The 143,534-nt window shown below is 45.8% G+C and overlaps 5 protein-coding genes and 1 long non-coding RNA gene across 15 annotated transcripts in view; 4 read left to right on the top strand and 2 right to left on the bottom strand.

Moving 5' to 3' along the window:
• LOC144057939 (V-type proton ATPase subunit C 1-B-like) overlaps positions 1 to 4,583 on the top strand; it is a 9,067-nt gene extending 4,484 nt beyond the window's left edge. The window contains exons 8-12 of the mRNA XM_077575971.1: positions 323 to 415; positions 508 to 595; positions 1,620 to 1,717; positions 1,799 to 1,928; positions 4,494 to 4,583. Coding sequence (XP_077432097.1) covers positions 323 to 415; positions 508 to 595; positions 1,620 to 1,717; positions 1,799 to 1,928; positions 4,494 to 4,583 — 499 coding nt within the window. The remainder of the gene's footprint in view (positions 1 to 322; positions 416 to 507; positions 596 to 1,619; positions 1,718 to 1,798; positions 1,929 to 4,493) is intronic.
• A 2,375-nt stretch (positions 4,584 to 6,958) lies between these two features.
• kcnf1b (potassium voltage-gated channel, subfamily F, member 1b) lies at positions 6,959 to 9,425 on the top strand. Its single transcript, XM_077575960.1, has one exon. It carries the CDS (start codon positions 7,070 to 7,072, stop codon positions 8,399 to 8,401), a length of 1,332 nt encoding a protein of 443 aa, XP_077432086.1. The 5' UTR covers positions 6,959 to 7,069; the 3' UTR covers positions 8,402 to 9,425.
• A 27,695-nt stretch (positions 9,426 to 37,120) lies between these two features.
• Positions 37,121 to 106,150, top strand: LOC144061167 (uncharacterized). Of its 6 annotated transcripts, XR_013296135.1 has the most exons (7): positions 37,121 to 37,410; positions 38,763 to 38,928; positions 40,333 to 40,396; positions 103,777 to 103,868; positions 104,023 to 104,133; positions 105,253 to 105,450; positions 105,530 to 106,150. It is a non-coding gene; the product is annotated as an uncharacterized LOC144061167 (long non-coding RNA). The 6 variants fall into 6 exon arrangements; XR_013296117.1 differs by having other exon boundaries at positions 104,023 to 105,450; XR_013296150.1 differs by lacking the exons at positions 40,333 to 40,396; positions 103,777 to 103,868.
• LOC144061067 (uncharacterized) lies at positions 106,144 to 111,507 on the bottom strand. Of its 2 annotated transcripts, XM_077581258.1 has the most exons (7): positions 111,176 to 111,507; positions 110,697 to 110,739; positions 108,919 to 109,208; positions 108,642 to 108,667; positions 108,460 to 108,548; positions 107,338 to 107,452; positions 106,144 to 106,947 (listed from the first exon to the last, which is right to left on the bottom strand). In XM_077581258.1, the coding sequence occupies exons 3-7, from the start codon at positions 109,158 to 109,160 to the stop codon at positions 106,730 to 106,732; spliced, it is 690 nt and encodes a 229-aa protein (XP_077437384.1). In that variant the 5' UTR covers positions 109,161 to 109,208; positions 110,697 to 110,739; positions 111,176 to 111,507; the 3' UTR covers positions 106,144 to 106,729. The 2 variants fall into 2 exon arrangements, with proteins under 2 accessions (XP_077437384.1, XP_077437298.1); XM_077581172.1 differs by having other exon boundaries at positions 108,460 to 108,667; positions 108,919 to 109,103.
• Positions 111,508 to 111,896: 389 nt separating this feature from the next.
• mocs1 (molybdenum cofactor synthesis 1) lies at positions 111,897 to 127,405 on the top strand. 3 transcript variants are annotated; one of them, XM_077580676.1, is made up of 11 exons: positions 111,897 to 112,190; positions 113,379 to 113,487; positions 117,805 to 117,972; positions 120,191 to 120,355; positions 120,820 to 120,881; positions 121,760 to 121,871; positions 123,364 to 123,476; positions 123,665 to 123,775; positions 123,851 to 123,971; positions 124,048 to 124,095; positions 125,702 to 127,405. In XM_077580676.1, exons 1-11 carry the CDS (start codon positions 111,990 to 111,992, stop codon positions 126,634 to 126,636), a joined length of 2,145 nt encoding a protein of 714 aa, XP_077436802.1. In that variant the 5' UTR covers positions 111,897 to 111,989; the 3' UTR covers positions 126,637 to 127,405. The 3 variants fall into 3 exon arrangements, with proteins under 3 accessions (XP_077436802.1, XP_077436969.1, XP_077436890.1); XM_077580843.1 differs by having other exon boundaries at positions 124,048 to 124,113; positions 125,702 to 125,845; XM_077580764.1 differs by lacking the exon at positions 124,048 to 124,095.
• Positions 127,406 to 128,467: 1,062 nt separating this feature from the next.
• On the bottom strand, positions 128,468 to 136,465 carry fosl2 (FOS like 2, AP-1 transcription factor subunit). Of its 2 annotated transcripts, XM_077581047.1 has the most exons (5): positions 136,135 to 136,465; positions 135,715 to 135,834; positions 134,282 to 134,536; positions 132,792 to 132,899; positions 128,468 to 130,818 (listed from the first exon to the last, which is right to left on the bottom strand). In XM_077581047.1, the coding sequence occupies exons 3-5, from the start codon at positions 134,519 to 134,521 to the stop codon at positions 130,264 to 130,266; spliced, it is 903 nt and encodes a 300-aa protein (XP_077437173.1). In that variant the 5' UTR covers positions 134,522 to 134,536; positions 135,715 to 135,834; positions 136,135 to 136,465; the 3' UTR covers positions 128,468 to 130,263. The 2 variants fall into 2 exon arrangements, with proteins under 2 accessions (XP_077437173.1, XP_077437091.1); XM_077580965.1 differs by having other exon boundaries at positions 135,715 to 136,463.
• Positions 136,466 to 143,534: the final 7,069 nt, after the last annotated feature.

Raw genomic sequence — 143,534 nt, 5'->3', positions numbered from 1 at the left:
TTGAAATAAATTGATATAAAAGTAGTCCTGGGTTCTAAATCTTGGCTTGGGCTATATTTGCATGTTCTCGCCCTGGTTTTCTAGTATACCGACGTTCTTCCATATTCCAAAGGGTTGCATAGGAGGTCAATTATAGACTCAAAATTGCACATAGTATGTGCCATGCAATTGATTAATGATCAGCGCTATAGTGTGGCTCTCTTCGTTTGCAGATAAAATAGAAAATAAAATAGAATGTAAATGCACCGAAAACACTCAACATTTTTAAATGAATTACACTCTAAAATGAAAACTTTCCATATTTTTTGTGCTTCTCCATCAGGAAACTGTATGAGGATGGCGAAGGAGGCATTTTTTCCGTCACACTTTTCAAAAGAGATGTGTATGAATTCAAAGCCAAAGTTCAGGAAAGCAAGTAAGCAGGATAGATTCCTGGAAAATGCAGTGGTAGAATCAAATTGTGTTATCTGTGTTGTTTACCATAGTGTAGTCTACAACCTATGTTAGGTTCACTGTGCGTGAGTACTGCTTTGACCTGGAAGAGAAGCAGCAACGAGAGTGGAAGGAGCTCAGCATTCACAGGAAAGAACAGTATGTGAGTGGAACGCTACTCACAAGCACAAAATAAGAACACAATAAGATACAGTATGTTCCTCGTTCAGAATTGACCAAATACTGTAGCTCCTTTGGTATCATAGCTTTTCAATAAACTAGACCAGGTTTCCTCACTCCTGATTCTTGAAAACCTGAGTCCTGCAGGTTTTAACAACACGATTCTAAAGATCAGGATCATTATCAGGCTTCTGCAAAGCTTGCTCATTATATGAATCAGCTGTGTCGGAGGACGGAAACATCTCAACCCTACAGGACTCTGGCTCTTGAGGACCAAGAGTGAGGAAGCCTGTACTTGACTGACTCATGTACAGTATCACATTAAAGCCCTTAATGATTGCTTTCCAAATATGAAAAGTGGTGGACATAACACCAGTACAGTGCTTGGGTCAAAGTACAGATCCTCACAGTCAAATATTACTTAGATACAAGTCAAAGTCAAATTATCACTTGAGTAAAAAAAAAAACTTGCATATTGAAAGTAGTTTTCATTGCAACGTGTATACTGAAATAGTACATTCATAGAATCTGACAATGTAATTAACAAGCATTGAGTAAAAACTAAAATGAGTAATATTTTCACTCAAATGTACCTCAGCCATATGGCTTAGTCAAATAATTAAAATATTAAACTGTACAGTATACATTCCTTGACATTTCATGTTAAGTTCTTGTACTATAGTTGATATGGAAATTTCCACATAGTAAACAGATCTACAAAGTAAAACAATTTATTTTTTAACCTTTTCTTAGGTGGCGGGCGCAGGTGGTCTCACTATTCTGCTGTCTGGCCCCTCTCTAGCACGATTTCTCGTACGGGGGGTGGGGGTATCCCTGGGATGTGGGGGTCGACTGTGTTCATGCCCACAATGGTGGCCGCTAATTTAGTTTAATTTTAGTAAATCAAGTCTATACCCGCTATCCGGTCACCTTATTAGTGATGTTTGTTTAGATATGTTTTTTTCCCGTTTCAAAATGTATTGATGGTGTGCACTTTTCCTTTTTAGGGCATGTTTGTTCATTGGCTGAAAGTGAATTGTAGCCAAGTGTTTAAGGCCTGGATTCACCTGAAAGCAGTGAGTGTGTTTGTGGAATCAGTACTCCGGTGAGTCATTCATTCACAGATGTCAGGCTACGATTCATTTGTTGTTTGAGTGAGTGCTACCTTGATGATGTTCGCCTCCAGGTATGGCTTACCTGTGAACTATCAGGCCCTTCTGCTTCAGTCAGACAGGAAGTGTTCGGCGAAACTGAGACAAGAACTTGCCTCATTGTTCATGCATCTGGACCCAACTGCCACTGTCAGCGAGACAGACGTAAGACACAGAAATAAGCGCAGCTGTCTTTTAACACGTTTTGGTTGTTTCATAGCGGCAGGCTGGCAAGGCGGCAGTGGGATTCATTTTCAGTCTTGGAGTTTCAGGGCTCGGACCAGCTCCCTTCACAACGTTCACCTCTCACATTTTTTGTAAATATTTTATTATACAGTATAAGATATTACATAGTAAACTAGGTAGTGTACAGCTTGCATAAAATTGTGTCAATACACATACAGCCGGAGGACACGCTTTCCCTCCCTGGTGTGTTGCGAATCCTCAGTGTTACAAGGTCTCAGGTGTGAATGGGCAGGTAAGTTACATTTGGTGTTATCGATCTCACACGTCATACTGTTCACTGGACGTTCAAGGTGCCTCATGGAAAATAACTCTTTGTGGAGCTGGGAAAAAAGTTGTACCATTTAAATATAAGCTAGGCTACAAGAAGGATGCCAAAACAGACTGAAAAAAAGGGTTTTAAGGACTGACCCTTGAGGGACCCCACATCCCATGACCATTCGTTCAGATTCAAAATTTCCAATCATCACAAAAAATCTCCTTACTTCCAAGTAGGACCTACACTATTTTAGGGCTGTGCCGTTTAATCCTTCTCAAGTTTCCAGCTTGTTTAACAGGACATTATGATCAACGGTGTTCAATGCTGGACTGAGATTCAATAAGACGAGCACGGCACCTTCCCTGTGTCATTGTTCAATCTTATATCATTTAGTACTTTACTCAGAGCTGTATCTGTACTGTGGAATTTTCATGTCAGTTGCTTTGTATTTCGTTTGGAGTTTTGTTTTTTTAAATTAAATTTAAAAAGTAATGCATTTCTTACTGAGCATTGCATTTTGGCTGAGTTAAATGAAAAAGTATGTGCTGACCCATTGGAGCCAAAAGTCACGCATGCAAAATTGTCGTCTAGGAGCAACGTCATCAGAAAGTGCTTTTCTATTGGCTGCCGCTATATGACGTCATTTCTGTGTGACACACTTTTAAACGTCCTTATTCTAGTTAATATTGAAATAAATATACTTACAATCACATTTAAAATTAACCCCAAAGTCTCATGTATTAAATTACTAAAGACTAAAACGAACGGCATTTTCGCTATAGAGTGAGTTATCGTTCATTTTTTAAATGTAAATTGTACTTTCAGTTATTTTTCATTTTATAAACAGCATTTTCGTATTTTTATTTATTTCGTTAACGAAAATGTTTTTTTTTAAATTTTATTTGTTATTTCGTTAGTTTCGTTAACTAAAATAACCTTGACTGTGACAAGGAGGTAAACCTGACTAAAATTGATCAAAGAGTCTATTTGCGTTGAAAAAAATGCTGAATTGATTAAAAACTAGAGCTGTCAAACAATTAAATGTTTTAACCAGATTAATCACATTTTAGAATTTTGATTAATCACGATTAATCACTTAATTAAAAAGGCTTTTTTTATCAACATTTTTTGCCCGCCAAATTTAAAGAGCACCTGTTATGTGTTAACTCTTTCGACATTTAATATGAGGACGTCTTCAACATTTTTTGATCCACTACATACGCTCATCCTTGTCTTTTTCTAATCATTTAATTACTTGCATAATTTAAAATGGGAAAAAATGACCCCAATATTTTGACATGAACAAGTATTCTGAATGTCATACGCAAACATTTATTAAATGCTTTACTTTAATGCATAATGTAGTTTAAGTTTATTGCTCAAACACAACCTGTGCTACCTTTAACGTAGCCATCCGCTGTCAAGCTAAAGGATCATCTGTGGCCAACATTAATAGTGTGATTAATCTGTATTAATACATGATTAATGCAATAATTTTTTGTGATCAATTAATTAATTGACGCTTTAACTTTGACAGCCCTATTAAAAACCACTTTCTTGACAATTTTGGCTAAGGAGGTTTGAGATGGTTCAATAATTTGCTAAGAAGGAAGCATCCAACGCTCTCTTTTTTAGAAGTGGCTTGACAGCAGCTACTTTCAGGGGTTTTGGAAACTCACCTGACTGAAGTATGCAGTTAGTTATCTGATAAAACTCAACTCTCATTTCAACATATTCAAAGGGAGTTATGGGGCCAAATGGAGATTCAGTATCTGGTTCAAGGACACTTCAACATGGACGCAAGAGCTCAGCTTCAGTCAGAGTAATTGGAGCAGGACATTATTTGAGTAAATATTGAACTGAAGGTAACACTGCAAATGAAGAGAGATGTTTAAAAAACATATATAAATAAATACTGCATTTTAGCCAATGTTTTTCCAGTGAAATGTGTGCCCAATCATTTTCATTTTGTGTGGGGAAAGCATCATCATTCATTTTCTGTGCAACCTTGTTTTGGTAACATCTATCTCGTGAAAATTCAACCACGCTTTGCAAGGTCACAATAGGAAAAAGCGTGGGTGACTAAACAGGTCAAGATAACCACAACAATGCTTGCTATAAAAAAGATCTTTATTTGAAAGTATGGAGAAGATTGTAAAACGTTTCAGTAGCACTATTTTTTTGTACGATAGCTAATATACTGTATGACACTGCTGTGTTTCTGTCAGGTGACCTGTGACATTCCAGGACTCTGCCAGCAGGATTACTTCTCCTACATCTGCTTTCATGTTAACATCAACATGCAAGACTTCAGCTAGCACTCCATGATGAGAGGATCCAAACAGAAAATTTGTCAAGTCCAGCCAGGTTCCATACCATTAAATTAAAAGGGAAGCCAACCTTAAACATTTCTTGTTATATGTGAATTCACTAGTCTAAACATGACATTCGGATTAATATTACATTTGTAGAATATGAGTTATGAAACAAAATCCAGCCGTTTTATCCATATCAGGGGGCGGCCATTTTGCCACTTGCTGTCGACTGAAGATGACATCACAGTAGCTCAGGGCTCAGGCAACAGCCAATCACAGCCCACCTGTTTTGTGAAGCTGATCGCTGATCGTTGATTGTTACCTGAGACCTGAGCAACATTGATGTCATTTTAACTTGACATGAAGTGGCAAAATGGCCGTCTGCTGATATTGATAAAAACTGCTGGATTTTGCTCCTTAACTCATATTCCACTAACGCAATATTCAAGCAGAATACTGTATTTTGACTAGTGGGGCTGCATAGAACATTTTAGTGTCTTTTTTTGGGGGGGGGGGGGGGGGGCTTCAGCCTTTTAGTACATTCATACATTCGGCACTGATAAAAACAGCAACTATGATCCACGTGACTGTTTTGCTTGCCAATTTAGTTGCATTTCTCATTGGGGAGAAGCATGGTAAAGAGTAGAAAACACATGCTTTATTGTTACTTCTTATGTAAAGATTTTGGTTTTTGCACAGTATGGTCCCGTGATACTGTATGTTTACGAGTCAAAAATAGGGTAATAAAATAACGTTTTTTGTCACATACCAGTCACACTTTAGTGTGAATGTTCTTACTTTAAAATCTATTTCCTGATATGGAAGAATTTTTTTGAATTCTAAGATATCAAATAAGATGTTTGTTCTGGTCATAGGTCAAACTGGTACTGACTGTACACAGTTTTTTTTATTTTTTTTTTTTGGGGGGGGGTAAAATACATGGACAGCCTAAAAGTAATATTTTGTTGATACTAAGCAATATTTCCACACCCTTCCTCGCAAAAGTGTTCTCCTGTCCACAGTCCTTTCCACTGCAGATTTATAATTGGATTTTTTATGTCTGGCTGAGACATTCTAAAATGTTTTTATTATTATTTGGATGTATGCTTGGGGTCATTGTCCTGCTCAAAGGGGGAAAGGGTTCTTCAGCTACAAGGTTTTAGTACAAAATTGATTAAAATTTACAATTCCCTGCATTTTGACTAAAACTCATTAGAATATTTTTGTCAAGTTTATTTGAATAACACTCATTCACTAAATAATTTCAAAGGGCTTCACAAGCCCACATTTTTGTTGTTTTTTAACTGCTGCCAGAACTGTTTTCTATAAAGCAAATAGTTCATGACATGGTGTCCAAACTATGGCCGGGGGAACATTTGTGGCCCGCCATACACTTTTAAGTTATTTAACTAAAAATGACAACTGCTATTAATGAATTTGTTGTCTATACTGTACGCTACTGTAGATATTTATATATACATGTAGAAAACAACTTCTCTCTCTCTCTCTCTCTATAGAGAGAGAGAGAGAGAAGCAAAAATGTTTTCCTCCACTTTCTAGTCTGTGTCAAGGTCCAAACTGTAAAAACTTCTCATGGATGATTCACAAGTAACTGCTTTAAAAATGGTCATCTTCTGACAGATTGCTGCTGTGGTTTTGTTGTGAATGTAGAGATGGAATTCAGCTGCTGTGTTCAGTGCAGGGGCTGATATTTTCTGATGGGTTACTCGACCATCCCAAAATCTTGTTTAAAAAACAAACAAAAAACAGTTTGCCTTATTGAAAGATGTTCAGGTAGCAGTTTTAAAAAAAAAACATGGTGATATATGAATAATACGCAATTACTTGATTGACTGGTTGATTTTGGTGTGCTTGATACAGTACGTTAAAAAATATAGAATTGCTTTGATTTTTTTTTTCATTTTGACCCTCAGATTAAAAAGTTTGGACACCCTTGGTTTAGGATTTTACAAGACTTTGGGCTGGTTGGCAGTTCATTTGCATAAAGGCTCTATACAAAAACTAATTTATTAGGAGCAGATGTCATTTTTTTGTGTATGCTGCAGATTGCTTAAAAATGGATGGCGGGCCATAGTATGGACATCTTCACTTTCAATCAATCAATTCAGTCAAACATTCTCTCTGTCTGTCTGTCTGTCTGTCTGTCTTTCTCTCTCTCTCTCTGTCTCTCTCGCTCTCTCTGTCTGTCTCTCTTTCTCTCTCTGTCTCTCTCTGTCTCTCTCTGTCTCTCTCTGTCTGTCTCTCTCTCTCTCTCTCTCTCTCTCTCTCTCTCTGTGCGCGTGCTTAGAGGAAGTGATTAGAAAACAGACACACTCACACAAGCTTTGCCATTCAGCTTGTCAGGTTTAAGAGGAAAAACATGTTGCGCATTGAAATCATGCGCATCCACTCTACTTAGTGCGCATCACTTTGTACGCCTACCTTTACGCGATTCTGCATTTTGTTTGTTCAAACAAAAACAATTAAACATGTGGACGATTCCGAAGCCAAGATACAGACCCAATTGTGACGGTGAGCCTGAGATCACCGTGAACATCGGCGGGGTCCGAGCAGTGCTTTTTGGGGATGTTTTGAATCGTTACCCGGAGAGCCGACTTGCCGAATTGGTGAACTGCTCCTCGGTGCAGAATGATGAACTTATTTCGTCTCTGTGTGACGACTTTGACCCTGGCCGCAAGGAGTTTTATTTTGACCGAGATCCAGATGCTTTCAAGTGCATCATCGATGTTTATTACTTCGACGAAATCCACATTAAACCCGGCATTTGCCCCATTTGTTTCATCAAGGAGATGGAATTCTGGAAAATAGACCAAAGCTCTTTGGATGAGTGCTGCAAAAGTTATTTGAGCGAGAAGGAGGGGGAGCTGAGAGAGATAGCGAGCAAAGTGAAGATCATTTTGGAGGACATGGAGGTGGACCAGTGTGCCACGGGCACCCAGAGGTGCCAGAGGTTCTTGTGGAGGCTCATGGAGAAACCTGGTTCCTCCTTCCCTGCGCGCGTCGTCGCCATCGCTTCCTTCCTCTCCGTCCTAGTCTCAGCTGTGGTCATGTGCGTGGGAACCATCCCCGAATTGCAGGTAACAGACGCCGAGGGGGAGCTCGTGGAGCACCCGACTTTGGAGGCTATTGAGACGGCGTGCATGTTGTGGTTCACCGCGGAGTACCTGCTGCGCCTCGCCTCCTCGCCCAACAAGTTACACTTTGCGCTCTCCTTCATGAACATCGTGGACTTCATGGCTATTATGCCTTTCTACGTGGTCCTCAGTCTAACCTACCTTGGCACCTCCATGATGGAACTTGGCAACGTGCAGCAGGCGGTGCAGGCGCTTCGCATTATGCGCATCGCGCGCGTTTTTAAGTTGGCGCGCCACTCGTCGGGGCTGCAGACTCTCACGTACGCGCTCAAGAGGAGCCTCAAAGAGCTGGGCCTGCTGCTCATGTACATGGGCGTGGGTATTTTCGTGTTCTCCGCTCTGGGATACACCATGGAGCAGAGCCACCCCGAGACCCTGTTCAGGAGCATCCCACAATCCTTCTGGTGGGCCATCATCACCATGACAACGGTGGGATACGGAGACATCTACCCCAAAACCACTCTTGGCAAGTGCAACGCGGCCGTGAGCTTCCTGTGCGGGGTCATAGCCATCGCCTTACCCATACACCCCATTATTAATAACTTTGTGGTGTTCTACAACAAGCAGCAAGTGTTGGAGACTGCAGCTAAGCATGAAGTGGAGCTGATGGAGCTGAAGTCTGGTGGGGATGCACGCAGAAAAAACAGCGACAAAGATGACACTTAATGATGATCGTTAAAAACATTTCCATATACGTGTAAAAATTAACATCATTCAAATGTGAAAGCTAGGGTGCGGCCTGCCGAACATTTTTTAACAGCTTATATAGGCTAGGCTTATAGCCTACTACTATAAAATAGTTTTAGCCTGCATTGTGTTACCGGATTTGGTGACAAGGAAGGAAAAGAGAAGTTTGTTTCATCGCTTACTTTATTATATTTGCAATAAAATATGAACAAAATGTGTTTTCATAAAACCCAGTTCAGTTTTGCGTCACTTTCTGCTCCATGTCAAGGTCACCTTAGTATAAATTGCTCTTGTTTTGGTTCAGAATGCTGCTGTTCAGTGCAGGGGCACATCTATTCTAGTGGGGGGCAGGGCCGGGCCACCCCATCATCCTAAAAAATTCTTGACTGTTTTTGTTTTATCACCCAGCCGTTAAAAAAACAAAGTTAAAAAAAAAAGTAAAATGGGTCAAAATCAAATATATGGTTCTATAAACACACGCACATTAGGGCTGGACAACATATCAATAATGGCACATGCAATATGCGTATTGCAACGATTGCTAATTAAATTGAAAACATTTATGTAAAAAAATACACAATATTACATTGAACCTGCATATTTTGCCGTGTGAATATATGTAGGCCTATTTATTTAATTAGGTAATAAAAGTGTAATTTTTCAGGTATATATTAGATATTGCAACAATATCGATATCGCAATATTCAACACACGCACACACACATCCATATATAATCATTATAATGTTTTGTCAAAAATCTACTATTGGTCAGTACACACGTTTGGGTGTTATTTAAATTTTATTTATTTATTTATTTATTTTTACACATTCTTAACAAAATTAAAGTGTTGAAAATGCATTGCTCCCTTTGGTAATTCAATATTAATGGTTGAACAAACGTGATGTTTTTTAGGTCTCCTGAAAAGTAATGATTTTGCAGGTACAAGGCCACATAGGTCCACTTTATAAAACAGCAATAGATAATGATTTTTCTGTATGCATTGCAGCCCTAAGCTTGGACATGCCTGTGCCAAAGGTTGGACCAATCTGGCTATAAAACACTTATAATATATAATATATACTAATACAGTCCTTCCCAAACAGTTAGGTGGAGCCCCCTGGGGGGGCGGTGGCGCGATGCTGTTGTTGCAAATCATTATAGTGTAACAATACATCAACTACCGTTGGTGGCAGTAGTGCTCTCATTTATTTATTTATTAAATGTCATGCAAATTGATGCACTGACTTAGTTGTAATATAAAGTTATTCTTTGTTGTAAGTAGATCTGTATTCCTTTGTTCTTTTCTTTAATAAATTAATTAATTAATTAAAAGGATACAATGTTTTATATATACACATCCATGCAGTACCATAAAATGTGTCAATAAAAAATCAATTGTCTTTTGACATGACATTGAATCCGTGAAGAAAAAAAATATTTTGAAGATATTTAAAAAAAAATCAGCTAACATTACTCTAGCAAAATTGAGACTGAAAAAAAAGTTAGGCTACGGTAAACTAACAATGAATCTAGAGTGTAGGCTATGTTGTGGCTGCTTAAAGAAAGTTCTGCTCTGTATTTGTTAACCAGGCAGTCAAACGTGTCCCCAAAATCACAAATCTATTGTAAGGCCAGTAGCGCAATTTTAGCACAAATACTGTAATATTATTTTAAGGAGACAATTTTCAAAGTGCACATTTCGATTAATGAGGAGTCAGTAAGCTGACCCTCCTCACCTGCGTGTTGATATGATTTGAAGTCCATGTATACAGTATGTGTGTGCCTTGCGTGTTGCACGTTATGAGGCAACGTTCTGGGTGAAAGCGCCGTCCCCAGCGGGAATTCTATACACCCACACACACTCTTACCACATCACCCTTCATTCCCCCCTGCCGCTCATTTCTTCATTCGGCATCTTTGGTGACGATCTTGACTTGCTGAAGTGGCACTGATATGTAAATCTCACGTTTTAAGAGTGAATGTTGATGAATGACTCGACGTGTGTAGCTTTGACATGTGACATGATGAGGTGTTTAAGCCCAATAAAGGTTTGCTTATTCACACTCAAGTATGACCCACTGGTGTGAGGATGATTGACTTGGACCAAATATAGCGCTTCATATGCTATGCATCACTGACCATTACAGATGAGTCACTCCTTAACTGGGAGACACAGACACACATAGGTTGGACAGGAACTGTGCATATGCTTATGTGCGAATATATGAATTTTATTAGGGTACTTTTTTTTTGTACGCATTCGGAAGATCAATTGCAACCTGTAAACAAACATGTCAAAGCCCTTTGTCAATATGGGGCTTCACTAGAGAGGTTTGCTGCTTCGCAGGAGAGATCTCCCACGATCCTCACAATCTCCGGGTGTGAGAGTATGCAAGTGTGTGTGGGTGGGGGTCTGGGTTGAAAGGTAATTACTAGTTCCCACTGGTGTTGATGAAACTTTGTGTGGTCTTAGGTCACCATCAAATAGTTTGATCACTTTTTGCGTACACTTTAACACGAAATTGCAGAAAAACTCTTTTTTTTTTGTTTAGTTAGTGTCATGATTTGGGTCAGCTGGTGGGCTCCGCCCACCATACACACCTGCTGCCCATCATGCAATCAGACCTCAATAAAGGCCTGATGGACACAGCAAGGAGTGTCGGGTGATTACCCCGAGACGCCGCTCTCTTGACCCGACTGTACTCGTCTTACAAGTTTTCTCCTGCTGCCCATGACTTACTTTTTTGCCGCCACTGTGCGTGATTTTGAGTTTGTTTGCTATCCGCCTGTGCGCGTGAGTTTGTGTTTGTTTTCGTCCGCCTGTGTGCATGATTTTGAGTTTGTTTGCTATCCGCCTGTGTGCGTGAGTTTGTGTTTATTTTTGTCCGCCTGTGTGCGTGATTTTGTGTTTGCGTTTATCGCCACATTAAATCAAAGTTATCTGCATCCCTGCCGTGGCTCGCCTTCCTCACTGCATCTGGGTCCGCCCTTCTCAAGCCGTGACAGAATCACCCGACCAACTATGGACCCCGCAGATCCCAGCAGCCCGCGCCAGGTCCTGGCCAGCCATGGACACTTTCTCGACCGGCACGAGCAATACTTCCAGGATCTAAAGGAGGTGATGTCGGCACTAACTGCACAGATTGGATCGCTCACCTTAAAGATGGAGCGGAGACCGGAATCCACGGCCGCGGAAGACTCACGACCTGCCAGAGCGTCTCCTGTTTTCCCCACTTCCCGATCAGCAGGCAATCTTGTCTTCCGGGAACCCAATATTCCGCATCCCCCCCGCTACGCTGGCGAGATTGGTGGGTGTGACCAGTTCCTTCATCAGTGTAGCCTGGTCCTCGACCAACAGCCGTACACCTTCCCGGACGCCGGCTCCAGAGTTGCTTTTATTATGAGCTTGCTTTCCGGCCAGGCAGCATTATGGGCGATGGCGGCCAGCAAAACCAACCCGGAGCTCCGAGCCTCAGTTCCTGCCTTCCTGACTGAATTCCGTAAGGTCTTCGACCACCCAGTAAGAGGGAAAGAAGCAGGCAGCCGCTTACTGGACCTCCAGCAAGCCGGCTCCTCCGTGGCGGAATTCTCCATCTCTTTCCGGGTTTTGGCCGCCGAGAGTGGTTACTGCGACGCGGCGCTGTGCGGAATTTTCCGGCAGGGACTAAACCCGCGGATTAAGGATGAGCTGGCGGCACGGGACGAGACGTCCACGCTGGAGGAGCTCATCGGCTTGGCCATCCGGTTGGATAACCGGTTGCGGGAGCGACGGCGGGAACGGGAGGAGGAGGAGCGACGACCGGAGGCAGCGGAGACGTCTGCTCAGCCGGTGTCGGCCACGTCCGCGGGGCGCTTCGTCGACGCCCCGCCTCCCAACGCTTCATGGCGATGCGCGCCTGCCAGAGATGGCGCGGAGCCTTTGCAGCTGGGAGGAGAGCAGCTCTCGGCAACGGAGCACACGGACCGGTGGAGACACCTAGCGGCCAAGTGTGGGAGGCGGCCTGAGAGACACAGGCACGTCGCACCTGTTCCAGCCCCAACCATCCCATTCCAACGTAACCCAAGGAGACTACTAGTCTCAGGAGAGATGACATGGGGGGGGGTAAACGCTAGGATGACGGCTCTGGTGGATTCAGGGTCGGATGAATGCATTATTGACCCGAGGATGGTGGACATCCTGAAATGCCCGGTGGTTGAACTCAAGAGAGCCAAGGAGATGCGCGACCTCGACGGGCGCACCCTGGGTGTGATTTCACACCGAACGGAGAGCCTACAGATGCGTCTATTGGGGAACCACGTGGAAACAGTTCAGTTCCTCATTATGCCGTCCCGGTCGGCCCCAGTGGTCCTGGGCCTGACTTGGCTGGCCAGGCATAACCCGGACATTAACTGGGGCATTCCCAGGGTGGAGAGATGGAGTGTTTTCTGTCACTCGCATTGCCTGCAGTCAGCAGTGGATGATCACCGTGGCCCTGCCAAAGCCACGTTAGAGGAGATTAACCTGGATAAGGTACCGGCAGAATACCACGACTTGCAGGAGGTGTTTAGCAAGGACCGGGCCATGTCTCTCCCTCCACATCGACCTTACGACTGCGCAATAGAACTGGTTCCTGGGGCACCGCTGCCTGGTACACGCCTATATCAGATCGCCAAGCCGGAACGTCAAGCCCTCACGGAGTACCTCACCACGTCCCTGGCGGCCGGACTGATTCGGCCTTCCAAGTCACCGCTAGGGGCGGGGTTCTTCTTCGTGGAAAAGAAAGACAAGACCCTACGCCCGTGCATCGATTTCCGTGGTCTGAACGACATAACTATCAAAAACAAATATCCGTTGCCGCTAATGGACTCAGCGTTTGCTCCCTTACATTCAGCCACGGTATTCACCAAACTGGACCTTCGCAGTGCCTACCATCTAGTGAGGATAAGGGAGGGCGATGAGTGGAAGACAGCATTTAAAACACCTATTGGGCATTTTGAGTACTTGGTGATGCCGTTTGGCCTCTCAAACGCTCCCGCCGTGTTCCAGGGATTCATTAATGACGTCCTGCGCGACATGCTCAATCATTTTTGTTTTGTTTACCTGGACGACATTTTGATTTTTTCAAGAAATCAAACCGAACATCGACAACATGTTCGGCTGGTCCTGGAACGACTGCTGGAAAACCGGCTGTATGTAAAAGCCGAAAAATGTGAGTTTCACGCCAGTTCAGTCCAATTCCTCGGCTACATTGTGGAGAAGGGTCGATTGAGAGCCGACCCAGCGAAGATCCAGGCCGTGGTCGAGTGGCCCACTCCCACATCCAGGAAACACCTACAGAGGTTCCTTGGATTCGCAAACTTCTACCGTCGATTCATTCGCAACTACAGCTTAAAAGCGGAACCACTAACAAGACTGACATCCACCAAAATTCCGTTTGTTTGGACCCAACAGGCAGAGGCCGCATTCGTCAATTTAAAAGTATTATTTTCGCGTTCCCCGGTGTTGACACACCCCGATGAGACTCTTCCCTTTATCGTCGAGGTCGACGCTTCAGAGACAGGAGTGGGGGCAGTGTTATCCCAACGGTCACCGGAGGACCAGAGGCTACACCCATGCGCCTTCTTCTCGCGCCGGCTCAACCAGGCTGAGCGCAACTACGACGTGGGCAACCGGGCGCTGCTGGCCGTTATCCTTGCGTTGCAGGAGTGGCGGCACTGGCTGGAGGGCGCGGCGGAACCTTTCCAGATCTTTTCTGACCACAAAAACTTGGCGTACCTCCGGTCCGCCCGAAGGCTGAATCCCCGCCAGGCACGCTGGGCCCTGTTCCTAACCAGATTTAATTACACCATCACCTACCGACCAGGAGCCCGGAACACCAAGCCGGACGCCTTGTCCAGAATACACAGTCCAGCCGCCGAGGGGTCTCCACCCGAAACCATTGTCCCGGAGGACAGAGTATTGGGAGCCCTCCGGTGGGAAGTGGAGCGGAAGGTGGCGGATGCAGCGGACGACACGCGGTCGCGTGCCCTGAAGACAAGTTGTTCGTGCCCACACACCTTCGGCAGGAAGTGCTGCAGTGGGGGCATGCGTCGAAGGTAGCATGTCACCCTGGGGTGGGTCGCACGCTGTCCTTGGTAGCACAGAGATTTTGGTGGCCTGGGCTGCGCAAGGACGTCCAGGACTATGTCACGTCCTGCACGGTGTGTGCCCGTAATAAGTCCTCCCGCCTGAAGCCATCTGGCCAGCTCCGACCCCTGCCCATTCCCCACCGTCCCTGGTCGCATGTGGCCCTGGATTTCATTACTGGATTACCTACTTCCAACGGGCGGTCGGTAATCCTGACGGTGGTGGACCGGTTTTCAAAGATGGCCCACTTTATCGCCCTGCCCAAATTGCCCACCTCGCTACAAACGGCGGATATCCTGATAAAAGACGTTTTCAGGATCCACGGGATTCCAGTGGACCTCGTCTCCGACAGGGGGCCCCAGTTCGTGTCCCGGGTTTGGAAGGCCTTTTGCAAGTCCTTGGGGGCTACGGCTAGCCTGTCGTCGGGCTACCACCCCCAATCCAATGGGCAGACGGAGCGTGCCAACCAGGATTTGGAGGCAGCGCTTCGATGTGTGTGCCATCAGCACCCTTCCTCGTGGGCGTCCCACCTCCCTTGGGTCGAATACGCCCACAACACTCTCGAGTGCTCGGCCACAGGCCTGTCCCCGTTCAACGCGGCCTGTGGCTATCAACCCCCCTTGTTTCCTTCCCAGGAGGGCGGTGTTGCCATTCCCTCAGTCCAGACCCACCTCCGCCGGGCTCGCAGGGTTTGGCAAGACACTAGGAAGGCCCTGTGCAGCACCTCGGACCGCAACAAGCAGCTCGCGGACAGGCACCGGGTTCCGGCACCGCTCTACCGACCGGGTCAGAAGGTGTGGCTCTCAACTAGGGACCTACAGTTGGCGGGGAGTTCAAGGAAGCTGGGGCCGCGGTTCATCGGCCCGTTTGAGGTCAACGCTATGGTCAACCCGGTAGCGGTCCGGCTCAACCTGCCCCCTACTCTCAAGGTACACCCAGTGTTCCACACGTCCCTGCTTAAGCCTGTCTCTGCCAGCCCCTTGTGCCCGCCGACCGCGCCCCCGCCGCCTCCCCGGGTCGTGGGGGGGCAGCCGGTGTACACAGTAAGGGACATTCTGGACTCTCGAAAGCGGGGCAGAGGGTTTCAGTATCTGGTCGATTGGGAGGGGTACGGACCCGAGGACCGCCAGTGGGTTCCCCGCTCCTGGATATTGGACCAGTCCCTCGTTCGGGATTTCCATTTAGCACACCCATCGGCGCCGGGTGGTCCGCCTAGGGGCGTCGTTAAGGGGGGGGTACTGTCATGATTTGGGTCAGCTGGTGGGCTCCGCCCACCATACACACCTGCTGCCCATCATGCAATCAGACCTCAATAAAGGCCTGATGGACACAGCAAGGAGTGTCGGGTGATTACCCCGAGACGCCGCTCTCTTGACCCGACTGTACTCGTCTTACAAGTTTTCTCCTGCTGCCCATGACTTACTTTTTTGCCGCCACTGTGCGTGATTTTGAGTTTGTTTGCTATCCGCCTGTGCGCGTGAGTTTGTGTTTGTTTTCGTCCGCCTGTGTGCGTGATTTTGAGTTTGTTTGCTATCCGCCTGTGTGCGTGAGTTTGTGTTTATTTTTGTCCGCCTGTGTGCGTGATTTTGTGTTTGCGTTTATCGCCACATTAAATCAAAGTTATCTGCATCCCTGCCGTGGCTCGCCTTCCTCACTGCATCTGGGTCCGCCCTTCTCAAGCCGTGACAGTTAGAACTCTCTCTTTTTTCTCTCCATTTGAACATGTACACAGTCGAAACACTTTGACATTCAATTTAAGAAATATAAAAGTGAAAAGTATTGTTTGTATACAGTAGTACCTCGGCATTTGAACACAATTCGTTCCTGTGACGTGTTCAAAGTCCGAATTGTTCAACCGCCGAAACATTTTTTCCCATAGGAAATAATGTAAATGCAATTAATCTGTTCCCAAGCTCCGAAAACAGAAAATTTCTATTTTAATTTCTATTTATGTAAAAAATTATAATAATAATACAAGTACACCCTGTACAGTATTTAAACAATAAAAAAAATACCTTACCTTTTTTACCTCAGTGGATGATAAATGCTATGTTAATGAATGTATGCTTTAGTTCAGTGCTGAGTTAGTGTATTTTACATTGGGCATATTGTTAGACTACCAAAGAGTCCTTGTGCGCCGTTTAGCATCAGGCACATTGTTGAACAGCAAAGGGGGGTCCTTGTGCCAGTATTTACGGAAGTAGTTACAAAGGCGAGATAATACAGTATTTCCAACCCAGTCACTTGGTTATTATAGCATCATCCCAACAGTAGTTAATTTAACCCAGCAGGTTGGGTCGGTCAAGTTAACTAATAGCTGAGTTATTTTTTTTACTAAAATATCTCAGATTTACTACAATTCTGGGTTTTTGTTCCGTAATCTATCCAAAAGTTCATTTAACGAATATGCAAAATTGATTCAAATATAGTATAGTACAATCTGTAAGAATATTAATTGCATCAGATTAGGGTGACCAAACGCCCTCTTTTGCCCAGATATGTCCACTTTTATCCATCCTGTCCGGTGTTTTTGTCAGAAAGACTGGGAGGAACAAAAGTTTTGTTCCGTTTTGTTTGTTTAATTTGATAGAGTTTACATAGAGGCAGCTATACAGGTATGCTGATTTAAAAATAAAAATAAATCATGAAAATGTTCGGTTTTTATTGTTTTCCGCGGGCCCAATTAGCATGTGTTGAATTTGACGCTTTGCATGACAAATGGGAGGCCGAATGCATGGTGTTGTTACTGCAATTGGTAGATCACGAACTGCTCCCAAGTCAATTGGGGTGAGGGGTGTTACGGGGGAAAAGGCAGGTTTTGTGTCTGTGTGTGTGCGTGTGTTTTATTCTTTTAATTCTTTTTTTTTTTTTCAAGGAAAAAGTAGTTTAGTTTTTTATGTTGTAAAAACTCACTCCCTCAGCGTTCAAACAAGGTGCTGAGTTGTGTCGAATTTTAGCTCACTAGTAGCGATCTGCGCTCCAAAACCGGAGACTAGTCATGGCACAGGTTCAATCTCCATGCACCCCATAAAAAATGGTTGGACTTAGACCATACACCATTATTTATTAATTTGTCAAGTAAGATTTAAAATAGTTAATTTTCTTTTTCTTTTTTTTTCCTACCCATACCTAAGATGCGTACGTTAAAATAGTTCAAATGTATGGCATATTCAAGTAAACTGAGTATCATTTATGTAAATATCTCAAGGCCACGCCAAATGTCCTTTGTTTTTGGAAATCAAATGTGGTCACCCTACATTAGATAACCACTATATTCAACTACAAACCTATAACAAAATATACCTTTATGCTATATTTGGTCACTCAAAGCATTGTGCAATAAACAACACTAAAATCTTAAATCAAAATTTAGTATTAGTAAAATTTGCCTAGAAATGTCCTTAAATTGTTTAATTAACTCATTCACTGCCATAGACGTCAAAAATTCATTTAAACTATTTCTATTAATTAAAAAAAAAATCCACTTTTGCTAATAAGAGTATGAAAACCTAGGAAAAAAATATTGTAATTTTAGAACAGATATAAAATTTGCGATTAATCGTTAGTTAACTAGTAAAGTCATGTGATAATTACAATTTTAAAAATGTAATCGCCTGATGGGCCTAATTTAAAAAAATAAATAATAATAATCGTAATTAATCGCATGATAATTTTATATCTGTTATAAATGTACAATCAAAAAATTCTAGGTTTTCAAAAAAAATTAAATGAAATGAAAAAATGTTAAACTAATAGAAATAGTTCACATGAATTTTTGACGTCTATAGTCATCAATGGCAGTGAATGAGTTAAGTAGCTAACTAATTAGCTGGTAAACTAACAAACCAAACCAGCTGGCAAGCTGATGAGCTCAAAACAAACATTTTGCACAGGCAGAGTGAACAAGTTTCATTATTTAACTCGGTAAATGGCCAAGAAAAGACAGAAATGCTGTATCAGTGTGTGTTTCGATGATAACGGCTAAATGGGGAGCTACGACGTTTGTCAAACTTACCAACGAGCCTTGGCAATGTAATAGTACTTCAAGAGGTAGCAATTTAACAAAACACATACAATACAAAATATGTGTGCACAAAAACATTCATTTACCTTGCCAAGAGGGTTCTCCAACTTCTCCCAATGGTAACTTGTGCCTCGCTCACACGTAAATATTTTGTCCAGAGTCTGATAATGACTTTCAAATGGATGTTATGTCACAGTTTGTTTGAATACTTTCTGTCAAGGACACATAAGACTTGAGGGATATGTTTTAATTATTGCCGCACCATGCCTTGCGGTTTAATTGGCTCCACGTTAGGAACCAAGGGTCATTTTTGATACCATAGATGGCAGCAATCAATTGCTCTCTTCCTTCCATTACAAGATATTGACACACACTAATGAGGAGTCGAATGAGAAATTGACAAGGAACATGAGAGGCAAGTAATGGAGCAGAGGACAAATGTCATTTTGACTGTTAAGTCATGTGTAGAATTGAAAACATAATTATTTGTACAAATTACATGCATGTAACTAGCTGAATGCGTGTTCTCAAAGCTATTTTGAAAATAAGGTACCTTGTATAACACATTTCCATGCAAATCTGTTCTTCTAGTGTTGATTCTCTGATGAATGCAAGGTGGTTGTTGAATCCCGGATGTCAGACCTTCTCACGGCATGTGAATGTGCAACATGTCTGACATCACACTTGCTATTCATCACTAATACTATTCAAATTAAAAATCCAAAATAAAGCAATGCTAGAATGTGGTGAAAACCGTCTGCAAACGGAGAATGCAACCAGCAAACTATTGGTCACAAAATGCCCGAGAACATTTTATCAACATATCTGCATTTTCACTTTTATCATATTCTTTCAAAAGAGCTCCACTGATATCCCTCAGCAGCAGTGGTCCCCAGTTGTCATGGCACCAGTCTTAAATAACAGTCTTGCTCTCTCATTATTCTGTCTCAACCAAACATCGCTTTTAAAATGGACTCCCACAATGAATGCACTCTGACTTTCTATTTGATAAAATTGACAGAGGGAACAAAATGTGTTTCTTTTAATATGATGCACATTTCAAGAGTGAGTCATTGCAGATATTTAGAGGTGATGTTGAAGTTGACCTGGCAATGGGAAACACGCCTACCTGGAGTCTCAAATTGACGTTTCTTTTTTGTGGATAACACGAGCCTAACTGGGGTACACATTGAATTGATTAGTCGTACAGCACATATAAATACACAGTGATTTACACTTACATTCACACCTATGGACAATTTATGGTCATTTTCTTTGGAATGCGGTTAAAAACTGGAGTACCCAGAGAAGACCCACACAAGAATGGCATGCTCCAATGGAAATGATCCCTTATTAAAACAGTAGAAGTGATAACTTCACATCTTGATTATTTTGGTGTAGCTTGCAGTGGTGTAGAACTGCGTTGCCTCATACTGAGCAGTGTTGAACTACATTTTAATGTAATATTCTGTTGCAATGAGTTCTACACAACCAGAAACTACATAAAACATGGAGTATTTTGTCATTACACTAATGTTTTGATACTAGTATCTCAATAAAATTAAGTTGGCACTTAAAAAATGTAAATTATGTACTATACCAATTATGATGACTTGGAAAAAAATCTGACTCTGCACTAGATTCGAGCTAGCATTGGCTAAGGCATTGACTGTATGTTTCCGGAGTTTTGCTGACATTGCAACCTTATATTGTTAATTTTATCAGCCATTTTTAAATTTAGTCTCAGTTTTAGTCCAGTTTCAATCGCATTTGTTTGTTCTTTATCATAATTAACCTCCCCCTGTTTTTATTTAGTCACTGTTTAGTCAACTATAAATCGAGCATTTTAATCCAAGAAATTTTACCCTTTTACATATTTTTTTTGCCAACAGATAATATTAAACATTTCCATCTAATCTAAAACTACTTCTCGTAAAAAAAAAAGAATTCTCATCTTTTTGATAAAAAACAACTTCACACAATTACAGTATATCAACAAGTGGCAATGACTCCATGCTGCAAGCTACTAGGTTGGCCAGGATTAGCTCTTCCAGGCAAGGCAAAGCATGGCGAGTAATGCTTTACCGGTACTTTTTTTTTAACAGCTTTCACCGTGAATCCACCTCCTGTCTGTCCTATGTGTTTGTGCACGTTGCCCTCGCTAGCTGCAGATTTCAAAGGGGATGTATTAGCAGATTAGCAGAGATGTGATTTTACAAAATCTTAATTTTTGTCTCGTCTTTATTAGTCAATGAAAATGCATATTGATTTAGTTGCAGTTATTGTTTATTAATCAGGGTTTTAGTCTAGTCTAGTCTATTTTTTGTCCAGTGAAAAATGTGTGTTATATTTTTATTTAGTTTTGGTTGACGAAATTAACACTACGATCTGACTAACAACAAACAATGCAAAAATTGGTAATGATGACAAATGTAAAAATACAACAAAAGCTGAGGGTTTTTAGGCTGCCTGAAAACATAGAACATGAATGTGTAGTACAGTATACAGTATATAAATTTATAGTGACAACTTCATCTGTCGCCAATGCTTCCCACCACTGTGTGGTGTATGCAGATGTCCCTTTAGAGTAGTGGCTTGTGGGTGTATGTTTAATTAATCACAGCGTATGAATATAGTACGATGGCTAAAACACTTCTTCCATTTTACCTTCACAACTTGCAAATAAATGTTGGGGTTTTAAAGCGAGTGAAGCAGACGGACTGCTGCTAAGTAGACTCAAGAGTCCCTCTTTTTGTAAACAGGTGCCCGTATGCTCAGCATAAAAATGGGCGGTTCTTCATTTTCATGTCAGGGCAAGTTTAGTTTAGTTTGTGAATTTGGTAGACTGTGCTACGCCTCACTGGGCGTTACGAGCTGCCGTTTCCCTGGCACATCTGGAAATTTGGTGGCCAAAACTAGATTAGACTCGCTAAAACCAGGTCTAACTTGTGGCCCATCCGCATGGGGGGGTCTCGCCAGTTTACCTGTAACAACCCACCTTGCACACACCAATATCCTTCATGGATCGGAGCGAGTCAATTTCTGCTTCTGCCATGTCAAGCACTGTGTGTGCTTTGATCCGGCCTGATTTCAATGGGAATGAGGGAGCCACTTTGATTGGCGGGAAGTCAGCTGTGTTCCATCCCACAACGGCGCAACATCCCCTTTTCTATCTGTGCTAGTCAAGCAAAATACCAAAAGAAAGGGGGGGAAAGGGCAAAAACAGGGTCCAAGAGATTCAAGCAATTTTAATTTATTTTTTAATCTTTCAGTCCACGTGTGTTATTTTGTTTCATTTGTTTTTAATTCATTGATTGGCTGTGCCCTTCTCATGACCACATTTCTGTAAGTGTGATGAAAACAGCCTCAGTGGTGTCAAACTTGATTTAACTGTTTGGGTAAAAAAGACACTCAAGTTTGAATGTATTTCTCAAGTGGAGCAGATGTAAATGCTACAGCAAGAGTGTGAGACATTTCACTTGTCTTACATCAAGTTTGAAAACAGCAAGTGTAATTATTGATCTGATGAAAAGATTTGTAAAAGCAGCAGGAAGGTGACATTTCACAATCACAATCTTTTCAGTGTACTGGTGTGATTCCAAGCGAGCACTCTAAGTGATTGCATTGTATTGCCTTCAAGCCCCCCCAATTCATTCACAGCTGCTCATTCACGCTGGTTCTCCAGTTCTCCAACTGGAGGTTTTTCACGTTTCACTTATTTTAGTTTTGCAAAGCAAAACTGATCAATACTGCATGATCTTTCTGCAAAGGCCGCAGCTGGCTGGAGGTCTATATCTTTTGATGCCTTGTATCAATATGTCGCGATCTGAAGAACCTGTTTTATGGCAGGCTTTGTGAAGGTGAAATGCCATCCGTCCATCCATTATCACCACTTACCCTATACAGGGCCGCAGGTGAACAAAAGCCCTTGCAAGGAGACTATGGGTGAGCGGTGCAATTCAGAAAGTATCGCTATATAAAAAGTGAGTGCCCTCTCAGCTATGACTAATACATCAATTTAACTTTTTTTTTTTTAAATTACTTGCAGAGGTTTGTTCATAGTTGAAGAGGTCTGTGCTGCCCTCCTAAAGACAGTAATGAAGACAGTTTTTAGGAAGAGCGTTGAGGACATGGGGGGGAAAGTCAATCACATGGTTGAGAGGGCTTCATTTTCTCGACCTTTTTTTTTCGTCTTTAAAATGTCACCAACTGCGGTGCCGCTTTGAGCGAAATCTTTCCTTGAGAGCAGGAGGGGACAATTTTAATCCAGGGGATATGTTTGGCCACGTGTTCATGGCTGCGTGCTGCATATCCAACGCTTTGAGCACTTTGGGTGAAATGAACTGGGCAGGAAGCTTTTTCATACTTATTTTTCTACACTACAGAAAAAAAACAACACAAATGGGAGTGTAATTTTCAATCATTGTAATCAATCCATTCTATTTGTCATAACTGGTTTAAAACCAGTGATTATTTACTTGGGTTTGGTAAGTTAGTTTCAGGGGTTTGGCGGAGGTCAAGACACACATCCAACTCAAATGATTCGTGATGATACTCTCCCGCTTGGCCATTATTGGCTGTAGGTGATCCTGCTACATTGCTTGTTTTGCAGGGAATTTGGTAAATCGTGTGATTTATTCATTTTTGTAATCCCTTCATACTTGAACCAAAAAAAGATAGCTGCAAGGAGAGGTGTAATACACTCTCAAAACAGTTGGGTCAAAAATAATCCAACTATGGGTAAAAAATGGACCAATCCCCTACTCGGGTTAATTTGACCCAACTTTGAGTCAAGAAATGGGTCTTTTAGTGTAAAACAACTCATAAATATTGGTCAGATCCTTTACTTGGGTTAAAAAATGGGGTCATTTTTTATAAAAAACAAAAACAAAACTGAAAATTGGGTCAAATTGAGCCATAAAGAGTATCGGTCCATTTTTTATTTATTTTTATCCATATTTGGGTTACTTTTGACCCAACTGTTTTTAGAGTGTACAAGAACACAACACTTTCTGAATCCAAGGTGAAGAGAAACAGATTGAATGAAAAGGTTATGCTCCTTGTTGATTTTGTTCACCATTAAACCCTATACAATGTTTCTTGATTGAATAAATAAATCACTTTTTATTTTTCAATAAAAAAGGGTTTGTTGAATGCACATAGGAAACTGGTGGGGTTCGGTACCTCCAACGAGGTCAAGAATCACTGGTTTAGACCCTAAAACCTAGAATTACACACTACAGCTACAATGTCAGATCTTCCCACCTCATCAGGAGGCTTTTGTTTGTATTCTATGACATGTACAGTAATGTACATATACTTTGATGCACTCATATGATGCCACAAAATTGACATACTGTCGCTTAAGAAGAACCCAATGATGGAACACAAGCCTATAGGTGTTAGTCTCCATTTTGTCGGAGGAGGAAAATTCTTTTAGTCAAGCCTTTAACAAATTTTGTTTTGAGACACAACACTGGTCAGTTTTGGGTCAGCAAGAATAAAATGTATGTGCCTAGACAAAACAAAACAGTGCTCTGATTAATAATGTGTTTGTGGAATAAGACTAAAATTAAAAGAAGGCCATATTGGGCAAAATCATCTTCGGCTGCAGACCTGCTTTGAGGGGTGGTTTTGACTCATGAAAATGAGTCACATCTCACCCCATCACTTTTGAGCCCCTATACTGTCATTGAACTCAAATAAAAAAATATGAAGTAAAAGCCAAGGAAGCACACAAGGAAGCATCAATTTTATTTGGTCTCCTTGAATCAGTACTTTGTCACCAAGCTGTTGAATTACACAAATAATCTAAATACAATCAAGTATGTATTTCTTGTCAGAAGTTTAGATTGTTAAAAACACAGTACAGCTCTGCTTACCATATAAATTATCCTAATTGTGATGTCACATTGTGAATCTGTGGCTTCTGAATAGCTTGGTAGCATTTTTGGAACAAGGTAGTTATAACAAAAGATTTACAGTACAGTACTTGGTTGTTGTAAATTCACTTTTAATTGGGTGGGCAGTCACTCAATTTGCAGACCAGACTTCAAAAAGCCAATTTTCCACAGTATGCATCCTTTACTGTAAGTCTGTTTTGTTTTTTTTCCCCGGTAAAAGTGTTTGTCAACTTGTGACATTGTGGAAAACCACTTTAGGAACTGACGACTGTACTCTAAACTTCATGACAAGGTCATACCAAAGTTAAACGCATTGAAGCATTCTAATGAGCCTCGTCTGCATTAAACCCTGGTGGGAAAATGCGCAAAAGCTAAATGAAAAGCTGAAATAGCTTACAAATATTTCCATAACTGCATTCTCAGCATGTCTTTGAATTCTAATTAGCCATGGCTTAGAACTTAACTATGAAGGGCAAATGGTCAAAGGCTGGCGTTCACGCTGGCTGAAAGGGGATCCTTAGAATTTATTTCTATATAGAGTTTTCTGTTTGTATTCATGATTTATTCATAAGAATGTGCAACAAAAACGTTTCCTGAAAACTCTGCTGCCATGCAATGAAGTTCAGCTGAAAGGCACTGTGGAGTTTAGCACCCAAAGAGAGTTCAGCTATGAATCAAAAAGATAAACTTGAATTATTCATTTGCTGACTACCTTTTCATTAATCTCGGAGAACTAAAAAGTGCTTCAGCTCTGCAGAAGTTAATAATAGCACCTTTAAAGGAGGCAGACCGTAACTGAGGGGACAAGCTGCCAAAGGTCAGCATATAAATTAATGGGTACGCCCTCAGCTATTGTGGGTTACAAACAAATCTGTGGAAACCTGAGTGTCTCAAGGCCAGCCATTCATCAGATGGAACAGTCATGGCGGGAGATTTCTTAAAATAAGTCAAATCCATTCTCAAGTCTAATCAATTCATGTTTTTTTAATTACACCGGTTCTTAATTTGACTGTATAATGAAAAATGGAGTGTGATTAAATTATGCAGAAGAACCACAAGGACATTTACATAGAATAGTGAAAATTCGCTTATAATTGATGCCCAGTGAAATAAATTAAGATTTTTGTTTTATTTATTTTGTAAACTCTCAAACTTCTTCTTCTTCAAAAAAAAATATTGATAAATCGCTACTATACATTTCCACAAATGTTTTTTTCAAATATGTCTTTGTTCATCTATTAGGCAGACTGAACAATTAAATGCTCTTCTATTAAATGACAGAAGGTGCAAAAAAAAAAAAACTGTCTCCACCTGTTTGTTGCCTTCTGGCGTAAATACCAGCTCACTACTATCTTCAATTCCACAGGCCCAGATTTCTCATGGTGCAAGTCAATTTGTCAGAAAATTGAGGTTGTCATTATTTCAGTATTTTATTGCTGCATGTATGCAGTGAGATTTTTCTTCATGTAAAAGGTTTCGAAACATTGTTTTAGAATGTTGCAAAAATCAAATTAGGGATAAGCAAGCTTGGGGATTAACGGAATACATGTACCGCCGTTACGTTATTCAGATTGCAAAAACATTTTAACTGTATTCCATTACAGTTACAGGAAAAAACATGTAATGGAGGAAATGACGACCGGTATTCACTGGAACTTATTTAGAGTGAAAGTTTGAGCGGCATGCTATGCGCTGTAGCTTCTTGCTAGCTAGCCCGCTAGCCTACAACCATAATGTGACTTACACCTTCCAAACAAATCTTCCCCCCACCAATTCCCTATTTATACATCATACACAACATATAGACGGCTAAAATTGAGACAAACTTGGGATGGCTATCTATCTATCTATCTATCTATCTATCTATCTATCTATCTATCTACAAGTGAGGAAAATAAGTATTTCACCCCCTGGTGATTTTGTGAGTTTGACCCTTTACAAAGAAAGGAACGGTCTATAATTTTCATGGTAGGTTCATCTTAACAGTGAGAGACAGAATATTAAAAAAAATCCCAGGAAATCACATTATATTAATTTTAAACATTTATTTGTCTTTTATTGAGGAAAATAAGTATTTCACCCCCTAGCAAAACATGACTCAGTACTTGGTGGAGAAACCCTTGTTGGCAAGCACAGCGGTCAGACGTTTCTTGTAGTTGGTCACCAAGTTTGCGCAGATCCCAGGAGGGATTGTGGCCCACTCCTCTTTGCAGATCCTCTCCAAATCCTGAAGATTTCGAGGCTGTTGCTTGGCAACTCGAAGCTTCGCTCCCTCCACAAGTTCTCTATAGGATTAAGGTCTGGAGACTGACTAGGCCACTCCATAACCTTAATGTGCTTCTTCTTGAGCCACTCCTTTGTTGCCTTTGCTGTATGTTTTGGGTCATTGTCATGCTGAAACACCCATCCACGACCCATTTTCAATATCCTGGCTGAGGGAAGGAGGTTCTCACCCAAGATTTCCCGGTACATGGCCCCATTCATCCTCCCCTCGATCCGGTGAAGTCGTCCTGTACCCTTAGCAGAGAAACAGCCCCAAAACATAATGTTTCCACCACCATGCTTGACGGTGGGGATGGTGTTCTTGGGGTCAAAGTCAGCTTTTTTTGCCCTCCAAACACGGCGAGTCGAGTTGATGCCAAAGAGCTCGATTTTAGTCTCATCTGACCACAGCACTTTCTCCCAAGCCTCCTCTGAATCATCCAGGTGCTCATTGGCAAACTTCAGACGGGCCTGTACATGTGCCTTCTTGAGCAGGGGGACCTTGCGGGCACTACAGGATTTCAATCCATTACGGCGTAGTGTGTTACTAATGGTCATCTTGGTGACTGTGGTCCCAGCTGCCTTGATATCATCAACAAGCTCCTGCCGTGTAGTTCTGGGTTGTTTCCTCACCTTTCTCATGATCCGGTTCACTCCACGAGGTGAGATCTTGCGTGGAGCACCAGACCGAGGGAGATTGATGGTCAATTGGTGTGTCTTCCATTTTCTAACTATCGCACCAACAGTTGACTCCTTTTCACCCAGCTGCTTGCTAATGGTCTTGTAGCCCATTCCAGCCTTGTGCAGGTCTACAATCTTGTCCCTGACGTCCTTAGACAGCTCTTTGGTCTTGCCCATTGTGGAGAGGTTGGAATCTGATGCATTGATTGATTCTGTGAACAGGTGTGTTTTTATACAGGTAACGGGAACTTAATTAGGAATACCAATTAAGTAAGAGGACTAATGTGTGTGCCTCCTGGTCACATGACCGGTCTGTGGGAGCCAGAATTCTTGCTGGTTGGTAGGGGGTGAAATACTTATTTTCCTCAATAAAAGACAAATAAATGTTTAAAATTAATATAATGTGATTTCCTGGGATTTTTTTTTAATATTCTGTCTCTCACTGTTAAGATGAACCTACCATGAAAATTATAGACCGTTCCTTTCTTTGTAAAGGGTCAAACTCACAAAATCACCAGGGGGTGAAATACTTATTTTCCTCACTCTATCTATCTATCTATCTATCTATCTATCTATCTATCTATCTATCTATCTATCTATCTATCTATCTATCTATCTATCTATCTATCTATCTATCTATCTATTATCTAACTGTGAGGTGTGGTTGCTTTCAGTGACAGTTCGAAAACAGCATATGGCATTCAATCAATCAATCAATCAAAAAGCCTATATTCTTTTTAATTATTGGTATTTGTCGGCTGCCCGGGTCCCTATCACCCACAAATAGCAGGGGCACATTGTATAGAATATGTATTGTGGTGATATTTATTTTTATTTTGTCTTCATGAGCATACTCAATATTGGAGTAATCCAAAAGTAATTCTGTTGCATTACTTTAATATTATGGTACTTGGGATTACGTTACTAACTACATTTTTTAGCTGGTAACTTGTAACTGTAATGGATTACATTTTAAAAGTAACCCTCCCAACCCTGTGGATAAGAATAGTACATTTCAAAACATAAAACACTCCTATTCTTCGCCATCTTCCTTTCTCACTTTCAGTAAGAAGATTCCCATGAAGCAAATAACTTACAATTTGCTCTATGAAGGATGAATACCGTATATTTTTCATGTAACGTAAAATAGTCCATTCTATTGCATAAAATGACGTTGGTGGTCATCTGGCAGTCGACCCCACCGACTCAAGCCTAGAAGCATCTCTCCTGTCAATACAAGCTGAGGAAACCATGCGTCCTATACCGCCCACACAATTTTACACAGGGGCCTCTGAGAGCATCCGTAGCAGCTGCATCACCACCTGGATGGGAAACATGCACCGCGCCAGATCGCAACACCCTGCAGCAGTTCACATTGATGGCTGTACACACCACCAAAGATACAAGTTCACCAAAATGCTTCATAAATTCATGGCTGCTCAACCACTAAAAATTCAGTAAGACTCCATCTGGATCAGTAAAAATGAGAACAAGCACTTTCCCTCACTATCAGGCTCTTCAACCGGATGATTCCATACACACTCACACACAGTATATGCACACACTTCTTGTGTGACAGTGTGCATTGAGGGAGAAGTGAAAGCTACTGTTTCTATACATCAAGCGAGTGTTGTTTCGACAGTATGTATCGAGGGAACCATGTAATATGGAGTGAGATGTTTACTTATTTAGAGTTCTCTGCTTAGTTCTCGCTTCATCCTTGACCCCCACCCCCCTATATTGTAACTTATTAACTCATTCACTGCCATTGTCGGCTATAGACGTCAAAAATTCATTTCAACTATTTCTATTAGTTTAAAATTTTCCCCCCACTTTTGTTAACAAGATTATTAAAACCTAGATTTTTTTAATTGTACTTTAAGAACAGATGTAAAATGTGTGATTAATCGTGAGTTAACTAGTGAAGTCATGCAATTAATTAAAATAAAAAAATTTAATCGCCCGACGCCCCTAATTTTTAATAATCTTTTCTTTTTTTTCTAATTGCATCAGGTGATTAACCTTTTTAATTGTAATTGTGACTTTAATAGTTCTAGGTTTTCATACTCTTGTTAACAAAAGTGGAAAAAATGTTCAACTAATAGAAATGGTTAAAATGAATTTCTGACGTCTATAGCCGTCAACAGCAGTGAATGAGTTAACTACTATGCACCATTTCATCTGACTACTATAGAATATATTATGTTTTCATCACGTGTACTTGAATGTTTATGAATCATATAGTCCCGCTCTAGAAAGCTAAAAACTACTGTAGAAAAGCTTCTAGCCCATTCTCCTCCTCTGCCTTGGAAACGTGATTTTCAGGCCAATTCAATCAATGTGCATTTGCAACACTGCATCGTTAAGACAATACCACAGAGACCTTTGTCATCGTTTGATGTTCAAAGTTATTGATGTTGCTGTCCTCCCAAACATCTTTTTGTTCTAGTTTTTTTCCTTCTGAGCTGCCCCCAGTGGCTGACACACACAGTGGTGGAAAATTGATTACAGCTTGAGGATTAAATTGAAGATAGGCACGACATTTGGTCCACATGTCCTTGAGCTAATGCATGATATCAACGCAGAGAAATAGTGCTTGATGTCAAAGAACCCCAGCTCTGGACAATAGAGATTACACTGTACGGGTTTTTGCCTGCTGGGTTATAAAAAGCAAAGATAATCCTCTCAGCAGTCTGGAAGATATTAGTCCTTTAGAAAGAATGTAAAGGTCACATTCACAGCAGATGAAGCTGCATTGACTTGAAATTTCCGTTTTCTATAGCGCTTGTCCTCATTAGGGTCACAGCCGCCTACCAAATAGCACATATAGACAATCAATCAATCACAAATGTTACATTTTTATTGCCGTAAGAAGGTTGGTTGATCTTTTCTCTGTGTATATGAGGTTAACTGAAGACTCTAAATTGGTTGTTAATGGCTTTGTGCCTTGTAATTGGCAGATGATCAACCCAGGTTGTGCACGAGTGTGCAGTCTGGATCAGCTTTTTAACTTTGCATACACATAGCAATTTGAAATGAGATCATATTTAAGATAAAGTCCATCCATCCATTTTCTATCATTTATCTGGGGTCCGGTCGCATTTGTTCCATTTGCAAGATGTTTGGAAATGGTTGTATTTTGCTGTAATGAATCCTCAATATTCAAATTCTCATACTGAAAAATTCCAATCATTCATTTTCTAAACCATTTATCTTTCCCAGGTTTGGGACTTTACTAGATAGCAATATAAATCAACTATGTGTCACGGCTTGTGAATGGAGGACCCAGATGCAGGGAGGTAGGAGAGCCACGGCAAGGATGCGGATAACGTAGTTTTAATTTACTAACAAAAGCAAACACAAAATCACGCTCACAGGCAGACAAAAGCAAACACAAAATCACGCTCACAGGCGGACAACAAACAAAACCAAAATCACGCTCGATGGCGGCAAAAAGGCAAGTCATGAGAAGCAGGAGAAAATTCTTGTGGGAGCGAAACCAGTCGGGACAGGAGAGTAGCGTCTCGAGGTAATCACCCGACACTCCTTGCTGTGTCCGTCAGGCTTTTATCCTGGCCTGATGGAATGATGGGCAGCAGGTGTGTATGGTGGGCTCCGCCCACCAGCTGTTTCCCCAGTGCCTGCAAGGGAACAGCTGACCCAAATCATGACACTATGTAATTTAATTATGTGATTTGTATGAGCTGGAGCATATCCCAGCTAATTTTTGGTAAAAGGCAGACTACACAAAGTTGTTTCATGCCAACTCACCCAGTGGGTTTAATCAAGACGATTTTGATTTGAATGAAACTTGACGTACTTGTTGATAGTGATGGCACCGCACTATATCTAAAATTTTAGGTCAAAGGGAGTGGAGTGGTATGGGAGCTATGACCTTGAATATTTTGGCAAAAAAGGGCGTGGCCGCCTTTCTTTGAACCCTTATATCTACTGGGTCAATCTTCACAAAACAGATATTGCTGGAAAGGGAATTCAACACTTATTCAAAATCTGTAATTGTTTAGATTGAAGATTGGTGCACATTTTAGTAACTTGATCTTTTGACCTAAATCATGTAAAAGTTTCAGAGATGTAATTTTTTATTGTTTAGCAATAATGAGTCAAAGTATCCATACGGCGTGCCATAGCTCCCAAACCGCTGCTCTGATTGACCTCAAATTTGAGATTTTGTGTTGTGCCATTACTATAAACAAGTACACCAAGTTTCATTGAAATCAAAATCTCCTTAGATAAACCCACTGGGTGATTTGGCGTGGAACCACCCTAGAGAAATGTCTATTGATTTAAACCAATGTTGAAGTCTAAATTGTGTTAAATGAATGTTACTATTAGTTGCGGCTTGCACATTTAAACTTCCCATGCTAGTGTGGCATTAATTCTGTGTGTCCACACATCAAATCTGCCTGTCAAGTGAAGAGGAGGAAGATACCCAATTTCTTCCACCGTGCATACAAAAACTGCAGAGGCTCTGTGCAACCCAAATGGCATAACAAATGCTGATGACTAATGGCAAAATAGCCTCACAGACATGCACCACCTGTTTACCAGGAGAGGCTCACTGATGCCAGCACCACAGTGATTTTTAGCTGGCATCTGGCTCCTCAGTGAAAATCAAGCAAATCTGCAAAGGGTGAAGGAGGGAATCTTTAAAATTTGTCCATAGTGGTGCAAAATTATTACACATTTTTATGTTCAAGATTATTATTTTTTATTTACGTTTGTCAAATGTTAGGTGTAATTAGCCTCTTGGATGGATGGATGGACAACCCAACACTTTGTAAGGCGACTACAAAAAATATATATATACCTTACATTTTAAAAAAGTATATATATATATATATATATATATATATATATATATATATATATATATACAGCCCGATCAGGGACCTCAAAGCCCAACCCCACGCCCCAAGTCAATGAGTACTTCTGAGTGGGAATGTAATTGGTAGGTAATATAATATGATAGGTAATATGAAATAATATAGGAAAATGGGTCTATTTTCTTCATGTAACAATCTAAAAAATATTGTAATTATGAATAATCCCTTCAACAATTGAAGTTTAATGTAATCAAGATTGTGATACCAGCGTGACACCGGTGAGGTGGTGATTAATATACTTTTGTAAGCTGTCATTGTTAGAAATGGTGCTGCGATTATTTTCGGTTTTAAAAATATACCCTCCACGAATTACAAATGCAGTGAGTAGAACCTGCATCATCATCTGTCGCATTGTTTTCCACATTCATGTGAGGTGAAAACAAAAATATCGTGGAAGCCATGGGAGCCAGAATCTATCCATTGGATTGGTTCAGGCATATTCAACTCCTGTCTAAGGTGGAAGCACATACAGTGCCATAAGCAGTATGAGCTGTTGCATTGTTTTTCACATCCCTGCCATTTGCTGTAACAAAAAAGAAACCACACACATGCATATAAACAAGGTAAATTGGTGTGAGACTTTAGTGAACTAAAAATGAGTCAGCTTGTTTCACACGATTTACAAATGGCTCCGATTTTCTGCTCGGCTGTCCAGCTGAAGTGTTCAGTGAAGCTGGAGGCATTTTCGGTACTAAATTGAGAGCGGAGCGGTGAGAAGTAATTCAGATTTTTTTTTTTTTTTGCCATCATTGATATAAAGAGCTTTTGTGAAAGTTCAGCCGTGTGCGGAAAAAGTCCAATCAATTATTATGTAGCCTGCTGATGGTTATATTCAATACCTTAACCACCACATAAGAACAGACCAGTTAAATGAATGTTCTGATAATGTTAAAACAATTACAATTTTGCTCAGAAAGTAAATCAAAGTTTGATCAGTAGTCATTTCACTTTTTGGAGAAAAAGAAATGGGGCCAGAGCACCTGGAGAGAATCAATGTCAACACTGGGAGAACATGCAAACGCCATACAGGAAGGCCGGAGACAAGATTTGTACCCTGAACCCATTGATTGAGAGACATGGCTAATTATATATATGATATAATTAGATATGTGACTTTGGTACTGTATTTGAGCAGTGTGGATTCTATGCCGGCTTCTTTCATGTGGTAATAAAAAACAGTGACTAAACAATATTTCCACACTAGAGTAATGCCGAAATGAAAGTAGTGGGTGGGGGATCTGCTGCATGGCAATGCCCAGCAGCAGTGCCCTTTTGTTTTCACCCCTTCTGAATGTGCACCCATCTATCTCACAGCATCTGAGTAAGAGAACCAGAATTCATTTGAATGTTTCAGGCACATCAGCCTCTTCAATTCTCATTTAAGGTAGAAACACACGCACATATTAACCCAACGTCAAAGTTCATGGTTTGCATTTTGTAGAAGATTCCGTATTCCTGAGAATAGAAAGAACTGCATTTTTCCTCACCTGAAATAGGGTTATTGATAAGAATACAATGTCATCAAGACGATTGTGTCTCATTGTGCTTATAACAGTTCTCATAATCAACAGCTATGGGACCTATCACATTCGCTGAACAAAAATCCTGATGATCACATTGTTGAGAAAGAAAGAAAGAAAGAAAGAAAGAAAGAAATAAAGAAAGAAAGAAAGAAAGAAAGAAAGAAAGAAAGAAAGAAAGAAAGAAAGAAAGAAAGAAAGAAAGAAAGAAAGAAAGAAAGAAAGAAAGACAAAAAGAAGGAAAGAAAGAAAGAAGCGCTGCCAATTCACTCCTGAACTAATGCTCTTTTCACGCACTGATGATTTTGTCAAATGTACACTAAATGGACACTTTGCTGAGTCTGACAAACTGTTTGACAATCTGATGAGCTTCAATTACAACGGAACAGTGGATATTTTGCAAGTGTATCACCTCTTGACATGATTTCTGTAAATGCTGAAAACAAATGATCTACTGTCATCTAGTGGACACAAGCATAAACGTCCATCTTTTTTGAACACCCTCCCTTGGTTTGTGAGTGTACGGGTTCAGACCAACTCCTTAAAACATAAAATCATCCAGTTCTGTAACGCATTATCCTCATCTGGGTTATTATAAGTGTGCTGGAGCATATTCCCTGGCTGACTTTGGGCAAGTACACTCTGGACTAGTCGCCATCTAATCACAGGGCACAAATGTCTTCCCCATTATGTGTTTAAAATGATTCTGAGGCCCTCTGAGTCTGACCAAGCATATTTACTATTTCTTATTGAAACCACTCTGGTCACAAAGATTCTTGCCTAGATGTCATCCATATAGGTCTATAAATAAGACCCATATGAACCCATTTGTTTCATGTCCTTCGAGAAAACAGTAGACCCAGATGGCCGAGAGGTTGTCCACAAGTCAGCTTTGGCGTCACCCACAGTTAAAAGAGGCTAAAGGTACATTGTCAAATAAGTACTGTAGGCCTACATATTTTTTTAGACACTACACATATAAATAGATTAGTAGTGGTTAATTAAAGTTCTGTTTGTTGCAGTTCATCTCAAAGTCTGTCGATTAAGGGGGGGGAGAAGAAAAAGTATGTTTAAAAAAAACGGTAATTTTGCGGCAACTGGGGCGCCAAGAAAAAAAATACAGTGAAATAACAGAAAACTACTTCTCATAAAAATAGATTCCCCCCATAATTAAAGTTTGTAGTAGTAGTAGTTTTATTTATTTATTTATTTTCCGGTTGTTTTTAATGTTTAATCAGAAAATTCTATTAGTTGTTTTCAATGACATGATCATTTGTTTAATGTAATAGAACAGTATATGACACAAAAATAATAATGCACCATCTTTCAAAACATGTTAAACAACTGGCAAAAAAAACAACTGATATTGGGTTTAAAATAGCAACAATTTACTGTTATGAAAATTCCTTACGATGCCCTCAAAACGCTTTACATTTTGACTACTCATTTACCTTCTGACACAGCATCAGGAGCAAATGGGAGTTCAGTATCTTGCTTAAAGGATACTTTGACATGGTCACAAAGGCCAGGGATAGAAACCACAACCTCCATCTATTTTCTTAACCACTTTTCCTCACAAGGATCGCGGGGGGCGCTGGAGCCTATCCCAGCTGGCTTCGGGCAATAGGCGGGGTACACCCTGAACTGGTTGCCAGCCAATCGCAGGGAACACAGAGATGAACAACCATACTCACAATCACACCTATGGACAATTTGGAGCGTTCAATTAACCTGCCATGCATGTCTTTGGAATGTGGGAGGAAACCCACGCAAGCACGGGGAGAACATGCAAACTCCACCCAGGAAGGCCGAAGCCTGGACTCAATCTCAGGTCCTCTGCACTGGAAGGCGGATGTGCTAACCAGTCATCCACCGTGCCGCCAGAAACCACAACCTAAAAAAAAAAAAAGAAAAAAAAGAAAAAAGAAACCACAACCTCAGGGATACTAGACGACCACAGCCATGCCGCTGCTGTTTCAGAGTGATTTTAGATTACATGAAATGTATACTTAGTTGGTAGTGCTCATGCCCCATAAGCAGAGGCAGCATCCCTATAAGTTCAAGTCCAATTCTTTGCTTTGCATATTATTCACACTGTCAAACTTTCCCTTTTCCCTGTATCTCATTAGATGTCCTTTCAAAATAAATGTCAATTAATGCTACCATCTAGGAAATTACAATAATTGTAGTTTTATTATAAAAACACTTGTCAATTAAATAATGTATGCATGAATAAAATTATTGAAACTTGAATTTTGGTCAGTTTTCTTTTTTCAGTAATATCAGTTTACATTGAATACAATAAAGCTGAAAAATATTATTTTTAAATATTATTTTACTATTAATTACAATGAAGTCTATTAAATAAAAGTATGCCTAACTTTAAGGTTATTAATTTCAGTAAAGGTGAACATTTTAGGCCATCAATTACATTAAAATGTAGAATAAAAGCTAATGAGTTCCACTATAAACATTTAAAAAATGTTAATGCATATCTTTAAAAACAACAGGCAGATTTGCACGAGCCTCCTAACAATAGAATGACAATGCTTAAAATTACTTGTTTGGATTTTTATTAACTTTCATAGAATATATAAAACAAAAGAGAAGAATAAAAGCTAATCATTTCCACTAAAATAATATTTATAAAAAAACTTTATGCATAACTTTAGAAATAATAACAGGCAGGCAATGAGAACTATGGCTATAATGACTTGTTTAGATTTGTATTGACTCATATCAGATAAAAGAAAACTGCTTTGCTCATTTAATGCCTTTGATTTCTTCTTTTTTTCTGGCCTTATGTTATGCCTTCGATTTCTCATTAAACGGAATTTAGAATGCTCATAAATCAAGGTTTGAACAGTTTAGGTATGTGAGTGATATTTCCTTACATCGGGTCGGGACTCGAACCTATTTCTGGCAAAGATGCGATTCCTCTCGCGAGACACGCAATGGTTCGGCGTTTCCACTATCCGCAGCTGGGCCCGGGAAAAGCCACGAGGCCTGCATTGAAGACAAATGACGGTACCACTGCCACCCAGAGCCCAGCTCGCTGTCTAGCTGTAAACTCGTACGCGTTTAACCCTTAAGATTGTTTAAAAATACCTTAAGTACAAATCATACGTAACACAGTATTCTGAAATGTAATTTTATTATTATATATTTTTTTCTCCATCACGACTTCCAGCCAATCCTGCTGCGTGACGTCTTCGGTACAGTTGTGCAGGCCGGGGAGCCGAAGGACCAGACCAGTGTTTTTCCATGACGTCACTCACTAGGCCGTCACACGCCAGCATCCCGAGTCTAGCTAGTACCCAGACCAGTATTTTTCCATGATGTCAATCACAACGACGTCACACACCAGTTTCCCGCGCATGACGCTTTATAATCCGGAAGTGAGCATTTGTTCGGTTTGACACTTGACAGTAAGGACACGTACCGAGGGGGATGCCGGCGAAATGTTTGTTGGACACGAGCGTTATTGCGGAAACGGTGGTTTGGGTGCGGATCTGCACCCAATAACCGCGGAAAAAAATGCGGAGAAACGGAATGGACGACGGAAAACAGCACATTTGGAAACCAGGTCGGTAGTATTTGTGTGTGTAAGTGTGTGGGCGGGTTTAGGTTGGCTGTGTCCAAATTCACAAGGCTCGGTCCGCGAAGGCCGAGTTTGTCGACCGTTGAGTACATCCCGGCGCGACTCGACTACACTCACGGAATTTATATATAAATGGCTTGTCAATGAGCCATTACCACTCCGTCTGTAGATCTGGTACCCTTACCGGTATTTACTCCATTAAGTCAACGTGTTACCGACAAGCAGCATTGACAGTCCATTCATATGTAAATCCGTGTCTTGTCGAGTATCGCCGGGGATTACGTCATACGGTCGACAAATTTGGCCTTCGGGGGACTCAACCATGAGAATTTGGACACAGAGAAAGTCCTTCGGCTGTGTTGTAGCGGGGTTGTTAGTCTTTGCAAATAATTATGGTAGATGGTCCAATGAAACAGATACCTTGACGCTTGTTTCGGAGTTTGTATCATTCTGCAAGTATCACGTAACCGATGACGTTCGAAGTTTCACACGTCTCAGTCTCATTTGTTTGACAGTTTGTTTTGGCGCGAAGTGCTAACTACCAAACTATTGAATAGTCTGTGCGTGTGTTAGTAATGGTGACCAGTATAAAAGTGGCGTTTGGGACCGTTTGAGATTGTGGGAAGAGGCTAGAAAATACGTCGACTTCCATCTATCCCCCCAATTTCCAATAATAATAATGATGATAATATATATTTTTTACATGCTTTTCAGTATTCATTAAATACATTTTAAAAACAGTTTATGATTGTAAATACTGTCATTTTGTCTGTTTTTTAAAGTATTTTTTTCTGCTGCTACCTGCTGTCCTTTTAGATCGATTATAGGCTGCCTTTTTATTTAGTACGCCCTACCGTCGACCTGTCTAGCTGGGCTAGCAGGGTTGTGAAGGGTAGGCTAACTTATTTTCGTATTTTTTGTTATTGTTTTTGTATTGTTATTCTCAGGTCACTTCCCTTTATAATACTGATGCCCGATTGGCCACAGTGCATGCGCATAGGGCTTTGCTGTTTGCAGCGTTGGGTGCCATATCCATATACCTCGAGGATCGCAATTGGTGAACCCTGCTTTAATATTAACAATTTTTAACTGCACAATCATTGCACCTTCAAGTAATCCACCCATTAGCTGTACACGTTTGGACTAAAAGTCTTGGCCTGCATGAAAGTGTTCAGGTTTCTCTTTGAACCAGACTGGTTCAAGCTTGAGTTCGACAATACGATACAATGCAAGTTAGACCCTTTTCCTAATATTTTATGTTACAATAATATAATTTATCTTGATTATTTTGGCTACAATGGTGACGTGTTTTCTAATTATACAGCCTCTATTTTCAGGAAAACATTTGGCGCCATTGGCAAGCACGATGATACTGCTGGAGACGGATGTCACTCTGTTCTGTAACAAATAAAGACAAGAGTGGAGTATCAAAATAGGACGACTACGCTTGCTTAACACCACAGAGAAGGAAGATGGATGGGTATGCGGCAATAACATATACAGGTAAAACCATCAATTTTGACCAATAGCCCGGCTGAAACGAGATAAAACATACTTTTTTCTTGCCTACTTTATTGACATTTGGCATTGACACTTTTCACATCAAACATGTGGTGTCAATTAGGGTTGAGCGATTATGGAAAATAATGTAATTGCGATTTTTCTTTCCACAAAATTTTCCGATTGCTATTTACTATGCGATTAAAAAAAAAAAAATTAGGTCCTGTTCTATTTTTCAACATACACAAATAAATCCATGTTATAAACATAAATCAACCAATGAGAAGCTTTAGAACTTTTATCTATAAACTTTTATCATAGAAGTGCAATTATTTTTAAGGTTCTGTACTTTCAAAAAGTCACAAAATTAATTAACACAAAATATGTGTACACTATATTCTCATTCAAATTTGAAAATAAAAAACTCTTTTGAATACCAATGAAAATATTAAATTAACTCAGTAATAGCAATTCATGAGCAAAATAAGTATAGCACTCTTAGCCACAAAAGTTGTTCTGTATAATTGTGAGTACCTCACAGTTTTTTTACTAGGAAAACCAGCATGTCAACTTATGCTGTTTTTAAAGATGAGCGCAAGTAACTTCAAGGTAATAATTTTTGCAATAAACACATTTTCAACCTCTGTCCCTCACACCCGGTTTATCTCTATCCCTTTCCCCCCTCCCTCCCGCTCACGCTGTCTCTCTCTCGCTCTCCCGCACACACGCATTGACCCTCTGCTCACACACACAGAAGTTGAAACACTGGTCGCTGGCGTTTTAGCCATAATGCAGCTGTCATTCAGTGCTGTGTGGTGTGGGTTTTTTTAAGCGCTGAAAAAGGTTCGTATTGTCCCCTCTTGAGGTAGCAACGAGAGGGAGGCAGATTCTGCACGATGCTTTACATTGCGTAGCGTCATTTTTATAGCCAAAATGCATCCACACAATTGCCTTGCTGGTACTAAACTTTCTGTTGCATCCGCCATTATAGCGTCGTGTTGAAGTCGCCTCTACACTTCCCTCCATCCTGGACAGTAGCACTCGGCCTCGCTCGGCCCCACCACTTTCCTCCCTACCCCGCGGCTCCTACCCCTCCCCTACTGAAATGACTCCAGCTAAGACGCACGCATGTTTTCAAACCGCAGTCAAATCGCAAATGCAATTAATCGTTCAGCCCTTGTGTCAATAGCGTAGTAGACACAGGTGTAATTAAATGTGATTATGGCCCTGGTCCATTTTTGTTTTAGCTGAGCCAGGGTGTGGATATTGTGCATAGTGGCACTCTGGCATGGCTGTGACAGTGTGAGACACTCAATAAAGTGTGACCTTAATTCATTTGGTAAAATACACCTGTGTGTACCCCACTATGACAATGCAACATGAATGCTGTGTAATGTGTCTATTTAGTTACAGAACCCTGAATGAAACTGCTGACCCTTCAGTCATGAGACAACCTACTCCAAATTCTGAGGTATAAATTCCCCTATAGAATTGATACCCTGTGATGCCATCCACTGTGTGTGTGAGGTGGGGCTCAGCAGATTTGCCAGAGGGGGAGACAGAGACAAAGTTGGAGGATATAAACTCAGGCATGCAATCTACTGTCGGGACGTGAAAAGTCTCCCCGCTCATGGAAAATGCATGGACACAGAGGCGTCTCTGTGGGCTGGGAGATTTGGGGCAATAACTAACCCATTATGAATGGGATGGGATGGCAGAAGGCTGGAAAATGTTTCAAAAGATGGCGAACTATGCCCGAGCAGGGCGAACCCAGAGGAAACTCTGGTGGAGGCCCGCAGTGGTCCTGTCGTTGTACCACTGGTAACGAGCTTGACCGGCCAACGTGATGCCCACAGGGTGTGTGTCTGATAAACCTCTCCCTGAAAAAGAGATCTGTTGCGTGGCGGTACAGGTGTTCGATGAAGGTGTCAGAAAGTGCACGGACAAAGAGGCGTCTCTGTGGGCTGAGTGAACTGGGGCAGTAACAAACCCATTACGAATGGGATGGTTTGGCAGACGGCCGGAAAATGTTGCGCGGGCGTGGAGCGGGACGTTAAAAGTCTCCCCTGCCCTTGGAAAATGCATGGACACAGAGGCGTCTCTGTGGGCTGGGAGATTTGGGGCAATAACTAACCCATTATGAATGGGATGGGATGGCAGAAGGCCGGAAAATGTTGCAAAAGATGGTGAACTATGCCCGAGCAGGGCGAACCCAGAGAAAACTCTGGTGGAGGCCCGCAGCGGTCCTGTCGTTGTACCACTGGTAACGAGCTTGACCGGCCAACGTGATGCCCACAGGGTGTGTGTCTGATAAACCTCTCCTTGAAAAAGAGATCTGTTGCGTGGCGGTACAGGTGTCCGATGAAGGTGTCAGAAAGTGCACGGACACAGAGGCGTCTCTGTGGGCTGAGTGAACTGGGGCAGTAACAAACCCATTACAAATGGGATGGTTTGGCAGACGGCCGGAAAATGTTGCGCCATCGTGGAGCGGGACGTTAAAAGTCTCCCCGCCCATGGAAAATGCATGGACACAGAGGCGTCTCTGTGGGCTGGGAGATTTGGGGCAATAACTAAGCCATTATGAATGGGATGGGATGGCAGAAGGCCGGAAAATGTTGCCAAAAGATGGTGAACTATGTCCGAGCAGGGCGAACCCAGAGGAAACTCTGGTGGAGGCCCGCAGCGGTCCTGTCGTGATACCGCTGGTAACGAGCTTGATCGGCCAACGTGATGCCCACAGGGTGTGTGTGTAATAAACCTCTCCCTGAAAAAGAGATCTGTTGCGTGGCGGTACAGGTGTCCGATGAAGGTGTCAGAAAGTGCACAGACACAAAGGCGCCTCTGTGGGCTGAGTGAACTGGGGCAGTAACAAACCCATTACGAATGGGATGGTTTGGCAGACGGCCGGAAAATGTTGCGCCGGCGTGGAGCGGGACGTTAAAAGTCTCCCCTGCCCATGGAAAATGCATGGACACAGAGGCGTCTCTGTGGGCTGGGAGATTTGGGGCAATAACTAACCCATTATGAATGGGATGGGATGGCAGAAGGCCGGAAAATGTTGCAAAAGATGGTGAACTATGCCCGAGCAGGGCGAACCCAAAGGAAACTCTGGTGGAGGCCCGCAGCGGTCGTGTCGTTGTACCGCTGGTAACGAGCTTGACCGGCCAACGTGATGCCCACAGGGTCTGTGTCTGATAAACCTCTCCTTGAAAAAGAGATCTGTTGCGTGGCGGTACAGGTGTCCGATGAAGGTGTCAGAAAGTGCACGGACACAGAGGCGTCTCTGTGGGCTGAGTGAACTGGGGCAGTAACAAACCCATTACAAATGGGATGGTTTGGCAGACGGCCGGAAAATGTTGCGCCATCGTGGAGCGGGACGTTAAAAGTCTCCCCTGCCCATGGAAAATGCATGGACACAGAGGCGTCTCTGTGGGCTGGGAGATTTGGGGCAATAACTAAGCCATTATGAATGGGATGGGATGGCAGAAGGCCGGAAAATGTTGCAAAAGATGGTGAACTATGCCCGAGCAGGGCGAACCCAGAGGAAACTCTGGTGGAGGCCCGCAGCGGTCCTGTCGTTGTATCGCTGGTAACGAGCTTGATCGGCCAACGTGATGCCCACAGGGTGTGTGTCTGATAAACCTCTCCTTGAAAAAGAGATCTGTTGCGTGGCGATGAAGGTGTCAGAAAGTGCACGGACACAGAGGCGTCTCTGTGGGTTGACTGAACTGGGGCAGTAACAAACCCATTACGAATGGGATGGTTTGGCAGACGGCCGGAAAATGTTGCGCCGGCGTGGTGCGGGACGTTAAGTCTCCCCTGCCCATGGAAAATGCATGGACACAGAGGCGTCTCTGTGGGCTGGGAGATTTGGGGCAATAACTAACCCATTATGAATGGGATGGGATGGCAGAAGGCCGGAAAATGTTGCAAAAGATGGTGAACTATAACCGAGCAGGGCGAACCCAGAGGAAACTCTGGTGGAGGCCCGCAGCGGTCCTGTCGTTGTACCGCTGGTAACGAGCTTGACCGGCCAACGTGATGCCCACAGGGTGTGTGTCTAATAAACTTTTTCCTGAAAAAGAGATCTGTTGCGTGGCGGTACAGGTGTCCGATGAAGGTGTCAGCAAGTGCACGGACACAGAGAAGTCTCTTTGGGCTGAGTGAGCTGGGGCAGTAACAAACCCATTACGAATGGGATGGTTTGGCAGACGGCCGGAAAATGTTGCGCCGGCGTGGAGCGGGACGTTAAAAGTCTACCTGCCCATGGAAAATGCATGGACACAGAGGCGTCTCATTGGGCTGAGAGATTTGGGGCAATAACTAACCCATTATGAATGGGATGTAATGGCAGAAGGCCGGAAAATGTTGCCAAAAGATGGTGAACTATGCCCGAGCAGGGCGAACCCAGAGGAAACTCTGGTGGAGGCCCGCAGCGGTCCTGTTTTTGTACCGCTGGTAACGAGCTTGACCGGCCAACGTGATGCCCACAGGGTGTGTGTCTAATAAACCTCTCCCTGAAAAAGAGATCTGTTGCGTGGCAGTACAGGTGTCCGATGAAGGTGTCAGAAAGTGCACGGACACAGAGGCGTCTCTGTGGGTTGAGTGAACTGGGGCAGTAACAAACCCATTACGAATGGGATGGTTTGGCAGACAGCCGGAAAATGTTGCGCCGGCGTGGAGCGGTACGTTAAAAGTCTCCCTTGCCCATGGAAAATGCATGGACTCAGAGGCCTCTCTGTGGGCTGGGAGATTTGGGGCAATAACTAACCCATTATGAATGGGATGGGATGGCAGAAGACCGGAAAATGTTGCAAAAGATGGTGAACTATGCCCGAGCAGGGCGAACCCAGTAAGAACTCTGGTGGAGGCCCGCAGCGGTCCTGTCGTAGTACCGCTGGTAACGATCTTGATCGGCCAACGTGATATCCACAGGGTGTGTGTCTAATAAACTTCTCCCTGAAAAAGAGATCTGTTGCGTGGCGGTACAGGTGTCCGATGAAGGTGTCAGAAAGTGCACGGACACAGAGGCGTCTCTGTGGGCTGAGTGAACTGGGGGAGTAACAAACCATATACGAATGGGATGGTTTGGCAGACGGCTGGAAAATGTTGCGCCGGCGTCGAGCGGGACGTTAAGTCTCCCCGCTAATGCAAAATACATGGACACAGAGGCGTCTCTGTGGGCTGGGAGATTTGGGGCAATAACTAACCCATTATGAATGGGATGGGATGGCAGAAGGCCGGAAAATGTTGCCAAAAGATGGTGAACTATGCCCGAGCAGGGCGAACCCAGAGGAAACTCTGGTGGAGGCCCGCAGCGGTCCTGTTGTTATTCCGCTGGTAACGAGCTTGATTGGCCAACGTGATGCCCACAGGGTGTGTGTCTAATAAACCTCTCCCTGAAAAAGAGATCTGTTGCGTGGTGGTACAGGTGTCCGATGAAGATGTCAGAAAGTTCACGGACAAAGAGGCGTCTCTGTGAGCTGAGTGAACTGGGGCAGTAACAAACCCATTACGAATGGGATGGTTTGGCAGACGGCCGAAAAATGTTGCGCCGGCGTTGAGCGGGATGTTAAAAGTCTCCCCTGCCCATGGAAAATGCATAGACACAGAGGCGTCTCTGTGGGCTGGGAGATTTGGGGCAATAACTAACCAATTTTGAATGGAATGGGATGGCAAAAGGCCGAAAAATGTTGCAAAAGATGGTAAATTATGCCCGAGCAGGGCGAACCCAGAGGAAACTCTGGTGGAGGCCCGCAGCGGTCCTGTCGTTGTACCGCTGGTAACGAGCTTGATCGGCCAACAAGGTGCCAACAGGGTGTGTGTCTAATAAACTTTTCCCTGAAAAAGAGATCTGTTGCGTGGCGGTACAGGTGTCCGATGAAGGTGTCAGCAAGTGCACGGACACAGAGAAGTCTCTTTGGGCTGAGTGAGCTGGGGCAGTAACAAACCCATTACGAATGGGATGGTTTGGCAGACGGCCGGAAAATGTTGCACCGGCGTGGAGCGGGATGTTAAAAGTCTTCCCGCCCATGGAAATTGCATGGACACAGAGGCGTCTCTGTGGGCTGGGAGATTTGGGGCAATAACTAACCCATTATGAATATATTGGGATGGCAGAAGGCCTGAAAATGTTGCAAAAGATGGTGAACTATCCCCGAGCAGGGCGAACCCAGAGGAAACTCTGGAGGAGGCCCGCTGCGGTCCTGTCGTAGTACCGCTGGTAACGAGCTTGATCGGCCAACGTGATATCCACAGGGTGTTTGTCAAATAAACCTCTCCCTGAAAAAGAGATCTGTTGCGTGGCGGTACAGGTGTCCGATGAAGGTGTCAGAAAGTGCACGGACACAGAGGCGTCTCTGTGGGCTGGGAGATTTGAGGCAATAACTAACCCATTATGAATGGGATGGGATGGCAGAAGGCCGGAAAATGTTGCCAAAAGATGGTGAACTATGCCCGAGCAGGGCGAACCCAGAGGAAACTCTGGTGGTGGCCCGCAGCGGTCCTGTCGTTGTACCGCTGGTAACGAGCTTGATCGGCCAACAAGATGCCCACAGGGTGTGTGCCTAATAAACTTCTCCCTGAAAAAGAGATCTTTTGCGTGGCGGTACAGGATTCTGATGGTGTCAGAAAGTGCACGGACACAGAGGCGTCTCTGTGGGCTGAGTGAACTGGGGCAGTAACAAACCTAATACGAATGGGATGGTTTGGCAGACGGCCGGAAAATGTTGCGCCGGTGTGGAGCGGGACGTTAAATGTCTCCCCGCCCATGGAAAAACCATGGACATAGAGGCGTCTCTGTGAGCTGGAAGATTTGGGCTAATAACTAACCCATTATGAATGGGATTGGACGGCAGAAGGCCGGAAAATGTTGCAAAAGATGGTGAACTTATGCCCGAGCAGGGCGAACCCAGATGAAACAAAGGTGAAGGCCCGCAGCGGTCCTGTCGTTATACCGCTCGTAACGAGCTTGACCTACCAACGTGATGCCCACAGGGTGTGGGTCTGATAAACCTCTCCCTGAAAAAGAGATCTGTTGCGTGGCGGTACAGGTGTCTGATGAAGGTGTCAGAATGTGCACCGACACAGAGAAGTCTCTGTGGGCTGAGTGAGCTGGGGCAGTAACAAACCCATTACGAATGGGATGGTTTGGCAGATGGCCGGAAAATGTTGCGCCGGCGCGGAGCGGGACGTTTAGTCTCCCTGCCCATGGAAAATGCATGGACACAGAGGCGTCTCTGTGGGCTGGGAGATTTGGGGCAATAACTAACCCATTATGAATGGGATGGGATGGCAGAAGGCCGGAAAATGTTGCCAAAAGATGGTGAACTATGCCCGAGCTGGGCGAAACCAGAGGAAACTCTAGTGGAGGCCCGCAGCGGTCCTGTCGTTGTACAGCTGGTAACGAGCTTGACCGGCCAACGTGATGCCCACAGGGTGTGTGTCTGATAAACCTCTCCCTGAAAAAGAGATCTGTTGCGTGGCGGTACAGGTGTCCGATGAAGGTTTCAGAAAGTGCACGGACACAGAGGCGTCTCTCTGGGCTGAGTGAACTGGGGCAGTAACAATCCCATTACGAATGGGATGGTTTGCCAGACGGCCGGAAAATGTTGCGCCGGCGTGGAGCGGGACGTTAAAAGTCTACCCGCCCATGGAAAATGCATGGACACAGAGGCGTCTCTGTGGGCTGAGTGAACTGGGGCAGTATCAAACCCAATACGAATGGGATGGTTTGGCAGACGGCCGGAAAATGTTGCGCCGGCGTGGAGCGGGACGTTAAAAGTCTCTCCGCCCATGGAAAATGCATGGACACAGAGGCGTCTCTGTTGGCTGGGAGATTTGAGGCAATAACTAACCCATTATGAATGGGATGGGATGGCAGAAGGCCGGAAAATGTTGCAAAAGATTGTGAACTTATGCCCGAGCAGGGCGAACCCAGAGGAAACTCTGGTGGAGGCCCGCAGCGGTAGTGTCGTTGTACTGCTGGTACCGAGCTTGACCAGCCAACGTGATGCCCACAGGGTGTGTGTCTGATAAACCTCTCCCTGAAAAAGAGATCTGTTGCGTGGCGGTACAGGTGTCCGATGAAGGTGTCAGAAAGCGCACGGACACAAAGGCGCCTCTGTGGGGTGAGTGAACTGGGGCAGTAACAAACGCATTACGAATGGGATGGTTTGGCAGACCGCCGGAAAATGTTGCGCCGGCGTGGAGCGGGACGTTAAAAGTCTCCCCTGCCCATGGAATATGCATGGACACAGAGGCGTCTCTGTGAGCTTGGAGATTTGGGGCAATAAGTAACCCATTATGAATGGGATGGGATGGCAGAAGGCCGGAAAATGTTTCAAAAGATTGTGAACTTATGCCCGAGCAGGGCGAACCCAGAGGAAACTCTGGGGGAGGCCCGCAGCGGTAGTGTTGTTGTACCGCTGGTACCGAGCTTGACCAGCCAACGTGATGCCCACAGGGTGTGTGTCTGATAAACCTCTCCCTGAAATAGAGATCTGTTGCGTGGCGGTACAGGTGTCCGATGAAGGTTTCAGAAAGTGCACGGACACAGAGGCGTCTCTGTGGGCTGAGTGAACTGGGGCAGTAACAAACCCATTACGAATGGGATGGTTTGGCAGACGGCCGGAAAATGTTGCGCCATCGTGGAGCGGGACGTTAAAAGTCTCCCCGCCCATGGAAAATGCATGGACACAGAGGCGTCTCTGTGGGCTGAGTGAACTGGGGCAGTAACAAACCTAATACGAATGGGATGGTTTGGCAGACGGCCGGAAAATGTTGCGCCGGCGTGGAGCGGGACGTTAAAAGTCTCCCCGCCCATGGAAAATGCATGGACACAGAGGCGTCTCTGTGGGCTGGGAGATTTGAGGCAATATCTAACCCATTATGAACGGGATGGGATGGCAGAAAGACGGAAAATGTTGCCAAAATATGGTGAACTATGCCCGAGCAGGGCGAACCCAGAGGAAACTCTGGTGGAGGCCCGCAGCGGTCCTGTCGTTGTACCGCTGGTAACGAGCTTGATCGGCCAACAAGATGCCCACAGGGTGTGTGTCTAATAAACTTCTCCCTGAAAAAAAGATCTTTTGCGTGGCGGTACAGGTGTCCGATGAAGGTGTCAGAAAGTTCACGGACACAGAGGCGTCTCTGTGGGCTGAGTGAACTGGGGCAGTAACAAACCAAATACGAATGGGATGGTTTGGCAGATGGCCGGAAAATGTTGCGCCGGCGCGGAGCGGGACGTTTAGTCTCCCTGCCCATGGAAAATGCATGGACACAGAGGCGTCTCTGTGGGCTGGGAGATTTGGGGCAATAACTAACCCATTATGAATGGGATGGGATGGCAGAAGGCCGGAAAATGTTGCCAAAAGATGGTGAACTATGCCCGGACAGGGTGAACCCAGAGGAAACTCTGGTGGAGGCCCGCAGCGGTCCTGTCGTTGTACCGCTGGTAACGAGCTTGATCGTTCAACGTGATGCCTACAGGGTGTGTGTCTAGTAAACATCTCCCTGAAAAAGAGATCTGTTGCGTGGCGGTACAGGTGTCCGATGAAGGTGTCAGAAAGTGCACGGACACAAAGGCGCCTCTGTGGGGTGAGTGAACTGGGTCAGTAACAAACGCATTACGAATGGGATGGTTTGGCAGACGGCCGGAAAATGTTGCGCCGGCGTGGAGCGGGACGTTTAAAGTCTCCCCTGCCCATGGAAAATGCATGGACACAGAGGCGTCTCTGTGAGCTGGGAGATTTGGGGCAGTAAGTAACCCATTATGAATGGGATGGGATGGCAGAAGGCCGGAAAATGTTGCAAAAGATTGTGAACTTATGCCCGAGCAGGGCGAACCCAGAGGAAACTCTGGTGGAGGCTCGCAGCGGTCTTGTCGTTGTACCGCTGGTAACGAGCTTGATCGGCCAACAAGATGCCCACAGGGTGTGTGTCTAATAAACTTCTCCCTGAAAAAGAGATCTGTTGCATGGCGGTACAGGTGTCCGATGAAGGCGTCAGAATGTGCACGGACACAGAGAAGTCTCTGTGGGCTGAGTGAGCTGGGGCAGTACCAAACCCATTACGAATGGGATGGTTTGGCAGACGGCCGGAAAATGTTGCGCCGGCGTGAAGCGGGACGTTAAAAGTCTCCCTGCCCATGGAAAATGCATGGACACAGAGGCGTCTCTGTGGGCTGGGAGATTTGGGGCAATAACTAACCCATTATGAATGGGATGGGATGGCAGAAGGCCGGAAAATGTTGCAAAAGATGGTGAACTATGCCCGAGCAGGGCGAACCCAGAGGAAACTCTGGTGGAGGCCCGCAGCGGTCCTGTCGTTGTACCACTGGTAACGAGCTTGACCGGCCAACTTGATGCCCACAGGGTGTGTGTCTGATAAACCTCTCCTTGAAAAAGAGATCTGTTGCGTGGCGGTACAGGTGTCCGATGAAGGTGTCAGAAAGTGCACGGACACAGAGGCGTCTCTGTGGGCTGAGTTAACTGGGGCAGTAACAAACCCATTACAAATGGGATGGTTTGGCAGACGGCTGGAAAATGTTGCGCCATCGTGGAGCGGGACGTTAAAAGTCTCCCCGCCCATGGAAAATGCATGGACACAGAGGCGTCTCTGTGGGCTGGGAGATTTGGGGCAATAACTAACCCATTATGAATGGGATGGGATGGCAGAAGGCCAGAAAATGTTGCAAAAGATGGTGAACTTATGCCCGAGCAGGGCGAACCCAGAGGAAACTCTGGTGGAGGCCCGCAGCGGTCCTGTCATTGTACCGCTGGTAACGAGCTTGATCGGCCAATGTGATGCCCACAGGGGTGTGTGTCTAATAAACCTCTTGCTGAAAAAGAGATCTGTTGCGTGGCGGTACAGGTGTCCGATGAAGGTGTCAGAAAGTGCACGGACACAGAGGCGTCTCTGTGGGCTGAGTGAACTGGGGCAGTAACAAACCCAATACGAATGGGATGGTTTGGCAGACGGCCGGAAAATGTTGCGCCGGCGTGGAGCGGGACGTTAAAAGTCTCTCCGCCCATGGAAAATGCATGGACACAGAGGCGTCTCTGTTGGCTGGGAGATTTGAGGCAATAACTAACCCATTATGAATGGGATGGGATGGCAGAAGGCCGGAAAATGTTGCCAAAAGATGGTGAACTATGCCCGAGCAGGTGGAACCCAGAGGAAACTCTGGGGGAGGCCCGCAGCGGTCCTGTCGTTGTACCGCTGGTAACGAGCTTGATCGTTCAACGTGATGCCTACAGGGTGTGTGTCTAGTAAACATCTCCCTGAAAAAGAGATCTGTTGCGTGGCGGTACAGGTGTCCGATGAAGGTGTCAGAAAGTGCACGGACACAAAGGCGCCTCTGTGGGCTGAGTGAACTGGGGCAGTAACAAACCTAATACGAATGGGATGGTTTGGCAGACGGCCGGAAAATGTTGCGCCGGCGTGGAGCAGGACGTTAAAAGTCTCCCCGCCCATGGAAAATGCATGGACACAGAGGCGTCTCTGTGGGCTGGGAGATTTGAGGCAATAACTAACCCATTATGAATGGGATTGGATGGCAGAAGGCCGGAAAATGTTGCCAAAAGATGGTGAACTATGCCCCGAGCAGGGCGAACTCAGAGGAAACTCTGGTGGGGGCCCGCAGCGGTCCTGTCGTTGTACCGCTGGTAACGAGCTTGATCGGACAACAAGATGCCCACAGGGTGTGTGTCTAATAAACTTCTCCCTGAAAAAGAGATCTTTTGCGTGGCGGTACAGGTGTCCGATGAAGGTGTCAGAAAGTTCACGGACACAGAGGCGTCTCTGTGGGCTGAGTGAACTGGGGCAGTAACAAACCAAATACGAATGGGATGGTTTGGCAGATGGCCGGAAAATGTTGCGCCGGCGCGGAGCGGGATGTTTAGTCTCCCTGCCCATGGAAAATGCATGGACACAGAGGCGTCTCTGTGGGCTGGGAGATTTGGGGCAATAACTAACCCATTATGAATGGGATGGGATGGCAGAAGGCCGGAAAATGTTGCCAAAAGATGGTGAACTATGTCCGAGCTGGGCGAAACCAGAGGAAACTCTAGTGGAGGCCCGCAGCGGTCCTGTCGTTGTACAGCTGGTAACGAGCTTGACCGGCCAACGTGATGCCCACAGGGTGTGTGTCTGATAAACCTCTCCCTGAAAAAGAGATCTGTTGCGTGGCGGTACAGGTGTCCGATGAAGGTTTCAGAAAGTGCACGGACACAGAGGCGTCTCTCTGGGCTGAGTAAACTGGGGCAGTAACAATCCCATTACGAATGGGATGGTTTGCCAGACGGCCGGAAAATGTTGCGCCGGCGTGGAGCGGGACGTTAAAAGTCTACCCGCCCATGGAAAATGCATGGACACAGAGGCGTCTCTGTTGGCTGGGAGATTTGAGGCAATAACTAACCCATTATGAATGGGATGGGATGGCAGAAGGCCGGAAAATGTTGCAAAAGATTGTGAACTTATGCCCGAGCAGGGCGAACCCAGAGGAAACTCTGGTGGAGGCCCGCAGCGGTAGTGTCGTTGTACTGCTGGTACCGAGCTTGACCAGCCAACGTGATGCCCACAGGGTGTGTGTCTGATAAACCTCTCCCTGAAAAAGAGATCTGTTGCGTGGCGGTACAGGTGTCCGATGAAGGTGTCAGAAAGCGCACGGACACAAAGGCGCCTCTGTGGGGTGAGTGAACTGGGGCAGTAACAAACGCATTACGAATGGGATGGTTTGGCAGACGGCCGGAAAATGTTGCGCCGGCGTGGAGCGGGACGTTAAAAGTCTCCCCTGCCCATGGAATATGCATGGACACAGAGGCGTCTCTGTGAGCTTGGAGATTTGGGGCAATAAGTAACCCATTATGAATGGGATGGGATGGCAGAAGGCCGGAAAATGTTGCAAAAGATTGTGAACTTATGCCCGAGCAGGGCGAACCCAGAGGAAACTCTGGTGGAGGCCCGCAGCGGTAGTGTTGTTGTACCGCTGGTACCGAGCTTGACCAGCCAACGTGATGCCCACAGGGTGTGTGTCTGATAAACCTCTCCCTGAAATAGAGATCTGTTGCGTGGCGGTACAGGTGTCCGATGAAGGTTTCAGAAAGTGCACAGACACAGAGGCGTCTCTGTGGGCTGAGTGAACTGGGGCAGTAACAAACCCATTACGAATGGGATGGTTTGGCAGACGGCCGGAAAATGTTGCGCCATCGTGGAGCGGGACGTTAAAAGTCTCCCCGCCCATGGAAAATGCATGGACACAGAGGCGTCTCTGTGGGCTGAGTGAACTGGGGCAGTAACAAACCTAATACGAATGGGATGGTTTGGCAGACGGCCGGAAAATGTTGCGCCGGCGTGGAGCGGGACGTTAAAAGTCTCCCCGCCCATGGAAAATGCATGGACACAGAGGCGTCTCTGTGGGCTGGGAGATTTGAGGCAATATCTAACCCATTATGAATGGGATGGGATGCCAGAAAGACGGAAAATGTTGCCAAAATATGGTGAACTATGCCCGAGCAGGGCGAACCCAGAGGAAACTCTGGTGGAGGCCCGCAGCGGTCCTGTCGTTGTACCGCTGGTAACGACCTTGATCGGCCAACAAGATGCCCACAGGGTGTGTGTCTAATAAACTTCTCCCTGAAAAAAAGATCTTTTGCGTGGCGGTACAGGTGTCCGATGAAGGTGTCAGAAAGTTCACGGACACAGAGGCGTCTCTGTGGGCTGAGTGAACTGGGGCAGTAACAAACCTAATACGAATGGGATGGTTTGGCAGACGGCCGGAAAATGTTGCGCCATCGTGGAGCGGGACGTTAAAAGTCTCCCCGCCCATGGAAAATGCATGGACACAGAGGCGTCTCTGTGGGCTGGGAGATTTGAGGCAATAACTAACCCATTATGAATGGGATTGGATGGCAGAAGGCCGGAAAATGTTGCCAAAAGATGGTGAACTATGCCCGGACAGAGTGAACCCAGAGGAAACTCTGGTGGAGGCCCGCAGCGGTCCTGTCGTTGTACCGCTGGTAACGAGCTTGATCGTTCAACGTGATGCCTACAGGGTGTGTGTCTAGTAAACATCTCCCTGAAAAAGAGATCTGTTGCGTGGCGGTACAGGTGTCCGATGAAGGTGTCAGAAAGTGCACGGACACAAAGGCGCCTCTGTGGGGTGAGTGAACTGGGTCAGTAACAAACGCATTACGAATGGGATGGTTTGGCAGACGGCCGGAAAATGTTGCGCCGGCGTGGAGCGGGACGTTTAAAGTCTCCCCTGCCCATGGAAAATGCATGGACACAGAGGCGTCTCTGTGAGCTGGGAGATTTGGGGCAGTAAGTAACCCATTATGAATGGGATGGGATGGCAGAAGGCCGGAAAATGTTGCAAAAGATTGTGAACTTATGCCCGAGCAGGGCGAACCCAGAGGAAACTCTGGTGGAGGCCCGCAGCGGTCTTGTCGTTGTACCGCTGGTAACGAGCTTGATCGGCCAACAAGATGCCCACAGGGTGTGTGTCTAATAAACTTCTCCCTGAAAAAGAGATCTGTTGCATGGCGGTACAGGTGTCCGATGAAGGTGTCAGAAAGTGCACGGACACAGAGGCGTCTCTGTGGGCTGAGTTAACTGGGGCAGTAACAAACCCATTACAAATGGGATGGTTTGGCAGACGGCTGGAAAATGTTGCGCCATCGTGGAGCGGGACGTTAAAAGTCTCCCCGCCCATGGAAAATGCATGGACACAGAGGCGTCTCTGTGGGCTGGGAGATTTGGGGCAATAACTAACCCATTATGAATGGGATGGGATGGCAGAAGGCCAGAAAATGTTGCAAAAGATGGTGAACTTATGCCCGAGCAGGGCGAACCCAGAGGAAACTCTGGTGGAGGCCCGCAGCGGTCCTGTCATTGTACCGCTGGTAACGAGCTTGATCGGCCAATGTGATGCCCACAGGGGTGTGTGTCTAATAAACCTCTTGCTGAAAAAGAGATCTGTTGCGTGGCGGTACAGGTGTCCGATGAAGGTGTCAGAAAGTGCACGGACACAGAGGCGTCTCTGTGGGCTGAGTGAACTGGGGCAGTAACAAACCCAATACGAATGGGATGGTTTGGCAGACGGCCGGAAAATGTTGCGCCGGCGTGGAGCGGGACGTTAAAAGTCTCTCCGCCCATGGAAAATGCATGGACACAGAGGCGTCTCTGTTGGCTGGGAGATTTGAGGCAATAACTAACCCATTATGAATGGGATGGGATGGCAGAAGGCCGGAAAATGTTGCCAAAAGATGGTGAACTATGCCCGAGCAGGTGGAACCCAGAGGAAACTCTGGGGGAGGCCCGCAGCGGTCCTGTCGTTGTACCGCTGGTAACGAGCTTGATCGTTCAACGTGATGCCTACAGGGTGTGTGTCTAGTAAACATCTCCCTGAAAAAGAGATCTGTTGCGTGGCGGTACAGGTGTCCGATGAAGGTGTCAGAAAGTCTACGGACACAAAGGCGCCTCTGTGGGCTGAGTGAACTGGGGCAGTAACAAACCTAATACGAATGGGATGGTTTGGCAGACGGCCGGAAAATGTTGCGCCGGCGTGGAGCAGGACGTTAAAAGTCTCCCCGCCCATGGAAAATGCATGGACACAGAGGCGTCTCTGTGGGCTGGGAGATTTGAGGCAATAACTAACCCATTATGAATGGGATTGGATGGCAGAAGGCCGGAAAATGTTGCCAAAAGATGGTGAACTATGCCCCGACTAGGGCGAACCCAGAGGAAACTCTGGTGGGGGCCCGCAGCGGTCCTGTCGTTGTACCGCTGGTAACGAGCTTGATCGGACAACAAGATGCCCACAGGGTGTGTGTCTAATAAACTTCTCCCTGAAAAAGAGATCTTTTGCGTGGCGGTACAGGTGTCCGATGAAGGTGTCAGAAAGTTCACGGACACAGAGGCGTCTCTGTGGGCTGAGTGAACTGGGGCAGTATCAAACCCAATACGAATGGGATGGTTTGGCAGACGGCCGGAAAATGTTGCGCCGGCGTGGAGCGGGACGTTAAAAGTCTCTCCGCCCATGGAAAATGCATGGACACAGAGGCGTCTCTGTTGGCTGGGAGATTTGAGGCAATAACTAACCCATTATGAATTGGATGGGATGGCAGATGGCCGGAAAATGTTTCCAAAAGATGGTGAACTATGCCCGAGCAGGTCGAACCCATAGGAAACTCTGGGGGAGGCCCGCAGCGGTCCTGTCGTTTTACCGCTGGTAACGAGCTTGATCGGCCAACGTGATGCCCACAGGGTGTGTGCCTAATAAATCTCTCCCTGAAAAAGAGATCTGTTGCGTGGCGGTACAGGTGTCCGATGAAGGTGTCAGAAAGTTTACGGACACAAAGGCGCCTCTGTGGGGTCAGTGAACTGGGGCAGTAACAAACGCATTACGAATGGGATGGTTTGGCAGACGGCCGGAAAATGTTGCGCCGGCGTGGAGCGGGACGTTAAAAGTCTTCCCGCCCATGGAAATTGCATGGACACAGAGGCGTCTCTGTGGGCTGGGAGATTTGAGGCAATAACTAACCCATTATGAATGGGATTGGATGGCAGAAGGCCGGAAAATGTTGCCAAAAGATGGTGAACTATGCCCGAGCAGGGCGAACCCAGTGGAAACTCTGGTGGAGGCCCGCGGCGGTCCTGTCGTAGTACCGCTGGTAACGAGCTTGATCGGCCAACGTGATATCCACAGGGTGTTTGTCAAATAAACCTCTCCCTGAAAAAGAGATCTGTTGCGTGGCGGTACAGGTGTCCGATGAAGGTGTCAGAAAGTGCACGGACACAGAGGCGTCTCTGTGGGCTGAGTGAACTGGGGCAGTAACAAACCCAATACGAATGGGATGGTTTGGCAGACGGCCGGAAAATGTTGCGCCGGTGTGGAGCGGGACGTTAAATGTCTCCCCGCCCATGGAAAATGCATGGACATAGAGGCGTCTCTGTGAGCTGGAAGATTTGGGCTAATAACTAACCCATTATGAATGGGATTGGACGGCAGAAGGCCGGAAAATGTTGCAAAAGATGGTGAACTTATGCCCGAGCAGGGCGAACCCAGATGAAACTCTGGTGAAGGCCCGCAGCGGTCCTGTCGTTATACCGCTCGTAACGAGCTTGACCTACCAACGTGATGCCCACAGGGTGTGTGTCTGATAAACCTCTCCCTGAAAAAGAGATCTGTTGCGTGGCAGTACAGGTGTCCGATGAAGGTGCCAGAAAGTGCACGGACACAGAGGAGTCTCTGTGGGCTGAGTGAACTGGGGCAGTAACAAACCCAATACGAATGGGTTGGTTTGGCAGACGGCCCGAAAATGTTGCGCCATCGTGGAGCGGGACGTTAAAAGTCTCCCCGCCCATGGAAAATGCATGGACACAGAGGCGTCACTGTGGGCTGAGTGAACTGGGGCAGTAACAAACCTAATACGAATGGGATGGTTTGGCAGACGGCCGGAAAATGTTGCGCCGGCGTGGAGCGGTACGTTAAAAGTCTCCCCGCCCATGGAAAATGCATGGACACAGAGGCATGTCTGTGGGCTGGGAGATTTGAGGCAATAACTAACCCATTATGAATGGGATGGGATGGCAGAAGGCCGGAAAATGTTGCCAAAAGATGGTGAACTATGCCCGAGCAGGGCGAACCCAGAGGAAACTCTGGTGGAGGCCCGCAGCGGTCCTGTCGTTGTACCGCTGGTAACGAGCTTGATCGACCAACAAGATGCCCACAGGGTATGTGTCTAATAAACTTCTCCCTGAAAAAGAGATCTTTTGCGTGGCGGTACAGGTGTCTGATGAAGGTGTCAGAATGTGCACCGACACAGAGAAGTCTCTGTGGGCTGAGTGAGCTGGGGCAGTAACAAACCCATTACGAATGGGATGGTTTGGCAGATGGCCGGAAAATGTTGCGCCGGCGCGGAGCGGGACGTTTAGTCTCCCTTCCCATGGAAAATGCATGGACACAGAGGCGTCTCTGTGGGCTGGGAGATTTGGGGCAATAACTAACCCATTATGAATGGGATGGGATGGCAGAAGGCCGGAAAATGTTGCCAAAAGATGGTGAACTATGCCCGAGCTGGGCGAAACCAGAGGAAACTCTAGTGGAGGCCCGCAGCGGTCCTGTCGTTGTACAGCTGGTAACGAGCTTGACCGGCCAACGTGATGCCCACAGGGTGTGTGTCTGATAAACCTCTCCCTGAAAAAGAGATCTGTTGCGTGGCGGTACAGGTGTCCGATGAAGGTTTCAGAAAGTGCACGGACACAGAGGCGTCTCTCTGGGCTGAGTGAACTGGGGCAGTAACAATCCCATTACGAATGGGATGGTTTGCCAGACGGCCGGAAAATGTTGCGCCGGCGTGGAGCGGGACGTTAAAAGTCTACCCGCCCATGGAAAATGCATGGACACAGAGGCGTCTCTGTGGGCTGAGTGAACTGGGGCAGTATCAAACCCAATACGAATGGGATGGTTTGGCAGACGGCCGGAAAATGTTGCGCCGGCGTGGAGCGGGACGTTAAAAGTCTCTCCGCCCATGGAAAATGCATGGACACAGAGGCGTCTCTGTTGGCTGGGAGATTTGAGGCAATAACTAACCCATTATGAATGGGATGGGATGGCAGAAGGCCGGAAAATGTTGCAAAAGATTGTGAACTTATGCCCGAGCAGGGCGAACCCAGAGGAAACTCTGGTGGAGGCCCGCAGCGGTAGTGTCGTTGTACTGCTGGTACCGAGCTTGACCAGCCAACGTGATGCCCACAGGGTGTGTGTCTGATAAACCTCTCCCTGAAAAAGAGATCTGTTGCGTGGCGGTACAGGTGTCCGATGAAGGTGTCAGAAAGCGCACGGACACAAAGGCGCCTCTGTGGGGTGAGTGAACTGGGGCAGTAACAAACGCATTACGAATGGGATGGTTTGGCAGACGGCCGGAAAATGTTGCGCCGGCGTGGAGCGGGATGTTAAAAGTCTCCCCTGCCCATGGAATATGCATGGACACAGAGGCGTCTCTGTGAGCTTGGAGATTTGGGGCAATAAGTAACCCATTATGAATGGGATGGGATGGCAGAAGGCCGGAAAATGTTGCAAAAGATTGTGAACTTATGCCCGAGCAGGGCGAACCCAGAGGAAACTCTGGTGGAGGCCCGCAGCGGTAGTGTTGTTGTACCGCTGGTACCGAGCTTGACCAGCCAACGTGATGCCCACAGGGTGTGTGTCTGATAAACCTCTCCCTGAAATAGAGATCTGTTGCGTGGCGGTACAGGTGTCCGATGAAGGTTTCAGAAAGTGCACGGACACAGAGGCGTCTCTGTGGGCTGAGTGAACTGGGGCAGTAACAAACCCATTACGAATGGGATGGTTTGGCAGACGGCCGGAAAATGTTGCGCCATCGTGGAGCGGGACGTTAAAAGTCTCCCCGCCCATGGAAAATGCATGGACACAGAGGCGTCTCTGTGGGCTGAGTGAACTGGGGCAGTAACAAACCTAATACGAATGGGATGGTTTGGCAGACGGCCGGAAAATGTTGTGCCGGCGTGGAGCGGGACGTTAAAAGTCTACCCGCCCATGGAAAATGCATGGACACAGAGGCGTCTCTGTGAGCTGGGAGATTTGGGGCAATAAGTAACCCATTATGAATGGGATGGGATGGCAGAAGGCCGGAAAATGTTGCAAAAGATGGTAAATTATGCCCGAGCAGGGCGAACCCAGAGGAAACTCTGGTGGAGGCCCGCAGCGGTCCTGTCGTTGTACCGCTGGTAACGAGCTTGATCGGCCAACAAGGTGCCAACAGGGTGTGTGTCTAATAAACTTTTCCCTGAAAAAGAGATCTGTTGCGTGGCGGTACAGGTGTCCGATGAAGGTGTCAGCAAGTGCACGGACACAGAGAAGTCTCTTTGGGCTGAGTGAGCTGGGGCAGTAACAAACCCATTACGAATGGGATGGTTTGGCAGACGGCCAGAAAATGTTGCGCCGGCGTGGAGCGGGATGTTAAAAGTCTTCCCGCCCATGGAAATTGCATGGACACAGAGGCGTCTCTGTGGGCTGGGAGATTTGGGGCAATAACTAACCCATTATGAATATATTGGGATGGCAGAAGGCCTGAAAATGTTGCAAAAGATGGTGAACTATCCCCGAGCAGGGCGAACCCAGAGGAAACTCTGGAGGAGGCCCGCTGCGGTCCTGTCGTAGTACCGCTGGTAACGAGCTTGATCGGCCAACGTGATATCCACAGGGTGTTTGTCAAATAAACCTCTCCCTGAAAAAGAGATCTGTTGCGTGGCGGTACAGGTGTCCGATGAAGGTGTCAGAAAGTGCACGGACACAGAGGCGTCTCTGTGGGCTGAGTGAACTGGGGCAGTAACAAACCCAATACGAATGGGATGGTTTGGCAGACGGCCGGAAAATGTTGCGCCGGCGTGGAGCGGGACGTTAAAAGTCTCCCCGCCCATGGAAAATGCATGGACACAGAGGCGTCTCTGTGGGCTGGGAGATTTGAGGCAATAACTAACCCATTATGAATGGGATGGGATGGCAGAAGGCCGGAAAATGTTGCCAAAAGATGGTGAACTATGCCCGAGCAGGGCGAACCCAGAGGAAACTCTGGTGGTGGCCCGCAGCGGTCCTGTCGTTGTACCGCTGGTAACGAGCTTGATCGGCCAACAAGATGCCCACAGGGTGTGTGCCTAATAAACTTCTCCCTGAAAAAGAGATCTTTTGCGTGGCGGTACAGGATTCTGATGGTGTCAGAAAGTGCACGGACACAGAGGCGTCTCTGTGGGCTGAGTGAACTGGGGCAGTAACAAACCTAATACGAATGGGATGGTTTGGCAGACGGCCGGAAAATGTTGCGCCGGTGTGGAGCGGGACGTTAAATGTCTCCCCGCCCATGGAAAATGCATGGACATAGAGGCGTCTCTGTGAGCTGGAAGATTTGGGCTAATAACTAACCCATTATGAATGGGATTGGACGGCAGAAGGCCGGAAAATGTTGCAAAAGATGGTGAACTTATGCCCGAGCAGGGCGAACCCAGATGAAACAAAGGTGAAGGCCCGCAGCGGTCCTGTCGTTATACCGCTCGTAACGAGCTTGACCTACCAACGTGATGCCCACAGGGTGTGTGTCTAATAAACTTTTCCCTGAAAAAGAGATCTGTTGCGTGGCGGTACAGGTGTCCGATGAAGGTGTCAGCAAGTGCACGGACACAGAGAAGTCTCTTTGGGCTGAGTGAGCTGGGGCAGTAACAAACCCATTACGAATGGGATGGTTTGGCAGACGGCCGGAAAATGTTGCGCCGGCGTGGAGCGGGATGTTAAAAGTCTTCCCGCCCATGGAAATTGCATGGACACAGAGGCGTCTCTGTGGGCTGGGAGATTTGGGGCAATAACTAACCCATTACGAATATATTGGGATGGCAGAAGGCCTGAAAATGTTGCAAAAGATGGTGAACTATCCCCGAGCAGGGCGAACCCAGAGGAAACTCTGGAGGAGGCCCGCTGCGGTCCTGTCGTAGTACCGCTGGTAACGAGCTTGATCGGCCAACGTGATATCCACAGGGTGTTTGTCAAATAAACCTCTCCCTGAAAAAGAGATCTGTTGCGTGGCGGTACAGGTGTCCGATGAAGGTGTCAGAAAGTGCACGGACACAGAGGCGTCTCTGTGGGCTGAGTGAACTGGGGCAGTAACAAACCCAATACGAATGGGTTGGTTTGGCAGACGGCCGGAAAATGTTGCGCCATCGTGGAGCGGGACGTTAAAAGTCTCCCCGCCCATGGAAAATGCATGGACACAGAGGCGTCACTGTGGGCTGAGTGAACTGGGGCAGTAACAAACCTAATACGAATGGGATGGTTTGGCAGACGGCCAGAAAATGTTGCGCCGGCGTGGAGCGGTACGTTAAGTCTCCCCGCCCATGGAAAATGCATGGACACAGAGGCGTGTCTGTGGGCTGGGAGATTTGAGGCAATAACTAACCCATTATGAATGGGATGGGATGGCAGAAGGCCGGAAAATGTTGCCAAAAGATGGTGAACTATGCCCGAGCAGGGCGAACCCAGAGAAAACTCTGGTGGAGGCCCGCAGCGGTCCTGTCGTTGTACCGCTGGTAACGAGCTTGATCGGCCAACAAGATGCCCACAGGGTGTGTGTCTAATAAACTTCTCACTGAAAAAGAGATGTTTTGCGTGGCGGTACAGGTGTCTGATGAAGGTGTCAGAATGTGCACCGACACAGAGAAGTCTCTGTGGGCTGAGTGAGCTGGGGCAGTAACAAACCCATTACGAATGGGATGGTTTGGCAGATGGCCGGAAAATGTTGCGCCGGCGCCGAGCGGGACGTTTAGTCTCCCTGCCCATGGAAAATGCATGGACACAGAGGCGTCTCTGTGGGCTGGGAAATTTTGGGGCAATAACTAACCCATTATGAATGGGATGGGATGGCAGAAGGCCGGAAAATGTTGCCAAAAGATGGTGAACTATGCCCGAGCTGGGCGAAACCAGAGGAAACTCTAGTGGAGGCCCGCAGCGGTCCTGTCGTTGTACAGCTGGTAACGAGCTTGACCGGCCAACGTGATGCCCACAGGGTGTGTGTCTGATAAACCTCTCCCTGAAAAAGAGATCTGTTGCGTGGCGGTACAGGTGTCCGATGAAGGTTTCAGAAAGTGCACGGACACAGAGGCGTCTCTCTGGGCTGAGTGAACTGGGGCAGTAACAATCCCATTACGAATGGGATGGTTTGCCAGACGGCCGGAAAATGTTGCGCCGGCGTGGAGCGGGACGTTAAAAGTCTACCCGCCCATGGAAAATGCATGGACACAGAGGCGTCTCTGTGGGCTGAGTGAACTGGGGCAGTATCAAACCCAATACGAATGGGATGGTTTGGCAGACGGCCGGAAAATGTTGCGCCGGCGTGGAGCGGGACGTTAAAAGTCTCTCCGCCCATGGAAAATGCATGGACACAGAGGCGTCTCTGTTGGCTGGGAGATTTGAGGCAATAACTAACCCATTATGAATGGGATGAGATGGCAGAAGGCCGGAAAATGTTGCAAAAGATTGTGAACTTATGCCCGAGCAGGGCGAACCCAGAGGAAACTCTGGTGGAGGCCCGCAGCGGTAGTGTCGTTGTACTGCTGGTACCGAGCTTGACCAGCCAACGTGATGCCCACAGGGTGTGTGTCTGATAAACCTCTCCCTGAAAAAGAGATCTGTTGCGTGGCGGTACAGGTGTCCGATGAAGGTGTCAGAAAGCGCACGGACACAAAGGCGCCTCTGTGGGGTGAGTGAACTGGGGCAGTAACAAACGCATTACGAATGGGATGGTTTGGCAGACGGCCGGAAAATGTTGCGCCGGCGTGGAGCGGGACGTTAAAAGTCTCCCCTGCCCATGGAATATGCATGGACACAGAGGCGTCTCTGTGAGCTTGGAGATTTGGGGCAATAAGTAACCCATTATGAATGGGATGGGATGGCAGAAGGCCGGAAAATGTTGCAAAAGATTGTGAACTTATGCCCGAGCAGGGCGAACCCAGAGGAAACTCTGGTGGAGGCCCGCAGCGGTAGTGTTGTTGTACCGCTGGTACCGAGCTTGACCAGCCAACGTGATGCCCACAGGGTGTGTGTCTGATAAACCTCTCCCTGAAATAGAGATCTGTTGCGTGGCGGTACAGGTGTCCGATGAAGGTTTCAGAAAGTGCACGGACACAGAGGCGTCTCTGTGGGCTGAGTGAACTGGGGCAGTAACAAACCCATTACGAATGGGATGGTTTGGCAGACGGCCGGAAAATGTTGCGCCATCGTGGAGCGGGACGTTAAAAGTCTCCCCGCCCATGGAAAATGCATGGACACAGAGGCGTCTCTGTGGGCTGAGTGAACTGGGGCAGTAACAAACCTAATACGAATGGGATGGTTTGGCAGACGGCCGGAAAATGTTGCGCCGGCGTGGAGCGGGACGTTAAAAGTCTCCCCGCCCATGGAAAATGCATGGACACAGAGGCGTCTCTGTGGGCTGGGAGATTTGAGGCAATATCTAACCCATTATGAATGGGATGGGATGGCAGAAAGACGGAAAATGTTGCCAAAATATGGTGAACTATGCCCGAGCAGGGCGAACCCAGAGGAAACTCTGGTGGAGGCCCGCAGCGGTCCTGTCGTTGTACCGCTGGTAACGAGCTTGATCGGCCAACAAGATGCCCACAGGGTGTGTGTCTAATAAACTTCTCCCTGAAAAAAAGATCTTTTGCGTGGCGGTACAGGTGTCCGATGAAGGTGTCAGAAAGTTCACGGACACAGAGGCGTCTCTGTGGGCTGAGTGAACTGGGGCAGTAACAAACCAAATACGAATGGGATGGTTTGGCAGATGGCCGGAAAATGTTGCGCCGGCGCGGAGCGGGACGTTTAGTCTCCCTGCCCATGGAAAATGCATGGACACAGAGGCGTCTCTGTGGGCTGGGAGATTTGGGGCAATAACTAACCCATTATGAATGGGATGGGATGGCAGAAGGCCGGAAAATGTTGCCAAAAGATGGTGAACTATGCCCGAGCTGGGCGAAACCAGAGGAAACTCTAGTGGAGGCCCGCAGCGGTCCTGTCGTTGTACAGCTGGTAACGAGCTTGACCGGCCAACGTGATGCCCACAGGGTGTGTGTCTGATAAACCTCTCCCTGAAAAAGAGATCTGTTGCGTGGCGGTACAGGTGTCCGATGAAGGTTTCAGAAAGTGCACGGACACAGAGGCGTCTCTCTGGGCTGAGTGAACTGGGGCAGTAACAATCCCATTACGAATGGGATGGTTTGCCAGACGGCCGGAAAATGTTGCGCCGGCGTGGAGCGGGACGTTAAAAGTCTACCCGCCCATGGAAAATGCATGGACACAGAGGCGTCTCTGTTGGCTGGGAGATTTGAGGCAATAACTAACCCATTATGAATGGGATGGGATGGCAGAAGGCCGGAAAATGTTGCAAAAGATTGTGAACTTATGCCCGAGCAGGGCGAACCCAGAGGAAACTCTGGTGGAGGCCCGCAGCGGTAGTGTCGTTGTACCGCTGGTACCGAGCTTGACCAGCCAACGTGATGCCCACAGGGTGTGTGTCTGATAAACCTCTCCCTGAAATAGAGATCTGTTGCGTGGCGGTACAGGTGTCCGATGAAGGTTTCAGAAAGTGCACGGACACAGAGGCGTCTCTGTGGGCTGAGTGAACTGGGGCAGTAACAAACCCATTACGAATGGGATGGTTTGGCAGACGGCCGGAAAATGTTGCGCCATCGTGGAGCGGGACGTTAAAAGTCTCCCCGCCCATGGAAAATGCATGGACACAGAGGCGTCTCTGTGGGCTGAGTGAACTGGGGCAGTAACAAACCTAATACGAATGGGATGGTTTGGCAGACGGCCGGAAAATGTTGCGCCGGCGTGGAGCGGGACGTTAAAAGTCTCCCCGCCCATGGAAAATGCATGGACACAGAGGCGTCTCTGTGGGCTGGGAGATTTGAGGCAATATCTAACCCATTATGAATGGGATGGGATGGCAGAAAGACGGAAAATGTTGCCAAAATATGGTGAACTATGCCCGAGCAGGGCGAACCCAGAGGAAACTCTGGTGGAGGCCCGCAGCGGTCCTGTCGTTGTACCGCTGGTAACGAGCTTGATCGGCCAACAAGATGCCCACAGGGTGTGTGTCTAATAAACTTCTCCCTGAAAAAAAGATCTTTTGCGTGGCGGTACAGGTGTCCGATGAAGGTGTCAGAAATTTCACGGACACAGAGGCGTCTCTGTGGGCTGAGTGAACTGGGGCAGTAACAAACCTAATACGAATGGGATGGTTTGGCAGACGGCCGGAAAATGTTGCGCCATCGTGGAGCGGGACGTTAAAAGTCTCCCCGCCCATGGAAAATGCATGGACACAGAGGCGTCTCTGTGGGCTGGGAGATTTGAGGCAATAACTAACCCATTATGAATGGGATTGGATGGCAGAAGGCCGGAAAATGTTGCCAAAAGATGGTGAACTATGCCCGAGCAGGGTGAACCCAGAGGAAACTCTGGTGGAGGCCCGCAGTGGTCCTGTCGTTGTACCGCTGGTAACGAGCTTGATTGTTCAACGTGATGCCTACAGGGTGTGTGTCTAGTAAACATCTCCCTGAAAAAGAGATCTGTTGCGTGGCGGTACAGGTGTCCGATGAAGGTGTCAGAAAGTGCACAGACACAAAGGTCCCTCTGTGGGGTGAGTGAACTGGGGCAGTAACAAACGCATTACGAATGGGATGGTTTGGCAGACGGCCGGAAAATGATGCGCCGGCGTGGAGCGGGACGTTTAAAGTCTCCCCTGCCCATGGAAAATGCATGGACACAGAGGCGTCTCTGTGAGCTGGGAGATTTGGGGCAGTAAGTAACCCATTATGAATGGGATGGGATGGCAGAAGGCCGGAAAATGTTGCAAAAGATTGTGAACTTATGCCCGAGCAGGGCGAACCCAGAGGAAACTCTGGTGGAGGCCCGCAGCGGTCTTGTCGTTGTACCGCTGGTAACGAGCTTGATCAGCCAACAAGATGCCCACAGGGTGTGTGTCTAATAAACTTCTCCCTGAAAAAGAGATCTGTTGCATGGCGGTACAGGTGTCCGATGAAGGCGTCAGAATGTGCACGGACACAGAGAAGTCTCTGTGGGCTGAGTTAACTGGGGCAGTAACAAACCCATTACAAATGGGATGGTTTGGCAGACGGCTGGAAAATGTTGCGCCATCGTGGAGCGGAACGTTAAAAGTCTCCCCGCCCATGGAAAATGCATGGACACAGAGGCGTCTCTGTGGGCTGGGAGATTTGGGGCAATAACTAACCCATTATGAATGGGATGGGATGGCAGAAGGCCAGAAAATGTTGCAAAAGATGGTGAACTTATGCCCGAGCAGGGCGAACCCAGAGGAAACTCTGGTGGAGGCCCGCAGCGGTCCTGTCATTGTACCGCTGGTAACGAGCTTGATCGGCCAATGTGATGCCCACAGGGGTGTGTGTCTAATAAACCTCTTGCTGAAAAAGAGATCTGTTGCGTGGCGGTACAGGTGTCCGATGAAGGTGTCAGAAAGTGCACGGACACAGAGGCGTCTCTGTGGGCTGAGTGAACTGGGGCAGTAACAAACCCAATACGAATGGGATGGTTTGGCAGACGGCCGGAAAATGTTGCGCCGGCGTGGAGCGGGACGTTAAAAGTCTCTCCGCCCATGGAAAATGCATGGACACAGAGGCGTCTCTGTTGGCTGGGAGATTTGAGGCAATAACTAACCCATTATGAATGGGATGGGATGGCAGAAGGCCGGAAAATGTTGCCAAAAGATGGTGAACTATGCCCGAGCAGGTGGAACCCATAGGAAACTCTGGTGGAGGCCCGCAGCGGAGCGGTCCTGTCGTTTTACCGCTGGTAACGAGCTTGATCGTTCAACGTGATGCCTACAGTGTGTGTCTAGTAAACCTCTCCCTGAAAAAGAGATCTGTTACGTGGCGGTACAGGTGTCCGATGGTGTCAGAAAGTGCACGGACACAAAGGCGCCTCTGTGGGCTGAGTGAACTGGGGCAGTAACAAACCCAATACGAATGGGATGGTTTGGCAGACGGCCGGAAAATGTTGCGCCGGCGTGGAGCAGGACGTTAAAAGTCTCCCCGCCCATGGAAAATGCATGGACACAGAGGCGTCTCTGTGGGCTGGGAGATTTGAGGCAATAACTAACCCATTATGAATGGGATTGGATGGCAGAAGGCCGGAAAATGTTGCCAAAAGATGGTGAACTATGCCCGAGCAGGGCGAACCCAGAGGAAACTCTGGTGGGGGCCCGCAGCGGTCCTGTCGTTGTACCGCTGGTAACGAGCTTGATTGGACAACAAGATGCCCACAGGGTGTGTGTCTAATAAACTTCTCCCTGAAAAAGAGATCTTTTGCGTGGCGGTACAGGTGTCCGATGAAGGTGTCAGAAAGTTCACGGACACAGAGGCGTCTCTGTGGGCTGAGTGAACTGGGGCAGTATCAAACCCAATACGAATGGGATGGTTTGGCAGACGGCCGGAAAATGTTGCGCCGGCGTGGAGCGGGACGTTAAAAGTCTCTCCGCCCATGGAAAATGCATGGACACAGAGGCGTCTCTGTTGACTGGGAGATTTGAGGCAATAACTAACCCATTATGAATGGGATGGGATGGCAGATGGCCGGAAAATGTTTCCAAAAGATGGTGAACTATGCCCGAGCAGGTCGAACCCATAGGAAACTCTGGGGGAGGCCCGCAGCGGTCCTGTCGTTGTACCGCTGGTAACGAGCTTGATCGTTCAACGTGATGCCTACAGGGTGTGTGTCTAGTAAACATCTCCCTGAAAAAGAGATCTGTTGCGTGGCGGTACAGGTGTCCGATGAAGGTGTCAGAAAGTGCACGGACATAAAGGCGCCTCTGTGGGCTGAGTGAACTGGGGCAGTAACAAACCTAATACGAATGGGATGGTTTGGCAGACGGCCGGAAAATGTTGCGCCGGCGTGGAGCAGGACGTTAAAAGTCTCCCCGCCCATGGAAAATGCATGGACACAGAGGCGTCTCTGTGGGCTGGGAGATTTGAGGCAATAACTAACCCATTATGAATGGGATTGGATGGCAGAAGGCCGGAAAATGTTGCCAAAAGATGGTGAAATATGCCCCGAGCAGGGCGAACGCAGAGGAAACTCTGGTGGGGGCCCGCAGCGGTCCTGTCGTTGTACCGCTGGTAACGAGCTTGATCGGACAACAAGATGCCCACAGGGTGTGTGTCTAATAAACTTCTCCCTGAAAAAGAGATCTTTTGCGTGGCGGTACAGGTGTCCGATGAAGGTGTCAGAAAGTTCACGGACACAGAGGCGTCTCTGTGGGCTGAGTGAACTGGGGCAGTATCAAACCCAATACGAATGGGATGGTTTGGCAGACGACCGGAAAATGTTGCGCCGGCGTGGAGCGGGACGTTAAAAGTCTCTCCGCCCATGGAAAATGCATGGACACAGAGGCGTCTCTGTTGGCTGGGAGATTTGAGGCAATAACTAACCCATTATGAATTGGATGGGATGGCAGATGGCCGGAAAATGTTTCCAAAAGATGGTGAACTATGCCCGAGCAGGTCGAACCCATAGGAAACTCTGGGGGAGGCCCGCAGCGGTCCTGTCGTTTTACCGCTGGTAACGAGCTTGATCGGCCAACGTGATGCCCACAGGGTGTGTGCCTAATAAATCTCTCCCTGAAAAAGAGATCTGTTGCGTGGCGGTACAGGTGTCCGATGAAGGTGTCAGAAAGTGCACGGACACAGAGGCGTCTCTCTGGGCTGAGTGAACTGGGGCATTAACAATCCCATTACGAATGGGATGGTTTGCCAGACGGCCGGAAAATGTTGCGCCGGCGTGGAGCGGGACGTTAAAAGTCTACCCGCCCATGGAAAATGCATGGACACAGAGGCGTCTCTGTGGGCTGAGTGAACTGGGGCAGTATCAAACCCAATACGAATGGGATGGTTTGGCAGACGGCCGGAAAATGTTGCGCCGGCGTGGAGCGGGACGTTAAAAGTCTCTCCGCCCATGGAAAATGCATGGACACAGAGGCGTCTCTGTTGGCTGGGAGATTTGAGGCAATAACTAACCCATTATGAATGGGATGAGATGGCAGAAGGCCGGAAAATGTTGCAAAAGATTGTGAACTTATGCCCGAGCAGGGCGAACCCAGAGGAAACTCTGGTGGAGGCCCGCAGCGGTAGTGTCGTTGTACTGCTGGTACCGAGCTTGACCAGCCAACGTGATGCCCACAGGGTGTGTGTCTGATAAACCTCTCCCTGAAAAAGAGATCTGTTGCGTGGCGGTACAGGTGTCCGATGAAGGTGTCAGAAAGCGCACGGACACAAAGGCGCCTCTGTGGGGTGAGTGAACTGGGGCAGTAACAAACGCATTACGAATGGGATGGTTTGGCAGACGGCCGGAAAATGTTGCGCCGGCGTGGAGCGGGACGTTAAAAGTCTCCCCTGCCCATGGAATATGCATGGACACAGAGGCGTCTCTGTGAGCTTGGAGATTTGGGGCAATAAGTAACCCATTATGAATGGGATGGGATGGCAGAAGGCCGGAAAATGTTGCAAAAGATTGTGAACTTATGCCCGAGCAGGGCGAACCCAGAGGAAACTCTGGTGGAGGCCCGCAGCGGTAGTGTTGTTGTACCGCTGGTACCGAGCTTGACCAGCCAACGTGATGCCCACAGGGTGTGTGTCTGATAAACCTCTCCCTGAAATAGAGATCTGTTGCGTGGCGGTACAGGTGTCCGATGAAGGTTTCAGAAAGTGCACGGACACAGAGGCGTCTCTGTGGGCTGAGTGAACTGGGGCAGTAACAAACCCATTACGAATGGGATGGTTTGGCAGACGGCCGGAAAATGTTGCGCCATCGTGGAGCGGGACGTTAAAAGTCTCCCCGCCCATGGAAAATGCATGGACACAGAGGCGTCTCTGTGGGCTGAGTGAACTGGGGCAGTAACAAACCTAATACGAATGGGATGGTTTGGCAGACGGCCGGAAAATGTTGCGCCGGCGTGGAGCGGGACGTTAAAAGTCTCCCCGCCCATGGAAAATGCATGGACACAGAGGCGTCTCTGTGGGCTGGGAGATTTGAGGCAATATCTAACCCATTATGAATGGGATGGGATGGCAGAAAGACGGAAAATGTTGCCAAAATATGGTGAACTATGCCCGAGCAGGGCGAACCCAGAGGAAACTCTGGTGGAGGCCCGCAGCGGTCCTGTCGTTGTACCGCTGGTAACGAGCTTGATCGGCCAACAAGATGCCCACAGGGTGTGTGTCTAATAAACTTCTCCCTGAAAAAAAGATCTTTTGCGTGGCGGTACAGGTGTCCGATGAAGGTGTCAGAAAGTTCACGGACACAGAGGCGTCTCTGTGGGCTGAGTGAACTGGGGCAGTAACAAACCAAATACGAATGGGATGGTTTGGCAGATGGCCGGTAAATGTTGCGCCGGCGCGGAGCGGGACGTTTAGTCTCCCTGCCCATGGAAAATGCATGGACACAGAGGCGTCTCTGTGGGCTGGGAGATTTGGGGCAATAACTAACCCATTATGAATGGGATGGGATGGCAGAAGGCCGGAAAATGTTGCCAAAAGATGGTGAACTATGCCCGAGCTGGGCGAAACCAGAGGAAACTCTAGTGGAGGCCCGCAGCGGTCCTGTCGTTGTACAGCTGGTAACGAGCTTGACCGGCCAACGTGATGCCCACAGGGTGTGTGTCTGATAAACCTCTCCCTGAAAAAGAGATCTGTTGCGTGGCGGTACAGGTGTCCGATGAAGGTTTCAGAAAGTGCACGGACACAGAGGCGTCTCTCTGGGCTGAGTGAACTGGGGCAGTAACAATCCCATTACGAATGGGATGGTTTGCCAGACGGCCGGAAAATGTTGCGCCGGCGTGGAGCGGGACGTTAAAAGTCTACCCGCCCATGGAAAATGCATGGACACAGAGGCGTCTCTGTTGGCTGGGAGATTTGAGGCAATAACTAACCCATTATGAATGGGATGGGATGGCAGAAGGCCGGAAAATGTTGCAAAAGATTGTGAACTTATGCCCGAGCAGGGCGAACCCAGAGGAAACTCTGGTGGAGGCCCGCAGCGGTAGTGTCGTTGTACCGCTGGTACCGAGCTTGACCAGCCAACGTGATGCCCACAGGGTGTGTGTCTGATAAACCTCTCCCTGAAATAGAGATCTGTTGCGTGGCGGTACAGGTGTCCGATGAAGGTTTCAGAAAGTGCACGGACACAGAGGCGTCTCTGTGGGCTGAGTGAACTGGGGCAGTAACAAACCCATTACGAATGGGATGGTTTGGCAGACGGCCGGAAAATGTTGCGCCATCGTGGAGCGGGACGTTAAAAGTCTCCCCGCCCATGGAAAATGCATGGACACAGAGGCGTCTCTGTGGGCTGAGTGAACTGGGGCAGTAACAAACGCATTACGAATGGGATGGTTTGGCAGACGGCCGGAAAATGATGCGCCGGCGTGGAGCGGGACGTTTAAAGTCTCCCCTGCCCATGGAAAATGCATGGACACAGAGGCGTCTCTGTGAGCTGGGAGATTTGGGGCAGTAAGTAACCCATTATGAATGGGATGGGATGGCAGAAGGCCGGAAAATGTTGCAAAAGATTGTGAACTTATGCCCGAGCAGGGCGAACCCAGAGGAAACTCTGGTGGAGGCCCGCAGCGGTCTTGTCGTTGTACCGCTGGTAACGAGCTTGATCGGCCAACAAGATGCCCACAGGGTGTGTGTCTAATAAACTTCTCCCTGAAAAAGAGATCTGTTGCATGGCGGTACAGGTGTCCGATGAAGGCGTCAGAATGTGCACGGACACAGAGAAGTCTCTGTGGGCTGAGTGAGCTGGGGCAGTACCAAACCCATTACGAATGGGATGGTTTGGCAGACGGCCGGAAAATGTTGCGCCGGCGTGAAGCGGGACGTTAAAAGTCTCCCTGCCCATGGAAAATGCATGGACACAGAGGCGTCTCTGTGGGCTGGGAGATTTGGGGCAATAACTAACCCATTATGAATGGGATGGGATGGCAGAAGGCCGGAAAATGTTGCAAAAGATGGTGAACTATGCCCGAGCAGGGCGAACCCAGAGGAAACTCTGGTGGAGGCCCGCAGCGGTCCTGTCATTGTACCGCTGGTAACGAGCTTGATCGGCCAATGTGATGCCCACAGGGGTGTGTGTCTAATAAACCTCTTGCTGAAAAAGAGATCTGTTGCGTGGCGGTACAGGTGTCCGATGAAGGTGTCAGAAAGTGCACGGACACAGAGGCGTCTCTGTGGGCTGAGTGAACTGGGGCAGTAACAAACCCAATACGAATGGGATGGTTTGGCAGACGGCCGGAAAATGTTGCGCCGGCGTGGAGCGGGACGTTAAAAGTCTCTCCGCCCATGGAAAATGCATGGACACAGAGGCGTCTCTGTTGGCTGGGAGATTTGAGGCAATAACTAACCCATTATGAATGGGATGGGATGGCAGAAGGCCGGAAAATGTTGCCAAAAGATGGTGAACTATGCCCGAGCAGGTGGAACCCATAGGAAACTCTGGTGGAGGCCCGCAGCGGAGCGGTCCTGTCGTTTTACCGCTGGTAACGAGCTTGATCGTTCAACGTGATGCCTACAGTGTGTGTCTAGTAAACCTCTCCCTGAAAAAGAGATCTGTTACGTGGCGGTACAGGTGTCCGATGGTGTCAGAAAGTGCACGGACACAAAGGCGCCTCTGTGGGCTGAGTGAACTGGGGCAGTAACAAACCCAATACGAATGGGATGGTTTGGCAGACGGCCGGAAAATGTTGCGCCGGCGTGGAGCAGGACGTTAAAAGTCTCCCCGCCCATGGAAAATGCATGGACACAGAGGCGTCTCTGTGGGCTGGGAGATTTGAGGCAATAACTAACCCATTATGAATGGGATTGGATGGCAGAAGGCCGGAAAATGTTGCCAAAAGATGGTGAACTATGCCCGAGCAGGGCGAACCCAGAGGAAACTCTGGTGGGGGCCCGCAGCGGTCCTGTCGTTGTACCGCTGGTAACGAGCTTGATTGGACAACAAGATGCCCACAGGGTGTGTGTCTAATAAACTTCTCCCTGAAAAAGAGATCTTTTGCGTGGCGGTACAGGTGTCCGATGAAGGTGTCAGAAAGTTCACGGACACAGAGGCGTCTCTGTGGGCTGAGTGAACTGGGGCAGTATCAAACCCAATACGAATGGGATGGTTTGGCAGACGGCCGGAAAATGTTGCGCCGGCGTGGAGCGGGACGTTAAAAGTCTCTCCGCCCATGGAAAATGCATGGACACAGAGGCGTCTCTGTTGACTGGGAGATTTGAGGCAATAACTAACCCATTATGAATGGGATGGGATGGCAGATGGCCGGAAAATGTTTCCAAAAGATGGTGAACTATGCCCGAGCAGGTCGAACCCATAGGAAACTCTGGGGGAGGCCCGCAGCGGTCCTGTCGTTGTACCGCTGGTAACGAGCTTGATCGTTCAACGTGATGCCTACAGGGTGTGTGTCTAGTAAACATCTCCCTGAAAAAGAGATCTGTTGCGTGGCGGTACAGGTGTCCGATGAAGGTGTCAGAAAGTGCACGGACATAAAGGCGCCTCTGTGGGCTGAGTGAACTGGGGCAGTAACAAACCTAATACGAATGGGATGGTTTGGCAGACGGCCGGAAAATGTTGCGCCGGCGTGGAGCAGGACGTTAAAAGTCTCCCCGCCCATGGAAAATGCATGGACACAGAGGCGTCTCTGTGGGCTGGGAGATTTGAGGCAATAACTAACCCATTATGAATGGGATTGGATGGCAGAAGGCCGGAAAATGTTGCCAAAAGATGGTGAAATATGCCCCGAGCAGGGCGAACGCAGAGGAAACTCTGGTGGGGGCCCGCAGCGGTCCTGTCGTTGTACCGCTGGTAACGAGCTTGATCGGACAACAAGATGCCCACAGGGTGTGTGTCTAATAAACTTCTCCCTGAAAAAGAGATCTTTTGCGTGGCGGTACAGGTGTCCGATGAAGGTGTCAGAAAGTTCACGGACACAGAGGCGTCTCTGTGGGCTGAGTGAACTGGGGCAGTATCAAACCCAATACGAATGGGATGGTTTGGCAGACGGCCGGAAAATGTTGCGCCGGCGTGGAGCGGGACGTTAAAAGTCTCTCCGCCCATGGAAAATGCATGGACACAGAGGCGTCTCTGTTGGCTGGGAGATTTGAGGCAATAACTAACCCATTATGAATTGGATGGGATGGCAGATGGCCGGAAAATGTTTCCAAAAGATGGTGAACTATGCCCGAGCAGGTCGAACCCATAGGAAACTCTGGGGGAGGCCCGCAGCGGTCCTGTCGTTTTACCGCTGGTAACGAGCTTGATCGGCCAACGTGATGCCCACAGGGTGTGTGCCTAATAAATCTCTCCCTGAAAAAGAGATCTGTTGCGTGGCGGTACAGGTGTCCGATGAAGGTGTCAGAAAGTTTACGGACACAAAGGCGCTTCTGTGGGGTCAGTGAACTGGGGCAGTAACAAACGCATTACGAATGGGATGGTTTGGCAGACGGCCGGAAAATGTTGTGCCGGCGTGGAGCGGGACGTTAAAAGTCTTCCCGCCCATGGAAATTGCATGGACACAGAGGCGTCTCTGTGGGCTGGGAGATTTGAGGCAATAACTAACCCATTATGAATGGGATTGGATGGCAGAAGGCCGGAAAATGTTGCCAAAAGATGGTGAACTATGCCCGAGCAGGGCGAACCCAGTGGAAACTCTGGTGGAGGCCCGCGGCGGTCCTGTCGTAGTACCGCTGGTAACGAGCTTGATCGGCCAACGTGATATCCACAGGGTGTTTGTCAAATAAACCTCTCCCTGAAAAAGAGATCTGTTGCGTGGCGGTACAGGTGTCCGATGAAGGTGTCAGAAAGTGCACGGACACAGAGGCGTCTCTGTGGGCTGAGTGAACTGGGGCAGTAACAAACCCAATACGAATGGGATGGTTTGGCAGACGGCCGGAAAATGTTGCGCCGGTGTGGAGCGGGACGTTAAATGTCTCCCCGCCCATGGAAAATGCATGGACATAGAGGCGTCTCTGTGAGCTGGAAGATTTGGGCTAATAACTAACCCATTATGAATGGGATTGGACGGCAGAAGGCCGGAAAATGTTGCAAAAGATGGTGAACTTATGCCCGAGCAGGGCGAACCCAGATGAAACTCTGGTGAAGGCCCGCAGCGGTCCTGTTGTTATACCGCTCGTAACGAGCTTGACCTACCAACGTGATGCCCACAGGGTGTGTGTCTGATAAACCTCTCCCTGAAAAAGAGATCTGTTGCGTGGCGGTACAGGTGTCCGATGAAGGTGCCAGAAAGTGCACGGACACAGAGGAGTCTCTGTGGGCTGAGTGAACTGGGGCAGTAACAAACCCAATACGAATGGGTTGGTTTGGCAGACGGCCGGAAAATGTTGCGCCATCGTGGAGCGGGACGTTAAAAGTCTCCCCGCCCATGGAAAATGCATGGACACGGAGGCGTTACTGTGGGCTGAGTGAACTGGGGCAGTAACAAACCTAATACGAATGGGATGGTTTGGCAGACGGCCGGAAAATGTTGCGCCGGCGTGGAGCGGTACGTTAAAAGTCTCCCCGCCCATGGAAAATGCATGGACACAGAGGCATGTCTGTGGGCTGGGAGATTTGAGGCAATAACTAACCCATTATGAATGGGATGGGATGGCAGAAGGCCGGAAAATGTTGCCAAAAGATGGTGAACTATGCCCGAGCAGGGCGAACCCAGCTGAAACTCTGGTGGAGGCCCGCAGCGGTCCTGTCGTTGTACCGCTGGTAACGAGCTTGATCGGCCAACAAGATGCCCACAGGGTATGTGTCTAATAAACTTCTCCCTGAAAAAGAGATCTTTTGCGTGGCGGTACAGGTGTCTGATGAAGGTGTCAGAATGTGCACCGACACAGAGAAGTCTCTGTGGGCTGAGTGAGCTGGGGCAGTAACAAACCCATTACGAATGGGATGGTTTGGCAGATGGCCGGAAAATGTTGCGCCGGCGCGGAGCGGGACGTTTAGTCTCCCTTCCCATGGAAAATGCATGGACACAGAGGCGTCTCTGTGGGCTGGGAGATTTGGGGCAATAACTAACCCATTATGAATGGGATGGGATGGCAGAAGGCCGGAAAATGTTGCAAAAGATTGTGAACTTATGCCCGAGCAGGGCGAACCCAGAGGAAACTCTGGTGGAGGCCCGCAGCGGTAGTGTCGTTGTACTGCTGGTACCGAGCTTGACCAGCCAACGTGATGCCCACAGGGTGTGTGTCTGATAAACCTCTCCCTGAAAAAGAGATCTGTTGCGTGGCGGTACAGGTGTCCGATGAAGGTGTCAGAAAGCGCACGGACACAAAGGCGCCTCTGTGGGGTGAGTGAACTGGGGCAGTAACAAACGCATTACGAATGGGATGGTTTGGCAGACGGCCGGAAAATGTTGCGCCGGCGTGGAGCGGGACGTTAAAAGTCTCCCCTGCCCATGGATTATGCATGGACACAGAGGCGTCTCTGTGAGCTTGGAGATTTGGGGCAATAAGTAACCCATTATGAATGGGATGGGATGGCAGAAGGCCGGAAAATGTTGCAAAAGATTGTGAACTTATGCCCGAGCAGGGCGAACCCAGAGGAAACTCTGGTGGAGGCCCGCAGCGGTAGTGTTGTTGTACCGCTGGTACCGAGCTTGACCAGCCAACGTGATGCCCACAGGGTGTGTGTCTGATAAACCTCTCCCTGAAATAGAGATCTGTTGCGTGGCGGTACAGGTGTCCGATGAAGGTTTCAGTAAGTGCACGGACACAGAGGCGTCTCTGTGGGCTGAGTGAACTGGGGCAGTAACAAACCCATTACGAATGGGATGGTTTGGCAGACGGCCGGAAAATGTTGCGCCATCGTGGAGCGGGACGTTAAAAGTCTCCCCGCCCATGGAAAATGCATGGACACAGAGGCGTCTCTGTGGGCTGAGTGAACTGGGGCAGTAACAAACCTAATACGAATGGGATGGTTTGGCAGACGGCCGGAAAATGTTGTGCCGGCGTGGAGCGGGACGTTAAAAGTCTACCCGCCCATGGAAAATGCATGGACACAGAGGTGTCTCTGTGAGCTGGGAGATTTGGGGCAATAAGTAACCCATTATGAATGGGATGGGATGGCAGAAGGCCGGAAAATGTTGCAAAAGATTGTGAACTTATGCCCGAGCAGGGCGAACCCAGAGGAAACTCTGGTGGAGGCCCGCAGCGGTCGTGTCGTTGTACCGCTGGTACCGAGCTTGACCAGCCAACGTGATGCCCGCAGGGTGTGTGTCTGATAAACCTCTCCCTGAAAAAGAGATCTGTTGCATGGCGGTACAGGTGTCTGATGAAGGTTTCAGAAAGTATACGGACACAGAGGCGTCTCTGTGGGCTGAGTGAACTGGGGCAGTAACAAACCCATTACGAATGGGATGGTTTGGCAGACGGCCGGAAATTTTGCGCCATCGTGGAGCGGGACGTTAAGTCTCCCCGCCCATGGAAAATGCATGGACACAGAGGCGTCTCTGTGGGCTGAGTGAACTGGGGCAGTAACAAACCTAATACGAATGGGATGGTTTGGCAGACGGCCGGAAAATGTTGCGCCGGCGTGGAGCAGGACGTTAAAAGTCTCCCCGCCCATGGAAAATGCATGGACACAGAGGCGTCTCTGTTGGCTGGGAGATTTGAGGCTACAACTAACCCATTATGAATTGGATTGGATGGCAGAAGGCCGGAAAATGTTGCCAAAAGATGGTGAACTATGCCCGAGCAGGGCGAACCCAGAGGAAACTCTGGTGGGGGCCCGCAGCGGTCCTGTCGTTGTACCGCTGGTAACGAGCTTGATCGGACAACAAGATGCCCACAGGGTGTGTGTCTAATAAACTTCTCCCTGAAAAAGAGATCTTTTGCGTGGCGGTACAGGTGTCCGATGAAGGTGTCAGAAAGTTCACGGACACAGAGGCGTCTCTGTGGGCTGAGTGAACTGGGGCAGTAACAAACCAAATATGAATGGGATGGTTTGCCAGACGGCCGGAAAATGTTGCGCCGGCGTGGAGCGGGACGTTAAAAGTCTACCCGCCCATGGAAAATGCATGGACACAGAGGCGTCTCTGTGGTTTGGGAGATTTGGGGCAATAACTAACCCATTATGAATGGGATGGGATGGCAGAAGGCCAGAAAATGTTGCAAAAGATGGTGAACTTATGCCCGTGCAGGGCGAACCCAGAGGAAACTCTGGTGGAGGCCCGCAGCGGTCCTGTCATTGTACCGCTGGTAACGAGCTTGATCGGCCAATGTGATGCCCACAGGGGTGTGTGTCTCATAAACCTCTTGCTGAAAAAGAGATCTGTTGCGTGGCGGTACAGGTGTCAGATGAAGGTGTCAGAAAGTGCACGGACACAGATGCGTCTCTGTGGGCTGAGTGAACTGGGGCAGTAACAAACCCAATACGAATGGGATGGTTTGGCAGACGGCCGGAAAATGTTGCGCCGGCGTGGAGCGGGACGTTAAAAGTCTCCCCTGCCCATGGAATATGCATGGACACAGAGGCGTCTCTGTGAGCTTGGAGATTTGGGGCAATAAGTAACCCATTATGAATGGGATGGGATGGCAGAAGGCCGGAAAATGTTGCAAAAGATTGTGAACTTATGCCCGAGCAGGGCGAACCCAGAGGAAACTCTGGTGGAGGCCCGCAGCGGTCCTGTCGTGGTACCGCTGGTAACGAGCTTGATCGGCCAACAAGATGCCCACAGGGTGTGTGTCTAATAAACTTCTCCCTTAAAAAGAGATCTGTTGCGTGGCGGTACAGGTGTCAGAAAGTGCACGGACACAGAGGTGTCTCTCTGGGCTGAGTGAACTGGGCAGTAACAAACCCATTACGAATGGGATGGTTTGGCAGACGGCCGGAAAATGTTGCGCCGGCGTGGAGCGGGACGTTAAAAGTCTCCTCGCCCATGGAAAATGCATGGACACAGAGGCGTCTCTGTGGGCTTGGAGATTTGAGGCAATAACTAACCCATTATGAATGGGATTGGATGGCAGAAGGCCGGAAAATGTTGCCAAAAGATGGTGAACTATTCCCGAGCAGGGTGAACCCAGAGGAAACTCTGGTGGAGGCCCGCAGCGATCCTGTCGTTGTACCGCTGGTAACGAGCTTGATCGTTCAACGTGATGCCTACAGGGTGTGTGTCTAGTAAACATCTCCCTGAAAAAGAGATCTGTTGCGTGGCGGTACAGGTGTCCGATGAAGGTGTCAGAAAGTGCACGGACACAAAGGCGCCTCTGTGGGGTGAGTGAACTGGGGCAGTAACAAACGCATTACGAATGGGATGGTTTGGCAGACGGCCGGAAAATGTTGCGCCGGCGTGGAGCGGGACCTTAAAAGTCTCTCTGCCCATGGAAAATGCATGGACACAGAGGCGTCTCTGTGGGCTGGGAGATTTGGGGCAATAACTAACCCATTATGAATGGGATGGGATGGCAGAAGGCCGGAAAATGTTGCAAAAGATGGTGAACTATGCCCGATTAGGGCGAACCCAGAGGAAACTCTGGGGGAGGCCCGCAGCGGTCCTGTCGTTTTACCGCTGGTAACGAGCTTGATCGGCCAACAAGATGCCCACAGGGTGTGTGTCTAATAAACTTCTCCCTTAAAAAGAGATCTGTTGCGTGGCGGTACAGGTGTCCGATGGTGTCAGAAAGTGCACGGACACAGAGGTGTCTCTCTGGGCTGAGTGAACTGGGCAGTAACAAACCCATTACGAATGGGATGGTTTGGCAGACGGCCGGAAAATGTTGCGCCGGCGTGGAGCGGGACGTTAAAAGTCTCCCCGCCCATGGAAAATGCATGGACACAGAGGCGTCTCTGTGGGCTTGGAGATTTGAGGCAATAACTAACCCATTATGAATGGGATTGAATGGCAGAAGGCCGGAAAATGTTGCCAAAAGATGGTGAACTATGCCCGAGCAGGGTGAACCCAGAGGAAACTCTGGTGGAGGCCCGCAGCGGTCCTGTCGTTGTACCGCTGGTAACGAGCTTGATCGTTCAACGTGATGCCTACAGGGTGTGTGTCTAGTAAACATCTCCCTGAAAAAGAGATCTGTTGCGTGGCGGTACAGGTGTCCGATGAAGGTGTCAGAAAGTGCACGGACACAGAGGTGTCTCTCTGGGCTGAGTGAACTGGGCAGTAACAAACCCATTACGAATGGGATGGTTTGGCAGACGGCCGGAAAATGTTGCGCCGGCGTGGAGCGGGACGTTAAAAGTCTCCCCGCCCATGGAAAATGCATGGACACAGAGGCGTCTCTGTGGGCTTGGAGATTTGGGGCAATAAGTAACCCATTATGAATGGGATGGGATGGCAGAAGGCCGGAAAATGTTGCAAAAGATTGTGAACTTATGCCCAAGCAGGGCGAACCCAGAGGAAACTCTGGTGGAGGCCCGCAGCGGTCTTGTCGTTGTACCGCTGGTAACGAGCTTGATCGGCCAACAAGATGCCCACAGGGTGTGTGTCTGATAAACCTCTCCTTGAAAAAGAGATCTGTTGCGTGGCGGTACAGGTGTCTGATGAAGGTTTCAGAAAGTGCACGGACACAGAGGCGTCTCTGTGGGCTGAGTGAACTGGGGCAGTACCAAACCCATTACGAATGGGATGGTTTGGCAGACGGCCGAAAAATGTTGCGCCGGCGTGAAGCGGGACGTTAAAAGTCTCCCTGCCCATAGAAAATGCATGGACACAGAGGCGTCTCTGTGGGCTGAGTGAACTGGGGCAGTAACAAACCTAATACGAATGGGATGGTTTGCCAGACGGCCGGAAAATGTTGCGCCGGCGTGGAGCAGGACGTTAAGTCTCCCCGCCCATGGAAAATGCATGGACACAGAGGCGTCTCTGTGGGCTGGGAGATTTGAGGCAATAACTAACCCATTATGAATGGGATGGGATGGCAGAAGGCCGGAAAATGTTGCCAAAAGATGGTGAACTATGCCCGAGCAGGGCGAACCCAGAGGAAACTCTGGTGGAGGCCCGCAGCGGTCCTGTCGTTGTACCGCTGGTAACGAGCTTGATCGGCCAACAAGATGCCCACAGTGTGTGTGTCTAATAAACTTCTCCCTGAAAAAAAGATATTTTGCGTGGCGGTACAGGTGTCCGATGAAGGTGTCAGAAAGTTCACGGACACAGAGGCGTCTCTGTGGGCTGAGTGAACTGGGGCAGTATCAAACCCAATACGAATGGGATGGTTTGGCAGACGGCCGGAAAATGTTGCGCCGGCGTGGAGCGGGACGTTAAAAGTCTACCCGCCCATGGAAAATGCATGGACACAGAGGCGTCTCTGTGGGCTGAGTGAACTGGGGCAGTAACAAACCTAATACGAATGGGATGGTTTGGCAGACGGCCGGAAAATGTTGCGCCGGCGTGGAGCGGGACGTTAAAAGTCTCCCCGCCCATGGAAAATGCATGGACACAGAGGCGTTTCTGTGGGCTGGGAGATTTGGGGCAATAATTAACCCATTATGAATGGGATGGGATGGCAGAAGGCCGGAAAATGTTGCAAAAGAAGGTGAATTATGCCCGAGCAGGGCGAACCCAGAGGAAATTCTGGTGGAGGCCCGCAGCGGTCCTGTCGTTGTACCGCTGGTAACGAGCGTGATCGGCCAACGTGATGCCCACAGGGGTGTGTGTCTAATAAACCTCTTCCTGAAAAAGAGATCTGTTGCGTGGCGGTACAGGTGTCCGATGAAGGTGTCAGAAAGTGCACGGAAACAAAGGCGTCTCTGTGGGCTGAGTGAACTGGGGCAGTAACAAACCCATTACGAATGGGATGGTTTGGCAGACGGACGGAAAATGTTGCGCCGGTGTGGAGCGGGACATTAAAAGTCTCCCCTGCCCATGGAAAATTCATGGACACAGAGGCGTCTCTGTTGGCTGGGAGATTTGGGGCAATAACTAACCCATTATGAATGGGATGGGATGGCAGAAGGCCGGAAAATGTTGCAAAAGATGGTGAACTATGCCCGAGCAGGTCGAACCCAGAGGAAACTCTGGTGGGGGCCCGCAGCGTTCCTGTCGTTGTACCGCTGGTAACGAGCTTGATCGGACAACAAGATGCCCACAGGGTGTGTGTCTAATAAACTTCTCCCTGAAAAAGAGATCTTTTGCGTGGCGGTACAGGTGTCCGATGAAGGTGTCAGAAAGTTCACGGACACAGAGGCGTCTCTGTGGGCTGAGTGAACTGGGGCAGTATCAAACCCAATACGAATGGGATGGTTTGGCAGACGGCCGGAAAATGTTGCGCCGGCGTGGAGCGGGACGTTAAAAGTCTCTCCGCCCATGGAAAATGCATGGACACAGAGGCGTCTCTGTTGGCTGGGAGATTTGAGGCAATAACTAACCCATTATGAATGGGATGGGATGGCAGATGGCCGGAAAATGTTTCCAAAAGATGGTGAACTATGCCCGAGCAGGTCGAACCCATAGGAAACAATGGGGGAGGCCCGCAGCGGTCCTGTCGTTTTACCGCTGGTAACGAGCTTGATCGGCCAACGTGATGCCCACAGGGTGTGTGCCTAATAAATCTCTCCCTGAAAAAGAGATCTGTTGCGTGGCGGTACAGGTGTCCGATGAAGGTGTCAGAAAGTGCACGGACACAAAGGCGCCTCTGTGGGGTCAGTGAACTGGGGCAGTAACAAACGCATTACGAATGGGATGGTTTGGCAGACGGCCGGAAAATGTTGCGCCGGCGTGAAGCGGGACGTTAAAAGTCTCCCTGCCCATGGAAAATGCATGGACACAGAGGCGTCTCTGTGGGCTGGGAGATTTGGGGCAATAACTAACCCATTATGAATGGGATGGGATGGCAGAAGGCCGGAAAATGTTGCAAAAGATGGTGAACTATGCCCGAGCAGGGCGAACCCAGAGGAAACTCTGGTGGAGGCCCGCAGCGGTCCTGTCGTTGTACCACTGGTAACGAGCTTGACCGGCCAACTTGATGCCCACAGGGTGTGTGTCTGATAAACCTCTCCTTGAAAAAGTGATCTGTTGCGTGGTGGTACAGGTGTCTGATGAAGGTTTCAGAAAGTGCACGGACACAGAGGCGTCTCTGTGGGCTGAGTGAACTGGGGCAGTAACAAACCTAATACGAATGGGATGGTTTGGCAGACGGCCGGAAAATGTTGCGCCGGCGTGGAGCGGGACGTTAAAAGTCTACCCGCCCATGGAAAATGCATGGACACAGAGGCGTCTCTGTGAGCTGGGAGATTTGGGGCAATAAGTAACCCATTATGAATGGGATGGGATTGCAGAAGGCCGGAAAATGTTGCAAAAGATTGTGACCTTATGCCCGAGCAGGGCGAACCCAGAGGAAACTCTGGTGGAGGCCCGCAGCGGTCGTGTCGTCGTACCGCTGGTACCGAGCTTGATCGGCCAACGTGATGCCCACAGGGTGTGTGTCTGATAAACCTCTCCCTGAAAAAGAGATCTGTTGCATGGCGGTACAGGTGTCTGATGAAGGTTTCAGAAAGTGCACGGACACAGAGGCGTCTCTGTGGGCTGAGTGAACTGGGGCAGTAACAAACCCATTACGAATGGGATGGTTTGGCAGACGGCCGGAAATTTTGCGCCATCGTGGAGCAGGACGTTAAGTCTCCCCGCCCATGGAAAATGCATGGACACAGAGGCGTCTCTGTGGGCTGAGTGAACTGGGGCAGTAACAAACCTAATACGAATGGGATGGTTTGGCAGACGGACGGAAAATGTTGCTCCGGCGTGGAGCAGGACGTTAAGTCTCCCCGCCCATGGAAAATGCATGGACACAGAGGCGTCTCTGTGGGCTGGGAGATTTGAGGCAATAACTAACCCATTATGAATGGGATGGGATGGCAGAAGGCCGGAAAATGTTGCCAAAAGATGGTGAACTATGTCCGAGCAGGGCGAACCCAGAGGAAACTCTGGTGGAGGCCCGCAGCGGTCCTGTCGTTGTACCGCTGGTAACGAGCTTGATCGGCCAACAAGATGCCCACAGTGTGTGTGTCTAATAAACTTCTCCCTGAAAAAAAGATATTTTGCGTGGCGGTACAGGTGTCCGATGAAGGTGTCAGAAAGTTCACGGACACAGAGGCGTCTCTGTGTGCTGAGTGAACTGGGGCAGTATCAAACCCAATACGAATGGTATGGTTTGGCAGACGGCCGGAAAATGTTGCGCCGGCGTGGAGCGGGACGTTAAAAGTCTACCCGCCCATGGAAAATGCATGGACACAGAGGCGTCTCTGTGGGCTGAGTGAACTGGGGCAGTAACAAACCTAATACGAATGGGATGGTTTGGCAGACGGCCGGAAAATGTTGCGCCGGCGTGGAGCGGGACGTTAAAAGTCTCCCCGCCCATGGAAAATGCATGGACACAGAGGCGTCTCTGTGGGCTGGGAGATTTGGGGCAATAATTAACCCATTATGAATGGGATGGGATGGCAGAAGGCCGGAAAATGTTGCAAAAGAAGGTGAATTATGCCCGAGCAGGGCGAACCCAGAGGAAATTCTGGTGGAGGCCCGCAGCGGTCCTGTCGTTGTACCGCTGGTAACGAGCGTGATCGGCCAACGTGATGCCCACAGGGGTGTGTGTCTAATAAACTTCTCCCTGAAAAAGAGATCTTTTGCGTGGCGGTACAGGTGTCCGATGAAGGTGTCAGAAAGTTCACGGACACAGAGGCGTCTCTGTGGGCTGAGTGAACTGGGGCAGTAACAAACCCATTACGAATGGGATGGTTTGGCAGACGGACGGAAAATGTTGCGCCGGTGTGGAGCGGGACATTAAAAGTCTCCCCTGCCCATGGAAAATTCATGGACACAGAGGCGTCTCTGTTGGCTGGGAGATTTGGGGCAATAACTAACCCATTATGAATGGGATGGGATGGCAGAAGGCCGGAAAATGTTGCAAAAGATGGTGAACTATGCCCGAGCAGGTCGAACCCAGAGGAAACTCTGGTGGGGGCCCGCAGCGTTCCTGTCGTTGTACCGCTGGTAACGAGCTTGATCGGACAACAAGATGCCCACAGGGTGTGTGTCTAATAAACTTCTCCCTGAAAAAGAGATCTTTTGCGTGGCGGTACAGGTGTCCGATGAAGGTGTCAGAAAGTTCACGGACACAGAGGCGTCTCTGTGGGCTGAGTGAACTGGGGCAGTATCAAACCCAATACGAATGGGATGGTTTGGCAGACGGCCGGAAAATGTTGCGCCGGCGTGGAGTGGGACGTTAAAAGTCTCTCCGCCCATGGAAAATGCATGGACACAGAGGCGTCTCTGTTGGCTGGGAGATTTGAGGCAATAACTAACCCATTATGAATGGGATGGGATGGCAGATGGCCGGAAAATGTTTCCAAAAGATGGTGAACTATGCCCGAGCAGGTCGAACCCATAGGAAACTCTGGGGGAGGCCCGCAGCGGTCCTGTCGTTTTACCGCTGGTAACGAGCTTGATCGGCCAACGTGATGCCCACAGGGTGTGTGCCTAATAAATCTCTCCCTGAAAAAGAGATCTGTTGCGTGGCGGTACAGGTGTCCAATGAAGGTGTCAGAAAGTGCACGGACACAAAGGCGCCTCTGTGGGGTCAGTGAACTGGGGCAGTAACAAACGCATTACGAATGGGATGGTTTGGCAGACGGCCGGAAAATGTTGCGCCGGCGTGGAGCGGGACGTTAAAAGTCTCCCCTGCCCATGGAATATGCATGGATACAGAGGCGTCTCTGTGAGCTTGGAGATTTGGGGCAATAAGTAACCCATTATGAATGGGATGGGATGGCAGAAGGCCGGAAAATGTTGCAATAGATTGTGAACTTATGCCCGAGCAGGGCGAACCCAGAGGAAACTCTGGTGGAGGCCCGCAGCGGTCCTGTCGTGGTACCGCTGTTAACGAGCTTGATCGGCCAACAAGATGCCCACAGGGTGTGTGTCTAATAAACTTCTCCCTTAAAAAGAGATCTGTTGCGTGGCGTTACAGGTGTCCGATGGTGTCAGAAAGTGCACGGACACAGAAGTGTCTCTCTGGGCTGAGTGAACTGGGGCAGTAACAAACCTAATACGAATGGGATGGTTTGGCAGACGGCCGGAAAATGTTGCGCCGGCGTGGAGCGGGACGTTAAAAGTCTACCCGCCCATGGAAAATGCATGGACACAGAGGCGTCTCTGTGAGCTGGGAGATTTGGGGCAATAAGTAACCCATTATGAATGGGATGGGATGGCAGAAGGCCGGAAAATGTTGCAAAAGATTGTGAACTTTTGCCCGAGCAGGGCGAACCCAGAGGAAACTCTGGTGGAGGCCCGCAGCGGTCGTGTTGTTGTACCGCTGGTACCGAGCTTGACCGGCCAACGTGATGCCCACAGGGTGTGTGTCTGATAAACCTCTCCCTGAAAAAGAGATCTGTTGCATGGCGGTACAGGTGTCTGATGAAGGTTTCAGAAAGTGCACGGACACAGAGGCGTCTCTGTGGGCTGAGTGAACTGGGGCAGTAACAAACCCATTACGAATGGGATGGTTTGGCAGACGGCCGGAAATTTTGCGCCATCGTGGAGCGGGACGTTAAGTCTCCCCGCCCATGGAAAATGCATGGACACAGAGGCGTCTCTGTGGGCTGAGTGAACTGGGGCAGTAACAAACCTAATACGAATGGGATGGTTTGGCAGACGGCCGGAAAATGTTGCGCCGGCGTGGAGCAGGACGTTAAAAGTCTCCCCGCCCATGGAAAATGCATGGACACAGAGGCGTCTCTGTGGGCTGGGAGATTTGAGGCAATAACTAACCCATTATGAATGGGATGGGATGGCAGAAGGCCGGAAAATGTTGCCAAAAGATGGTGAACTATGCCCGAGCAGGGCGAACCCAGAGGAAACTCTGGTGGAGGCCCGCAGCGGTCCTGTCGTTGTACCGCTGGTAACGAGCTTGATCGGCCAACAAGATGCCCACAGTGTGTGTGTCTAATAAACTTCTCCCTGAAAAAAAGATATTTTGCGTGGCGGTACAGGTGTCCGATGAAGGTGTCAGAAAGTTCACGGACACAGAGGCGTCTCTGTGGGCTGAGTGAACTGGGGCAGTAACAAACCCATTATGAATGGGATGGTTTGGCAGACGGCCGGAAAATGTTGCGCCGGCGTGGAGCGGGACGTTAAAAGTCTACCCGCCCATGGAAAATGCATGGACACAGAGGCGTCTCTGTGGGCTGAGTGAACTGGGGCAGTAACAAACCTAATACGAATGGGATGGTTTGGCAGACGGCCGGAAAATGTTGCGCCGGCGTGGAGCGGGACGTTAAAAGTCTCCCCGCCCATGGAAAATGCATGGACACAGAGGCGTCTCTGTGGGCTGGGAGATTTGGGGCAATAATTAACCCATTATGAATGGGATGGGATGGCAGAAGGCCGGAAAATGTTGCAAAAGAAGGTGAATTATGCCCGAGCAGGGCGAACCCAGAGGAAATTCTGGTGGAGGCCCGCAGCGGTCCTGTCGTTGTACCGCTGGTAACGAGCGTGATCGGCCAACGTGATGCCCACAGGGGTGTGTGTCTAATAAACCTCTTCCTGAAAAAGAGATCTGTTGCGTGGCGGTACAGGTGTCCGATGAAGGTGTCAGAAAGTGCACGGAAACAAAGGCGTCTCTGTGGGCTGAGTGAACTGGGGCAGTAACAAACCCATTACGAATGGGATGGTTTGCCAGACGGCCGGAAAATGTTGCGCCGGCGTGGAGCGGGACGTTAAAAGTCTACCCGCCCATGGAAAATGCATGGACACAGAGGCGTCTCTTTGGTCTGAGTGAACTGGGGCAGTATCAAACCCAATACGAATGGGATGGTTTGGCAGACGGCCGGAAAATGTTGCCAAAAGATGAACTATGCCCGAACAGGGCGAACCCAGAGGAAACTCTAGTGGAGGCCCGCAGCGGTCGTGTCGTTGTACCGCTGGTAACGAGCTTGACCGGCCAACGTGATGCCCACAGGGTGTGTGTCTTATAACATAATCCCTGAAAAAGAGATCTGTTGCGTGGCGGTACAGGTGTCCGATGGTGTCAGTAACAAACCTAATACGAATGGGATGGTTTGGCAGACGGCCGGAAAATGTTGCGCCGGCGTGGAGCGGGACGTTAAATGTCTACCCGCCCATGGAAAATGCCTGGACACAGAGGCGTCTCTGTGGGCTTGGAGATTTGGGGCAATAACTAACCCATTATGAATGGGATGGGATGGCAGAAGGCCAGAAAATGTTGCAAAAGATGGTGAACTTATGCCCGAGCAGGGCGAACCCAGAGGAAACTCTGGTGGAGGCCCGCAGCGGTCCTGTCATTGTACCGCTGGTAACGAGCTTGATCGGCCAATGTGATGCCCACAGGGGTGTGTGTCTAATAAACCTCTTGCTGAAAAAGAGATCTGTTGCGTGGCGGTACTGGTGTCCGATGAAGGTGTCAGAAAGTGCACGGACACAGAGGCGTCTCTGTGGGCTGAGTGAACTGGGGCAATAACAAACCCAATACGAATGGGATTGTTTGGCAGACGGCCGGAAAATGTTGCGCCGGCGTGGAGCGGGACGTTAAAAGTCTCTCCGCCCATGGAAAATGCATGGACACAGAGGCGTCTCTGTTGGCTGGGAGATTTGAGGCAATATCTAACCCATTATGAATGGGATGGGATGGCAGAAGGCCGGAAAATGTTGCCAAAAGATTGTGAACTATGCCCGATTAGGTCAAACCCATAGGAAACTCTGGTGGAGGCCCGCAGCGGTCCTGTCGTTTTACCGCTGGTAACGAGCTTGATGGGTCAACGTGATGCCCACAGGGTGTGTGCCTAATAAACCTCTCCCTGAAAAAGAGATCTGTTGCGTGGCGATACAGGTGTCCGATGAAGGTGTCAGAAATTGCACGGACACAAAGGCGCCTCTGTGGGGTGAGTGAACTGGGGCAGTAACAAACCCATTACGAATGGGATGGTTTGGCAGACAGCCGGAAAATGTTGCGCCATCGTTGAGCGAGACGTTAAAAGTCTCCCTGCCCATGGAAAATGCATGGACACAGAGGCGTCGCTGTGGGCTGAGTGAACTGGGGCAGTAACAAACCTAATACGAATGGGATGGTTTGGCAGACGGCCGGAAAATGTTGCGCCGGCGTGGAGCAGGACGTTAAAAGTCTCCCCGCCCATGGAAAATGCATGGACACAGAGGCGTCTCTGTGGGCTGGGAGATTTGAGGCAATAACTAACCCATTATGAATGGGATTGGATGGCAGAAGGCCGGAAAATGTTGCCAAAAGATGGTGAACTATGCCCGAGCAGGGCGAACCCAGAGGAAACTCTGGTGGAGGCCCGCAGCGGTCCTGTCGTTGTACCGCTGGTAACGAGCTTGACCGGCCAACGTGATGCCCACAGGGTGTGTGTCTTATGAACTTCTCCCTGAAAAAGAGATCTGTTGCGTGGCGGTACAGGTGTCCGATGGTGTCAGAAAGTGCACGGACACAGAGGCGTCTCTCTGGGCTGAGTGAACTGGGGCAGTAACAAACCCATTACGAAAGGGATGGTTTGGCAGACGGACGGAAAATGTTGCGCCGGCGTGGAGCGGGACGTTAAAAGTCTCCCCTGCCCATGGAAAATGCATGGACACAGAGGCGTCTCTGTGGGCTGGGAGATTTGGGGCAATAACTTAACCCATTATGAATGGGATGGGATGGCAGAAGGCCGGAAAATGTTGCAAAAGATGGTGAACTATGCCCGAGCAGGTCGAACCCATAGGAAACTCTGGTGGAGGCCCGCAGCGGTCCTGTCGTTTTACCGCTGGTAACGAGCTTGATCGGCCAACGTGATGCCCACAGGGTGTGTGCCTAATAAACCTCTCCCTGAAAAAGAGATCTGTTGCGTGGCGGTACAGGTGTCCGATGAAGGTGCCAGAAAGTGCTCGGACACAGAGGCGTCTTTGTGGGCTGAGTGAACTGGGGCAGTAACAAACCATTACGAATGGGATGGTTTGGCAGACGGCCGGAAAATGTTGCGCCGGCGTGGAGCGGGACGTTAAAAGTCTCCCCGCCCATGGAAAATGCATGGACACAGAGGCGTCTCTGTGGGCTGGGAGATTTGGGTCAATAATTAACCCATTATGAATGGGATGGGATGGCAGAAGACCGGAAAATGTTGCAAAAGATGGTGAACTATGCCCGAGCAGGTCGAACCCAGAGTAAACTCTGGAGGAGGCCCGCTGCAGTCCTGTCGTTGTACCGCTGGTAACAAGCTTGATTGGCCAACGTGATGCCCACAGGGTGTGTGTCTAATAAACCTCTCCCTGAAAAAGAGATCTTTTGCGTGGCGGTACAGGTGTCCGATGAAGGTGCCAGAAAGTGCACGGACACAGAGCCGTCTCTGTGGGCTGAGTAAACTGGGGCAGTAACAAACTTATTACGAATGGGATGGTTTGGTAGACGGCTGGAAAATGTTGCGCCAGCGTGGAGCGGGACGTTAAAAGTCTTCCCGCCCATGGAAAATGCATGGACATAGAGGCGTCTCTGTGGGCTGAGAGATTTTGGGCAATAACTAACCCATTATGAATGGGATGGGATGGCAGAAGGCCGGAAAATGTTGCAAAAGATGGTGAACTATGCCCAAGCAGGGCGAACCCAGAGGAAACTCTGGTGGAGGCCCGCAGCGGTCCTGTCGTTGTACCACTGGTAACGAGCTTGACCAGCCAACTTGATGCCCACAGGGTGTGTGTCTTATGAACTTCTCCCTGAAAAAGAGATCTGTTGCGTGGCGGTACAGGTGTCCGATGGTGTCAGAAATTGGACGGACACAAAGGCCCCTCTGTGGGGTGAGTGAACTGGGGCAGTAACAAACCCATTACGAATGGGATGGTTTGGCATACGGCCGGAAAATGTTGCGCCATCGTTGAGCGGGACGTTAAAAGTCTCCCTACCCATGGAAAATGCATGGACACAGAGGCGTCGCTGTGGGCTGAGTGAACTGGGGCAGTAACAAACCTAATACGAATGGGATGGTTTGGCAGACGGCCGGAAAATGTTGCGCCGGCGTGGAGCAGGACGTTAAAAGTCTCCCCGGCCATGGAAAATGCATGGACACAGAGGCATCTCTGTGGGCTGGGAGATTTGAGGCAATAACTAACCCATTATGAATGGGATTGGATGGCAGAAGGCCGGAAAATGTTGCCAAAAGATGGTGAACTATGCCCGAGCAGGGCGAACCCAGAGGAAACTCTGGTGGGGGCCCGCAGCGGTCCTGTCGTTGTACCGCTGGTAACGAGCTTGATCGGACAACAAGATGCCCACAGGGTGTGTGTCTAATAAACTTCTCCCTGAAAAAGAGATCTTTTGCGTGGCGGTACAGGTGTCCGATGAAGGTGTCAGAAAGTTCACGGACACAGAGGCGTCTCTGTGGGCTGAGTGAACTGGGGCAGTAACAAACCTAATACGAATGGGATGGTTTGCCAGACGGCCGGAAAATGTTGCGCCGGCGTGGAGCGGGACGTTAAAAGTCTACCCGCCCATGGAAAATGCATGGACACAGAGGCGTCTCTTTGGTCTGAGTGAACTGGGGCAGTATAAAACCCAATACGAATGGGATGGTTTGGCAGACGGCCGGAAAATGTTGCCAAAAGATGAACTATGCCCGAGCAGGGCGAACCCAGAGGAAACTCTAGTGGAGGCCCGCAGCGGTCGTGTCGTTGTACCGCTGGTAACGAGCTTGACCGGCCAACGTGATGCCCACAGGGTGTGTGTCTTATAACATAATCCCTGAAAAAGAGATCTGTTGCGTGGCGGTACAGGTGTCCGATGGTGTCAGTAACAAACCTAATACGAATGGGATGGTTTGGCAGACGGCCGGAAAATGTTGCGCCGGCGTGGAGCGGGACGTTAAATGTCTACCCGCCCATGGAAAATGCATGGACACAGAGGCGTCTCTGTGGGCTGGGAGATTTGGGGCAATAACTAACCCATTATGAATGGGATGGGATGGCAGAAGGCCAGAAAATGTTGCAAAATATGGTGAACTTATGCCCGAGCAGGGCGAACCCAGAGGAAACTCTGGTGGAGGCCCGCAGCGGTCCTGTCATTGTACCGCTGGTAACGAGCTTGATCGGCCAATGTGATGCCCACAGGGGTGTGTGTCTAATAAACCTCTTGCTGAAAAAGAGATCTGTTGCGTGGCGGTACTGGTGTCCGATGAAGGTGTCAGAAAGTGCACGGACACAGAGGCGTCTCTGTGGGCTGAGTGAACTGGGGCAATAACAAACCCAATACGAATGGGATGGTTTGGCAGACGGCCGGAAAATGTTGCGCCAGCGTGGAGCGGGACGTTAAAAGTCTCTCCGCCCATGGAAAATGCATGGACACAGAGGCGTCTCTGTTGGCTGGGAGATTTGAGGCAATATCTAACCCATTATGAATGGGATGGGATGGCAGAAGGCCGGAAAATGTTGCCAAAAGATTGTGAACTATGCCCGAGCAGGTCAAACCCATAGGAAACTCTGGTGGAGGCCCGCAGCGGTCCTGTCGTTTTACCGCTGGTAACGAGCTTGATGGGCCAACGTGATGCCCACAGGGTGTGTGCCTAATAAACCTCTCCCTGAAAAAGAGATCTGTTGCGTGGCGATACAGGTGTCCGATGAAGGTGTCAGAAATTGGACGGACACAAAGGCCCCTCTGTGGGGTGAGTGAACTGGGGCAGTAACAAACCCATTACGAATGGGATGGTTTGGCATACGGCCGGAAAATGTTGCGCCATCGTTGAGCGGGACGTTAAAAGTCTCCCTACCCATGGAAAATGCATGGACACAGAGGCGTCGCTGTGGGCTGAGTGAACTGGGGCAGTAACAAACCTAATACGAATGGGATGGTTTGGCAGACGGCCGGAAAATGTTGCGCCGGCGTGGAGCAGGACGTTAAAAGTCTCCCCGGCCATGGAAAATGCATGGACACAGAGGCATCTCTGTGGGCTGGGAGATTTGAGGCAATAACTAACCCATTATGAATGGGATTGGATGGCAGAAGGCCGGAAAATGTTGCCAAAAGATGGTGAACTATGCCCGAGCAGGGCGAACCCAGAGGAAACTCTGGTGGGGGCCCGCAGCGGTCCTGTCGTTGTACCGCTGGTAACGAGCTTGATCGGACAACAAGATGCCCACAGGGTGTGTGTCTAATAAACTTCTCCCTGAAAAAGAGATCTTTTGCGTGGCGGTACAGGTGTCCGATGAAGGTGTCAGAAAGTTCACGGACACAGAGGCGTCTCTGTGGGCTGAGTGAACTGGGGCAGTAACAAACCTAATACGAATGGGATGGTTTGCCAGACGGCCGGAAAATGTTGCGCCGGCGTGGAGCGGGACGTTAAAAGTCTACCCGCCCATGGAAAATGCATGGACACAGAGGCGTCTCTTTGGTCTGAGTGAACTGGGGCAGTATAAAACCCAATACGAATGGGATGGTTTGGCAGACGGCCGGAAAATGTTGCCAAAAGATGAACTATGCCCGAGCAGGGCGAACCCAGAGGAAACTCTAGTGGAGGCCCGCAGCGGTCGTGTCGTTGTACCGCTGGTAACGAGCTTGACCGGCCAACGTGATGCCCACAGGGTGTGTGTCTTATAACATAATCCCTGAAAAAGAGATCTGTTGCGTGGCGGTACAGGTGTCCGATGGTGTCAGAAAGTGCACGGACACAGAGGCGTCTCTCTGGGCTGAGTGAACTGGGGCAGTAACAAACCCATTACGAATGTGATGGTTTGGCAGACGGCCGGAAAATGTTGCGCCGGCGTGGTGCGGGACATTAAAAGTCTCCCCGCCAATGGAAAATGCATGGACACAGAGGGGTCTCTGTAAGCTGGGAGATTTGGGGCAATAACTAACCCATTATGAATGGGTTGGGATGGCAGAAGGCCGGAAAAAGTTGCCAAAAGATGAACTATGCCCGAGCAGGGCGAACCCAGAGGAAACTCTGGTGGAGGCCCGCAGCGGTCTTGTCGTTGTACCGCTGGTAACGAGCTTGATCGGCCAACAAGATGCCCACAGGGTGTGTGTCTAATAAACTTCTCCCTGAAAAAGAGATCTGTTGCGTGGCGGTACAGGTCTCCGATGAAGGTGTCAGAAAGTGCACGGACACAGAGGAGTCTCTGTGGGCTGAGTGAACTGGGGCAGTAACAAACCCAATACGAATGGGATGGTTTGGCAGACGGCCGGAAAATGTTGCGCCTGCTTGGAGCGGGACGTTAAAAGTCTCTCCGGCCATGGAAAATGCATGGACACAGAGGCGTCTCTGTTGGCTGGGAGATTTGAGGCAATAACTAACCCATTATGAATGGGATGGGATGACAGAAGGCCGGAAAATGTTGCAAAAGATTGTGAACTTATGCCGGAGCAGGGCGAACCCAGAGGAAACTCTGGTGGAGGCCCGCAGCGGTCGTGTCGTAGTACCGCTGGTAACGAGCTTGACCGGCCAATGTGATGCCCACAGGGTGTGTGTCTGATAAACCTCTCCCTGAAAAAGAGATCTGTTGCGTGGCGGTACAGGTGTCCGATGAAGGTGTCAGAAAGTTCACGGACACAGAGGCGTCTCTGTTGGCTGAGTGAACTGGGGCAGTACCAAACCCATTACGAATGGGATGGTTTGGCAGACGGCCGGAAAATGTTGCGCCGTCGTTGAGCGGGACGTTAAAAGTCTCCCCGCCCATGGAAAATGCATGGACACAGAGGCGTCACTGTGGGCTGAGTGAACTGGGGCAGTAACAAACCTAATACGAATGGGATGGTTTGGCAGACGGCCGGAAAATGTTGCGCCGGCGTGGAGCGGGACGTTAAAAGTCTCCCCGCCCATGGAAAATGCATGGACACAGAGGCGTCTGTGTGGGCTGAGTGAACTGGGGCAGTAACAAACCTAATACGAATGGGATGGTTTGGCAGACGGCCGGAAAATGTTGCGCCGGCGTGGAGCGGGACGTTAAAAGTCTACCCGCCCATGGAAAATGCATGGACACAGAGGCGTCTGTGTGGGCTGAGTGAACTGGGGCAGTAACAAACCTAATACGAATGGGATGGTTTGGCAGACGGCCGGAAAATGTTGCGCCGGCGTGGAGCGGGACGTTAAAAGTCTACCCGCCCATGGAAAATGCATGGACACAGAGGCGTATCTGTGGGCTGAGTGAACTGGGGCAGTAACAAACCTAATACGAATGGGATGGTTTGGCAGACGGCCGGAAAATGTTGCGCCGGCGTGGAGCGGGACGTTAAATGTCTACCCGCCCATGGAAAATGCATGGACACAGAGGCGTCTCTGTGGGCTGGGAGATTTGGGGCAATAACTAACCCATTATGAATGGGATGGGATGGCAGAAGGCCAGAAAATGTTGCAAAAGATGGTGAACTTATGCCCGAGCAGGGCGAACCCAGAGGAAACTCTGGTGGAGGCCCGCAGCGGTCCTGTCGTTTTACCGCTGGTAACGAGCTTGATGGGCCAACGTGATGCCCACAGGGTGTGTGCCTAATAAACCTCTCCCTGAAAAAGAGATCTGTTGCGTGGCGATACAGGTGTCCGATGAAGGTGTCAGAAATTGCACGGACACAAAGGCGCCTCTGTGGGGTGAGTGAACTGGGGCAGTAACAAACGCATTACGAATGGGATGGTTTGGCAGACGGCCGGAAAATGTTGCGCCGGCGTGGAGCGGGACGTTTAAAGTCTCCCCTGCCCATGGAAAATATATGGACACAGAGGCGTCTCTGTGAGCTGGGAGATTTGGGGCAATAAGTAACCCATTATGAATGGGATGGGATGGCAGAAGGCCGGAAAATGTTGCAAAAGATTGTGAACTTATGCCCGAGCAGGGCGAACCCAGAGGAAACTCTGGTGGATGCCCGCAGCGGTCGTGTCGTTGTACCGCTGGTACCGAGCTTGACCGGCCAACGTGATGCCCACAGGGTGTGTGTCTGATAAACCTCTCCCTGAAAAAGAGATCTGTTGCGTGGCGGTACAGGTGTCCGATGAAGGTTTCAGAAAGTGCACGGATACAGAGGCGTCTCTGTGGGCTGAGTGAACTGGGGCAGTAACAAACCCATTACGAATGGGATGGTTTGGCAGACGGACAAAAAATGTTGCGCCGGCGTTGAGCGGGACGTTATAAGTCTCCCCTACCCATGGAAAATGCATGGACACAGAGGCGTCTCTTCGGGCTGGGAGATTTGGGGCAATAACTAACCCATTATGAATGGGATGGGATGGCAGAAGGCCGGAAAATGTTGCAAAAGATGGTGAACTATGCCCGAGCAGGTCGAACCCATAGGAAACTCTGGTGGAGGCCCGCAGCGGTCCTGTCGTTTTACCGCTGGTAACGAGCTTGATCGGCCAACGTGATGCCCACAGGGTGTGTGTCTAGTAAACCTCTCCCTGAAAAAGAGATCTGTTGCGTGGCGGTACAGGTGTCCGATGAAGGTGTCAGAAAGTGCACGGACACAAAGGCGCCTCTGTGAGCTGGGAGATTTGGGGCAATAAGTAACCCATTATGAATGGGATGGGATGGCAGATGGCCGGAAAATGTTGCAAAAGATTGTGAACATATGCCCGAGCAGGGCGAACCCAGAGGAAACTCTGGTGGAGGCCCGCAGCGGTCGTGTCGTAGTACCGCTGGTAAAGAGCTTGACCGGCCAACGTGATGCCCACAGGGTGTGTGTCTGATAAACCTCTCCCTGAAAAAGAGATCTGTTGCGTGGTGGTACAGGTGTCCGATGAAGGTGTCAGAAAGTTCACGGACACAGAGGCGTCTCTGTGGGCTGAGTGAACTGGGGCAGTAACAAAACTAATACGAATGGGATGGTTTGGCAGACACCCGGAAAATGTTGCGCCGGCGTGGAGCGGGACGTTAAAAGTCTACCCGCCCATGGAAAGTGCACGGACACAGAGGCGTCTCTGTGGGCTGAGTGAACTGGGGCAGTAACAAACCCATTACGAATGGGATGGTTTGGCAGACGGCCGGAAAATGTTGCGCCATCGTGGAGCGGGACGTTAAAAGTCTCCCCGTCCATGGAAAATGCATGGACACAGAGGCGTCACTGTGGGCTGGAAGATTTGGGCTAATAACTAACCCATTATGAATGGGATTGGACGGCAGAAGGCCGGAAAATGTTGCAAAAGATGGTGAACTTATGCCCGAGCAGGGCGAACCCAGATGAAACTCTGGTGGAGGCCCGCAGCGGTCCTGTCGTTGTACCGCTGGTAACGAGCGTGATCGGCCAACGTGATGCCCACAGGGGTGTGTGTCTGATAAACCTCTCCCTGAAAAAGAGATCTGTTGCGTGGCGTTACAGGTGTCTGATGAAGGTTTCAGAAAGTGCACGGACACAGAGGCGTCTCTGTGGGCTGAGTGAACCGGGGCAGTAACAAACCCATTACGAATGGGATGGTTTGGCAGACGGCCGGAAAATGTTGCGCCATCGTGGAGCGGGACGTTAAAAGTCTCCCTGCCCATGGAAAATGCATGGACACAGAGGCGTCTCTGTGGGCTGAGTGAACTGGGGCAGTAACAAACCTAATACGAATGGGATGGTTTGGCAGACGGCCGGAAAATGTTGCGCCGGCGTGGAGCGGGTCGTTAAAAGTCTCCCCGCCCATGGAAAATGCATGGACACAGAGGCGTCTCTGTGGGCTGGGAAATTTGAGGCAATAACTAACCCAATATGAATGGGATGGGATGGCAGAAGGCCGGAAAATGTTGCCAAAAGATGGTGAACTATGCCCGAGCAGGGCAAACCCAGAGGAAACTCTGGTGGAGGCCCGCAGCGGTCCTGTCGTTGTACCGCTGGTAACGAACTTGATCGGCCAACAAGATGCCCACAGGGTGTGTGTCTAATAAACTTCTCCCTGAAAAAGAGATCTTTTGCGTGGCGGTACAGGTGTCCGATGAAGGTGTCAGAAAGTTCACGGACACAGAGGCGTCTCTGTGGGCTGAGTGAACTGGGGCAGTAACAAACCTAATACGAATGGGATGGTTCGGCAGACGGCCGGAAAATGTTGCGCCGGCGTGGAGCGGGACGTTAAAAGTCTACCCGCCCATGGAAAGTGCACGGACACAGAGGCGTCTCTGTGGGCTGAGTGAACTGGGACAGTAACAAACCCATTACGAATGGGATGGTTTTTCAGACGGCCGGAAAATGTTGCGCCATCGTGGAGCGGGACGTTAAAAGTCTCCCCGCCCATGGAAAATGCATGGACACAGAGGCGTCACTGTGTGTTGAGTGAACTGGGGCAGTAACAAACCTAATACGAAATGGATGGTTTGGCAGACGGCCGGAAAATGTTGCGCCGGCGTGGAGCGGGACGTTAAAAGTCTCCCCGCCCATGGAAAATGCATGGACACAGAGGCGTCTCTGTGGGCTGGGAGATTTGAGGCTATAACTAACCCATTATGAATGGGATGGGACGGCAGAAGGCCGGAAAATGTTGCAAAAGATGGTGAACGTATGCCCGAGCAGGGCGAACCCAGATGAAACTCTGGTGGAGGCCCGCAGCGGTCCTGTCGTTGTACCGCTCGTAACGAGCTTGATCGGCCAACGTGATGCCCACAGGCTGTGTGTCTAATAAACCTCTCCCTGAAAAAGAGATCTGTTGCGTGGCGGTACAGGTGTCCGATGAAGGTGCCAGAAAGTGCACGGACACAGAGGCGTCTCTGTGGGCTGAGTTAACTGGGGCAATAACAAACCCATTACGAATGGGATGGTTTGGCAGATGGCCGGAAAATGTTGCGCCGGCGTGGAGGGGGACGTTAAAAGTATCCCCTGCCCATGGAAAATGCATGGACACAGATGCGTCTCTGTGGGCTGGGAGATTTGGGGCAATAACTAACCCATTATGAATGGGATGGGATGGCAGGGCAGAAGGCCGGAAAATGTTGCAAAAGATGGTGAACTATACCCGAGCAGGTCGAACATAGAGGAAACTCTGGTGGAGGCCCGCAGCGGTCCTGTCGTTGTACAGCTGGTAACGAGCTTGATCGGCTAACGTGATGCCCACAGGTTGTGTGTCTAATAAACTTCTCCCTGAAAAAGAGATCTGTTGCGTGGCGGTACAGGTGTCCGATGGTGTCAGAAAGTGCACGGACACAGAGGCGTCTCTGTGGGCTGAGAGATTTGGGCTAATAACTAACCCATTATGAATGGAATGGGACGGCAGAAGGCCGGAAAATGTTGCAAAAGATGGTGAACTTATGCCCGAGCAGGGCGAACATAGAGGAAACTCTGGTGGAGGCCCGCAGCGGTCCTGTCGTTGTACAGCTGGTAACGAGCTTGATCGGCCAACGTGATGCCCACAGGGTGTGTGCCTAATAAACCTCTCCCTGAAAAAGAGATCTGTTGCGTGGCGGTACAGGTGTCCGATGAAGGTGCCAGAAAGTGCACGGACACAGAGGCGTCTCTGTGGGATGGGAGATTTGGGCTAATAACTAACCCATTATGAATGGAATGGGACGGCAGAAGGCCGGAAAATGTTGCAAAAGATGGTGAACTTATGCCCGAGCAGGGCGAACCCAGATGAAACTCTGGTGGAGGCCCGCAGCGGTCTTGTCGTTGTACCGCTTGTAACGAGCTTGATCGGCCAACGTGATGCCCACAGGGTATGTGTCTAGAAAATCTCTCCCTGAAAAAGAGATGTGTTGCGTGGCGGTACAGGTGTCCGATGAAGGTGCCAGAAAGTGCACGGACACAGAGGCGTCTCTGTTGGCTGAGTGAACTGGGGCAGTAACAAACCCATTACGAATGGGATGGTTTGGCAGACGGCTGGAAAATGTTGCGCCGGCATGGATCGGGACGTTAAAAGTCTCCGCTGCCCATGGAAAATGCATGGACACAGAGGCGTCTCTGTGGGCTGGGAGATTTGGGGATATAACTAACCCATTATGAATGGGATGGGATGGCAGAAGGCCGGAAAATGTTGCAAAAGATGGTGAACTATGCCCGAGCAGGTCGAACCCAGAGGAAACTCTGGTGGAGGCCCGCAGCGGTCCTGTCATTTACTGCTGGTAACGAGCTTGATCGGCCAACGTGATGCCCACAGAGTGTGTGCCTAATAAACCTCTCTCTGAAAAAGAGATCTGTTGCTTGGCGGTACAGGTGTCCGATGAAGGTGCCAGAAAGTGCACGGACAGAGAGGCGTCTTTGTGGGCTGAGTGAACTGGGGCAGTAACAAACCCATTACGAATAGGATGGTTTGGCAGACAGCCGGAAAATGTTGCGCCGGCGTGGAGCGGGACGTTAAAAATCTCCCCGCCCATGGAAAATGCATGGACACAGAGGCGTCTCTGTAAGCTGGGAGATTTGGGCCAATAACTAACCGATTATGAATGGAATGGGATGGCAGAAGGCTGGAAAATATTGCAAAAGATGGTGAACTATGCCCGAGCAGGGCGAACCCAGAGGAAACTCTGGTTCGAGGCCCGCAGCGGTCCTGTCGTTGGACCGCTGGTAACGAGCTTGATCGGCCAACGTGATGCCCACAGGGTGTGTGCCTAATAAACCTCTCCCTGAAAAAGAGATCTGTTGCGTGGCGGTACAGGTGTCCGATGAAGGTGTCAGAAAGTGCACGGACACAGAGGCGTCTCTCTGGGCTGAGTGAACTGGGGCAGTAACAAACCCATTACGAATGGGATGGTTTGGCAGACGGCCGGAAAATGTTGCGCCGGCGTGGAGCGGGATGTTAAAAGTCTCCCCTGCCCATGGAAAATGCATGGACACAGAGGCGTCTCTGTGGGCTGGGACATTTGGGGCAATAACTAACCCATTATGAATGGTATAGGATGGCAGAAGGCCGGAAAATGTTTCAAAAGATGGTGAACCATGCCCGAGCAGGGAGAACCCAGAGGAAACTCTGGTGGAGGCCCGCAGCGGTCCTGTCGTTGTACCGCTGGTAACAAGCTTGATCGGCCAACGTGATGCCCATAGGGTGTGTGTCTAATAAACTTCTCCCTGAAAAACGGGGCATGTCGTGAACGATTTTGAGGTGTCTTTACGTGCGTGACACGTTCAACGATTGGGTTGATTGGATTGATTGTCTGGGACGATTCACGACCATCACGACGAAAGTCACAACGATTTTTTGCTCGTCTTGTAGCACAAAAAAAAAACATGACGTTAAACTATTGGAAGAGATGTGATAGACGTGTTTTGAGTCCAGGCCATTAACAAAATCTAGTGTCCCGCTCCGCTTGGACTCGAGCTGTAGCTTGCCGGCAGCTAGCTCCATCGCAGAAGCGACCCTCCAGCCATGTCTCGCTTCTCCTGGCGGTCAAAAGGCGGCTTCCACGTGTCCCCGCCGCCTATGCAGCCTCATGGGATGAGTTTGACACCAATAGCAAAAAGCTAATATCGCATTTGGCTCAGGCGCTCTGGACCATTCTTCAGATACAATAAACAAGGAAAGAGGTGTTTTCCTGACAAATGCTACTTTAGACATAGGAGCGTCGTAAAGGTGATGAGTGATTATAGCTACAAATTATTTTTGTTATAAGTCTATTTAGTGGGATTCAAATCTATGGCAAATTGCACATGTTTAAACAGATTTAAAAGTTAAAACAGTTTAAAACAGAATATAATCTATTGGAAGATTTTTGTGGTATATTTTTAATGTTCAATATAGATGTCATAATATTAAAATTGGAGGCCCTGCAAAAGTCCTTGGTGACAAGTCGCACTTCTCTCCAAAGAATGTGTGCAAGCACGTGTGTGTGTGTGTGTGTGTGTGTGTGTGTGTGTGTGTGTGTGTGTGTGTGTGTGTGTGTGTGTGTGTGTGTGTGTGTGTGTGTGTGTGTGTGTGTGTGTGTGTGTGTGTGTGTGTGTGCGTGTGCGTGTGTGTGCGTGTGTGTGCGTGTGTGTGCGTGCGTGCGTGCGTGCGTGTGTGCGCGGGAGCGCTCGTGTGTGGGCAGTGGATGGGGGTAAAAAAGTTTTTTGGGGGGGCTGGCCAAGTTTTTTGTTTTTTTTTTTACACCGGGGCCTCTCAGCATGGTGTTACGTCACTGGACATACCTACGTCATCGTCCTTTTGGTTTTGCAGCATTGATCAATAATAGAATAATCAGAATAAAAGCCTGACGGACACAGCAAGGAGTGTCGGGTGATTACTCCGAGACGCCACTCTCCTGACCCGACTGGATTCGCTCCTACAAGAATTTCTCCTGCTGCCCATGACTTACCTTTTTGCCGCCACCGAGCGTGATTTTGATTTTGTTTGTTATCCGCTTGTGAGCGTGATTTTGTGTTTACTTTTGTCCGCCTGTGTGCGTGATTTTGTGTTTACGTTTGTTGGTAAATTAATTAGTTATCCGCATCCCTGCCGTGGCTCGCCTACCTCACTGCATCTGGGTCCTCCCTTCTCAAGCCGTGACAGAGCGTGCCCCTCTGGACCTGGACTATCTGCAATTTATAATTTCACAGGACATGGTTTTACTAAGTGCAATAGCTAACCAAATTCAGATCCCTCAGCAAGTGTATGAAGCCCTTACTGATGTGCATGGTCTACTCTCTGCCCAAGATGAAATGGAGCTTCATGTAACGGTTCCTGTGGGGAGAACAAAACCTGGTTGTCCAAAAATTTTAATATGTAGGGAATATGTTTCGGCGCTCCTCAGCATAGGGCTATCTGCAACGTACATTGCCAGACTTTTAGGAGTTTCTAGGTGGACGCTGCAGAGAAACATGAACAGCTGGGGTATTTCTGTTAGGGCCTTGTACAGTCAACTGACTAATGATGAGCTTGACAACCTGGTGTCACAAACACACCTCTGCAACCCACATGCTGGGTACAGATTAATGATGGGATTGTTGCGGGCACAGGGACATCGTGTACAGTGGCAGAGGATTCGTGAATCGATGCATAGGGTTGACACAGCAGGAATTGTGCTGAGAATGTCAGCGTTGAGGTGTGTTGTTCGCAGAACATACTCTGTCCCAGGCCCATGATCGCTGATGCATATAGACACAAACCACAAACTTATAAGGTTGGTTATGTTTTTCAAATCAAAACATATTACCTGTACATGACTTAACTATGTACAAAAAAGTCATAATACCTAATGTTTTTCTTTATCTCAAATGTCATTGAAGGTACAATATGGTGATATTTGGAGGAATCGATGGTTTCTCAAGGAAGGTATAAATAATTGGATATTGAAGACATTTAACATTTTCAATTTGATGTTTTACTGTTTTTGAATTTACTTATAGGCATATCAATGTGATATAATCATGAGTGTTTAAAAGAATACAGTGGGATGGTGATTTTGTGAACTTTATTTGATCTTTGTACCCTCAAATGCTGTTGGAGGGGCAATGTGCATGATGTTGTCAGAGTTTCTTGACATTTAGGGACTGAAGGTCTGGGGTCAGATTTTGATTACTTCTGGTCCCCCAATCAAGAAGGGGAACTGTATAAAGATGTCTGTTTACCATCAACCTTACACCTTTGTTCAAATCTAGGAGATGACATGTCAGTCCTTTGTTCAATCAAGAGCCGGGAGGAGGAACCTTTTATCTTTTTGTATAAATGAGTCGATGTTCTGTAAATTGTCACACACTTGGGATCATCACTTGGATTCAGATGTGATGTCCTGACTGTGTCTTTAGAGGCCTCTAAATAAATTCTTGCAAGAAAACTTGTTCATCAGATCTCGGATACAATGATTTTGAACACGCAAAGATTACACTTAAAATAGTAATCATAAATTCCTTCAATATTCCCTTTAAACGTCTAAACTTTTTGTCATCGAATCAGGTATTTAAATTGTGATTAGAGTTTTTTTGTTTTTGAAGACCTTCAGATTGTAGCACTAGTTTAGGATGGCTACCTCAGAAATCGGTTTCATTTTCTTCAATGGTAACATAATAGTACTGTAATACTCTTACTTACAGTCATTTTAGTTGTAAAGCTTTAATTGCACTTACAGTAACAAATCAAAACTCCATCATCTGTTACCTGTGACTTTATGCTAACACTTCGCTGGCACTCTTCGTCTGAGAATTAGCTTACATGTTTTCTTTTTTGACATTTTATAAAGACTAGTGCCATTACACCAATTGCATTGAGTATTATTGTTGCATTTTACCTTTTTAAATATAATCCTGTTTTAACTACTACATGACTGTTAGGGGTTATTGGAATTGTATTTGTTAAGAGCTTTGAAATTGACACTTAAAATTGATATTGTTATTGTTAACCCACTTTGATCATTTGAAAATAAAAAGTACAGTTGTTTGAAGTCATAATGGGACAATTATATTCTTCTCACATAGATAATGTATCTTGCTGTTGCAAATAATAACAGAGCCTCCACAACCCTTGCCTTCTTCAATGAAGCTGTTGAGAAGTATGGCTTACCTCAAAGGTTAGTCAGACATCATCACCTAGCAAGCCTATCCTACCCTTAATAATGTCAGTCTACCTGTTCTAACCATTGACTTGTTTTAAGGTTTTCGTTTCAGTGAAGTGTAATGCATAATTAATAGGAGTTCTCATTTTTGTTACATTTTCTTCTCAAGGGTTCGTGGTGACCATGGGGTGGAAAATGTGGATGCAGCCCAGCTGATGTTCTCCACAAGAGGAATCGGCAGAAACAGCTTCATTGCAAGGAAAAGTGTGCATAATCAGAGGTACTTTAGAAGACACTTCATTTTTATGGAACTACCACATTCATAACCTTGTAAGTTTACAGGGTGAGTAAAAAAAAAAAAAGAATACGCCAAAATCAATACACAATATTAAATAAAAATAATAACAACACAGAAAACTTCCGGTTAGACACATGTTGTAAATACGTTCAAATTATTCTTGTTTTTGAAGTGGTTAATGTGGCCACCACCAGCAGCACGGGCAACATCTTGCTTATTTGAAAAAGAGAAAAGAGCTTAACTGAATGAAAACTTCACTTAGCAGTCGATGGCTGTGATTGGCCTGGCAGAACCTCAGTGTGTGTGATTTTATTTTTTTCTTCTTGTGGTGGTATGTTAAAGACAAAGTTTATGTTACACCACTTACATCAAATATCAATTACATGAAAGACCGAGTAACAGTTGCAATCAACATTGGCAATTTACGGTTGTCTTTACTGCCAGTGGTAGACACTAGCCACGTGTAAAACCTAAAAACTTGAAGCTATTTACAACACAAGTCCAAGCTACAGTTTTCCATTGTTTTTCATTTTTGCAATATCGCATGATTTTTAATTTTCATTTGATTTGTAGCTTTAAAGGATATCCCCTTGAGATGCAACATCTAATTTTCAAAGGTGACATTCCAACACATACAAATAGTAATAATGTACATAATAAATGTAAAGAATTCCGCTGTGTTCTTTTTTTAATCACCCTTACTTTCTCATTAATTGAAATTAATGGAATATTTGTTTCATTTATGAAACTGCATTTATCATTTTAAACTACTTTTTTTGTTGATAATAGAAAAAAAACATTTGCTATTGAAATGCTTAAATTGAAAAGGATTTGGAACAATTCAAACATGCTCTCAAAAATGATTAAATAATTAATTGGATAGCCAAGTAGTTGATTAATTGTTGCACCCAGTTGCTTGTTTTTCCAAATATGATTCACTCTTTTACATGGTTTAAAAGGTTATCTATATGTCTTCTTTAATTTAAAAAAAAAAAAAGGGGGGGGGCACAATTACATTGACTTTACAGAATTGAACGTTTTTGGCGAGATGTCTACACAGCAGTCACTTGCCTCTACTATGCTGTGTTGCACCAAATGGAGGAAGAAGATCTCCTGGACCTGTCCAGCAGTGTTCACCTTTTCTGCTGCCATTATGTCTTCATTCCTCGCTTACAAGCCCAGCTTGATGTTTTTAAAGATGGCTGGGACAGTCATCCCATGAGCAGCGAGGGAAATCGTACCCCGAACCAACTGTGGCACATGGGACTGCACTATAATTTACAAGAGTCTAATGATGTTGTAAGTACTTTTAAAAAATTGGTAAGCAAAACTTACTTTAAACAGTAGACAATGATTATTTATTTCATATCAACTACAGGATTTGAACATCCCCCTGATAAACTGGGAGAGTAGTGGCCTTGTGTCCAGCGACACCGACTCTTGTGTCTATGTGCCTGAAACTGACTGCCCTTTGACACCTCAAGAACTGGCTGGACTCCATGCTGCTGTGGATCCAGCAGGACCTTTTACATGCATGGGAGTAGACCATTATTTGGCTGCAGTGAACTACATGCACAGTATAAACTATGTGTAGGGCAGCGGTGGGCAATCTCGGTCCTCGAGGGCCGGAGTCCTGTAGGTTTTGGAGGTTTCTCAGTTCCAACACAAGCTGATTCCAATCAACACGATCGTTTACAGGCTTAGGTAGAGATTGCTGATGAGCTGATCATATATCAGCTGTGTTGGAGAAAGGCAACATACAAAACCTGTAGGACTCCGGCCCTCGATGCCCACCTCTGGTGTAGGGTCTAGCCAAGCGCTTCTGGGCTGTTATTTGTTTAAAACTGCCTGCACTAAATGACATTTTATGATTTAGTACTATATTAAGTTTGTATATTTTTTTTTAAATTGCTTACACTTTAAGAAAACAACCTGTTAAAAGTGGAGCACATTCATTTACAGTAAATGTATATTTAAAAATAAACTATTCAATCAGCAAGCAGACTCTTTATTGACATTGACATAACAATTTGGTTCATTGATTGTGCTGCAAACTTGTCACGGAGCGGCGTGGTGTCTGTCGGCGTGTGAGGTGGAGGACCCAAAATGCAGGGAGGCAGGAGAACCACGGCAGGAGTGCGGGTTAGACTGACGTACTTTATTGTACCACAAACACTAACCAGGGTACTGGTTAGTATTAAATAAACAAAGAACTGAAAAGATACAAAATCAAAATGACAGACAGAACTCCGGGGGTGACCGTGACAAGCGGCAATGATCCCACGCCGACTGATCACCACCCGGGAATTAAATACACCCACACTAATTAGGGACTAGTCACACCTGGGGCCAGGCACAAGTGGCTGAGGGCCCAGATTGGTTAACCCACGGAAGGGCGGGAACCCACTCAGGGCCCTCAACCAAAGCCAGATCTTCCCAGACATGACAAAACTACACTAAAACGTTGATAGTTATTTGAATTGTCTTTTCGTACAAATGGACAATGAACTGTAATAAGAACCTATCTAGCGAAACATCAGAACTACATTATTTAAAGTAATGAAATAAATATTTTGATCTATACCAAACCAAAACCAGTATCAGTTGTGGCTATGCAGTTCTTTAAATGGTCACTGAATTCTGTGTAATGGCTGTAGTGGCCAGGCAACTTTAAGTTTTGGAAGCATGTAGAAGACGTGGGATGTTCCGCTCTCACCACCTCCACTTTCATATCTGGCATGGGTATCTCCCATCCCACCCAGAACTTAAGGAGCCTTTTAAGATTCTCTTGAGACTCTAAAAAAACAGAAGAAGAAAAAGTGAAATTAAGTTGTGCATGCTATTAAGTAACAATAATCAATTAGATTACAGTTTTTATAATTGTTTTTATTTTATTTATGTATTTTTTGGGGGTGAAAAAAACAGGGGTTCTGCAACATCAGGGAAAAAAGTGATCCCTGCTAGAGGATGATCATTTAAGAAAATCAAATCACAGATGTTCCTATAAATAACTGATTAAAATTCTGCCTTGTAGCAATATGTGTATGCTTATGCTTAATACTCATAATACAACTTGTGTTCATAAACAAGAAAAAATGGTTAAAACAAACTTTTAATTTTCAACCACATTTGAAAATCTGCATTTATGCATTACAAAATGTGTACAAATATCAACATGTAATTTACCTGTCCTCACTAACTGACGCAAGTACCCCATTATTCTACAGCTACAGTCAACGGAGTAACCATCTTCATCGTCCAACCCAGATTCCTCAGGCCATTTGATTAGGTCCAAAACAACCTAGGACAGCAAATGAGACAATCATTATGGCACCATAGTTGGCATTGAACCAATTCATTCTATTTTACAATTTTCTCTCTAATTTATACAAATGGTCAATCCACACATGGGTGTTAATTGTGTGAAGGCTGATGTTGTGGTCTCAACAGCTTAACAATGAAATCTGTATCCTGCTGAGGGAAACAACATGTGGTTTCTCGTCAGACTTTGTTCAAGATTGGAATTGTTCACTGAGCTTTTACTATGCAAAACTGTGATTTCATACTGTGTGCCTGTTCTTTGAACGCACCCTAAGTCCACTGCAGGAATGATTGCTGCTTTTTCTGCTGCTTCTTCACGAAAAACATTTGCTCTTGTCACAAAACGTTTCTAAAACTGAAAATTGAAAACCACACGTGTTCTTCATGTGCTTATTGAAAACATGCGTAGGCAATGCCAATGCTGTTGCATAGCTTACGTGGACGTCCAGCGAGCACTACACTTAATAAGCTTAATTAGTGCTTCATGCTTCTCCACGAGCAGTGCACGTCCAGCGAGCGCTTCAGTGCGTGAAGCTATCTTCCTGCGCCCTCTCGCACACACGCAGAAAGAGGCGTGTTGCTTACTTAAGGCCTTTTCCACATACCGGTAGATATAAAACAGAGTTGGTGGGCTGTCTCGTATTTATTTTTTTTAAGTACCGGTACTAAGAAAAAAATTATACTGAGCCGTTTTTGACACCAAAACATCAAGGTACGGTACTGGCACCAGTATCCCGTGCAACACTATTTTCATTACACTTTTGCGAAATACTTGTATTTAGACATGTCTCAAAAACAATGGGAGCGTAAATTTTTTGGTGCGATATTTGCATTTTTTGAAATTACAGTGTTTCCATTAACAGTTTGCTTTTGCGCAACTTGCATTTTGCGCAAATCTGAGGGTAATGGAAACACACATATACAGAAGTAAACAAAACATTAAAAAACAATACAAGACTGAAGTGTAGAATTGTCTTTTAGGCTTACCTCCGCGTGATCGGCATTGTCACCCATATTTATGGTCCTCCTCCCAAGACCCACTTCCAAGAGAAAAGTTTCCTCTTTTGGCGTTTTTTCTATGTTTGTTGATAGCAGACAGAACTGCAGTTCTATTAACTTACAGACAGAAACATTAAGAGGATTTGCCAAACTTCTTTTGCGCTTCTGACCTTGAGAAGCAAACACTGGGAAACATCTATGAAGCACAAAAAGTTTTTAATTAGTGAACATTGAATTGTCAAGGATCTGTCGGTGACTCAAAGACAAATATATATTCTAAATATATTATATTTAATGCATTTTTTTAATTCAATGGTACAAAGTTGTTGTTTTTTAAAGCTACATAACACATGAGTACTCTCATTCTAAAATCGTAATATCGTTAACCAATGTAATATTGGCTTCCATTTTTCAAAAACAAGCTATCACATTGTAATGGTCACTTACCTCTGCATCTCTTGCTGCACTGTGCCTGGTCTGGCGATGACACTGCTGGTAGGCGTCATAGCTGCTGGTTGAACAGTGCGCTGGGATGTAGGTTGAGCAACAGGTGTAGAACTTGTGGTGCTTCCAAGCTGATGACTTAAGCAGTCAAGCAGCACACGGACTGCTGATTCCACATTTTGTGTATTCTGAAAATATAGAGATATGTGAAGGCTACATACAGCAATTAGAGACAGCTGGAACATGAGATTTTTGAGTGACTAAAAGGATGTGTTGTCACATGTGAAGAACAGCTGAAAAATGAAAAGATACATTAATTAAATAATTGTTTAATAGATCAAATACAAGACATTCCCAAAAAAGAGGGGGAAACAACCAACTACAGCACTACAAATCACACAAAAGGGCTCATCTCGATTGTCTTAATTCAAACATACAACTAGGAGCTTCAAGTGTTCCCTCAAATCTTTGGAAGCAACTCAAAAGATGCTCTTATGCAGCCGTTTTAAGGAGGGAGTAAATTGTTTTAAAGACACATCTTGGAACAAGGATGGACCACTGAAAAGATTTCATGGGTCAGCTTAAGTAACGGGTCCGCCGATAGATCCTCTAAGGAAGTCATATAGCTTCTTGATGTTGAGGTTTGAAAACCAGCTGGACTGTAAATAATCCTTAACTAATATTGCATTGTTTATCATATTGGATAGTATATCATATTTCAGATTTAATATACAGTAAATATTTTGTTGCAGTATGTCTGTTCTTTTTTGTGAAGTGTTTGATACTAATGACTTAATTATATGGGTGTTAAAAAAAAAGATTCAGCAATATATCACGAAATTACAGCGCACAGCAAAATTCTTGAATCAATTTGATATGCGGCCGAATCTATTCGTAAACCTCAATTTTTTTAATGGAGATATTCAACCAAACGTCTTACTTTAGGGTTAGGGTTCATACGTTAAACATGGAATAATGTTATATTAATGGACATTAAGCCTTAATATTTTATTTCAATGCTGTTCAAACATCAAACAGATTTCAACAGATTGTTTGTTAAATACAGTGGCTCACAGTTATGAGCCTGAAGTTTAGTATTAGTAAATAAATAAATGTTCATACTAATCTTACAGTGTACACGTACAAGTTTACTGATGAGTATTTTCTAAATTTGAGATAAAAACAAACAAACACACGCAATAAACAACTTATAGATTTGTATCAGGATTAATTGGTATTGAATAGAATCTTGACCTATGAATCATGATACGGATCAAATCGCCACGTACTAGGAAATTCACACCCCTACTTAATTACACTGGCTCATGATTACCACATCTAAGAAAGTGATACCACCTACGCCTGAGGTATTTGTCAAATGACACAATCAAGGGATGACGTCTCATTTTCCTGAATTATTTACAAAAGGCCAGTTTTTTTTTTTTTTAAGGTTGGTTGGGTTTATTCGAAATGCTTGTACTGTTTAGTGTAACAGTAGTAGTAGTACGGCATCATAACTGATCAATTAATATTAAAAATGGAAACTCCCATTAGTCCATTAGTTGTTATGTAACTATTGTGTGTATATATATATAATTGACAAGAACCGCACCAGGCCCATGGTGTGCGTGCTGAATAATGTATGCAAAGCAGACCTGAAAAGAACTCAGACGCTGAGTTAAAGCTACGAGACGCTCAAGGAAGCGCTGGTGAACTATATGTCGACCACCCACTTGAAAAAAAAACCATTAATGTCAAGACAGTAGCGATATTCCGCTCACCTGCTGCTGCAGCGAAGAGCTGTTGCTCTGATCGGTCATTTTTCTAGAAGGCAAAACAAGATAAAGTGCACTATGGAGTCAAATGTGTACATACATAACATCGATTCGGTGCATCTTCCCTGCAGTACCTGTCAATGGCGCATATGTCAGCGACATGAATTCGTTTGTTAGTCAGCTAACTTAATACAAGAAATAACAATTTTAACCAACACAGGGGAGCACCGCACTGCACCATTCTTGGCATATAATGAAGTAGTTTAGTTGTTCATTGTTGTCATATAGCCACAGTATTCCAAAGCATGAGATGCAATTAAGTCCGTTGCGCCAGAAATGACGATAACGACTAGACTGCTTTAGCATGAAATCAAATGCCAGCTAGCTAGAAAGCGAAATATGTGATGCTAATCATAAAAACAGGTTGGATGACCAGCGTTTAAACAACAATATTTGAAAGAATGATGAAGTAACATAATACTTACCTTGTAATACCAGAAACCAAAAGAGACTGTAGTCTTCTTAATTGTATGTGGTTGGCGACGATGTATCCTTCCGCGAGTCCCGCCACCGTCGTTCGCTAAACCAATGAGTTTGCGCTCCAGTCCGCTCAAATCCTTCTCACTTGATTGGTCAAAACAACCATCCATTGCACCAGAGCCCGCCCCCTTCTCTACGAGTACAAATCAATTTGCCCCATACGTCGCGGTACATTTGGTGCAAAACTCACGTCACTGGAAAGCAGCAGAAAAAAAACACTTGTGACACCTAGTGGCGACTTCTTTGACTACAAGTTGTCATTTCTACAAGTACAAATCACAACTTTTACAGATACAAATTTACACGACTTTTACAGGTACAAATCATGACTTTTACAGGTACAAATTTGTTTTTACAGATACACATTTTTTTTTTATAGGTACAAATTTTTATTACAGATACAATTTTTTTTTTACAGGCACACATTTTTTTTACAGCTACAGATCACGACTTTTACAGATACAAATTTAGACTTTTTTTACAAGTGAGTTTTGCACCATATTTACCTCCATAATTAAGGGCGAAAAAGGCGCACACACACACAAAAAAAACTTTAAAATGTGCAGCGTAAAGTGTACGCGAAGACTCCCTGATTAACTACACTTCCCAGAATGCACTAGCATATGACGTCGCGTGCACCTATTGGCTCCCAAAGATGACGCCCTTTGCTCTTCCGTCCTAGTTCAACGGCGTGTTTGTTTGTCTAGCTGAAACGTTCAGAGTTTTATCAATATATGGGCACAGCAGAAAAATAACACCATGGCTTCTAACTTGGGCTGTGTCTTACAAGACACACACAGGAGTGTTCGACATGCAAGAAAACTCTTGGTTAAGTGCCTGAGTGGATCTTTTCTGAGACCTTTCTCCAGTACTACTTGCAAGAAGAACGAACTTGAATTTGGAGAGCCCACTTTAGCTTCCCCCGACTTGAATACATCTGCGAAAACCTTGACAAGACAGGTAATGTTTTTCTTTATCAATTTATTATTATTAAAGTAAAAAATATATATATTCTAGAGTAAATGGAACAAAAATGTTTGAGACTCGTGAAGCAACAAAATTAAACCACAATGTGGTTAAGGTTAATTATACATTTAGAAATACATTTGCTAGAGTTTGGATTATATATTGTGGTTGTACACCAATTTTAATTAACACTTTACACTTTAACACTTGCTGGTAGTTTTAAATAGATGATTTACTAATATAGCAATAATAGAATATATTTGATCAAATATTAAATAGATATCCACCTAAAATGAACAACTGCAATTTAAACTGTGTAAATGTTGAGTTATTAGCACTGACCTGAAATGACAAAGAAATTTTAAAGGCCTAGAATGCTGATAAATATATTATTGTGTATCATATTAATCCATGGAAATTTGCCTCTGTTCTATTGTTTTTCTGTTTTGGTCTCGCTTTTCTTGCAGAAAAGTGTAATATTTAGGAAATAATATTTTTTTTGCATAAAAAAAACAGTAGGCCTAATTACTGTTCTTCACTCGTCCTGAACAAGCCAACCTTTGAATTTAAAGAATCATGGACTCAGCAGTTGCATAGTTGAAACCAAAGTTAATAAGGTGCTGATTAAGCAGCCGCCCGTCATATAACTTCATTTTAGTATACTATAGAAAGTGTAATTAGTTATGTTGGAAGTTTTTCTTTGTTTTACTTGACCTGACCGTCTAAACGTTTGAAGTGGCTTGGCAAGTTTGAGGGACACTCGATTAGTGAACCAAAGAGGCGTTGGCATCCCGGTTGCTCATGTGATTTAGTATAGTTTGTGTGGCCTTGTGTTCGCTTTTACACTCAAAGCACAGCAGCATAACTATTGGCAGGCAAAGGTCATAATCATTCCATGAGACCATGCACACGTGCAATGTGACTCCCTCGGGAAGCCTGATCACCAATGCTAAATGATTAGCCAGCTTTTTAGTACAGCCAGCTGTCGTAACTGCAGTTTCAGAGAGCAACAGCAGTGTTTTATGTATTTTGCTGTAGATATGAACAAAAGGTAAGCATCAATAAAATTGTTTGTGATTGATTACAATACAGTGCATGGTGGAGTTGGTTTAACCCCATAGAAAATTATTTTATCATCACTATAGTTTACTAGCATTGACCTGTCATCTGACTTTTCTCCAGGAGAAGCTTAGGGAGGTCAACATTCCCTTTTCATCGTTCTTGATGGACAACTTTGGCCGCAGGCACAATTACTTACGCATCTCCTTGACTGAGAAGTGCAACCTGCGCTGTAAGTCTACCTGCCATGCCATGTCTTTTGAAGTTGTCATCTTTAAGATAATTGGACTCACAACTCTTTTGAGTTACAGAGTTACTGAGATACAGTAAGTGCTGATGTGGCTCCAGAAATGAATGGAAACCAGTTTACCAAACAGTACAACATCTTTTGAGTATATCGGCTTTTAAAAGACTACTTTACTACTATTTTAGTTGTTTGTGAATTATAAGTATCATACTCTTTTTCCTATGTAAATAAATGAAAACAGTGGCACTGAAAATTGCATACAACCATGTTAAATACAAGCTGCCACTGCAGAAAAAAATGAAGAATCATCATTGACTTAAATAATTCATGATTCAAATCAAGCACAGTACAAAATGATTTAATAGCTAATTAATTAACTGATTAACTTAACAAGTAAAACTTTACAGACATCATATTTAGTACAAGGTTTTCAGCATATGCAGTTTTTTTTAAATTCTTTATCCAATATTTGTAAATAATTTTGATTTTCAGTGTATTGTCTGTTAATCAGCATTTTTGGAAGAATCTTTAAGGTTTAACGGGCTCTTTGCAAAAATCCACTTGTGTGGACAAACTGATTGATCCAGGTGTGCCTGACCTCATTTGTGCAAAGAGCCCATAGTGATAACGATGATTGCCAATCGGTTATGGTTTTTTTTTTTTGGTGATCGACTCCAAAATCCTGATTGTGTAAAGTCTAATTCCCAGGTCAAAAACGGTTTCATTTGTTAATATTTGGTGCAAATGCTAACCTTGATAATACCAGTCAAAAAAAACATACAAATTGCACATGATCATCATATACCTAAAAATGACTGCACCAACCGCAGGTCCAAATAGTTACCGGCGTTCTAATGGTTGTGATATCAGTGGACTTGCTGCCATGAATTTACCATTAACAAATAACAAAAGCATACTTTACAGTCTTGGACAGTGGTCTGACAGTGTCTGCAAGAAACATAATAAGTGTATTACTTGTATTATAATGTAAATGATAATAATCAGAGTTCACTGTTAGAAACTTTTTTTTTTTAATACAAAATATATTGAATAAAAAGATTTAAGTTATTTTAGACTTTATCCAATTGATTGTTCATATACAATAGAAAGTATTTACAGTTCTTTATTTTCCCTTGTACAAACCCAATTCCAAAAATTTTGGGACACTATACTAATTGTGAATAACAACTGAATGCAATTATGTGGAAGTGCCACATTTCAATATTTTGTTCAGAATAGAACATAGATGACAGGTCAAAAGTTTAAACTGAGAAAATGTATCATTTTAAGGGGAAACTATGTTGATTGTAAATTTCATGGTGCCAACAAATCTCAAAAAAGTTGGGACAGGTAGCAATAAGAGACTGGAAAAGTAATTTGCACTTATAAAAAAAAAAACAGCTGGAAGACCAGTTACCACTAATGAGGTCCATTGGCAACTTGATTGGAGTATAAAAAAAGCTTCTTGGAGTGGCAGTGCCTCTCAGAAGCGAAGATGGGGAGAGAATCATCAATTCCTCCAATGTTGCACAGAAAGATAGTGGAGAAATATCAGAAAGGTGTTTACTAGGGTTGTTCGGCAATATATCACAATATTACAGTGCGCAATTCTCGAATCGATTCAATATTTTTAAACATACATTTTTATGGAAATATTCAACAAAACATCTTACTTAGGGTTAGGATTCACACATTAAGTATGGAAGAATGTTATATTAATGGAACATTAAGCCATAATATTTTATTTCAGTGCTGTTCAAACATGAAACAGACTGAGCCACTGCATTCAACAAACAGGTTGCAGTTTTAAGCCTGAATTTTCAGATAAATAAGTACATTTTCATACAAATCTTACAGTGTACATGTACAAGTTTACTTATTTGTATTTTCTGAAATTGAGTAAAAAAAAAAAAATTGCAATAATCAATTAATAGATTCGTATCAGGATTAATCGGTATTGAATCGAATCGTGACCTATGAATCATGATACGAATTGAATCGCCAAGTACTTGGCAATTCACACCCCTAGTGTTTACCAGCGAAAAATTGCAAAAAGGTTGAAGTAATCATCATCTACAGTGCATAACATCATCCAAAGATTCAGAGAATTTGGAACAATCTCTGTGTGTAAGGGTCAAGGCCGAAAAATCATACTGGATGCCCATGATCTTCGGTCCCTTAAACGGCACAGGAATGCTTCCTGTAAGGGAAATCACAGAAAGGGCTCAGCAATACTTCCAGAAAATATTGTGGGTGAACACAATGCAGTCCACTTCTTTCACTTATAGGGCACATTTGACGCATCGTAAACGGGAAGGTGCAACAAAGAAATCCCAAGACAGTTAAACAGTTAGAAAGACGCATGTTAGACAAGAATAGGACAGCATTCCTATTTCTAAACTTGAGTAACATGTCTTCTCGATCCCCAGACGTTTGCAGACTGTTGTAAGAAGAGGGGATGCCTCACAGTGGTGAAAATGGCCTTGTCCCAACAATTTTGAGATTTGTTGACACCATGGGATTTAAAATTAACATAGTTTCCCCTTAAAATTATACATTTTCTCAGTTGAAACTTTTGACCTGTTCTCTATGTTCTATTCTGAATAAAATATAAAAAAATTGGCACTTCCACATAATTGTATTCAGTATTCCACATAATTGTATTCAGTATTTGTATTCATTGTTATTCATTTGTATTCATTGTATTCATTGTATTTGTTACAGCTTTATTTCAAAATTGATTGCATTGTCCCCCCCCCTCCCCTTAAAAATCTACACATAACACTTCATAATGACAACTTGTAATAAATGTTTCAAAATGTTTTGAAGCTCAAAATCGAGTAGATGCATTGTTTCCATTGCTCATCTGTCAGATCTTTCTACTTTCTAAACCAGAGTTGTAGTTGCTGCTGTAAAATCAGTTTATCGGACATTATTTAGAAAGGCTATTAATAAACTATTCCGTCTAGTAAAAGTCCCGCAGTTTATGAGCTAAACTTTCCTTGACATTATTGTCCCGAGCCACAAATCTGACGAAGTGTATCGAAAAAATTCTGCTGGAGCTCGCCACCCGTTTAAAGTGAGGGAGCAGGGGTCGAAGGGCCTTAGTAACGAAGGCCACTGTCAACGCTCCAGCATTCATCTGTGGAAAGAGGAGAACCTACCAGAAGGATGGTAGAGCGGCCAGACAGAAGCCACTCCTTTGTAAAAGGCACAGGGCAGCTCGCCTGGAGTTACCTAAAGGTACATAAAGAATTCTGTGGTCTGATGAGACAAACATCAAACTCTTTGGCTCAAAGTGAATGTCATGTTTTGGAGGAAACATGACACATGACATTCAACAGGACAATGACCCTAAGCACACAGCCAGGAAATCAATATAGGGTCTTTAGGACAACTTTGTGAGTGTCCATGAGTGGCCCGGCCACAGCCCAAACTTGAATTGGACTAAACATCTCTTTGAAAGATTTGAAAATGGCCGCACACTGACACGTCCTATCCAAATTGGAGACTGGCAGAAGCTACAAAGGAGAATCCCAAAAATAGATTTACCAAGCTTGTGGCATCATATTAAAAAATACTAGAACCTGAACTTGCTGCCAAAGGTCAAAGTATTGCACAAAAGTTGTGAGTAGCCTATTCATGTATGTAGGTGTGATTTATTAGGTTTTTATTTTTAACAAATCTACCCCAAAAAAAGTCCAAACTTTTTTCATGTTGTCAATATGGATTGTTGTGTGTCAAATTTTGCAGGGGGCAACAGTGATTTATGTCGTTTCAATTGCTTTATACAGCACAGAATAGCCAGGGATACTTTGTCCCATTTTAACTTGAAGCTTTTAACTCATTCACTGCCATTGACGGCTATTGACGTCAAAAATTCATTTGAACTATTTCTATTTAACATTTTTTCCTACTTTTGTTAACAAGAGTATGAAAACTTAGAATTTGTTTTATTGTACAGTTAGAACAGATATCAAATTTAGGATTTATCATGAGTTAACTATTTAAGTCATGCGATTAATTACAATTAAAAATTAGGAGCGTCGGGCAATTAAAATCGTAATTAATTGCATGACTTCATGAGTTAACCCACGATTAATCACAAATTTTATATCTGTTCTAAATGTACAATAAAAAAAATTCTAGTTTTTCATACTCTTGTTAACAAAAGTGGGGGGAAAATTAAACTAATAAAAAAAATAGTTTAAATGTTTTTTTTACGTCTATAACCGTCAATGGCAGTGAACGAGCTAAAAATCGACTGCCTTTCTCGTTTCTGTTTGACGTGCTTGTTTTCAGGTCAATACTGTATGCCAGAGGAAGGCGTGAAGCTGACACCACGAGGCCAGCTTCTTTCCACCACAGAAGTATTGACCCTGGCTCGCCTCTTTGTCAGGGAAGGCGTGGAGAAGATTCGTCTCACTGGAGGAGAGCCGCTCATCAGACCCGATGTGCTGGATATCATTGGTAAGTTACACAATTTTGAGAACTTGAGAGCACGCTGGCTCCCGTGTGACTTCACAGATGGACCGAATGATTGATTCCATGCAGCAAGGGGAACTGAACGGATTAGTCGCAGCACATCTGCCTTGTCTAACGCAGCACAGCACAAGTTAGCTTGATCAGTTAGCGTGGAGGATCACAGAGCTGTGATTGGCTTAACGAGGCGGGCGATTAGAGGAAGTGGAGCATGGAATCCCAACAATCGCCATCAAGACATCTATTTAGTCATCCGTATTTGCTTGTCATGAAACCCCATGGACGTCAAGGACTTGTTTTAATATAGTTGCCACGCACATAGCACACTGATTTTATTTTTTAAGTGTAGCAGAGGGCCAGTAATACTAAATGGAAATGCTATTAAGTCATGGGCTGAATTATAAACTAAACACTTAAGGTTTAAAAATAATAATAATTATAATCACGCTCAAGCATTTTAATTTTAGTACATTAGAGCGTTATTCAAGACCAGTTTGTATTAATGTCGTACATTAAGGGTGCTCCGATCAGGGTTTTATGCTGCCAATCACCTGCTACTGATCATCCATAAGTGATTTTTGCCAATACCAATCACATTGATTAGTAGTCATTTTTTTCAGTTTATTTATGGTGTGTGCTGATGGCAATGTGATCTGGGGTGGGGAAAAAGGAATCATAAAATCATGTCAATATTGACAAAATATATTTTGACTTTTTCAAGAGAATAAATATAAAACCCTTGATGACACAATGCAAAAGGTAACTGAAAAACAAAATGTAATAACAAAATCTTTAACAGATTGAGATAATGACCACTCTCAACCACCTGAATAGTACAAAAAGTGACAAATAAACTTTGCTTGGCTCACTTAATGTATATACGTTAGTTTAATAAAAAAAAAAACTCACAAAACTGCACGTTTCAGAATGGCCTTTTATTGTGGGCAGGTAAATTAATACGTTAAAACTGCAAGCAAATGCAACCCAGATGGATTTTTTTTTGCCCAAATGCGACCTTTATCTGACTTTTTTATGTCAGTCTGAACGGCTCTATTTTTCTCCCGATTTTTTCTTATGCGACCTGGGTCACTTTCATATGTGGTCCTAGATCGGATACGTATCCCCCCAAAAATTTCGGCAGCAGTCTGAAGGGCCAGGTCGCATATATCTGACCTCGACTTCATCAAAAGTCCAATATGCGCTGCGCTCAAACTTGATTTATGCTTGACGCATCCGCGAGGTCCGAGAGACGTCACGTATGTGAATCGGCAAAGTTGTTCCGAGTAACAGTTGTGACTTTATATTTGACTTTAATTTAATCCCACTTGAAAATGAAGTATAAAGATGACATTTGTGGTGGTGAAATTTGTAATTTTGCCACGCAGATGGACGGCTCATTTATTACGAGCAGCAATGACGTGAGGTCATCCTTAGGATAAATAAATAAAAATAAAGCCATAAAGCCCAGTTAGACTAACAGAATTGTAGTGAATCATTAAAAGAAATAAGTTCCTTCAGAAAAACAATAAAGGTTGTGTTTAGTCTCTCCAAATTTGCATTGATGAATGAAAATGCTGGACCATGCGGATTTACTTCCGCAAACACAGCGTTGTGACGTCGTATCTTCTTCTGTGCATGCGGATCACTTTGGGGACGCATTACCTCCACACAGCAGACAGACTGAGGTCGCAATTAATAGGTAATGTGAACGCTTACCCACAAATCGGAATTAAGCTTTAAGACCTGCAGTGTGAATTTAGCTTAGACTGGTGAACAATATTTGAGAGAAATGGTGATATTGTGTATGTGATAAAAGTTTTAGATCTTTGAGTTCATCTTATAAAAAAAATGGGAGCAAAAACAAAAATGTTTTTGTGGAGTGTATTTACATCCAAGTAGTACGTAGTGATGCACCAATCCTTCAATCTGAAAAGAAGTCCTTAATTAGCATTAAAATGTCTTCAATCAATAGTTCAAAAGTCTTATGTATTTGACGCATGATAAGGAGATTTTCTGATTGTTAATAGTCTTAAATCTCAAAATAAATGAATTGTTAAAAAAAAAGGGAAAAAAAGTTGTCCATGCTGTAAAAGCAGTTTCTCGGTGTAAGTGTGAATGCAGGCTGTGTGCATTGTTGGATTACCGATGCACTTCTTTTTTTCCCCCTCCTTTTCAATATTTTCTCTACACTTTCTTGCCTCTGCAGCTGAATTGAGAAAATTGGAGGGTCTGAAGACCATCGCGGTGACAACAAACGGCATGAACCTGGCCAGGCTGCTGCCTCGACTCAAAGATGTCGGCCTGGACCTGATCAACATCAGTTTGGATTCACTGGTGCCTGCCAAGTTTGAGTTCATCGTCAGGCGGAAAGGTACGACGTTTTGCTTGAACTTCAAGGTCACATGTTCGGTGAAAAGTATGGCGGTGCCCCCGACACCCTCCTACATTTTTGAGAATACTTTTTGGCTCAAGCTCGGCTAGCTGACAGTTGAAATCCAGCCTGTACGTCTACATAAGCAGTGTCTGGCTGATGTGGGTCAGTCTCACTTTGAGAGGCGGCAAAGTGACAGCAGGCTCAGCTCTGTGTCGTGGGCGTACGGATGGAATGCACAGATGGAGCCGCTGAAATAAGGAAGTGAGAAAGTTCTGGCTTGTGGAAAATGCAATGATTGGGACATTGTGCTTCCTTTTTTAAAATACTGAAAAGTGAACAGACTGAGTTAATTACACAACAAAACTCAGAGAAGCCAAAATATAAATGACGTCTTATTATCGTTATTATCTAATTCCAGATATGTTTTATTAACCAGTTACACTTTCACATTTTTTTCACAGGGTTCCACAAGGTCATGGAAGGCATCGATAAGGCCATTGAAATGGGCTACAACCCAGTCAAGGTATCTTGTAGTCTTTTTTTCCCTTTTAAATACAGTCAGACAGAAAGAACAAAGTTAGTTTGAGAGGGGACAGACTGATAAAAAATAAAAGTTTACCCTGTATTTCAGACACAATTTTCTCCCCAAAGCTTTTCATTATGGTTCATTCAACACTTTAGGCGCTTTTTCATTTGCCCGGTTCCACACGCTACTCAGAACCTTTTTTTTTTTTTACTGTCCAATCAGAAATACTAAATTTATGTCGCACATATCCATTAACTGTTGATTGCACGTAAGCATGTGCAGAACATGTTTATTGGCAATAGAAGGCGAAACAGTAATGTCTCTTCTGTGAGGCTACACGCCATTAACCGCATGTGTCATTTAATGTCTGCGTGAGGCACGAAAGACGCTATGACTCATCGTAGACACTCTTCTCTCTCTCGCTCATGTATTTGAACAGGAAATATGCAAAATCAGCTGTTTTATTAACTTTTAGTGATGAAATCATAGACCTTGGATTGAAAAAGGAAATCAATGTAAAGCATGGACCAAAGAACTAAAATCATTTAATGTTGTTGTTGTTGTTGTTATTATGATTATTATTACTCTTCATATGCAGGGGAGGAGTCCAAAACTTCATTTATACTTATTCGTACCTGTTCATGCTTATACATATAGCAGACCCAAAAGCACAACTGCTCATTATTTTATATTGAGACAAGCGCACGACAATATCCAGGCAGTATGGTGATATTCTGGGTACCGTGACATCCCTGTTGTGAGGACATGTTTTGGATTCAGACTTTGTGCCAGCACACTTGTGACTTAACAACCGAACAACAAACAAACTATTGTTTATTGTTTAAATGTTTGTTGTTGTGTACTACTTGCTGTAGGTCAACTGTGTGGTCATGCGAGGCCTCAACGAAGACGAATTGCTTGATTTTGTTGGGCTGACAGAGAAGAAGCCTCTTGAAGTACGCTTCATCGAATACATGCCATTTGATGGTTAGTAGACTTTACATAGATCTCATCTGTTAGATTGGATTGGCTGAGATTTTGCATTTTATGTCCATTTCATGATCGACCGTTAATGTCTTACGCCTTAATAGCTTTACCTGTGATGAGCTGCCACGAATGAATGATAGATTTTAGCATTTACCTGTGAATATGTAACTGTTGTAGTAACATTCATTGCTGCACATAGAAGCCACTGCAAGTAATCAATACCTTCAAAAGTGTTATTACAGTATATAAGCTAGAGATAGAACGATATGCTTTTTTCAGCCCGTAACCAATATTTGAAGCCGATATACATTTTACAAAAAGTTGTTGTCAACATTTTTAATAATAAAATAATAATAAAAACTCCAGCACTTGACTGCTTAAATGCCTTCAAGGACATGTTTATTAAACAGCTTTTGTGATTTGCAACATGTTAAAGTTTTTTTGTTTGCCATCAGCTTTTGCACCAACTATAATGTGGCTTCCGCACACTAATTCCCAAATAGCCGCTAATTTGCCGGCTAACTGTTAGCTCCCAAATAGTTGCTATTAAACGGCTATTAGGTTAGCCCGCGAGCTAACCTAATAGTCGTTAATTTGCGAGCTAGCCGGTTAGCTCGCGGGCTAATAGCCGCTAATTCGCGAGCTAATAGTTGGCTCGCGGGCTAACCATTCACCCGCACGCTAATTCCCAAATAGCCGCTAATTTGCGAGCTAACAGTTAGCTCGCGGGCTGACCGTTCACCCACACGCTAACCTCGGGGTAACTCCCAAATAGTCGCAAAAAAAATGACTATTAGGTTAGCCCGCCAGCTAAACTAGCTAATAGCAGCTAATTGCTGCTTAATGGCTGTTAGAATTGCACGAGCAACCAATCAGATGGTGCTGTGGGCGGGCCAATGCTGCAGAGAGTCAACAGCCGCTGACTCATAGCAGAAGGAGGAGAAAAGCGCCCGTCAGAGCAAAAATAACAGTTTTGAATATTGGCCATCAAAACAAAAAAAGCCAATATTCATAAAATGCTGAACAGGGATGTGATTTTTCCGCTAATTCGCGGAATTCCGCTTTTTTTTAATCCCCCCCCCCCCCCAAAAAAATCGTTGTTTTTTTTTTTTTTTTTTTTTAGTAGTTCATTGTGTATGCACATGACTCCGACAGATAACATCTTCTGCTATAACAAAGACATTTGTGGTATGCTCTAATATGAGTTACTTTTCATTTGGTCATGATATAATTATTTGTTCATGCCCCCCCACCCCCCACCCCCACTGGGCACTGCCCTGGACCTAGCTGGGTGCCAGCGGCCCCCAGACCCCCGGCTAAATTTTCAGATAATTTCACTTTGGTCAAATCACATCCCTGGCTGAATATCGGCACCGATTATCGGTCTAACCCTAATATACACTTGGCAATCGATCTTGGTGGTATCAGAGGCATCGACAGTGTTGTGCTATTCCTTCACTAACTCACTGTGTATGTTTTCTTCTCTGTGCAGGCAACAAATGGAACTTTAAGAAGATGGTGAGCTACCAGGAGATGTTGGACCATATCAAGCAGCAGTGGCCTAACCTGGAAACGCTTCAAACTGGACATTCTGACACAGCAAAGGTCTATCTTCAAGTCATGATATAGATTTTTATTTACCAGCAAATAGCACATTCTCTACCGTTTTAGAAATAAAAATCTTATCTTGAATAATCATCTAACAAGTATCAAAAAAATGTCTAGTGTTTTTTTTTCTTTCAGTAACCCTTGCCTTTTTTTTTTTTTTAACATTGGTCTGCCTATTCCAATAGACATTCAAAGTGCCAGGCTTTAAAGGACAGGTCGGCTTCATCACCTCCATGTCTGACCATTTCTGTGGCTCATGTAATCGCTTACGCGTCACCGCAGACGGCAACCTCAAGGTAAGAATCATGTGAATGCACGTTTTTTTGTGTGTGCGCGTCATACTATAAAACACTCGTCCCATGTGCCCTCAGGTGTGTTTGTTCGGCAACTCTGAAGTGTCCCTCAGGGATGTGTTACGTTCCGGAGCGTCAGATGAAGAGTTGCTGCAAATAATCGGCGCTGCAGTGGGCAGGAAGAAGAAACAACACGCAGGTAAGATTGCGCGTTTACACAACTTTTCTTTTCACTCCTGCTCTTGTGCAGTGTTAACAGAGTGCCGGCTTTTCAGGCATGTTCAATATCTCCCAAATGAAGAACAGACCCATGATCCTCATCGGTGGGTGATTCCGCAGCTGTACGTACAAACTCTCACGCTAGCTTGTTGCCAACTTAACATTTGTGCCACACCTTCCTCACGGTTGAACCCTGGTAGATGATGCACATGACAATAAATGATTCACTTAGCAGTCAAAACTTTAGCTACAGCTAATGAGATCCAGGACAATAACAGGGTCCCAAATTCTGCTTTTACAAAGATAACAAAGCCCACTGAGATAAATATCTTGGCCCTCTCGTGTTACCAAAACATTAAAAACTGCTCTTAGTATATTATTGTGTGCAGGTAATTTAGCGTCTTTACACTGTATTTTTTTAGACTATAAAAAAAATGCTACTGTGTGTAGTCACTTTTATTTGATTTCTTTTTGCATGTTATGTGTTTTTGTTGTAGTATAAAATCTAACCGAACATTTTCTGGCCATTCCAAGCCAATAGTTGTAAAATGATCAATGATGACTCAATTTAAGTGAATAAAACTCCAAAATATTGAAAATTATTATTATTATTATTCCTTTTTTTTTTTAAAGCAAGAACGTGTTGATTTCATTGTATTTATTGATGTAATTTGTACTGGCCCGATTGGGCCAACATCAGTAAACTTCAGGGGGCCTGATAATGACCCCAAACTGCTATTAGCGCATTCAAACCCAAAAATGTGTAAACATATTTTTTATCTGATTTTTTTTTTAATGCAAGAGCATACAGAAGGCTTTGATGCAGCTTCTAACATTAACTCATTCACTGCCATTGACAGCTATAGACGTCAAAAATTCATTTGAACTATTTCTATTAGTTTATCATTTCCCCCCCCCCCCCTTTTGTTAACAAGAGTGTGAAAACCTAGATTTTTTTTATTGTACATTTAGAACAGATATACAATTTGTGATTCATCGTGAGTTAGCTAGTGAAGTCATGCAATAAATTACAATTAAAAAATGTAATCGCTTGACGCCCCTAATTTTTAATAATCTTTTTTTTTAATCGCAAGGTGATTAAATTTTCAAAGTTATAATTAATCACATGACTTCAGTAATTAACTCACGATTAATCACACATTTTATATCTGTTCTAAATGTACAATAAAAAAGGGGGGGGGGTGAGTTCATACTCTTATTAACAAAAGTATAAAACTAAATAGTTAAAATTAATTTTTGACGTCTATAGCAATGGCAATGGCAGTGAATGAGTTAAAAGGTGGCTTAAAGCAATGGTAGTCATTACAAAAAACGGCCAGCAGGTGGCAGCAGAGTATAAGAGATCAGCCAGGGCCATGTTGCAACAAGCTCTTTTTGCCAGTGTTTTCAACAGGTTTGTGAATAATGATGAAACTTAGCTATATTCTAATGCTGATTGCTGCAAGACGGAAACAGATACAAATATACTTTTTTTTCGTGAAGAAAGAAAAGACTCTAATCTTTCTTTTGGTAGGTTCCATGTTTTTATAGCAATAGAACACAATATTTTGGGCCATCAGCCAAAATCCAGTAAAACAGCCGGGAGCGAAGGGGGTTGCTTCAGTGAAAATGGCTGGGAGTGAATGAGTTATTGTAGAAGCCTGTAGGCACTTTTGATGAAGGTTATCCTTGTTGTTCCTTATGTTCTAGGTGGCACTTCCCGAATACCTCCATCAAACGGCAACCTGAAGTGTTTCCACATCGTCACTCAGCAAATTGACAAAATAGCCCCTCATATGTGCCAGCCAGGCGGAAAACGAGTCTTTAATAGATCGAACCTTATGTACCTTGGAGACCACAATGCTTCAGCACGGGCAGGCCATGACGGCTGCTCAACAAACGCAATAAATGGCGGCTCCTATCTTGATGAAAAGAAACAGACAGAAGACCCCTTCATCAAAGTTCAATCCCACCTGTCTGATGTTAGTGGTGGTCAAACTGCCCCCCATTATCACATCAACACTAGGCACTTACTCACACACTTACTAATGAAGGCCAAAGTAGACTGTAAACACAGTGTTAGACAATATCACAAAACTTGTAACCAAGACCGCCACATCTCACAATCTACGAGTGAGACAGGTGACCCTCACCTGGACGCTACCCCAGAACCCCGACTGACGCACACAGACGCGCAAGGCCGAGCAAGCATGGTGGATGTCGGCAGCAAAGCCCCAACACGACGAGCGGCCACCGCCCGCGCCACCGTCCTCTTGGGCCCCTTTGCCTTCGGGCTGCTGCGGGAAAACCAGCTGGCTAAAGGCGACGCCATGGCCGCGGCCCAGTTGGCCGGCATCATGGGCTCCAAACAGACCTCGGCCCTCATCCCGCTTTGTCACCCGCTCCCTTTAGACCACGTCTCCGTCAGCCTGGACCTGGACGAGCGGCGCAACGCCGTGGTCATCACGGCAACCTGTCGCACCACCGGCAGGACAGGTGTCGAGATGGAGGCTTTGACTGCGGTTTCCATAGCGGCGCTGACGATTTATGACATGTGTAAGGCTGTGAGTCATGACATCACCATTACTGACATACAACTACTCAGTAAGACTGGGGGAAAGAGGGACTTTCTACGACCTTCATGACAACAACAGGCTGTGAGATTTGCTCCATTGAGCTGCTAGTCGACATTGACCTTTGAACTTACTGGTCTTACTTTTCTTTATGTAAGAGCCCTACCGACTTAAAATTATGATTAGAGCTGTCAAACGATTACATTTTTTAATCAGATTAATTACATCTTGAAATTTTGATTAATCACGATTAATCGCTTAATTTAAAAAAATGCTTTTTTTTAATCACCATTTTTTGCCCGCCAAATTTGAAGAGCACCAGTTATGTGTTAATTCTTTTGACATTTAATGTTATGAGGACGTCTTCAACATATTTTTCTAAACAGTTAATTGCTTGCATAATTTAAAATGGAAAAAAAAATTACCCCAATATTTTGACATGAACAAATATTCTAAATGTGATACGCAAACATTTATTAAATGCTTTTATGGTCAACATTAACTGCGATTAATCTGCGTTAATTCATGATTAATGCGATCATTTTTTGTGATTAATTAATCAGTTAACGCTTTAACTTTGACAGCACTAATTATGATAGTACAAAGTGTTCAGGCAGAAGGAAGAAAGGAATTAAACACAAATTTACAAATTTATTGTTCACCTGTCAAAGTAACACACAATAGATTAGTCACAATAGATTTCAAATGAGACCCAAGCCGGATGTTTTGAGAGGTTATATTAATGTGTTTTTGTCAATATTTTAAGATTTGCACTTTTCTGCCACTTGCCCCAGCTGTTAATGTGTAAAATATGCATTTACATTAAATTTGTCAACCTGAATACTGTACGCTGTCGTAATTTCTTTAACATGAGAAGACAAAATATTACTAACACCGTATTTGTCGCCGCAAACCTACAAACCGTTTTACGTTGGTTAAATAGATTTTTCTTGCATTGAATTGAATTAGATCGCGAAGGAGTACCTCCTGTTACGGCTGGTGACGAACACGAGGCCAAAAATCTCCATGGTGACGTCTGAACAAGCTAATGATGTAAATTACCTCTCAAACAGCCCCGCCCACTGGAAACTTTGGGCAACTACATCATGAAAGTCAGGAACACTTTCTGCTGATCCGCCAGAATCAAATATTTTGCTCTCCTCTGTCACAAACGTAAAGCACAAGAGGACTGAACACAGTATTTGTGCTTAAGAGCCATTTGTGTGTAATAAAGTGTCAATTCGCAGAGGTGGCAAAAATACACTGACACTGTACTTGAGACAAGTGCAAATAGTTGTGTAGAAAAGAGATACAGACTCAGCACTAAAGTAATGATGGACAAAAGAAGCTTCATATAGCACGTGATATTTCTTGACTCCTCTAGATGGCACGCTTGGTTTAAAGATAATGGCTAGTACAATGGAAATGGATAGTTTCTACTTTCTACTATCGTCTATCTTTGTATGTGATACTTGGAGCTTATCTTAGCCAAATATAATCCAATAATGTTTTAAGGAGGGCTATGCGTTTACAAAAATGAATGTCAAAAATAGTACGTCCCAACATTTTTGGAAAAGTACGATTGAACCGCAAATGTAGTCCTACACTATAACCACTGGGTGGCGACAAACGCTCATAAAGAGCTCATCGTGGTTTCCATGGTGGTTTCCTTACTGCTCGTCAGTAATCCATCATAATCACTTTGGGAAAACAATTGTTGATTTGATTAGGGAGTGCACGTTTAACTTACTGAATGAAGCATTTGCGGCATAATCGCCAAATATGAGTGTTATTTTTTTCCACATCCCTGTAATACAAAAAAAGCAATAATGATGATGATTATCATTATTATAATAACGACAAAAACAATAACAGCAGCAATAACAATAATACATACAACATCTAAGTTGGAAATTAATTTTATTATGATTTATTTAAATTAACAAACACTGCTATTTACATATTGCTGTTTTTTTCTTTTTGAATATTTTTAACAGTTAAAGCATTTGAAAAATAAGTAATAGTAGTTGAAAACAGGCAATAGACAGTAGATGACATGTACAGTAGAAGATTTACGTCAATGGCTTTTCTATGTGTGTTGAAGAGCTGCAGACAAATTTGACATACAGACATAAACTCTCTTTTTGGTTATTATTAGTTCTTTTCTTCTTCTTTTTTGGGTCACACAGGAGCTGATATTTCTTCTTGCATCTGCATGAAATCCAAATATTGCCAAAAGAGAAAAACAACATCTGCCCAAAGGTAGCACGATATTGTATTATAAAAAATAAAAAATAAAGTCAATTTGTCTGCATCCAGCACATGATCATCTAACTTTTAACTCCCAATTTTTTATTTTTTTTTGGGGGGGGGGGAATGTTTGAAGCGTAGACTGACGTCTCAACTGTTACTGCTCTGTGCTTCTCAGTGCAATCGCCAATATCTTTGCCCCTTAAGTTAGACATGTTTAAAAACAAAAACATAAAACTTCTCCCATGATGTCCATGTTTCATTTCAGGCCAGATGTCTTATTATTATTTCTGTATTGCAAAACACTCTTCATGATCTTTAGTTAAGCCATTCAGGCTTCCACTGAGGTATCAAGTACCTTGATGTTATCCCCCCCCCCCCCCCATTTTGTTTTTTACTTTAAAAAAAAGACAGCTTTACAAACACAGTATAAACAGGGTTGACATCATTGGCAGCTGGTGACAGTCTGGTTAGACCACAGTGGCTTTTTTTTCCATATTCGAGCAAAAATCCCTCTCTTTTTTTCTCACACAAAGACGCACAAAGAAAAGGATTACAAATGTCATACAACCCTTTTTGGTTTTGTTAAACCTGACCTGCCTTGAGTGGCAGTGTTGACAAAGGTAAGACCTTTTTTTCATGTGAGCAAAAAGGGCAAACGTGAGAGCCAGTGAAAGAACTTGTTTGAAAAATTCCTGATGTTGCACAACAGCCCCATTTGTCGATTCGATCCCTTTGGCAAGACCATCACACAGCTTGCGTGAACGATATCCCCGGCATCGATGTCAAGTTTGTTTTGAATATGTAAAGATCAGGTACAGAAGCACACCAATACTAGTCAAGCGCTTTGACGAAGGCGGCGTCCATTTGTAACACCGAAGACCGTAATGCTTTTCTACAGGCAGATGAGGGAGAAGACGAAGTCTCAAAAACACGTTTTTACACAGTTAGAGATGAATCAAGGTCCGTGTATAACAGGACACGTTAAACGAAAATAAAGACGAGGAAGTGTTTGCTCAGTGTCTCTTTTAGTGATCTGTTGATCCGTCTTGGCAGAGTGCAAGTGGGCATGGCTTTTAATTCTTCTAAAAAATAGATTTATATAGATATATATATATGTATATATTAGGAACTCATTTCATATATCATCTGAAGTCCCAAAGGCCAGATTTGAAGGGATTAAAGAGTCTTGAGTAAACAATTTGACACTGTAAGAGTTGAAATGGCAAAGCGATGACGCGTCGACGATTGCCGCACACACGTTGTACAAGTCCGACCGAACACACTGAAGCAGGACGAGAAGAAACACGCAGCGTAGCCCTTGTGGGGTCTCCCTGCCAAAATGGGGGCACGGCTCACATGATCAGCTTGCTCCAAATGCGCCCCGGGGTCTTTCGATCCAGCCGCTCGCTCGCCTTGGGCCACAGTGTTTTTGGTCGGCGGACCCTCTCACAGGGCCAGGAGGGTCGGCGAGTTGAGCGAGTCCGACGACTGATCGCCGCTGCTGCTGCTGCGGCGGTGGGCCTTGGAGCAGGACTCGGAGGAGGGCGAGGGGCTGTCGGGCTCCAGCATGCTGGGGTAGGTGAAGATGAGGTTGGGGGCGTTGAGCGTGGCGGCCGGGGTGGACGCCGCCACCACCGGCGTGTTGAGGCTGTCGCCGTCCGTACAGTACATCCCACCCAGGCAGATGGGCTTGATGACGGAATGCTGAAGTTTGCCCGCCGCTACCTCTGCATCGTCCGGCTCTTGCTTCACCACCACGTGGCTGACGTGGGCCCGGGCCATCATGTTGGGGCGCATGGTCAAGGGCAGGGGGGCGCACTGCTGGTGCTGATGGTGCTGATGGTTCTGATGGTGCGCCAGAGGCGGGTGGCGATCCTCGGTGGGCAGCTTGCACACGGGATTGTGGGCCACCAGCATGAACTCCAGCTTGTCCTTCTCCTTTTGGAGGGTTTCGATCTCTTTCTGCAGGTCCGCTTTCTCCTCCTCCAGTTTTTCAGTCTCCTGATCAGACAGAAAAGAGAGATCTGGTCAACAACTGCCCTTCCAAGCTCAAAAGTGTGACTGGTATTGTTTGGAACACATTCTGTTACTTTGCAAATCACTTTAGCACGCTAGCTAGCTAAAATGAAGCTTCATGAAGCACTTGTGATATTTGTTGACTCCTCCAGATGGCACTCTTGGTTTAAAAGTGCCAGCTAGCTAGCTAGCTAAACAACTAACCAGACAGACAACCAAAGCTTGATGAAGCACTTATGATTTATTTATTTTTTACTCCTCTAGACAGCTGTCTCGGTTTAAAGGTGCTAGCTAGCTAAACAGCTAACTAGACAGACAGACGGATAAATAAAGCTTCATGAAGCACTTGTGATATTTTTGAACCCTCTATATGGCACACCTGGTTCAAAGGTGCCAGCAAGCTAGCTAGCTAAACAACTAACCAGACAGACAAACAACTGATGCTTTAAGAAGCACTTGTGATTTCACTCTTGGTTTAAAGATGCAGTGGGAATGTAATCAATTTCCATCGCCATTATCCTTAAACCCAGAGCACCATCCATAGGAATAAAAAATAAAAAAAATATTGCAAGTGCTTCATGAAGTTTCATGGAGCTTAATTTTCCCTTCGCTAATAGATAGCATTCTTCCTTTGTACTGTTTATATGGCTACCAGTAATTGTGACATGGGGTAGTTACATAAGTCTGACAAAAGAGGGCACTATTACACTGCCTCTTTATTTTATGTTTGCGTCTTTTTTACTTGTTACTTCTTTTTTTTTACTTGATGGTTTGTGTGTGTTGGGGACCATAAGGCACAATTCATCACGAATGCGAGCCAGACAGGAAAGATAAGGTGACATGCTGTCTGAGAACTTTGACTCATGGGCAAAGGTATGAGGAAGTCGTTTTCCAAGGAAGCGCACAAAGAGAAGGTGTGCGATCAGAGCTCAGTCGTGTGTGACTCGATCGGAACAGGCATTCCCTTATTTGGAATTCAAAAATAATCAGCACAAAAGAAAGGCATTTCTTTCAGTCGTGGAAGCGACATGTGTAGCTGTTTTGTGTGAGCAGCTAACAGCATTCCGGGTCTGCGAGATGATCCCGATTTGCCGCAGTCCTGCATTCACAGAAACATCTGCCTACAGCAAATTCCATTCCTGGGAGTTTTGAAAGTCTCAACAAGCTTGAGGTCATTGAAAATTGGCATAATTGGTTCATTTTGTTAACGCCTTGCTAAGGAGGGCAATGTATCTGTCCACAGCTGTCGAGGAGAAAGAAAGGTTCTATACTTTTGTCGTTTTTTTATGTAATGACCTGGGGGGGAGGGGCAAACCAGTATTGCCAGGTTGTGACTTGAGGTGTGGAGTACATTTACTCATCAAACTATTGTACTGCTGCCAGGCTGTAAACGGCTTTCGTCATCATCTTGTCTGTAGCAACACTCAACACTAAATAAATCAAATAAATAAAAAGCTAAAAAAAATATATATATAGTGTGCTTTTTTTTTGCAATTTATGAAATAGTGGATTTTTTTAAAATAAATATGTATCAAACAAATTTGCAGAATATATATATATATTATTGAGTAATAATCTTTGTTGTTGCTGACAAACTTCTGCTCCATTTCAAACAATTTATCAGTAATTTGGTGAAAACGAGTGAATATTTACTTTGCAAATTGGCTAACATTGTGTGCCTCTAAATTTTGTACGTGCGCCCCTAAAATGCCAGAGTAGGGGCCACTGTACTCCTAGCAAAAACATAGATAAAATAAAAATAAAATAAAATAAAATAATGTTTGAAGAAAGAAAATAATTTTCTTGTCAGACATTTAATTTTTTCTTGTAACATTTTTACCGTCTGTGTTTAAATTTTAGGATTAGAATATGTGTGAGGCCAATAAAAATGCGGACGGTCACTTTGATGTGCAGTATGTAGACAAGATGGCTGCTGAACTTTTGGGGTTCTTACTCACCCCTTGCAGCATCTCCGTCAACTCGCGTCTGCGGTTGCGACATTTGGCGGCGGCCAACTTGTTCCTCTCACGCCGCACCCTCCTCTTCTCTTCTTCTTCTGGGGTAAGCTGAGGGTAAAAAGCAAGGAATGCTGTAGTCTGTTGGGAATTCACATGAACTGTATTATATATAAAGCCTTAAGGCATAATGCAAGGATGAATGTGTTTACGTGTCTGCAAGAACACGCTTTTATCCTGCGAGGAACTACGCGTTCACATTGAGGTGCTGCTTGTTTGGTTTTTGTATTAATACAACTGGAGAGATGTCCGAGTCAAGGGTGCAACTACAACCCTGAGCTGCGTTTGGGGTGCCTTGCTCAAGAGTTGGGTCGCAAAACTCTGACGTTTTCAGACTATCTATGGGAATAAAGAGGAATACAGTAAACACTTCTGCATCATGGGTTCTAGGTTAATGATCACACTTTTTTTTTTGTATATTGCGTGCTCCGTAATTCCACTTTTGACCACTAGATGGTGATACACTTATTTAGTTGGCGACATAACTTTGAAAGCGCAAAACCGGAAGGACAGCGCAGCTTTATTTATGTTGAAAATATTAATTAATCTGCTTTAATCATGTTTTTTAGTCTATAGAAAACTTCCTTTTATAATGTACATCTTTGGGCGTGATTCTTCATGTATACTGTGAAATGATAAGCTTATTAGTTTGGAAAAACGGGATTTGTTTACTGTAAACACGGTGGGATCGATTACACTGTACAATATTTTTACATGTTATCATTGCTCTTGCGCTTTCTCTCTCACAATATAAGGTGATAAAAGTGTTTGTATTATTTTAGAAGTGATTTTAAAGACCTTACAAATTAACTGATATATGCCTCAAGAGTATTTAAGTCAGCTATTTCTATTCTATAGCGTGAATTTCACTTAGCGCACTGGTAGTCTTGAACGTAACCATCGCGTTGGAGGGGGTTTTACTGTAAATAATAATTTTATTAAAAAAAATAAAAAATAAAGGTTGGTTGCAATATATTCCATATATTTAGCTTGGTCCTTTTTTTTCATGCTTTGTGTTGTAAGCCAACTTCGGATAGGTCGCTGCTCAAATGAAGTAAAAAAAAAAGAGGTAACGCTCTCGCATCTGGGCAAGCAATGCGATTTATTTAGCATGGCTGTCTGCCTATGACATGAGAACATGTTTCTGTTAATACTTCAATATGAAATCTTTCCATTAAATGCAAAGTTTCCAATTGTGAACACTTCCAAAATTCCCATGGAAAATTACCAGAAAAGTCATTTCTTTCTTCCTTTAAAAAAAAAAAAACATTTAAATGATAATTTAAAAAAATACCAGAAACGTAGCCCTACACAAGAGCACCATGCCAGTTCCGCAGAAGCACTTATCTAACAACTAAATCTAATTTCATTTTTTACAGCCCTCAGCCACCCCCTCCCCCTTTCCCCTCCCTCTCAAAGCAACATTCCCTCACCTGCTCATCCCTCTTGCGTCGGCCTCTGGCGTCCCCGATGGAGCGGATGACCCCGGGACGGGCCAGGGGGTTGTGGCCCAGCAGTCCCTGCCCGTTGCTCAGGTGATGGCTGTACGGGTGGGAGCGGGAGTACGGGTTGGACATGGAGGTGATAACTGTGGGCTGCACCATCCACTGAAGGTCTTGGCTTGTTGTGATTGCATTAATGGTGGGGATGAAGGCACTGTTGGAACCGGGCATGTCAACCCTGTATTTCTGAAAGGAGCCAGAGGACATATGGTAAGCATGTTGTGGTTCGAGCCCCATTGCACATTTTCCACCATTACTACTCATGGTAATAATGATTCAATCGACATAGAGTGGGAGAGTGAGATAAGCGGTGAATCATGTGGGGAAGCCCAAGCTGTCCTGTTATCACTCGTCTTTACCACTGAAACTCGGAGACCAAATGATTACACGCAGGTGTTAGGAACAACTTGTTGGGCTGAGGAGAAGCTGCTCTATTAATCATGCGTCCATGCGTTATTTACGCACGTCCTTCTATTCCAGTTATTCCCAACCTTCCGTCGGATATCCCGGCAGTCTTATGGAACTTTTTGTTTATCTGGTGACTCATTTGTTCAGTGCGTGTGAAACGCGGTCAGTTCCAGTAAACCGGGAAGCAGCACGCCGCGCTTCTGGACGCCGTGTCTTTAAAATGCAAGCGTTGATTTGAGACACGAAGCGAATGTTTCCGGCAAGCACATAATATAAATCAGTTAAATGGTGGCCGTGTTTCAATTTACGCAAGACATGAGATTCCACGCAATAAATTAGACGTGAGTATGTGCTGGATTGTTTGCGTGAGCGTTTTCCTAAGTAATAACCACTTCCTGGATGTATGATGAAACTCCTCTGTTGCCAGTATTGCTATGCACTCACCGAGACCACTAAACCCATTTGAGTGTTTATTAAAAGCGCGGCGCTATCATCATTTCCAATCCGGTTGTCATTTAAATGTGTCCATATAGTCGATGCCGCATCCCACGCGCTCACTCTTCCACACTATTTGACCATTTTTAAACGCATCGAATCCACATGCCGAATTGAATTTGTATCGCCCAGTACGTGCTTGTTGCACGCATGTCCAACTCTATTTCCGTGCTATATTTCATTTATATCGATACGTGTGAAAGCTCCAGCTGGGGCGCAATTTCACCGCAAATACTCTTTTCAGCGCAACCTAAATTGGTTTATAATGAGCCAATGAATTGTTTAGGATTACATATGGAGCCAACATCTAAATTACACCTTCGCATCCACGGGCGCCACCGAAAAAAATACTAGCAGCCGGTTTCGCATCAATTGATACGGGTGCAACTTGTTTCAACTGCAACACGCGCTCACACGCACACGTCGGGGAGCATCGAGGTTCGGCTTGCGGGGTTTGTTACCTGGTAGGTGGAGGTAGAGATGGGGCTTCCGATGGTGCTGCTGCCGCTCGTAAAGGACTCGGGCTGGGCCGGAGAAACGCTGCTGCCGCGGGACGAGGTGTCGTAATTCCCGGAGTAGTCCTGGTACATGATCCAGGAAAAATAAAAAAAAAGATATCAGGAGACTTGTGTGCGGAGTTTACGGTAGTAAATCCTCGCTCGTTTCAAAGGCACCAAGAGGGTGGTTTAAAAAAAAAAAATCCTCCTATTCGACTGCTTGTTAGTTTCCCAGAAAAGAGTTGCTAAAAGGTGTAGCCGTGGAAATGTAGTCACTTAGAACATCACAGTGATGTTAGGAGGTGATTGTCCGTTTGTTATTCAAGAGGTGCAAGGTGCGCGAACTTGAACTTAAAAGTTAAGATCCACGCAGTTGACACTCACTTTAAAGTCGTTTTTTGCCTGTCGATCCTTTTCTGTATTTTCCACGTTCTTGCCGATTACGCGCGATCTGTGGCGTTCAAGGAACACTTCGATGTTCGTTTTTTTCTTATCTTTTTCCTTTTTTTTTTTATTTTAACCACACTTCCTAGAGATGACTCACTTCAATGGCACTATCGAGAAGTGCAACTGCTTTTCAACACCGACGAAAGAACCCACGTCACGCACATGGGCGTTGCGACTTGAGCAGAAAGGGAGGGGGCGTCTTTTGAATAAAGTGGCTAAATAGACAGCGCTGTTAAATGCTTCCTCCGCTGGATACTGGCGTAAGAATTACACCGTGATACAACCGAAATAGACTCCCTAAAATGTACGAGGACATTTCTGGGCCGGTACCGGACGTCAGAGGAAGCTGGGAGGTCTACGTTTGTTTATCGCACTTGATTCGGTCCATTGACGCATGTTTCCTAAAATGGGCAGTTGCGTCAGAAAGTGCACAGCGTGGGTTTCCTTGGTAAAAGAAACAGCGCGACGTACTGGAGCTGGAGGGATTCCCTCCCGGTTGAGCGCCGCGGCTCTCCGGACTCGCAGTTTGCGTTAGGCTGGTTGGAGGGCCAGTCGGAATCCTCTCGGACTCGGATCTTTTGGATCCACTAACGTGGCAGTCACTTTTATTTTTCTTTCGCAGAACGCTCGAGTCATGTGACGTACGCCAGAATTCAAACACAAACGGACCTGTGCGCTTTCCCACCCGCATCTGTCCGTGTTAATTAACATTATATGTCCAATGTCTCGTGCACAATCAAGTCATTGTGCATTGTGGGTTCATTTAAAGCATATTAGTCAAAGCGTGTAGTCGACCTTGCATACAAGCGACTCGCCGCTTTTAGAATTGGAAAGGGACCGCAGATCAGGTTGAATTGTAATTCGGATGTACACTGCATAAACAAGGGCACGGAGCCCAGAAAATGACACGTTGCGCTACATGAAATGGCGTATTAGGTGTAATCCAATCGGCTATGCTTCCTATTTTAATCTGCATCAACACTGCTGGTTGTGCCCAGCTCCCTTCAAGCTGTTTGCCGCGCGTGGCTTTGCCAGACAGAGTTGTCAAATAAAGTTTCGGCAGCAGGGGAAGTTCTACAACTGAATGCGGTGGGGGTGGGGGGTTGGGGGTAATGATCGTGGGGGCGTGCGGGGGTGGGGGTTCTGAAAAGGACTCATTACAAGAAAGCGTCATTTGGACCTGAAAATAAGTCAAACCTTTCCAATGTGTCATTTCTGTCACTCTGCGCCCGAGGCGTTTGGTTTAATAGCACATGTTCAATCAGCTTGCTTTTGTTAAATGATATTAATTAATGAATATTATTTATCAGCTGCCGGCGGCACAGATTTGCCGTTGCTAGGCGACACAGTTTCTACTTAGAATGCTTTGGAGAAATGTAATCAGCTATGTAATTGATGTTCTAACAGTGTTGCCTTTTCCTTCCTAACCTTATCTTAAAAAAAAAAATCTGTGTAAATAGATTTATTTGAATCAAGATAAAGATTAAAATAACTGTAGACAAAACAAGAAAAACAATGTTGCCTAAATGCTAACATTTAAGTAGCCTATCTCAAAAAGCAGATGACACCCTCGACTGGCCGCCACTCAACAAAAAACATTCTCAGTTCTAGTCACACTGTCACAGAGTGGAAACTGCATGGAAGTCAAGTGAGTGAACCACTCTACCATCAGTGACAATGACTAAATCATCATCCATAAATCATGTGTGAGTCAGTTTAAAGTGAAATACAATTTTCTCAGCATCAGCAGAATTCCTCTGATTCATTTTTCCTTGTTTTGGCACATGTTCACAAGACCTACTTGTTGCTCGGTGTTCATTGGAATCAGTCAGAACCACCACACCGGTCAATGAATAGTAAAAAAAGAAAAAAGTGTACCGTTAAGTACCTCCCTCATACTACACCTCTCACGTTTCTGCAGATATATTATTCTACTTTTTCATGGGATAACACTGAAGAAATGACACTTTCACACACTGAAAAACAGTCAGCGTACGTAACAGTGTACATTTATTATTTCCACAAAATAACTTTAAATACACACGTTAATAGACAAACCCCTGGCAACAAAAGTGACTACACCCCTAAGTGAAAATGTCAAATGTTGGCACACGGCATCAAATTAGTCTGCATAGTTATCAGAAAGAAACATCTTCTAAAGATGATACACAAGAAAGGATGTGGATTACAGGAATCATGTTCTGTGGTCTGATGAGACCAAGATAAATTAATTTGGTTCAGATAGTGTAAATTAAGCTGCATTTTGAGTTATTTTGAAGGAACAACTGTTATATGGGCGGTACCAGACTGTACACTGTCACAAATTGACATGATGACATCATCTCCAAATGTTGTGTCCTTAACAACAGTCATGTGCGTTTTTAGGGTTTTTAGGGAAACAAAAAACAAACTAAAATGAAGTAAGGGAAATTTTAAGGGATCAAGACAGCTGATTACTAGGTCAGGTCAGAAAGTGAATGGGATGTGTTTGTAGAGTATCTCCCCGCATCACACATCATAAGGAATCATCTCCAAAGAGAACATCTTCTCCCACCGTGTGCTTTCGCCACACAAGCTGCAAACAAGAGGCTTACCTGGCCCTGACCCGAGGCTGCTGGAGACTCAAGTAGACTGACTGACCTCATGATGCCTTCAGGGACCCGCCTGACAACAGGATTAAAAACAGGTTGACAATAACACAGCCCATAAAGCATCGTGTTGCATTTGCCTGTAAAAAAATCCTGTCTAAATACTGGAAAACACTTCAAATTGCAGTTGAATTTAATAATAATATTATTAATAATAATGATGATGATGTAATACTCTTGCTAACCTGGATATTAGCTCGACATGATCAGTGTGGCTAATCTGTCAGCTCAGGTGCTGGCAGCCGTATGCACATAGGCACCAAAGTGCTGACTCGGGAGTAGTGAGTGGGTTAAAAGAACACTTAGGGTGACTGACACTTGGATTTGTTGTTGTGCTTGTGGCCTATTAACAATACAGTACGTTATGATGTGAAAAAACAATAACGTTTTCTCCTAGTGATGTGAAAAGTACCTTTGTGTGTGTGTGTGTGTGTGGCAGCAATATGCCATTCCCTGCTCGTGTGCAAGTTAGACCTTTTAATAGAATCCTAAAGAGCACTTAGATCGGGATGCCCACTGCGGGAAGATCACTTTAAACGACGGCTGCGTGCCAGACTGACAGACCGCTCCTGTGAATTAAATAACCATCTTTTAGCGACGGGTGACTAGTTGCCATGGCAACGCATGTAAAGCAGTCAAACACAACAACGTGGGGGAGATCATGTGATTCTGCCTGACCTCCAGAGTGCGGGATTGTGGAGAGAAGGAGAATATGCAACAAGGCTAATCACATTCAGGAGTGCGTGAGACAAAGCAGCCATGCGACGACATCTTATATGTATATCAGCATGTCTAGACAGCATATTAAAAGAATACATGACACTTTTCTGTCACATAAACCACATTTAGTATTTTTTTTTTAGAACTAGAAATATGAATTATTTGCACCACTGCTATAGCGCAGATATTTAAGCAATTGTTTTTGTTTGTTTTGTAGTTATTTTGTTTTCATTCAGAAACATATTGGGCAACACACAAGTCTACTGGAAGAGATTCCTAATATGTCCCTAACTGAGCTCCAGTAAATAGTAATTGTACCCACAAAGCAGAGAAAATATCTTGCTTGTGAATATTGTTGTAGTCTGAATGTGTTGTTGTGACGTGTGCGAAGGCTTATAACTACTGTAACGTCTATGCTAAATGTGTTTGGCATTATATGTTAGCATCAAGCTAGCTGACTTCCCTTTGACAAAATTCTGGTTTGGTTGAACATGTTGTTTAAATGTATAATATTTAACTCGGACCATGTGTAACAAAAATAAAGGCCTGAAGCAAATACGCATTTCCTCTTTTGTGGAGAAGTGTGTGAGACTGAGAACAGAATACAAAATACACACTATGTGAGAATTGTGCACGTAATAGTCGTGTTACGTGCACTCTTTCACACCTGAAGGTTTTAGCACATGTATGGGAATGTTTAATATAATGTTCATTAGCTGGCTAAACTGTTAAGCAATCAGTCAATAAGGCCTATCAAGGTAGTGTGTAAACGCCTTTGGGCCTCTGACGCCGTTAGCACAAATTAGTTTGCAAACTTGGACACTGGACAAGAGAGACGAACCATCCTTAGCATTAGCTAGCTAGTTAGCTTAGCATTAACTTGTAGTACGACGCGGATGCAGGGCTATTATAGTTTTCATTTTAGTTAGTTTTTATTTTGTTTTTTTTTAAATTTAATTTAGTTAGTTTTAAATACTTTTCAGGGTGGTTCTGTGAGTTTTTTGTTAGCTTTAGTTATTCAAATATTGCATAATTTTAGTTTAGTTTTAGTTAGTTTTAGTATTAGTTTTCGCTTAAAAAAAGTTTTTACTTGTGTGCAATATTTAATAAACACCATGGTAAAATGAAAAGAGTAAAGCATTTCTTACCTAGCGTTGCATTTCGGCTCAGTTAAATGAAAAAGCAGGCGTGCTGAGCCATTGGAGCCAAAAGTTAAGCGCACAAAATTGTTGCTTAGGAAGCAACGTCATCTGAAGGTGCTTTTCTATTTGCTGCTGCTAGATGACGTCACATCTGTGCGACACACTTTCAAATGTCCTTATTCCGGTTATATAATTATACAGTACTTAAAATCACATTTAAAATTATCCCCAAAGGCTCATGCATTAAATTAAGACTAAAACGATGTTCGCTATGATTACAGTTTGTTTTGTAAAATAAAATGTAGTTTCAGTTAGTTTTCGTTTTTAAAAAAGCATTTTCATATTTATTTTTATTTCATTAACAATATTGTTTTTTTAATTTTAGTTTTAGTTTTTTCTACTAGTTTTTGTTAAATAAAAGTCACTGGACAGCCATCTTGTGACTCCCACCTTGTGAGCAGACTACTGTATAAACTATACGATATGCGTACAGATGAGACATATACAGCTTGTAGGCAGTTAGTATAAGGCCGGAGGCGGGGTGGGCGGGGCGTTTATGCCTGGGTGGTCCCTATTTTTTAACAAGTAAAAAAAAAAAAAAACAAGTGGACGGTATGTGTTGCTTTGAAGATCCCCTTTTTCTTTTATCGCTCAGTTCTTTAGACCCCAATATTCGATTTGGCAGAGGCATCTTTTGTTGAATTTCAGTTATAATTCTTTAATAAAAAAATATACAAGTTTCATCCTGTGCTAAACATCATTAAGCATACAATTTGTACATGTATTTAAGGCAAGTTGTAAAATGTCTGAAGTCCTCTTGTTTATGTTTAACAAATTTAAAACACCATAAATCATGCTGTTTCTACTAAATACTGTCTCAAATATTCTCCAATTTCGATACTGTAAATGTATAGGATCGTATGCCGAGAAACGTTTCTTGGGAGGAGCAATATGGCGGCCTTGCAACCTCAAAAGTCTTAGCGGCTAAAGTCGGTCCTCGAGGGCCGGTAGTCCTGCAGGTTTTGGATGTCTCCTTTCTCCAACACAGCTGAAGCTCATCAGCAAGCTCTGCATAAGCCTGATAACGACCCTGTTGATTGGAACAGGTGCGTTGGAGCAGGGAAACCTCAAAAACCTGCAGGACTACCGGCCCTCGAGGACCGACTTTGGACACCATATATTTATAGATCAGTGAGATGACATCACAGTTTCTCAGGGCTCGGGCAACAACCAATCACAGCTCACCTGTTTTCTGAAGCTGCGCTGTGATTGGTTGTCACATGAGACCTGAGCAACAGTGATGCCATTTTCACGCGACAGCAAGTGGCAAAATGGCCATTTTTTGGACTATGCCATGTTTTCCAGCAAAAGTACCATTAGTAACCCATTCAAGTGGATTCAGGTGTTAATGTTGTGGCATTCTTGGTCAACCGTGGGACAAAAGGTAGAGAGCACTTCTCCAAGCTCACTGCCTGTCACGATACCGTGATAGATCGTGAGAAGCAAGACTAGAACAGGCCAAATCCTGTTCGTTTCAGGCAAACGGGGCCGTCGGGAACACGACGTAAATGCAACATAAAAAGCATAATAAGCAACGGGCAGGCCTGGAGTTGTTGTGAGCTGGGAGGTTAAGAGTAGAAACATCTTATTAAGGGTCATCATGTGGCAACAAAATGTGTCTTTGCTCATGGGCTGCCGCAGTGGGAAAATAAACCTAATGACCTCATCTGAGGCGCAACCTCAACCGAAGCTTGCAGTAGTTCGACAATATTCAGCAGGGCAAACAGGCATCTCGTCCCTTGAGATAAAAAAAAGGAGCAAGCTGCTATATTGCTGGAATTTATAATCAAACAGCTCTTTTAATCCAAATGGCCGCAAAGGAGCAGTTAAAAAAACAACATCCAATTACCTGTGCTGAACACGCAGCACCTTTGCAGTCTCTCTTGAGTGAATTCACCAGCAAAAAAAGGATCAGCTGGTGGAACAATGGCAGGAAGTGTGTCACATGAACACGTGCGCCCCAAGACAAAGAAGAATGGAGAATTTGCGCGGAAAGAGAAAGAGGAAATGTTGGAGAATGTGGAAGAAATCAACAAATAAAAGGCCGTTGGTAGATTGGGGCACTTCTGAGCACACGACGGGCGGTCAGCATCAACACCTGCAACGTTAAAGTAAACAAGCCGAATGTTCTTTCTTGGCAACAACTATATTACACACGATGTAGAGAAAAGCGATGCCGGCTTCCTGAGCGGAATGAGCTTGAATTCTGTACATGGCCACTTTCTCAGTTTTGTTTTCCTCGTGTTTGGCTCACAACAATAAGTGGAATAACATTTGACAATGACGCAGCCACGGTGCGCACACAATAGGCAAATTCAGCTCACACCGTCAACAAGCTGCTAAATGTCATTTAGGAGCAATGTTGTTCTGAGGGCCTTGCAGCTTGGAATGTTAATTGCTTTTGCTTGAGTTCTCCTCCATTCAAGTCAGCTGCTTTTTGCAGGTTCAACTTTTAACCAGACCATCATAAAATGTAAAAAAAAAAAATAATAATCAACTTTGATTTTGAAATGATTAAGTTAAATCCTGAACAGTCACAAAGCATAGATTTAAAGGGGGAAGTCACGTGCAAACATTTCTTTACAAGAAGTGTACAGCTCAGCTTGCGAACGTCACATGACCAGACTCAAAAAAGAGATGAACTGTGATTGGTGGTTACTGGAGCCCAGAGCAGCTGTGATGCCATTTTCATTCTACAACAAGTGACAAAATGGCCGCCCCGCCCGAGATGGATAAAAACGGGTGGATTTTGCCGCTGAACTCATAT

The sequence above is a fragment of the Vanacampus margaritifer genome, chromosome 1, assembly GCF_051991255.1.
Source record: "Vanacampus margaritifer isolate UIUO_Vmar chromosome 1, RoL_Vmar_1.0, whole genome shotgun sequence".
NCBI lineage: Eukaryota > Metazoa > Chordata > Actinopteri > Syngnathiformes > Syngnathidae > Vanacampus > Vanacampus margaritifer.
The sequence above is the reverse complement of the archived record's forward strand: the minus strand, read 5'-3'. Positions and strand labels throughout refer to the sequence as shown.

What these genes read in the sequence shown, in the direction of transcription:
- mocs1 (XM_077580676.1), top strand. Translation starts at nt 111,990, where the DNA reads ATGGCTTCTAACTTGGGCTGTGTCTTACAAGACACACACAGGAGTGTT. An exon ending in TGGGCTACAACCCAGTCAAG is followed by an intron (nt 120,882 to 121,759) that starts GTATCTTGTAGT and finishes TACTTGCTGTAG; the next exon opens with GTCAACTGTGTGGTCATGCG. An exon ending in CAGACCCATGATCCTCATCG is followed by an intron (nt 124,096 to 125,701) that starts GTGGGTGATTCC and finishes CTTATGTTCTAG; the next exon opens with GTGGCACTTCCCGAATACCT.
- kcnf1b (XM_077575960.1), top strand. Translation starts at nt 7,070, where the DNA reads ATGTGGACGATTCCGAAGCCAAGATACAGACCCAATTGTGACGGTGAG.
- LOC144061067 (XM_077581172.1), bottom strand. Translation starts at nt 110,735, where the DNA reads ATGACCGATCAGAGCAACAGCTCTTCGCTGCAGCAGCAG. An exon ending in GTGCAGCAAGAGATGCAGAG is followed by an intron (nt 108,668 to 108,918) that starts GTAAGTGACCAT and finishes TGTGCTTCATAG; the next exon opens with ATGTTTCCCAGTGTTTGCTT. An exon ending in GCGTCAGTTAGTGAGGACAG is followed by an intron (nt 106,948 to 107,337) that starts GTAAATTACATG and finishes CTGTTTTTTTAG; the next exon opens with AGTCTCAAGAGAATCTTAAA.
- fosl2 (XM_077580965.1), bottom strand. Translation starts at nt 135,843, where the DNA reads ATGTACCAGGACTACTCCGGGAATTACGACACCTCGTCCCGCGGCAGC. An exon ending in TCTCTACCTCCACCTACCAG is followed by an intron (nt 134,537 to 135,714) that starts GTAACAAACCCC and finishes GGCTCCTTTCAG; the next exon opens with AAATACAGGGTTGACATGCC. An exon ending in TGACGGAGATGCTGCAAGGG is followed by an intron (nt 130,819 to 132,791) that starts GTGAGTAAGAAC and finishes CTGTCTGATCAG; the next exon opens with GAGACTGAAAAACTGGAGGA.